The 112094-nt window shown below is 39.4% G+C and overlaps 5 protein-coding genes across 7 annotated transcripts; 2 read left to right on the top strand and 3 right to left on the bottom strand.

Moving 5' to 3' along the window:
- Nucleotides 1–4308: 4308 nt before the first annotated feature.
- glg1b (golgi glycoprotein 1b) lies at nucleotides 4309–63457 on the bottom strand. Its single transcript, XM_063005223.1, has 26 exons — nucleotides 63165–63457; nucleotides 46923–46952; nucleotides 45678–45764; nucleotides 44777–44992; nucleotides 44197–44400; nucleotides 42702–42773; nucleotides 42268–42454; nucleotides 40904–41118; nucleotides 39277–39398; nucleotides 34186–34287; nucleotides 32315–32468; nucleotides 30712–30849; nucleotides 29755–29841; nucleotides 28226–28288; nucleotides 27941–28054; nucleotides 24193–24281; nucleotides 23497–23614; nucleotides 22002–22094; nucleotides 21075–21212; nucleotides 19547–19670; nucleotides 18469–18611; nucleotides 16984–17085; nucleotides 14625–14732; nucleotides 9038–9158; nucleotides 8843–8949; nucleotides 4309–7493 (listed from the first exon to the last, which is right to left on the bottom strand). The coding sequence occupies exons 1-26, from the start codon at nucleotides 63450–63452 to the stop codon at nucleotides 7326–7328; spliced, it is 3390 nt and encodes a 1129-aa protein (XP_062861293.1). The 5' UTR covers nucleotides 63453–63457; the 3' UTR covers nucleotides 4309–7325.
- A 1902-nt stretch (nucleotides 63458–65359) lies between these two features.
- Nucleotides 65360–86890, bottom strand: wdr59 (WD repeat domain 59). 3 transcript variants are annotated; one of them, XM_063005222.1, is made up of 29 exons: nucleotides 86837–86868; nucleotides 85600–85689; nucleotides 85292–85431; nucleotides 84909–84958; nucleotides 84625–84760; nucleotides 83275–83360; nucleotides 82675–82755; nucleotides 82551–82588; nucleotides 81521–81609; nucleotides 80925–81041; nucleotides 80766–80843; nucleotides 80468–80624; nucleotides 80308–80387; nucleotides 79718–79841; nucleotides 78848–78954; nucleotides 77742–77906; nucleotides 77288–77383; nucleotides 77040–77184; nucleotides 76149–76218; nucleotides 75908–76061; nucleotides 75462–75515; nucleotides 74348–74481; nucleotides 74106–74187; nucleotides 72268–72380; nucleotides 71822–71960; nucleotides 71376–71454; nucleotides 69633–69756; nucleotides 67920–68062; nucleotides 65360–66115 (listed from the first exon to the last, which is right to left on the bottom strand). In XM_063005222.1, exons 4-29 carry the CDS (start codon nucleotides 84947–84949, stop codon nucleotides 65880–65882), a joined length of 2868 nt encoding a protein of 955 aa, XP_062861292.1. In that variant the 5' UTR covers nucleotides 84950–84958; nucleotides 85292–85431; nucleotides 85600–85689; nucleotides 86837–86868; the 3' UTR covers nucleotides 65360–65879. The 3 variants fall into 3 exon arrangements, with proteins under 3 accessions (XP_062861292.1, XP_062861290.1, XP_062861291.1); XM_063005220.1 differs by lacking the exons at nucleotides 85292–85431; nucleotides 85600–85689 and having other exon boundaries at nucleotides 86837–86890; XM_063005221.1 differs by lacking the exons at nucleotides 75462–75515; nucleotides 85292–85431; nucleotides 85600–85689 and having other exon boundaries at nucleotides 86837–86890.
- Nucleotides 86891–86976: 86 nt separating this feature from the next.
- Nucleotides 86977–95811, top strand: nob1 (NIN1 (RPN12) binding protein 1 homolog). The gene is made up of 9 exons (XM_063005218.1): nucleotides 86977–87059; nucleotides 88425–88557; nucleotides 88669–88802; nucleotides 88895–88966; nucleotides 92423–92563; nucleotides 92686–92895; nucleotides 94339–94436; nucleotides 95073–95217; nucleotides 95476–95811. The coding sequence occupies exons 1-9, from the start codon at nucleotides 86991–86993 to the stop codon at nucleotides 95743–95745; spliced, it is 1272 nt and encodes a 423-aa protein (XP_062861288.1). The 5' UTR covers nucleotides 86977–86990; the 3' UTR covers nucleotides 95746–95811.
- Nucleotides 95812–95911: 100 nt separating this feature from the next.
- On the bottom strand, nucleotides 95912–104309 carry cog8 (component of oligomeric golgi complex 8). The gene is made up of 5 exons (XM_063005217.1): nucleotides 103981–104309; nucleotides 100853–101060; nucleotides 99638–100456; nucleotides 98828–98996; nucleotides 95912–97900 (listed from the first exon to the last, which is right to left on the bottom strand). Exons 1-5 carry the CDS (start codon nucleotides 104307–104309, stop codon nucleotides 97527–97529), a joined length of 1899 nt encoding a protein of 632 aa, XP_062861287.1. The 3' UTR covers nucleotides 95912–97526.
- A 1882-nt stretch (nucleotides 104310–106191) lies between these two features.
- Nucleotides 106192–110582, top strand: nip7 (NIP7 nucleolar pre-rRNA processing protein). The gene is made up of 5 exons (XM_063004501.1): nucleotides 106192–106322; nucleotides 106480–106566; nucleotides 109103–109241; nucleotides 109389–109529; nucleotides 109977–110582. Exons 1-5 carry the CDS (start codon nucleotides 106267–106269, stop codon nucleotides 110094–110096), a joined length of 543 nt encoding a protein of 180 aa, XP_062860571.1. The 5' UTR covers nucleotides 106192–106266; the 3' UTR covers nucleotides 110097–110582.
- Nucleotides 110583–112094: the final 1512 nt, after the last annotated feature.

The following is a 112094-nucleotide window of genomic DNA, read 5'->3' as shown; positions in this document are numbered from 1 at the left end:
CTGATCAATTCCTTGCCATAATTTGATGGCAAAGATCCACAGACATGGATTTGTCCTGACAATGCAGTGTAATTTAAGGGCCCTTATAGACCAGGCTTGAAAACAGCACAAAAAATATTTAATGTTTTATTTAATTTTAAATGTACTGAGTTTTGGAAATACTTCCTAAATTTATACCTGAAACACATACCAAAATATTGGGAGAGGTGCAGCTTATGACTAGAAACATCCGTTTTGGGATATTCCACAGCATCACCTTTTACCAATTTACCTGTTAATACTGGTCAAGGTTTGCCACTTTGTGCATTGAGTAACATTGTTCTTAAAACTGGTCAAATATTTACTTATGTCGTATTTCTCAATTAAAGGAAATGTGGGAATTTCACAATTTACAATCTAAAACATTATTAAAAGATTCAGATAATCTGGAGAAATCTCACATAAAGGTCTGAAAAGTCCAGCATGTTAATTGTTTTTGGAAATAATGCATATAGTTCTACAAGCCAAAGGGAAAATGACCATTCGGATTGTTACCAATGCAAGGTCCAAAAGTCAGTATCTGTCATGGCATGAGAGAGAGGGTTAGTGCCACTGGCATGGTTAACTCTTGTCTGTGAAAACACTTAATACTGAGGTATAAATCTGCTGTTTGGAAGAACACAAGGCTTTTACAATACTTACAAACCAAGACGTCTAGATGGCAGCATTACACTATTAAAAAAAGAAAACAATGAAGCTAGGCCAGTGAAAGTGTATTGGGCTAGTATTGCTAACGTAGTAACATTGTACTAAATCTAATACATTTTTAAAATTCTGTTGCATGTTCAATAATAAATTATTTAAATTGTTGCTTTTTTTTACTTCATCATATCATTTACCTGAAGTTGGCTGGAATTGTGCTACTGTCTACCAGAACAGGGTGGATTTCTAGCTAACAAGAGAGGATACCAAGTGACAAGGAGAACAACAGGCTCACCATCTGCTAATTACAAGATCCCACCAATGGACATTAAACCTTTAACTAGAGCGATGCATTTCCTGAAGAAAATGCAAGTGTGATTGCAGCTCAGCATTTGGTGGCATCCAAAAACTTTTGGTCATGCATGCAGAAGTTCGGTAGATCAACCCTGCCTTTTACAAAATGACAATGATAGAAAATCTGCATATATGAATAATAATTACAGGCTGTACTAAGCCAATATACATGACATGGCCAACGGTATGTGGACACCATTAGCACAAGTTTGTTGGACCCCATTGGACCCCTTGGCTTTAATCTGAAGCTGGCTTGCCCTCCACCAGTTAAGCAATGGGTGTTGATAATACACATGACAAATATGTGGAAACTTCTTGATATTGAGTTCAGTTAACATCCCCTAAACTCAAAATCTTTGAAACTCGGTGTCCTTCGTCAAGAAACTTGTACCCTTAAACTCAACGTTTCCCTTAAACTCGGTGTGTGTGCACGTGCTGCTTTGCTCAGCCCTCAGCTTGAGCGATGCAGTAAAACATCATGCTAACATGAGACGAATCTGCATTTGTGTGGAATAACAGTCACATTTACTCTGAAAGCTCCACATGTATCTGTGTTTAGCTCCTGTTTCACTTTTAAATTTGTGTTATAGCTCGAGGTTTTGAGAAATTGTAAGAACCAGTTTTTTCGAGAATTTAAAACACATAAAAAAAAAAGAACATAGAAACACTAAACCTCTCTTAATTATTACTGCTTATTTGTTCTCTCCACTAATTAAGAAGCATAACAATAAAGAAGTAAAGGTAAAGAGCATGTTTTATTGTATTTTTGATTTAACTGTTTTTAAATTGTATTTGTGTTTTTTATATTATATTTGTTATTTTCAGTGTATAAGTGTCAAAAACAAATCTATCATTTTACATTAGCCTAAAATATATGCAGTTCCATGAGACCATGGAACACATTAACATTAACACATGAACTGACATTAAGTTTCAAGGTACCACTGTATCAGTATAAAGAGAAGGACCCCATTTTTACAACCCTTTTTTTACATTTCAGATCTAGATGTTTGCTTTCAAAAAAGATGTTATTAGAGACATAAATAATTCAGACAAAACACAGTGAGTAGGAAAATCTGAATATTGTCTTATTAAACTGACAAATCATAATCTGTGGACAATTAAAAAATCCCACTCTTCAGTTTGTTACAACAATACATAGCAGAAAATGTCACAAACATTTTTTTTTTTTTTTTTTTTACAAATTAAGGTTTAGTCTATGTAATCCATTCTGAACATACTCCACAGACAATGCAGAAAAAACATAATAATTAAAGAAAATTTGCATGTTTGCTGTGTTAAGTGAATTCAAAAGATCTGAGAAAAGGCCATTTAAATAAATGTAACGTTCTCTTTGGCTCCCACAATCATATGTTATTCAACTTCTTTACTCAGGTATCACAGCTATTGTTAAATTTGCCCTGTACTACTGAAAATGTCCACGTTCACATTCATGCTTATGCTTGCCATACACAAACCTCAGGAAACGTATATAAAGAATTAGTTTAGTTCTTAAAAAGTTAAAAAGAAAAAAAAAAAAGTTTACAATTCAGAACCAGTGAGTTTTTTTTTTACACACATTTGAAACAGTTTTCATTTAATCACTTTTAACCAAAAGCTAAAGTTGTTTCAAGTGAATATTTTCTACTAATCGAGAAAACAGAATGGGCCGTGACCTGTTTCACAACCTAAAGACATCAAGCAAAAGTGCACCACCTGTCCCAAGTCCACAGTCTTCCAAAAAAAAAAAAAATTAATATAGAACAAAAACCTCAACGCAAAATCAAACACACTGTATTGCTCCTTCTTAGTCCATTAGCATTAAGTGGCAAGTTGCTACCCTTTCTAGTACTATAAATCATCTTTTAAATGGGAGAATTAAGATGTTACAATTTTAAACATACAATCATGACCACTTTGTACACTTTTGCAATGACAACAATGTATCTACATCATAGACAGTCTTAAAACCTCATAATTCAAGCTTAAGAAAAATGGGATCATGTAGTTATTATTTACAGAATACCAATCAACGTTATTCAAACTCTAGATCACAGGGTAAATACTTCTTAAAATATGACTTGAGAACAAAAAGAGCAAAACCAGATCTAAGCAATCTGTGTGTACAAATCACACAAAATATTACATATAAAATGCACTTAAATCTCAGGACTTAAAAAGCTGGGGTTGAAGTAAGGACTAAAAAACTAATAAAGAATATATAAAAAAGCAGTGCCATGGAAATGAATGCAGGTCTTGCTGTGTAAATATGGATGAGGTCTGTCATTTAATACATATATATTTACAGACTGGTACATAAACAAAAAAAAAAACTATTATTTATTACATCTTACTAATAATAAGATTTCATTTTCATCAGCTGCTTCATCCTGGTCAGGGTCATGGCAGGTCTGGTTCAATCTGGAATGTGTGCAAATCATAATATCACAATCATGATCACAATATATAAAATATCAAATTTGTGTGGTTATTATCTGAGATCACCTTTTACCACAGAATCAGCCATTCACCAAAATTAGAAAACAATTTCTCACAGAATCTTACAAGATCATGTATGCCAAGTCATCTCGATTCTTTACTGGTGAATGGTCTCAGACTTTAGTATTTTACTGGCTCGGGGTCATAAGCCAGCAGTGATTCACTTATACATTAAAAATCATTGACAGGTTTGTACAATCACAGCCCGAACATTGTAAACCAAAACATATTTTTGACACAAACAGGCTTAATGATTCTCATCATTTTTATTATATTTATTCAAATGCAAAATAAAAAGTGCACTGTTTTATAGGGGAAATTACCCAATGAAATCAAAGAATCAATTTTGCAGCATTTCACTGAAACATTAATTCAGAATTTTACTAAAGACCAAATTGCCCCTAAAACTGTGATCACCCATATATAAGACCAAAGAAAAAAGGGACATCATTTGGGCCAAGTCTATGGGCAGTGCAATCCTTGCACAGCAAAGTCCCTTGAGCTCAAGCTGTTGCATTAAGTTAATTGCAGTTGAGTTAATAATGCAAAAGAAATGTGTTCAAGTACTGATTACAACACTAACATAAGGTTTGTTAAAGTGAACAAACCAGGCACCCATTTGGCTGCAGAATTAACAATGGGGAATATAGAAAATTCAGTGTTATAAAAAAGGACAAGTGAACCCACTTAAACACAAGCTAAACAAAAGTGATCCAAAATATCTGTAGGTAGTTGACAAAAAATAGGCCCTGTACAAATAAAAGCACAAAAACGCAAAGTGCAAGCATTTAATCAACATTCATCTGAATATGTACTCTGCTATGCAGATCTGGCTTTCTTAATTGGGCCAAATTAATATTGGTCCAGATGATGCATAGCTTTTCAAAAGCATCCTTCAATCATTTACTTCTCTTACAGAAACAATACACTCTAAGAAACAGTGAGAGTCAATAATAATTCCAGACTGGGTTGTGCATTTCTAAGTTCTGCCCATCTTAACATCTGCATGCCCCCTTACCTTCACATCAAATCACACTTACAATTATGGCATTTAGGAGACGCTTCTTACCCAAAGCGACTTACAACTACGACTCAATACAATGCAAACAACTGAGGGGTAAGGGCCTTGCTTAAAGACCCAAGAGTGGAAAACTTGGCATCGTTGGGGCTTGAACCAGTGACCTTTTCTGAATACTACTCCATTACCTTGATCGATGAGCTACCACTGACCGTCTAATACACAAAAGTTGAATTCATATAACCATTCAAAACAAAAACAGATTTTTCAGACATACACACAAGAAATCAAATGAAGAAAGTGACCCATTACAGACCCTGAAGTCAACAAGTGTTGGGAAAACAAACTGTGTGTTAAGCCTGGTTTATGCTTCTAACCAAAAAGGCCTCATAAGATTTTAAATGGGTAAAGCAGACCAGGAGAAAGTGGTAAACATTGGCTAATTATTTTTATTAGTGGCACAGTGCATCTCAGAAAGCATTATTACTATTTTTACAGACATATTTTTATCCCAAATAATAATTTAAGCCAATTAGTTGCAAATGTCATGCAACTCACCACACTGTGCTAATTTGCCAATGGTAATGTTTGAAAAATCCTGGAAAAAAAATAATTACTGCAATAAAATAGAGACAAATCAAATGCATGTCATTTGTTCAATGCAAATCGACAAGGAATCATGTCTACATTTGACACTGTTTAATCAGCATGACTAGCTAGGCACACCTGACCAGTTTGACCTGACCCCTTGTTAGGATCGCACTGCCCACCTCTGCAGTCAGGGACAGACCAGGAAAAAGCAGAGTCATACCCTGTAAGCATGTATAAAGTGAGTTTGGGTAATTTTATACACCAAACACACCCATCAACAGTGTGATAATATTCTGACAAGTGCTTTTGGACTTTGGGGCAAGCTCTTTTTCAGTTCTTCAAAGGCTAGATACAGGGTCGCACAGAGCAGTACCGAGAAGCCCATTTAACTATTTCCATTATGGGATAGTCACTGGTGTCTGAGTGGGCAGCAGCCGATAGCACACCTGACACTGGAACTGGAACTGGAACTGGAACATTCATGATGGGCTGCACCAACCGAGCAACAATGATTCACATTTTTCTTAAAGCATAAATATTTTTTACACATAATTTGTCTGTTCAGAGTCTGTAACTATTTTTTGCAGTGTGTGCAGAATAATTATTTTTTTTATAACTGATAAAACAATGGTCACTCTTAGGTGTTCAATTCTTGGTTTGAAAGCAATCTACAATGCTTTAATTGTCCTGATAAACCATGATCACTTCAGACCATAAAGTAAGTACTTTGAAGGAGGCTCTCCAAATTAATTCTGATAAAGCATAAACCAGGCTAATGAAGTCATGAAGCACAAATAGTGATCATAAACACAGACCCAACCTTTCTAACCTTTTTTATTTCATTTTTATAAACCGCTTTATCCTAGTCAGGGTAGCGGTCTCACTGGAAAACACTGGGCGCAGGGAATGAACACTGACACATTACAGGGCTTTGGCCAATCATATGTGTGTAGACACCTGACCGTCCGATAGCACCGCTGAGATAGGAACCCAGATCTCATTGGTAATGGGATAGCATAATATACTGCTGTGCCACCCAGGCGCCTAAAAACAGATTAGTCTGTGTGGGCAGCAAAAGTTCACGACACAAGGTAGATATCGTGTGGTAATTTTCTGCTACAGGGTTTAAGAAAATACTATAAAACAGACTGTTTAATGCAACATGTGGTGAAAAAGATTGAGCTCATTATTTCAACAAAGAAGTGTGGGCATGTTTGGGTATTGTTTGCTCACAAGGGTTGTTTCTAAATAAAGATTTGACTCACTGATAGATTTAAAACAGCAGAAGAACTATTAAATGACCCACATCATAGTACCCATTTGCAGCTCAGGTGCAAAAAAGCTGACGTAGACGACTTGGAAGAATCCATTTGTAACAAAAAGTAAGGTCTGTACATATTAAACAAAAAAGAAATAAAATGTCAGATGACCATACTGTTTAGCAGTTAGAAACATACGCTTTTATCCAGAGCACCATACAACTTATACAATCTGAGCAATTGAGGGTTAAGGGCCTTGCTTAAGGGCACCACGGTAACATGGTGACGGTGGGGCTTGAACCAGGGACCGGCTGATCACTAGTCCAGTACCTTAATCAGTAAGCTTCAACTGCCCACAGCACTTTCAGTAACCTCAGCTTTATATAATCATTTCCAGTGAATTCCAGTTATCTGGGGCAGAACAAGTCCAGCTTCAAAAACCAGTATTCAACCTTTTCTTTAACAGTGCTGGGTGGCTGTGCATTTGCACTGGTCGAGCAGAGAGTCAAACAACAAAAGAGTGGCAAATTATGCAATAAAAGTCCACAATAATCTTGCAAAAACAATGTCACCCAACATGAAACAAGGTTCAGACAGTAACTAAACCAAACATTGAATAAAAATAGTTACAAAAGAGGGGAGAAACCAAGGATTAATATCCCAAATGGCCCAAAGTTTGTCTGTCTGTTGGTTGGTTTGTTCTTTAATTCTGGGCCATTCACAACAGGGCATATTAAGAGCTTCTAGCATGGCACTGGCCCACCAGAACTTGTCCAAAGTCAGATATGGTAAGGAAGGACACCTGGGCCAGAGTTAGAGCAGTGGACGAGAGGTAAGGGCAGAGGACGAGTGGTTAGACCATTGGACGAGTAGTAAGAGGGTCTAAGCTTTTTAAAGTCTCAGAGAAGCATGAGATCCATGCTCTACCTATCCTTCAGTTCCCTGGTCACACGTTTAGTGATACGGCCACAGACCAAACCCATCAGGAAAAGTGTACAGATGACCACTGCCATGACTAACAGGAGGTAGTTTTTTGAAGGCGACGTCATAACTTGGAACGCCAGGTCTGCAAATCCTTCAGCTGGAGCCACCTGAAATAAGATATTTAAATAAACAGCAATTAAAAAGAAGAATGCATCTGACAGGTTGTATATGTGATAAATAATCCCCCACCAGACAGTCAATCATGCCTGTATGTACACACATCCACAGTCATTTTTAGTACTTTGTTCTGGTTTGCTGACATTTATTTATTCAAATTTAAACACCATGGGTGTGTTCGAAAACCTACATAGACAGCATTTTACGTCATCCCATGCGCGCTCCCGAGAAAAAGTCTGTTCGAATTCTTAGATCCAATAAAATGCTGCCTAGTAAGATACCTTAAATTTAACCGATATTTGGATTGAATAACTAGGGAGCGTCCGATGCTTCCTTAGCGGTGAAGGCAATCCCAGCATTTTGTGCGGCACAACTTTTCTCACAAAAAACTAAAAAATATGGCGGACGGATGCAGAGCAACGAACTAAATTATTATCAAATGTAAATAAAGTATCATTGATTTTTTATTTGTATAAACGTGTACAAGTGTCATTCATTTGTAAATTCGGGCTTTTCAGCAACAATTTAACTGTTTTCGGTACACAGGGGAGATGTTAGTTGACATCCTAGCATGTTGTGCCACCTAATCCCATTGGTTTGAATGGAATGAGTCTAATTGTGTTAGCTTAGTAAGCTAAACCTATGGAATCGCTGTCTAGGTAGTGCGTTCGAATAACCTGACTTACAAGGTCGATGTCTTATTAGAATTCTCTCTACTTAGGCAGCTGCCTATGTAGACAGTAGACAGCAAGGCAGCTCACTAGGTTTTCGAACAGACCCCGTGTTTAACATGTGTGTCATTTTATGGCACGATAGGTAATAACAATAACAATTACCTCACCGCTGTTAACTACGTGCAATATTTTTTATATATTTTACTTAACGTGTATTTTATGTCTGTCTACGATGTCTAGTATGTCTGTCTGTTGTCTTACGTGTATATGCTCTGTTATATTTGCACATTGGAGTTTGAGAAACACAATCTCGTTCAGCTGTGCTCTACTTGTTGTATAGTCTGAATGACAAAGTTCACTTTGACTTGTCTTTATAATTTGTCTTTAAAACTTGTCTTTATAATTTGTGCTACTTTATATGTAAAAATTTTTATTGTCGCTAGGTAGATTAAGACTGTTCTTGTGTTGTCTTGAGTAAGAATTGCTTTTATGATTTTGATATGTGTACTTGTCTCTCCTTGTTGTATTTGGGGCATTCTATAAGTATGTGTTTAATCATTACAGGTGTGTGGCAAATCTCACAGGTTGGTGGGTTTTCTCCATGTCAGGTGTTGAGGGTTCTGGTATGGCCATGGTTTGCTGACATAACCCTAATATAAACCCACCTTGGCTGCGTAGCCCCACATATCTATCCGGTCTTGCAACCTCTTCTTACACTCAGGCTGGAGTCTCACCCGCTTGTCCTGAAGAGCATCCATCAAACACGACATCTCTGTAAAAGTGTGAAGGAGAAGAAACTGTGTCAGGCCTGAAGGTAGAGTTGTGGTTCTGTAAGCTGGCTGATGCAGTAGAGTACTCACGTCGACCACGCCCAGGGGTGATTGCCGCACACTGGTGCTTCAGGTCCAAGGCACAAGCTGTATGCAAGACTGGATCTACAAATATGTCTGCTTTACTTTCTTTTAACATGTTCAAAACCTCCTAGAGAGAGACAAAGAGAAAAAAAAGAGTAAGAAACAACAGTGAGAAAGTTCACAGTTTCAGTGAATTATACCAAGCTATACAGCACTTCACTACTTGGTCTGAAGTGCAGATACCACAAAACGTACAGTAGCAAGAAAAAGTATGTGAACCTTTTGGAATTTTATGGTTTTCTGAATTAATTTGTCATAAAATGTGATCTGATCCTCATCCAAGTCAAGCGTATTGACAAATATAATGTGCCTAAAATTATAACACAAAAAAATTATGATCATTCATGTCTTCATTGAGAACAACCATAAAAACCTCATAGTGCTAGTGGATAAAGTATGTGAACGCATGAGTTAATGATCTCAAAAAAGCTAATTGGAGTCAGGTGTTAGCATACCTGGAGTCTTGTTAAGAAAATGAGTTTGGAGGTGTGGACTAGAGCTACTTTGACTGATAAAAACCACTCAAACTTTTTGAGTTTGCTCCGCACAAGAAGGATACACGTATGTGAGCCATGCCTCGCCAAAAAGAGCTTTCAGAGGATCTACGATCAAAAATGGTTGATCTACATAAAGCTGGAAAGGGTTACAAAGTGATTTCAAAGACTTTAGAAATTCACCAGTCTACCGTAAGGCAAACAATTTACAAATGGAGACAATTTGGGACTGTGGCTACTCTGCCAAGAAGTGGGCGCCAAGAGCACAACGGAGACTCATCAATGAGGTAAAGAAACAACCCTGAGTGACAGCCAAAGATTTGAAGGCATCCTTGGTACAGGCTAACATCTGTGTTCATGAGTCTACAGTCCGTAAAACCTTGAACAAGCAGGTTGTCTATGGCAGGACCCCCTGAAGGAAGCTGCTGCTTACTAAAAAGAACAATGCTGCACGTCTGAAGTTTGCAAAAGAGCACATCGACACTCCACAACGGTACTGGCAAAATGTTTAGTGGACAGATGAAACTAAGATCGAACTATTTGAAAAAAACACACAGCGCTACATTTGGCGTAAAAAAGGCACTGCACATCACTATGAAAATATCATCCCAACCGTAAAGTATGGTGGAGGGAACATCATGATTTGGGCCTGCTTTGCTGCATCAGGGCCTGGCCAGCTTAAAATCATTGAGGGGAAGATGAATTCCCAAGTGTATCAAAAAATTCTACAGGATAATGTGAGTGTGTCTGTACGTCAGCTGAAACTCTGTAGAAGTTGGGTGATGCAACAGGACAATGACCCAAAACACCGGAGCAAGTCCACAACAGAAGGGGGGGGGGGGGTGGGGGGTGGGGTGGGGGGTCAACCAGCTATTAATTCCAAAGGTTCACTTACTTTTTCCACTACCACTTTGAATGTTGAATGAGTGTGTTCAATAAAGACCTGCAAGATCATATTTTTTTTGTGGGTCATAATTTTAGGCACATTGTATTTGTCAATACACTTGACTTGGATGGGGATCAGATCACATGTTATGACAAATTAATGCAGAAAACCATAAAGTTACGTTAAAACCAAGCACACCATTGTTTTTCTTGTGAAATTCTCAATAAGTTTGATGTGTCACATGACCCTCTTCCCATTGAAAAAACTAAAGTTGGATCCAAAATGGCCGACTTAAAAATGGCCGCCATGGTCACCACCCATCTTGAAAAGTTTTCCCCCTCCCATATACTAATGTGCCACAAACAGGAAGTTAATATCACCAACCATTCCCATTTTATTTAGGTGTATCCATATAAATGGCCCACCCTGTATGTATATATATATACTGTATATATACAGGGGTTGGACAAAATAACTGAAACACCTGGTTTTAGACCACAATAATTTATTAGTATGGTGTAGGGCCTCCTTTTGCGGCCAATACAGCGTCAATTCGTCTTGGAAATGACATATACAAGTCCTGCACAGTGGTCAGAGGGATTTTAAGCCATTCTTCTTGCAGGATAGTGGCCAGGTCACTACGTGATGCTGGTGGAGGAAAACGTTTCCTGACTCGCTTCTCCAAAACACCCCAAAGTGGCTCAATAATATTTAGATCTGGTGACTGCAGGCCATGGGAGATGTTCAACTTCACTTTCATGTTCATCAAACCAATCTTTCACCAGTCTTGCTGTGTGTATTGGTGCATTGTCATCCTGATACACGGCACCGCCATTGGATGCACATGGTCCTCCAGAATGGTTCGGTAGTCCTTGGCAGTGACGCGCCCATCTAGCACAAGTATTGGGCCAAGGGAATGCCATGATATGGCAGCCCAAACAATCACTGATCCACCCCCATGCTTCACTCTGGGCATGCAACAGTCTGGGTGGTACGCTTCTTTGGGGCTTCTCCACACCGTAACTCTCCCGGATGTGGGGAAAACAGTAAAGGTGGACTCATCAGAGAACAATACATGTTTCACATTGTCCACAGCCCAAGATTTGAGCTCCTTGCACCATTGAAACCGACATTTGGCATTGGCACGAGTGACCAAAGGTTTGGCTATAGCAGCCCGGCCGTGTATATTGACCCTGTGGAGCTCCCGATGGACAGTTCTGGTGGAAACAGGAGAGTTGAGGTGCACATTTAATTCTGCCGTGATTTGGGCAGCCGTGGTTTTATGTTTTTTGGATACAATCCGGGTTAGCACCCGAACATCCCTTTCAGACAGCTTCCTCTTGCGTCCACAGTTAATCCTGTTGGATGTGGTTTGTCTTTCTTGGTGGTATGCTGACATTACCCTGGATACCGTGGCTCTTGATACATCACAAAGACTTGCTGTCTTGGTCACAGATGCGCCAGCAAGACGTGCACCAACAATTTGTCCTCTTTTGAACTCTGGTATGTCACCCATAATGTTGTGTGCATTGCAATATTTTGAGCAAAACTGTGCTCTTACCCTGCTAATTGAACCTTCACACTCTGCTCTTACTGGTGCAATGTGCAATTAATGAAGATTGGCCACCAGACTGGTCCAATTTAGCCATGAAACCTCCCACACTAAAATGACAGGTGTTTCAGTTATTTTGTCCAACCCCTGTATATATACTGTATATATATATACAGTGGGGTCAAAAAGTATTTAGTCAGCCACTGATTGTGCAGGTTCTCCTACTTAGAAAGATGAGAGAGGTCTGTAATTTTCATCATAGGTACACTTCAACTATGAGACAAAATTAGAAAAAAAAAATCAAGGAAATCACATTGTAGGATTTTTAAAGAATTTATTCGTAAATTATGGTGGAAAATAAGTATTTGGTCAATAACAAACAAGCAAGATTTCTGGCTCTCACAGACCTGTAACTTCTTCTTTAAGAAGCTCTTCTGTCCTCCACTCGTTACCTGTATTAATGGCACCTGTTTGACCTCGTTATCTGTATAAAAGACACCTGTTCACAGCCTCAAACAGTCAGACTCCAAACTCAACCATGGCCAAGACCAAAGAGCTGTCGAAGGACACCAGGAAGAAAATTGTAGACCTGCACCAGGCTAGGAAGAGTGAATCTACAATAGGCAAGCAGGTTGGTGTGAATAAATCAACTGTGGGAGCAATTGTAAGAAAATGGAAGACATACAAGACCATTGATAAACTCCCTTGGGGTCAAGATCTCATCCTGTGGGGTCAAAATGATCATGAGAACGGTGAGCAAAAATCCCAGAACTACACGGAGGGACCTGATGAATAACCTGCAAAGAGCTGGGACCAAAGTAACAAAGGCTACCATCAGTATACACACTACGCCAAAAGGGACTCAAATCCTGCAGTGCCAGGCGTGTCCCCCTGCTTAAGCCAGTACATGTCCAGGCCCGTCTGAAGTTTGCCAGAGAGCATATGGATGATCCAGAAGAGGATTGGGAGAATATCATGTGGTCAGATGAAACCAAAATGGAACTTTTTGGTAAAAACTCAACTCGTCGTGTTTGGAGGAAGAAGAAAAACCCAAGAACACCATACTTACTGTGAAGCATGGGGGTGGAAACATCATGCTTTGGGGCTGTTTTTCTGCAAAGGGGACAGGGCGACTGATCCGTGTTAAGGGAAGAATGAACGGGGCCATGTATCGTGAGTTTTTAAGCCAAAACCTCCTTCCATCAGTGAGAGCATTGAAGATGGAACATGGCTGGGTCTTCCAGCATGACGATGATCCCAAACACACCTCTCGGGCAATGAAGGAGTGGCTCCGTAAAAAGCATTTCAAGGTCCTGGAGCGGCCTAGCCAGTCTCCAGGCCTCAACCCCATAGAAAATTTGTGGAGTCCGTGTTGCCCAGCGACAGCCCCAAAACATCACTGCTCTAGAGGAGATCTGCATGGAGGAATGGGCCAAAATACCAGCTACAGTGTGTGCAAACCTGGTGAAGACTTACAGGAAACGTTTGACCTCTGTCATTGCCAACAAAGGTTATGTTACAAAGTATTGAGTTGAACTTTTGTTATTGACCAAATACTTATTTTCCACCATAATTTACAAATAAATTCTTAAAAAATCCTACAATGTGATTTTTTTCCCCTCATTTTGTCTCTCTTAGTTGAAGTGTACCTATGATGAAAATTACAGACCTCTCTCATCTTTCTAAGTAGGAGAACCTGCACAATCAGTGGTTGACTAAATACTTTTTGGCCCCACTGTATATATATATATATATAAAAACAGGTTTGACAGGTATAGTATGAAGGAGCTGCAGGGCCTGCACAGAGCCTTTCTGAAACCCATTGGGATGATCTGAAATGTCGACTTCTCACCCAGCACTGATACTTTTTGACTGAATGGGCACACATTCCCCTGGACACAGTCCACAATGTTTTGGAAAGCCTTCCCAGAAGAGTGGACGACACAAAAATGACTCTGTAATAATGGTCAGAGATTTGAAATAGTCATGGTCACATAGCCACATGCTGTAGTGTACATATCCCTTCTAAGCATTAATAAACTTCAAAAGAATTGCATACTCTGAGGAGCAATCTAGAAGAGCTAAAGTTACACTAAAGTATTCAGATCACCCCTGCCCCACACATTTATAACTACTCCCCTGGGTTTTTCATCTCTCTGTATCCTGTGTTCTCATTGACTGTAGATTGACACCACACTCACTGCCAATCACACCCTGATCACAACACTTTTCACACTACATGATTCTGAGTTGCCGACTGGTCCAGATATTTAGCATGCTAGATATTTTTCTTGAGTCTGCGAGTGATCGGCAAGCCGCTGATCGAGTTGTTGAACGGTTCCCACATAGCGATCGAGGGCTGATTTTCGCACCCCGGGCAAATGTCGATTTGCCTTCAGGCTGGCACATCGGCCGGCGACCTGTCAGCGAGCAAAAATCGTGTAGTGTGAATTAGGCATTAGGAATTAGGTAGGTTTAGAACCACACCAGACAGGTCCAAAGCAGATGTGCACATTAAATTTAAAGGTGCATCACATGTGCATTATAGCAATTAAAGGTAGATGGCAGGATTGTGTTTGCAGTTTCGCATTTCGTCTCTACCTTCTTGCAGGCATCAGCTTTGAGCTTCAGCAGGTTGGTCTTTAGGCATTCTTCCACCTGGCCTGTCTGTTCCTGAGCAGCAGCTTCCTCCGCACACAGGTCTGTAATCTATGAGACGATCAGCAAAAAAGGGACTCAGTGCCGTGATTAACAGTGTTATTCATTTCAGTAACGTGCCCTTTTATAAATCAAGTTCTTTCTTTAAAACCCACCTGTGTCTGGCCTTGGGTCACCAGTTTTGACAAATGTGCCTTTAAAATATCTTACATAATTTGACATTTTTTAATTAGTGAAACAAAAAAGACAGAATTTGGTGTAAAGGGAAAAAAATCTAATTAACCGTGAAGTAATTAAAACTTTGAAGCTTGCTCTGAAGCAGACTTTTTACAACTTGGGAGAAAGATGCTCTTTTGTGACCTTCAGCTAGTTAATCCTGGCTTAATTGTGTGCGTGTGTGTGCGCATGAGCTTTAGTATACTAGTGAGCTCTCTTAAGGAAGCCAGGCTTTATTTTTAGGGTTGTTGTCATGTTGAAATGACCAAATTAGGGATGCTGATAACTAACTGATAAGCAACAAAGAAGTCATTGTTTTGGGGTCGGTTTGACCCAATTCACAGTTTAAAGTCTCTAATTGAATAAATGATTCCTTTCAGCTCCTCCCATTAGGGGTCGACGCAGCAGCTCGTTTGTCTGCATATTCGATTTGGCACAGTTTTAACGCTGGATGTCATTCCTGACAAAACCCTCCCACATAACTGGGCTTGGGACCAGCACTAAGGGTGCACAGATGTGTGAATCCCTAAGTTTATCCCTAAGTTATGTACCAACATGTGCATTCTGTATGTGTAAGCCCAGCCTGGGATCCAGACAGAGCTGTTACCATCACACCACACTAACTGAGAAAAGTCTCAAACTAAATGACTGACTTTTCTTAATGTAGACAGACCACTGGGTAAACAGAAACTTAACAAGATGATATGTTTTCTGTGTCTGGTACATACAGCGATCAGCCATAACATTAAAACCACCTCCTTGTTTCTACACTCACTGTCCATTTTATCAGCACCACTTACCATATAGCAGCACTTTATAGTTCTACAATTACTGACTGTAGTCCATCTGTTTCTCTGCATGCTTTGTTAGCCCCCCTTCATGCTGTTCTTCAATGGTCAGGACTCTCCCAGGACCACCACAGAGTAGGTATTATTTGGGTGGTGGATCATTCTCAGCACTGCAGTGACACTGACATGGTGGTGGTGTGTTAGTGTGTGTTGTGCTGGTATGAGTGGATCAGACACAGCAGCGCTGCTGGAGTTTTTAAACAGCTCACCGTCACTGCTGGATTAAGAATAGTCCAACCAAAAACATCCAGCCAACAGTCCCCCGTGGGCAGCATCCTACGACCACTGATGAAGGTCTAGAAGATGACCAACTCAAACAGCAGCAATAGATGAGCGATCGTCTCTGACTTTACATCTACAAGGTGGACCAACTAGGTGAGTGTGTCTAATTGAGTGGACAGGGTATTCAAAAACTCCAGCAGCGCTGCTGTGTCTGATCCACTCATACCAGCACTCATACCTACTCTGTAGTGATCCTGTGGGGGTCCTGACCATTGAAGAACAGCATGAAATGGGGCTAACAAAGCATGCAGAGAAACAAATGGACTACAGTCAGTAATTGTAGAACTACAAAGTGCTTCTATATGGCAAGTGGAGCTGATAAAATGGACAATGTGTGTAGATACAAGGAGGTGGTTTTAATGTTATGGCTGATCAGTGTTTCTATGAAGAGGCCTACTGCGCCAACCTTACAATACCTAAAGTATATTAAATAACAGTTTACCTTACAGGAGTGGTGAGTAAGACTCTCAGTCAAATAACTGCAAACATTTAGATTTTGGCAATAAACTGGCTTAAGTGAACATGATGAATAAATGAGTCACTCTGTGATTAAGATTTTACACAAAGCTAATACATGTTTACACATTTAGTATGTCTTATGCTCAAAGAACACTGCCATATGGACATGCCCAGGAATAGCTAAATCATCAGCTAAAATCCAGTAATTAAAAGATTCAGGATTTGTATACATTAATAATTCAAACCGGACTGGTCATTTCTCTCAGACACGTGTCCTCATTGCAACAGGGCGCTCATTAGCAGTTTTCTACTTTCAGCACTGCTTCTTCCTCTTGTTTTTTTTTTTTTGGTCTGGCACTGGAGGTTTGTTATACTATCCTTCACAGCATGTGGGCAAGAGAGAAGACATCTGCTTCTGGGAAAAGCGGTGGGTGTTGCAAGATACACGTTCTTATGAGCTAATGTAATCAGGCTAAAACTCAGAGGATCAGACTAACCTCATAACTGCAATGAAACTGAAGCTGAGGATCGAGTCGGTAGTCCAGAGCTGACTCCTGTAGGATCACCCTAATCTGATCTTCACAGCCTGGAGACAGTCGCTGTAGACGAGCAAGGTTCGATATTAGAGGAAAACACAAAATTACTGACACACTGACATACATTTACAATGTTACATTTGTTTTAATAGACTGTGCTCTAATAATGTTTTAAAACCATCTTCCCTATACTGAAGGTTTTAAGACAAATTCATATGATTAGAAGTCGCATGAACCTTTAATAATCTTCCTTAGCAATGAAATTATTGATCACTGCATGAACTGTTATTTATTTACTTGCTCCATAGCTTTGTTATCTAGTTTATGGTATTCTGCAATATATGGAGCATTACTACTATTTTTGTAAGAAAATATTTTACTCTCGCAACTGAGCACGTGGATTAAAAGACCCTTGTAGAACGAATTGTGTTTGCACTGTCTGTGCCAGCCTAAAATAAATGCCTCATTAATAATTAAATGCTTTTCGTCTGCCCTTGTGAATGACTACATCAAGTGCTCACATTTGTCATGTCACCTGGCAAGCAAGAGGTTATTTAACAAATAACAATAGCTTCTATACTTGACCAAATGTAATACAAGATAAGAGAATTAGACAACACAAATACAGTTTTTAAATTATGATTCTATTAATAAAAGGGAAAAATCTATTGTCCATTGTAGGTATTGTCCACTTGGTTACGCATCAACCAATGAACCAAAGTAATAAATAACTGGGTTTAGTTAGACTGGACACGCACCAAAGGTTCACATTTAAATAAACCAATCAAAAATTACATTTTGTTTTTGGTGGTTTCTGGATTTCAAACATTCCCTCACAGGAAAATAGTAGTATTGGAGTTATCATCACTTCTATAACTATGACATAAAGAGTGTATGTAAACATTTGTCCCTCTTTATATGGCTACGGCCACATCTTGCTGTGCTACTCCCTCAATAAAACACATAAACTGCAGCTCTACCACTGCACATGGTCGCTGGTAGCTTCTTTTCACCCACCAGAGACGGAGTCTCACAGAGAGCCGCACTGCATAAAAGAAGCACATTATGCTGCTCTGCAAGCCATCCATCTCTCATGCAGGTGCCTTCGACCAGCCTGCAGAGGCCACAATTGCAGCAGCAGTAAGAAACCCTATTGAAATCTTTTTCTTAGACACAGCCAATTGTGTCTGTTGGATGCCCGGCCAGGTCGATAACAAACCGTGAAACTTGAGAGCTCAGGATCTTAGCATTGGTGGCCCAGCACAACAGACAACAGTGTTGTAAGTATAATAACCAGCCTGACTACAACCCATGACTGCAAAAATACTACTGACATGCTTAAAAACAGATTTTTCTTTTTTGTGGCCGTACTGATCCCATATGTTACCAAGATAGAAAAGACATCAAAGATAAAGAAAAAAAAAAAAAAGGATAAATAATGAGTACCTGGTCAGCAAATTTGATCTTGAGGCAGGATATGACTTTGCCCTCTAGTTCCTTGTCATCAGTGGCTTTGTTGACAATATCCTGACAAAATTTGGGAATATCTGCTTTGCAGGCCTTCCGGAGTACTGGATTAAGTCTGTAGTCTAAACATTGTGAGAGATGGTGATGTAAATTATTATATATGCAAGCCCAAACTTTTAATTTATATATTTTATTTATTTAAATGGTTTTATGCCATGTTTACACAATGGTTATCCACAGCAGAAAGGGTAGATGAATTTTGTTATCAGTCTATAGCCCTTATGAAATGTTGTTTTAGTATGCTGTTCTTATACATGCATTGTTTTAGAATAATTTTTTTAAATAAATTGATGATTTAATTTTCTATTTTAACTTGGTTAAAAGAATTTTCCATAGTTTTTGGTATTGCTATACATTGTAGATCCTGGAAATATTTAGGGCATTCTGTCAGTATGTTTGACAGAAATGGGTATTTGGCAAATATCACAGGGTGGGGTAGATTTCCTTTTTATAAGATATGAGTATGTTAAATCTGTGTGTCCAATGCGGCATCTGGTAAACATCACCTGGTCAATTTGTTTCTCTGGTTGAATTTTAACTTTGGTGAAAATGACAGGACATATTTCATGAAGTTCGCCGCATATTTTTAATGTAGACCAATATAAGTGGTGTGGTCAAGTCCAAGCTTAAAATAAGGTAACTGGGTAAAACAAGTTGTAAAAAGTAGTAATAGCATATAAATATAATACTTTATACGCACAACAGTACGAGGACACCTAAATCAAAGCTGGTTGGACATCCAACCTCAAAAACATGGGCTCTACCTAATGTGAAGATCTTGGAAGGTCCGTGAAATTTTTGAGTTTATCTGTGAAAGTTTATGCCCATTTAGTCAATAAAACAGTGAGGTCAGGCACTGATAATAAATAAAGGACTGGCTCACAATTGGTGACATAACATCTGAACTTAATCATTAAGAGGGGTGTCCATTTTTCTCACATCCATTTTCTCTATAGTGTATCTATAAGGCAAGTGAAGATGTTTGTTGTTTGTTTACCTGTGCTCTGAGTAATCTGTCTCTTGGTGATTGTCTGCTTGCATTTAGGGTCCATCAGCTCATTGTTCTTGTTCTGTTTCAAGCACTGCAGCACAGTCTTGGCATCAGACTCAGTACAGAAACGCTGATACAGGTACAAGGCGGGGGTGGATGGCGAGATCAGGATATTGACAAGAAAACACAAAGAGAAAGAGAAATTTTAGGACAGAAAAATACATTTGATTTACTGTAGCACAGCAGCTTTTCTGTAATCTGTAATACTCATAATAAAGAGAAGATGACATTTTTTGGGGGAACAGACTGTACAGTGGAATAAACAAATTGGTAGCTCAAGGACCCAGGACAAGGTGTAACTAGGTATATGAGGTGCACAGCTATTTGTACTCGCAATTTACTAAAGCTAGAGCTTATCACAGAAATCACACCTGGTGCTGAAATGGTCAAAATATTTTAGCATAAAGCCAGGAGAGATGCAGGACTAAGAATAGAATGCAGATAAACTGAAGAAGTACACATTGTGGGCACTGATACATTCAAGTCAATTGATTCAGGTAATAAGTCATATCTAAGGGAAACAAGTATGCACTGTTCAATCTCATATTTCCTGTTAAACATTACAATATCCAACATTTTCAAGTGGGATTTCTCCCACTTTATCTCCCAATCTAGTCACGTCAAAATCCTGATTGTGAATCCACTGACACTTGCACAAAAACCTGATCTAATCAAGGACAACCGGATCACAACACGCACCCTCTGACACGTGCCCAGTCTACGTCCGCTTTTTATGATCTGCCAGTGTTGGGTTCCCACACAGAGCCATACTGCACACAGCTGGGCCCTTGAGCAAGGCCCTTAACCCTCTTGGCTCCAGGGGCGCCATACAATGGCTGACCCTGAGCTCTGACCCCAGCTTTTAAGTTGGGATAAGCGGAAAAAGATGTACTGTTGTACTGTACACATGTATATGTATGTATACATTACAAATAAAGGCAATCTAATTCTAAGTTTTATGTGACTTCCCAAACCCCTGTTAAAAGCTAGGGGGTCAGTCAGTTGCCGACAAGTGTATATATGAAAAACCTAAAGGAACCTAGAAGCCTAAATGACTGCATTTCCCAATCTTACAAATCCATAAATTATAGATCATCTATAATCTTCAAGCATAAGAGATAATAACTCAGTGCTGCTATCTTGCCGGCCAATAATAGATTTCCACACAGAGCAAACAAAGGGGAACATGCTACACTCTTGCAGGTCCCTTGCCCAACCAGCAGGTGTCATTGTTTTACCAGCAATGAGACAATACCCAAACAAACCTAGTGACTGCGCTACTGATCACCCCAGCTAATGAGTGTATAATTAACCCAGCTCTATACAGGAAAGAATGCAGCCAAATCCAGATCACATTACCCACACATCATGGGTATTATCATTATTTAATACTATAACATTTAAATCCTAATTTAAAATGTGAAGGTTATGACAAGAAGCACCGCAGCACACTTAGATCAATGCTGTTTCTAACCTTAATCATTTGTTTGCACACTCTCATTAGCTGGTAGTCCAGCTCAGGGTCTAGCATCTCCAACTCCTGCAGTTTAAACACCCTCTGATGGCATGTGTGAGACAGCTCCTGCTTATTCTCTTTCAAACACTCAAGGACCTGAGAGAAAAAAAGCAGAGAGACAATGCCACAGTGCAGCTCATTAATTCAGTGAAAAAAAGAAGTCAGATCTATATGGCTAAAAATAAGAGACATATTTTAGGTGCATTTGCATATTGCCACTCGCATGCCAAACTGCATGACAAGACAGATTTCTGTAGCTCAGAGCATCCACTGGGTGAGCTATTATGTGACTAGTAGCCACATTAACTGATTTCCATTATTCATATATGAGTCCCAGCTCCATGACTCATACACAAGATCAGACATAAGGATTTGAGTGACTTTGGTAAAGACCAATCATTACGATTAGATAACTGGTTTGCAGTATAATAATTTTAATCCTGGTAATGAGGTGAATTGAGTCACAACAAGTAGTGCATGAAACCCACTGTTGAAAGCACCAACCAACAGAACAATGGAGGAAGGTCGACTGGTCTAACAAACCCTGTTTACTTCATTTAAATGGTCAGGCTTTACTCACAGAAGACGGTGAGATGGAACTAAGATACACTGAAGAATGATCCACTTCTCATTGTGCAGAAGTTGAAGTTATTTAAATCTGAGGACTGATTTACAGACTAAATTCATTTATAAACTCAGAGATGAGTTTTGGCAAACAACACCACTACATTGCACAAGCACAAACCGGTGGTGAGCAAACCAAAGCCCTGCAGTGAGCGAAGTTTAAACACATGCACTGTTAAAAAAAGCAGTTTTAACCAAACAGAACAGAACAGTATTTGTTAAAGAAGAGCTAACTCTAAAAGATTGTAGTGCTCTGCTTACCTGAGCATTGCCAAACGCAACAGCAGAGCATAACCTGTTAATGTCCTTTTTACAAGCATCATACAACTCCGGCTCTAAACGAATATCCTCTGACTGCAAGAAAAGGGAATATGCATGGTAAGAGATGAGAGACAAAGCAAATGACAGGTGATATTTCATTTTATTTTCATGTTTAAGCCCTTTCTTAATCCTAGTCATGGTCCGCTTTCCACGATATCATAAGGCAATCCATCGCAGGGCAGTTAAATTTACATGCATAACATGAATACACAAGCGGGGTCCACTCCGGAAAAGGGACATCAACTCTCCTAGAGCGGTTCCACCATGAGGCCCAAATAAGCTGTGAAATCAGGTGAGTTCCCATAAAGAGATTAGTATGCTGGCATCACTCAAAAGCAGAAAACTGGATCAGACCGAGTCTTGGTAAAACTCTCTCCTCCAGTCACTATCTGTGAGGAGTTTGGTATGTTCCTCTTTGTTTACTCTTATCTTGCAAATATCTATCAGTAGGTGAACTTGCTTTGTGCACAAGGGCAGTCATGAAGAAACAGGGAGGGGTCTTTCCTAACCTGCCATATCATTTATTTTGTAGAACAGAACTAATAGGCAGTTGTACTGGACTTAAGGTACTGGACTAGTAATTGAAAGGTCGCTGGTTCAAGCCCCACCACAGGTTGTCACATAGGGCCGCTCAGGTGGCGCACCGGTAAAAAGACACACTGCAACCAGAGCTGGATTCTGAGCACATCGTATCGAATCCAGCTCTGCCTTACCGGTTCGAGGCTGAGTGGCTGTATGAGCAACGATTGGCCGGTTGCTCAGTTGGGGGGCAGGACAAAGAACCGGATGTGGGTCTCTCTCTGTCAGAATGCGATTACGACCTCTGCCGGCTGATTAGAGGCACCTGCACAGAGATGAGGAAGAGTGCCCTTAGGGTGTGTCTCTCCGCATGCAACGCTAGGTGGCACAACACTCATCAATGTGTGGGTGGCAAAAATGCATCCGGCTGCTGCCCATGTTTCGGAGGGGATATGGGTTAGCTTCAATCTCCTCGGTCAGGGCAGGGTTCGGTATAGACAGAGAGGAAGCATGATGCAAAATGAACAATTGGATGTGCTAAAGAGGGAGAAAAAGGGAAGAAAAAAAAAAAAAAGACAATATACTGTCACAGTACTGTAAGTCGCTTTGGATAAATGCTGAAAATGCCAGCCAAATGCTGATCGTACACACCCGTGCAACACCTGAGCATAATAACCAGGAGGACCGTCCACATACCTTTGGTCATACAGGGCATCAGAATACTGAATGAATTCATGTAGTTGGAGGTGGGAAACAGTTTAACTAACTGTTATTAAAATAATTTAATCAGATGATCAACATTTTCATGTTTTACTACCGCTTTATTCTGGTCAGCCTGAGCACCAGACATAACCAATCATGTCTGTATTTAAATACCTAAACAGCTGATAGCACTGCTGGGAATTTGGCTTCCTACCATTTCCAGCTCCTCCACTTTCAGCTGCTTGCGACACTTCAGGGATACACGCTGCTCCTTTATATCTTGTAAAGTGTCATTTCTCACTGTGGTGCTCAAACAGATCACAACATCTCCCCTGGAAGAAAAGACAACAGTAAAAACAAAAACAGCTCTGGAAATATACAGTCGTGCCCAGTCCCACCCCTAGGAGCCTGTATCAAACCATCCTAGCTGTGCACTTTGGCCCAGCTGTCATTTGTCATTCTTTTAAAAGGTCACTGCTTGAACTCTTTCTTATGAAAAAAAAATACAGATGGAAGCAACCTCACACTGTATCCCTCGGCCAGTGAAGCCAGAATTTAACCCTTCTTTTCTTTAAAACATTTTGGCTTGTTTAACAGTTGTTTCAGAGGTTACGTGTGATGTACTACTAGCACAGGTCCTATTTTCAGAGATTAGTGATGATCAGAGCATTGTTTTTTTCAGTGTTAAATAAGATTTGGCTCAGGTGATCATTTAATCAGGACCTCATTAAACAGAATAAAAGTGTGCCTGTATTAGAATTTAACAGATACTGGAATGGAATGGCTTTCATACATGTACAGTAGAGATGGTGATTTAGGGAAAACTCAGAGTGATCTTACTGGGGTTAAACCTGAGATAATAAGCTGACATCACTTGTTTAAAACATGTAAACAGTAGTAGTGTACTTACTTTTTCTTAATATTAGGGCAGAGTTTGAGGACATCCTCTTTGCAGGCCATCTTGAACTTGTAGGAGAAGCGAAAGTCTTTCATTTGAATCTGAGTAGAAAAAAATAATGTATTCAGCATACAGCACTGTTTCATGTAGTTATACGTAGATCTATGAAATAATCATATCTGTGTTTTGATGCTTTATTGATGCCTTATATTAGATCAAAACATTATGATTGGTGCACCTGTTTTCAGTGTCAGGGTCATGAACAGGAAAAGATCCTCACTTTTGTCAGATAATGTGCTTTCTACAATGAATTTAGATTTAATAATTCTATCATATTCTATGAATGTTTTATTGGTAAACATGTTCTTGCAATAACAATGTGCATAACTGTTCAAATTTTGCTTAATTATTAGTTTGCGATTAATTGAGATGAATACATATATATTTAGGGCTGTCACACGATTAAAATTTTTAATCTCGATTAATGTAGATTAATTTTGTTCTTTAACTTAATTAAAATTTTTAATCGTGTGACAGCCCTAATATACTGTATATATATAGTTAGTAGTAAAAAAAAAAAAAGTGCGGAAACTTTTTGAAGAACCCTTGTAGATGTATGTTGTAGCATATTGTTTGGTCACAGAAAAAGAAGTTTCAGAAGTTATTAAAATCTCAACACTGTCATGTAATGAAATATCCAACAAGTATACAATCACTAAGCACTTGATTAGATACACCTATATTTTGTTCATACATTTATTTCTTGATTTCTCTAGCTCATAAAATAATCATACAAATAAAATTAGCAGGTATTCAATTACTGACTGTATCCCATATATATACACCTTGTCATCCTACCGTAAGCTTTTTACCAGTCAAAAGCGACACCCTACTCACCAGATGTTATTTTGGTGGTGGATTGTTCTCAGCAGTGCAACAGTGTTGTTGGGATTTTAAACACTTTTGTGACAGTTATAGAAGGAAAATAAAGCTCTGACCAAAAATATAAAACACACAGGATAGAAACCAGTAGAAGATGAATTGTTCACCCTGTAAGCATATTTGTATGGTAGCTGTAACTTACAAAACTATCAATGAATGTACGAGGGATCTTCAAAAAGTTTCCGCACTTTTAATTTTTTCATTGAAAACAGTGAGGGCGGGAGGAGGAGTAATTGGTCATGTCTGAGAGACTAAAAAAGAGCTTATGGTCCGGATTTAGCGCCATCTGATTTCCACCTTTTCGGACCGCTCAAAGAAGCTTTAAGGGGAAGAAGATTTTTATGTGATGATGTGAAAGCAGCGGTGCATCAGTGGCTACATGCTCAACTAAAAACATTTTTTGGCATTAAAAAGTTGGTATGACGATGGGAAACTGCATCGGAAGAAATGTAGAAAAGTAATGTAATTAGTTTTTGTATATGGGTGATTCTTCAATTGCGGGCTCTTTTTACCATCTTAACTCTTGAAAAATAAAATTAGTAATAATTTAGTTTCAATTATGTCAAGATAATGCTTACATGCTTTATAGCAAAGACTTAATGATGGCTACAATTGAGCTTATATCGAATTTTAATATTTCATATTTATTTGTGAAGTGGCATAGCAAAATGTCATTATGTGTTTGTTGGTAATGACGTGTTGCGGTAATGACAATTTTTACTTTTTTTAAGAAAAAAACTGGCCATGGATTTGCTAAAGCTAGTCAACAGCTAGTACAAGATGCACTTTAAATACATATAAATAATGTGTAAATATTAGAGCAGAGAAGTTTTAAAGTCTGGGTTGGGGACAAGGCCAAAGTAGCAAAATATTGATGTTTAAATCATCATAAAAAATGGAAATCATAATTATTTTGGTGTGTAATTTTTTTAGTGATGCAGTGAATTATATTTTTTATACCTAAAATATTTGTTTTGTAATAAAGTATTTTTAACACATTTATAACCTAGGGACATAAAAGTTCCCCCAATTGAAGAATCACCCATATACCAAATAGGTGTACCTAATAAAATTCTTGGTGAGTGTATGTAAACCTCTGATCTCTAGTGCAAACTGCATAGCTATCTATACTTCACCATTATCTAATGTACAGGGTGGGCCATTTATATGGATACACCTAAATAAAATGGGAATGGTTGGTGATATTAACTTCCTGTTTGTGGCACATTAGTATATGGGAGGGGGAAAACTTTTCAAGATGGGTGGTGACCATGGCGGTCATTTTGAAGTCGGCCATTTTGGATCCAACTTTAGTTTTTTCAATGGGAAGAGGGTCATGTGACATCAAATTTATTGAGAATTTCACAAGAAAAACAATGGTGTGCTTGGTTTTAACGTAACTTTATTCTTTCATGAGTAATTTCCAAGCTTCTCTTTGTTTACAGCCATTGACATGTCGCAGAGGTTAACACGTGAGGAGCGGATAGAAATTGTGTTGATGTCTGGTGAACGCAGTACCCGGGTCATTGCAGCAGATTTCAATGCAAGACACCCTACGAGACCACCCATCTCCCATGCTACAGTTAGCAAACTGCTTGCCAAGTTTCGTGAAACTGGTTCAGTGTTGGATTTGCCAAAATGTGGACGCATGAAAACTGTCACTAATGAAGAAACATCAGTGGCTGTCCTAGCTTCATTCAGCAAGAGCCCACAGCGTAGCACTCGCCGCATGTCACTGGAGAGTGGCATCAGTCGAACATCCCTTCGGCGGATATTAGCTACTCACAAATGGCACCCTTACAAACTCCAGCTGCTGCAGCATCTCAACGAGGATGACCCAGATCGGCGTACTGAATTTGCAGAATGGGCAAAACAAAAATTGGAACAGGACCCTCAGTTTACACAGAACATTTTGTTCAGTGATGAGGCAAACTTTTATGTGAATGGTGAAGTTAACAAACAAAACCACCGCTATTGGTCTGACACTAACCCACATTGGATAGATCCCTCCAAGACTGTTGGAACACAAAAATTGATGGTATGGTGTGGTATATGGGGTACAAAGATAGTGGGGCCATTCTTCATCAATGGAAACCTCAAGGCCACTGGATATTTGAAATTGCTACATGATGATGTGTTTCCCTCTTTATGCACTGAAGCTGGCAGGTTCCCTGAGTTTTTCCAGCAAGATGGTGCACCACCACATTATGGGTGTCAGGTCCGAGCATTCCTAGATGAACAGTTTCCTGGAAAGTGGATTGGTCATCGTGGGCCAGTTGAATGGCCCCCAAGGTCTCCCGATCTGACCCCCTTAGACTTTTCAAAAAAATCTTTGGTTGAGTGCGTAGCCATGGATGCACCGCTGCTTTCCCATCATCAGCACATGAAAATCTTCTTTCCCTTAAAGCTTCTTTGAGCGTCCAAAAAGGTGGAAAGCAGATGGCGCTAAATCCAGACAATAAGCTCTCTCTCAGTCTCTCAGACACGACCAATTACTCCTCCTCTCACCCTCACCATTTCCAACCAAAATATAAAAGTGCGGAAGCTTTTTGAAGATCCCTCATATTTAGATGATCAGTTTAAATTTCGTTAAGTGCTTTGACACTACCAAATTTGACAGCACGCGTTAAATAGTACATAGAACTGTGGTCTCTTGCCAGTGTCAGGAACAATGTTCGACTTGACAGCTATGCTAAAAAATTTTAGTTGCTTAGATGTAATCATGGAAATCTGTGACACTGTCCACAGTCATGGTCGGGTGTCCACATGCTTTTGGCAATAATGCGTATGAACCTTTATTTAAATCTTAACACCTTACCAGCTGGAAGTGTGTTACTCCAACAGCACACTTTTCATTCATCTCCTTCTGATGTTTATTCTGCACCAGACATTCCATCAGATCCCCTGTGTCTAGCTGATTATCAGCGACATCCTGCATGGGGTAACAGAGCTTGATTAAAACTGAATATCAATCCAAATTCATTTACAGAGACAAATGCAGCCAGAAACAGCCTGCCAGAAATAAACCAATCTGGGGCAGAATTAAGACCACAGTCATCTGCACAAAACAAATTACTGAGTAAAAGAAAAAGCCTGCACTCACATGGCAGTGTGCCTGGATGACTGGCTCACAGGCTCGAATGAGAAGAGCTTCAATCTGGATGTCCTGTGGGGGAGACACGGAACAAACTGTACAAGGATACAAACATTTTCCCCCTATAATTTTCTGATCTAGTCTTTACCAATTTCCCAGTTGTGAATCCTCTGATGTTTTTACAACCCCCAATCTGATCAAGAAGAGCTGAATTACCACACACAACCTCAGACATGTGTCCAACCCCTCCTACCCCACTCAGTTATTGCACTCACACAGGTACACTTGGGCCAGTCCAGGATATTGCATATTGCAGAAGAGGAACAGACCTTATCCGATCTTCCTTCCCTCAAACACGGCCAATGTTTGTATGGACGGCCAGCCAGATGGGTGCTCTGTTGTGCTAGCACAATAAACCACCTGGTTACTTCATGGAAGACCACATTCATGTAGCTCAGAAACAAGTAAAATATACAGATGACCCTCTATATTCACAGACTCCACATTACAGATTCAATTTAACACAGGTTTGCTATTGATAATTAAATGGTAATGTCCTTAATACATGAGACATAGGTATTATTTGTCAATTATGTCTGTTATCATTTACTACATACACATACAACTTTGTTTTGTTCAAAGTTTTAGAGCGCAAGAGAATGCAGTAATTATAAAACATACAGTACAGTGAAGTGTAGTCTTTGTGTACAGTGATAGCTCAGTGGTTAAGGTACTGGACTAGTAAACAGAAGGTTGCCGGTTCAAGCCCCGCCACCACCAAGTTGCCACTGTTGGGTCCCTGAGCAAGGCCCTTAACCCTCAATTGCTCATTGTGTTCAGCTCATTGTGTAAGTCGCTTTGGATAAAAGCGTCTGCTAAATGCTGAAAATGTAAATGTGTACAGTATTTGTTTTGTGTATCAGTAAATAAGGGTTGGAGGGCCTACAAAAATCTATAAATGTACACACAAGATAGATGTACCTAATAAAGTGCTCTCTGAAATCATGTATATGAAGTTGTAAAGAACATTTTAATTCATGGCAGTAGTGAGATATTTTTTCGATGATGTCTCTTTTCGTGAAGGCTCTTTTCCTCGATCTTAAGCCCGTAAGCTCAGCAAAACTCGAGGGACTATATATTTATTGCTGCATAACAGAGAGCTGCAGCCACAGGCTCTTCTTTTTATCAGCCAGCTATAGACTCATACACAGAGCCACACATGCAGAGAAACAAACCAGACTTTAAGTATCCTCTCACCGCTCATGTCAGTGCCTTATTCAGACAATAGGTGTCACTGTTTCTCCATCAGACAAGGCAAATTGAATTTGTAGAATTCCCCCATGACCACTCCTTGCTTGTAGACTTTTGGGAAGGCTTTGCACTTTATGCATTGATAAAAACTGTACTCCTGTATGTTTGAAAAACAACCATAACCACAACCTATAATTATAATGCACGTCCACATGCTTTTGGCCATGAATAGTGTATTGTGGTTTGTAAGGAATACAAAATCTCTGCAAATACTGTAACAGACAAACCTCAGACTCAAGCTCGGTCAAGTTGCCCACTACATCCCTGCAGTCTGCCATCAAGTTCTCCAGATGATCTTGCAAACACTCAAGTTCCTTTAAAACAAGAACAAAAAAGTCTTTTAATCGAAATGAGGAATTACTGACATTTTATTTTTGTAATAAACAGTCTAGTTATATTCATACACCATATAAATAAATATCTAATAAATATAACCGGTTAAAAAAGCATGTAATGGTATATATGAAGAAATTAATAGTTCCACCAGACATGTTCCTGCGTTTAATGAATCCATATACGATTGTATGTAAAGTCTGACCGCAAGAGCTTCAGGCCTAAATAACTTTAAATTACCTCTGCAGAAAGCTATCCTGCAATACCATAGGAGTAGAAGACATCCAACAGAGAGAAACTGAAATGTCAACGTCTAAAATGTGCATAACCACACAGAGCCACATGTATGTAGATGCAATGTGATGAAATGAAACAGAAAGTAAACGCTTTTTACAGTGACAACAGGTACAACCAATAGGTAGTTCTTTTCCAGTGAATACATTTTTGGGCAGATCTTTTCGCATTCTTCCCCAGTTTAGTCATTTTCAATTCCCCATTAGAATGTCCCCCTTTTGTGTGACTACAGACTACCTGCCTTACGAAGAGCCTAGTTATGCCACCACTACTTCCACCACTCAGCTGGTGTCTCAGCTCTACAACAGAGTTCACTGTAGCAGAGACAATGAGGTCAGGAGACACCCTATCCAACCTTCTCACCATCAGACTCAGCCAACTGAATCTGTTGAGTGCCTGGAAGCTCAAACTCTCTAAGGTGGACCTGACTTCCCGAACAAAGATAAGAAGCATTTGAAGAAAATGCAGTTGACCAAAAGATGGTCAAACATTAACACATGAAAAAAATTCACGTTTACCTATTTATTATACTGCAGTTATTTTTAGATTTCACATACCTGGCCCGTCTCAGTCTTCTCACTGCACCACTTGCCCAGGTCGGTCATACAGCGTTTCTGGAGTTCTGGGTCCAACTTTACATCAAGAGCTCTTTGATGCAAGATCCTCTGGACTTCTACTTTGCACTCCCTTGTAAGCTGTAGAAACAAGCAAGAGCTATAAAATGAGATGCACAAATGTTACATTTCAAACCCCTTAAAACCCCCAATAACACACTGCACAGTAACAATCAGACAGGGTAATTAGGGGTCTAATCACCAAATGTGCTGGAACCCTATTGTTTTTGTTAAGATTTTTCCTTTTTCCTTTTTTTTTTTTTTTTTTTTATTGTTCTTTTCCTCCGATAAAACAAAACATAAAGACCAAACATGAGACTTGGTCAACAGGTAGTAGTACCTCCCACTACACAAGTGCTTAAGCTCAGTCTGATTGGCCTGATGGCAGTGTAGCATCAAATCTCGAGGTCCATCTCCTACCCCATATGACAATTCTTCTTACCTGATTACTTGTCTCTTGCCCTACAAAAAGCCTCAAGAACCAAATAGATTTTAGCTAAATTACACAATACATAAGTCTGATATCAAAGGAACCCTGAAAACTTGAACTTTAATAATTATCAAAAAATGTTGAAATTACTAGTGTCATTGCCAGATTTCAATCAAAAATGTGGGTGGAGCAAGTAAATAAAGTACACATATACACCGATCAGCCATACTCCTTACTGTCCCTGCTGGATTTTTGGTCCACCAACCAAAAACATCCAGCCAACAGCACCCTGTGACCACTGATGAAGGTCTACAAGATGACCAACTCAAACAGCAGCAATAGATGAGCGATCGTCTCTGACTTTACGTTTACAAGGTGGACCAACTAGGTAGGAGTGTCTAATAGAGTGGACAGTGAGTGGACATGGTATTTAAAAACTCCAGCAGCGCTGCTGTGTCTGATCCACTCATACCAGCACAACACACACTAACACACCACCACCATTGTCAGTGTCACTGCAGTGCTGAGAACCACCTAAATAATACCTGCTCTGTGGTGGTCCTGACCAATGACTAACAGGGAGAAAGCAGATTAAAAAAGTATGTAGAGAAACAGATGGACAACAGTCAGTAATTGTAGAACTACAAAGTGCTTCTATACAGTAAGTTGAGCTGATAAAATGGACAGTGAGTGGTTTTAATGTTATGGCTGATCGGTGAAGGGTGGACCACAGATAAAGTACACATATACTGCTTTAACTCAAAAAGCTTGCACCAACTGTCACAAAACTTCAGAGGAACATACCACAGAAGGCTCTTAGGCTATGACAAAAATATGGTGTTACTGCAGTGATAGTTGGCCCTATAACATGCAAGATAAGGTTACACAAAGACCACACAGGATTAATCTGTGCTTTGACTCTGAAAATCGCAGCTTGCTATAATTAAGACTTATTACTGCAGGCAACGTACTGTACGTGTAAAGCATTTGAACGTCCATAATTTCATGGTGTTTTGAGGTCAACTGATATTATATGTGTAGGATTTAAATAAATGGAGGTTTGCAGCTCAGAGTTGTGTGGGAGACATTGGTTTAGCAGGCACATATGCCACCTACCCGTCTGCCCTGCTCCTCTGTGCGGTAGGCGTGACGATAAAGGCATGAGAAAACAGCTCCGGGGGGTATCGTCTCACTGGTCTCATTCCAGCCATGAGTGTGACAGAGCCGGGATGCATCACTCTGGCACTTCCGATACAAAACAGGATCAAGCCTATAGGAAAACCAGTTACATTTGTGTTTAGAAAAATGCAAAAAAGAAGCAAACAGAAGCCTGTAATGTTCAGGAAACATAAAACACAGCTAAATCATAACTGTGTCTGAGGGAGGAGGGGGTGGCCGAAGCCCTGCGATGGATTGGCACCCTTGTCCAGGGTGTTTTAATATTGTGCACATTGTTTCCCAGTGGAACCAGACCTGCGGTGACCCTGACCAAGATAAAGCGGTTGATGGAAACAAAATGAAAATCAACTATCATCCATGTGAGAAAAGCACTTGCTCTCTAAAAGTAATAATGGGTTGTGGCACGCTCAGCAGTAAATGCTGTGGCCATTGTTCAGGAACAAAAGTTATGTAAATGTAAATGGACAATAAAAGAATGTAGATGCAGCTTTAGTACTAACCAACAAATAGACCAAAGAAGGATGTCAGACATATTGAGGCTTTTCAAGCATAAGCAAACAAACCTTTACAACACCAGACAGAGTGGGCCAGTAGATCCTGATGAGTAACTACACCAAAGTGCCACTTGAAAGCATTTTAACAGAGAAGTGATAATGTCTAATGGATTCTGAACTCTTAAAAAGCACCACAGCATTCATTTTTACACTTAGCAGGTAAGAGTAATCTACTGAGGATAAGCTCACAAATAATGTGGATTAAGCTGTATTATTCTCATTTAAAACATGAAAACGTCTATTCACCAAACTGTTAATTAAGGCAAGATAGAGCTCGTGTGGCGCAGCGGTCTAATGCGCCAGCCCACAACTGCTGAGTTCCAATCTTAACTATATTATTGACAGCTTTGTTATGGCCACCCACACACATGCACAATTGGGAGACGGTATGGAAAAAAAAAAAACATTGCTACAGTACAATAGCGACCCCTGCTGTCAGGCAGAGGTATCCATACTAGCAACGAATGATCTAGAAAGCTTAGCATGTCCCCCTGGATGTGGTGCTGCTCTCTCCAAGACTAAATTGCAAGCAGGTCAAAAGTTGCGGCTGGATACACTATGTCCCAGGGCTGAGACTAGAGCGTTATTGGCATGATTCTAACGTGCATGAACTGGAGACGACGAGAAAGTGAGAAGTGTAGTAAGGCAGTTGTTTTCAAATTAGAAATGGCTATTTTTCATTCATGGCATTAAGCAGACACTATTATCCAAAGTAATTAACAATTGAGACCATATATCATGCAAGAATTTAGGGTTAAAGGCCCAGACAGTGACAACTTGCCAGCCGTGGGAGGTAAAACTAGCCCAGTATGTAACTGCCAAGCTAACGCTGCCCGTCAGATACTTAAAGTCTAAGAACTGAAAAATGTTCCCAATTAAGAATGAGCTATAGAAAACTGTAGCGTGGCGCAGCAGTAAAAATGATCCACTGTGGTGACCCTGAAAGGGAGCCGCCAAAAGGAACCATTTATTCATTTCATTTTTTTCCTTTTTCCCTCTCAAACTAGTTATTTCCAATTCCCCACTGTAGCGCCACTGCTGCATTTACCACACCCGTCCCGGCCAAGGAATCACACACAGAATATAAAACACCAGCTGGAAGCGGGCGTTTATCATCTCCCAGTGGTGGGTTACCACACAGCTGTACTGTGTACAAAGTCATACTATGCCCTTGACTCTAGCTAAGTCAAGTCAAGAAGCTGGACTAAATGACAAGCTTATAAGGAATAATACAAGCCTTATTAGATGACTCACTTCCAGTCCCTGGAGATGAAATACTGCAGCTCCAGAAGTCTGTGCTCACAGTCTTCAACCATCTTCTCTGTGTAGAGATGTTCCATCAGACATGACAGGATCCTGCACACATACATGTGTCAATGAGAGTTTGTGTAACAGCTTTGGTCAAGCACTTGCAATCACGATGCACCATTAATTTAAGTCTTTTTATAATTACAAGAGTCATTACTTTGTACATCCAAAGGCCCCTAAATAAATACCTAAAACCACAAGTATAAATAATATGTGTACTTACACATCTGTGATAAATAAGGCAAAATAAGAGAACAACAATGATAACTAATGATAATATAATGCAACAATAATAATGATAGTGTTAGAAGCTATTTTTTTCTGCATCAAGCTGAGAATTAGTTTTGTTTTGATAATGCCATGTTTTTACATTTGTGAAATTCACAAGAGGAATTGTTGTGTTGTCCTTGTTTTATTGGTCTTGTATTATACACCGATCAGCCATCACATTAAAACCACCTCTATGTTTCTACACTCACTGTCCCTTTTATCCGCTCCACTTACCATATAGAAGCACTTTGTAGTTCTACAATTACTGACTGTAGTCCATTTGTTTCTCTACATACCTTTTTTAACCTGCTTTTACCCTGTTCTTTAATGGTCAGGACCCCCACAGGACCCCCACAGAGCAGGTATTATTTGGGTGGTGGATCATTCTCAGCTCTGCAGCGACACTGACATGGTGGTGGTGTGTTAGTGTGTGTTGTGCTGGTATGAGTGGCTCAGACACAGCAGTGCTGCTGGAGTTTTTAAATACCGTGTCCACTCACTGTCCACTCTATTAGACACTCCTACCTAGTTGGTTCACCTTGTGGATGTAAAGTCAGAGACGATCGTTCATCTATTGCTGCTGTTTGAGTTGGTCATCTTCTAGACCTTCATCAGTGGTCACAGGACGCTGCCCACAGGGCGCTGTTGGCTGGATGTTTTTGGTTGGTGGACTATTCTCCATGAGCTCTGCTGTGTCTTATCCACTCATACCAGCACAACAGACACGAACACACCACCACCATGTCAGTGTCACTGCAGTGCTGAGAATGATCCATGTTTTCAGTCTTATATTATTAAGGAATTTGAGGATTATTTCTGTATTACCTTGGGTGAGGATTTGTTTTAATGTATTGGGCATGTGTATTCTTTGTCTTTCACTGTTGTACCTTGGTCATTTATTCAGGATATGTTTTATGATGCTGGGTGTCTGACATTCTTAGTGTGTGAAGTCTTCTAATACGTTTTAATTATCCTTTTATGCATTTTAATAATAATAATAAGTTTTATTTACATAGCAACTTTCAGTCTCAAGGTCGCTTTACAGGAGAGGAAGAACAAAAATACTGTTTGAAAAGAAGTGTCTTCAGTAAGGACTTAAAAGAAGAAACAGTAGTGCAATCTCGCAGGGATTGAGGCATAGAGTTTCAGAGCTTACCCCATTTTCTCTCCTTTTTAAACCCCCTTTTCTTCCAATTTAGTGTAGCCAATCTGCTGCTGAAGACCTTGACCGTGTCCAAGGAGGGTGTATATTCGCCTGACATTCTTCCTCCAACGTGTGCGCAGTCCACTAATTCCTTCTTATTTCACCCATACTTCATACTCCTCCACTTTCTGTACAGGCACCCTGGGCAATCAAGGCCCTTACACAGTGTTGATAACCACCCCTTAGTATGGTCTTTCCCACCCAGCAGACTGGAATGTCTGCCAATTATGCCTGCTAGTGGGCACCCAGCCAACCGGTAAGAGAGATTATCCCACTGTGCCACCTGAATGCTGTCTTCTTCTAGTGTTAAGTGTTGGCGCGTCAGTCTGGAATAGCCTATTGTACATCTAGTGCAGATAAATTGGTTTGTCTGTTTTCCATAATGTATTTTTGGTTTGTTACTGATGTTGGGGTGCATCTTATGTAGTTTGTTGTTTGTTTGTGTGTTTCATTTAGGTTGCTATTTATTTTTAATGTATTCGTTTATTAGGAGTTTGATGTCCGTTAGTGGAAGTTTGGGATTAATAATTTTTTGTACAGTTCTTTCTCCTGCCAGCTGGTCAGCCTTTTACATCCCCTGCTATTCCACAATGCCCTGGTATCCAGCATAGTCTAATATTAAACTTTTCGTCTGCGAGTTCTTTTATGGTGCTCTGTATTTTTATTATCGTGGGGTGTTCGGCTGTGGGTGTGTTTAGTGCCTGAGGGTATGCTTTGAAGTCTGTACATATCAGAATGTTGCATTTGTTTATGGATCTTGCATACTCCACTACCATAAGAAGTGCATAGGCTTCTGCTGAGAATATAGAGGCGAGAAGAGGTAGGTTTGTTTTTACACCAGAATTTGCATCTTCACACTTTAAATCACTTCACACATTTTGGGCTTAGCTGAATTGCCTAAGAATAGTTTATATTTGGAGCTCTTCATTTAATATTTACGACTACTACATTCCACTACATTGTGTGGCAGGAAAGGATGAACTCATATATGCTTCCACTGAGACCTGTCAGAAAAGCTGGAAATAGAATCAATACCAAGCACAGCCGTCTGTTTTATTCGCCCACCACCGCTGAGATCAGGGTTCCAATTTCAGCAGTGCCATCAGCTGAACAAGCGTCTTACCCAGTGTTTCCCAGTCGAACCTGACCCACTGTGACCCTTACCAAGATAGAGCGGTTGATAAAAGTGAAATGAAGTTTGTGTCAGGTTGATAAACAGACCAAAATATACACCGATCAGCCATAACATTAAAACCACCTCCTTGTTTCTACACTCACTGTCCATTTTATCAGCTCCACTTACCATATAGAAGCAATTTGTAGTTCTACAATTACTGACTGTAGTCCATCTGTTTCTCTGCATATTTTTTTTTAGCCTGCTTTCACCCTGTTCCTTAATGATCAGGACCACCACAGATCAGGTATTATTTAGGTAGTGGATCATTCTCAGCACTGCAGTGACACTGACATGGTGGTGGTGTGTTCATCTTCTAGACCTTCATCAGTGGTCACAGGATGCTGCCTACGGGGTGCTGTTGGCTGGACATATTTTTGGTTGGTGAACTATTCTCAGTCCAGCAGTGACAGTAAGGTGTTTAAAAACTCCATCAGCACTGCTGTGTCTGATCCACTTATACCAGCACAACACACACTAACACACCACCACCATGTCAGTGTCACTGCAGTGCTGAGAATGACCTACCACCCAAATAATACCTACTCTGTAGTGGTCCTGTGGGGGTCCTGACCATTAAAGAACAGCATGAAAGGGGGCTAACTGAGCATGCAGAGAAACAGATGGACTACAGTGGACGGGACGGGCCAGTGATAGCTCAGTGGTTAAGGTACTGGACTAGTAAACAGAAGGTTGCCGGTTCAAGCCCCGCCACCACCAAGTTGCCACTGTTGGGTCCCTGAGCAAGGCCCTTAACCCTCAATTGCTCATTGTGTTCAGCTCATTGTGTAAGTCGCTTTGGATAAAAGCGTCTGCTAAATGCTGAAAATGTAAATGTAAATGTACAGTCAGTAATTGTAGAACTACAAAGTTCTTCTATATGGTAAGTGGAGCTGATAAAATGGACAGTAAGTGTAAAAACAAGGAGGTGGTTTTAATGTTATGGTTCATTGGTGTATATACATTATATGGCCAAAGGTATGTGGACACCCCTAGTAATGTAAAGGGTTTAGGTGTTTCAGCAACATATCAATAAATGGTGTTTTCCACCATAAAATAAATGGTGTTGACCCTGTGACTGATCCACAAATGCTCTTTTGACTAAAATAATCATGAATTCCCACAGAAATACTGAAAATCCTAGTGAAACCCTTTTTTAGAAGGGAGAGGGCTGTTTGAAGAGTGGGTTTATCTTAATATGAATGATCTTGGTTTTGGAATGGTACATTTAACAACTATATGGTTAGGTGCCCATATGCTTTTGGCCATATCGTGTATATGATCCTTTTTATAATTACACACATGGACCCAAAACAAGTGTGCCAGGCAAGACAACAAACAACAGACTCAAAAGGGCTTGCAAGAAAAGAAGCGATGTACCACTTGACATCTCCACATGCTCCAATGTGTGATTAAAATGTTAGCTATTAAACCAATCATAATGGTTTGGAGAAACACAGGTATATACAGTATGATCCCAATAACAATGTACCTACTGTAAAGCATAAAGGTGGGAGCATCATGATATGGGACTGCTTCTCCACAAACAGTGCTGAATCATTACAAGTTAGCAAATAAAAACTAAAGAGAAGAATTTCATCTCACTTGCCAGAAAACTGAATGCGATGAAAAAGACAATTCAACAATCCAACAAACCCAAACGTACATCAAGTTACCTTTGATGTATACATCAAAGGACAAGGTACTGCATTGCATTATTTTTCAGCAAACAGGTCATTAGCTGCGTCCGAAATCACATATTTCCAAACTGAACAGTATGCGAAAGCAGTACGTGAAAGCAGTAGCGAGAGCGGTTAGTATGTCCGAATACGTAGTATACAACTGTGTTTAACTTTGTAGTAAATATGTGCACTTGGAGGCGCAGCAGTAAATTACACTAACCCATTACCACTGAAATCCAAGGTTCAACTCTCCATCAGTGCTATCAGTCAGGCAGGCATCTACATAAACACATAATTGGCTATGGCTGAGGGGGGTTGGGTAGCCGAGACCCTGCGATGGAAAGCGTTCTGTCCAGTGTGTTACTGCATTGCATATGGTGATTCTGGAAAAACCAGACCCAGAGCATCCCTGACCAGGATAAAGCATTGGTAAAACATAAAAACATTTTTCTATTGATGTATGCAATGAAAAAACTCATTAATGTGAGCAGCCTTTTATGAAACACTAAAATATTAATAAGGACGAACATTCAGTCATTGCATATAAGAAAACAGAAATTTCATCAGGACCCTTTCAATTCAGTGAAAAATCTAATGATGCAGTTTCATCATGCACTTCATAGTAACCATGTAGGGGGGCGGTGTCACGTTAGCCTTTGTGGACAGGAGCGATCACCACTGCTGGAAACGAGAATAGGACTACTCACATGGGATCTCCGTTGCGGATGTGTTTGCAAGCCGTCTGTATCACAGACTCGCATGCCTCATTGAGAGCCCGGTCAATGCGGTAATCAGCTCCAGGGTCTGCAGACTGGATGAGTGTCTGGAGCTGAGACACACACACAACTGATCTTAGTCGCACAACAAAAGTTGCAATTATTTAAAAGATTTCAACAACAGACTGTAATTAAATGTTTTTACAGCATTTAGGCAGATGCCCAAAGCCAAGCGATGTATCGGTCAATCTATCGAGGGCATTCCTGCCTGGAGCCCAATGATTTCTGATGGAATGTGTGTATATATTTGTTAATTCTCTCTTTATTTCACTTCCAATGTTTCCACTTACCAACAACTACATTTTGTAAATATAAACCAATTTATAATTTGATACTTGCATCACACTCAAAAAAGTTGGGACAGAGGCATGTTTACCATTACGTTAATCACCTATTCTAAAAATTACACTTTTTAATCATTTAGGAACTGAGAACACTAATTGGTGCAGTGTGCAAATGGATTTTTTTCTCCATCTGTGCTTGAGACAAAACTTCAGCTGCTAAACAGTCCGTCCGATTCTTCTCCTAATGCTGCACCATACATATTCAATAAGGGACAGATAATTCAGGCAGGCTTTATTACCCATAAACATCCAAAGGAAAAAGCTTAGCCTTAATGGCAGCATACATCTCTCCAAAATCCAAATATATGCCTCTGTGTCAATGGTACCTAGTCATCTATGCAAGTCACCCATACTGTGGGCACTTACATACCTCCACACCATGACAGATGTTGGCTTTTGCACCTTTCACTGATAACAATTAGGGTGGGCTGTTATGTTTCTGGCACAGAAAACACAATGTCTCTTTTCCGCCAAAAACAACCTGAATCTAACAACAGCCCATGTCACTGTCCACCTATCTGAGATTTGCTTAATCCCAAAGAACTCCATGTTTGTGCATAGAATTAATGTATGGCTTTCTTTTTGTGTAATAGGGGTTAAGGTTCTTATTGCAGTGGTAGACTGTGTTAAGTGACAACAGTTTCCTAAGTACTCCCAAGTCCATGTGGCCCAAGTCTATGTGGCAACCCGGTCAAACATGACTGGGATTTACATTTACATTTTTGGCATTTAGCAGACGCTTTTATCCAGAGTGATTTAAAAAAGTGCCACTAAGTGCTACTCTAGTTTAAGTAGACATGAGAGATTTGAATGAATGATGAATTGGATGAGGGATGAATTGAAACTTCAGTCGCAAGCCAGGTCTTCTCATCAAAGATCAGTACCCGACCTTACAAATATTCTTTGGCAGTAGATAATTAGAGGGATTTTAATGGCATAACTGCTCCTAGACTATTTTACACTCTTTTGTTTAAAAGGGCACAAATTTCCATAGACAGTCTCAGTTTTTTAGAACACTGGCTACAAGAATTTAGGGCTGCTGCGGCTGCTAAGAGGGGCCAATTTTATAATATGAGATGTCCAACGAGCTCACAGACAGGTGTCCACACACTTGTAGCCATGTAGTGTATATTGGCTATGTTAATTCACACCTAGCACAAGTAGCACTCACTGCTTCATTGCTTAATTTTGTAGCCAGTATATCAAATGCTTACTGCATTCTGACAGAGGCTGTCCATCTGGCCTCTGTCTCCTCGTCCCACTTTCATGAGGCAGTGCAAGGTTCGTCCCTTCCGATGAAGGCCGGAGCAGTGGGCTTCGATCTCACCCCGACAGTGCAACACAATCTCGGGACTTAAGGAGAAATCCTCCATCAACATGTGTCTGTAATCCAGCATCTCCGCCTGACAGTCTCCACTCACCGTACGTCCTGCAATGGAACAAGAAGCAGTCATATGATTACAGTAAATCACATTTACATGATGTAAATGCCCTTAAATTAGAAAATATGATGTTAAATTAATTGAAAACATGTCCCCTTTGAAATAGCTTCTTTGCCTCATCCATTAGAAAACTTTATTTCTAGCTGCATTTGACATATGTGCATAATTCTTCTACCTATTTCAGTCTCAATCCTATCAGGTCAAAACTAAGAATATCTGCATTACCATCTTGCACCCAGTGTTGATGCACCTTTGTTTCCTGTCCTATTTTCTGCACCTTTTAGTTGCATATTAATGGATTTTTTTAGTTTTTCTGGATCACCCATGTGCCACAGTGGACTAATATGTTAGCAGACCACTGTGGAGTGCTTAATCTCATGAGTTCAAATCTCAGCAAAGTTACCGACCTGACCAAATGATACCACTCAAGCACTGTTATTAATAATGGCAAAAAAATCAGCACCATATTAGACATCCTAAAGAGAAAACAAAATTCTACACAAAATTTTACAACACACTCACAGACTAGGTTCAAATCTCAGTGGTGCTATCGGCCGACTGGGTGTCTACACAAACATGACATTTCCATTTTACATTTACACTTGCTCAAGAGCCCAACAGTGACAACCTGGAAGGGGTGGGGCTTAAACCAGCGACCTTTTGATTACTTGTCCAGTACCTTAACCGCTAAGCTACAACTGCCCTGTGACTGGCTGTGTATGAAGTGGAAAGGGAAATGACCAAAGCACAGTACGTAAAATGCAAATTAAAACAAGTTAGGTAAACTGTATTTTACAGGTAAACACAGCCTTATTCCTAATTTATTTCTAAAAAACATTTTAGGAAAGAGTCAAATCCAAACCAGAGACGTTATAAAATAACCTGCACATGTTACAACAGCATGTATGTATATGTAGGTGCTAGACTAGCCTGTCTGCAGTCAAGACCTTTCTCCCATTGAAAGAGTAAGAAGCATATTGCAGCGCAATATAGAACAGAGAATCTGCACTCTTGATCAACCAAAACGTCAACAATCGCCACTTAAAATGATAGTTAAGGTAACTGATAATTAAATAATGAAACTATATTAATTGTATATAATTATATTAAAATATTTTACATGAACATTTACTGACCTCTATGTACCGCAGACTCCAGACAGAGTAATAGGTACGAGAGCCTAGCTTCTCTGGCTCGGGGCAGGTTGGTATCCAAGTTACAGCGGTATTTGCGGAGGTCAGCCTTGCATGCCTTAGCCAGAGAGTAACTGACCTTATAGTCCTGAGCAATCAGCTTTTGTCTAGTGGTCAGGGCGTCTCTGCACTGCGGACAGACATTCCTATTTTAGCTTCTTAAGCTTACACAAAACACAATGTGCTTGCTTAAAGCATTCCTGTGGGTCTTCAGAGGCAACGTATGTAGCACTTTTCCAGTTTAGATGCTGTGGGTCACCGGTTCTCCACATAGTTCCACTTCGCTGTTTTAAAATCACATCTGGCTAGGCTTACAAGTCTACATTTCTCTTACGACTCAACATGATGGATTGCAAAGCGTTTGATGACCAGCTCACCTTTTCAGACATTGCTTCCTCAAATTTGTGGTTGAAGAGACATTTGTAGACTCTGCCTTCTCCAACTACAGTCTGTAAGAAAATACACAGGCCCAAGTTAATCAATCAGTGAAGTGAATAAAAGTATAATGGTTTTCTAACCACAGCTAACCCCAAACACATTATTTGGTTGGTTGAAAAAGTCTATTTTAGTCACCATATCTGTATCGCTCTACTGATCTCTGGTTGCTAAGTAACGGTAGCTGTCCTTTTAGCATCAGCACACAGTTTGTTAATAAATAATAAAATAATTGAATGTATAACTTTGCTGGTTGTGCCGCTTGTACTTTGGTCAGATATATGACATTAGAAAATCCAGAGCAATGATTGCTCAGTCTGCATGTTTGTGTTGGTCTGTATGATTCATGTTGAGAAGTACAGCACAGTATTTGTCTGTAAGTGTCTGTCTGTTCATCCATCCATCCATCCATCCATCCATCCATTCATCCCTCTGTCATCCATCCCTCTATCCATCCATCCATCCATCCATCCTACTATCTATCATCCATCCCTCCATTCATATATACATCCATCTATACATCAATCCATCTATCCTACTATCTATCATCCATCCATCTATCCACCCATCCATCCCTCTTATCCATCCTTCTATCTATCCTACTATCTATCCATCTATCTATCCATCCATCCCTCTATCCACCCATCAATCTATCTATCTATCCTACTATCTATCCATCTGTCTACCCATTTGTGTATCCATCCATCGTCTGGTGGTGAGTGTATGATCTACAGGCAGCCAATGAAGTGAATCCTGTTTAATATAAACACTTCTCCTACATCCAGCCTTCATTCTGTTTACCTGCACTATGAACCCCGTAGTACTAACAAGTGAGATACTTCTTTACTTAAGCTAACTGGTTTTGTTAATTGCCTGTTGCTCTACATTTTGTAGCTTGTTTTATTTTGAGGTTTAGACACTTAAAATGTCCTTTTTATTAACTGCTTTATATTGATTGGGAGTTTGGGGAGTCCAGTTCCACCAGGAAAAACTGAGCACAAGACTAAACTACCCTGGACATAATGCCAATCCATCACAGGACTTCGGCCAAGTATGTCTGTGCAGACACTGACTGGCCGACAGCACTGCTGAGGATCAAACCCGGACCTCAGTGGTGGTGGACTACTGAAAAAAACCCCTCAGAATCAGCTCACAAATAGCCTTAATTTCAGCTTGGGAATGGTTTAATTAATTACATTCTTAAATGGTGAGTCTTCCAGATAATAAAGCAGCAATGTTACCCAACCTTACAACTGGTTACTGACTTGTAGAAATGTAGGATAACAGCCAATCAACTTTCCCTGGCCTTCTGTCACATCTCAAATCTGAGTGAATCATGGTACATTAACATAAGAATGTAAACAAGTAAAGCTAGCAGTAAGAAGAACGTTAAGGAACAAGATGCTTAATTTTAAGGTAAGATAAAAAAAACTATACATTTTCACAAAACCGTTCACGGTCATCCCGACAGGCAAAGTAAAGGTAGCGGTCCAGATGGAAGTCATCGGACGAGAGCTCAGCCACACGCATGATGGACTTCTTGCAGTTGTCTTGGATTTGGTAAGCTTTGTCCTGCTGCTCTGCTTCCCTCACCAAAGCCTTTTCCAGACATGCAATGACCTCACCCTGGGAGTGCAGATCCTGAAAGACAGGATAAAAAAGCTAGGTTACACTTTTGATTACATTCATGACAGGAACGATAGTTACTCATTCTTACTCATTACTCACAAGATTCATCAGTTCACAAGTTTATATCGAACACAGTCATGGACAATTTAGTATCTCCAATTTACCTCACTCGCATCTCTTTGGAGTGTGGAAGGAAACCGGAGGATCTGGGGATCTTCTTGCCGCGAGGCGACAGTGCTACCCACTTAGCCAGCGTGCCACCTCTATAAACGCACTGTACCATAGGTACATATATGGTAGTGTGCAGTGGTAAAGGGGCAAGAGAGTCTCAATGTTTACATGTAGCTGTTGTGTCAAATGAGTCAAATGATGCTAACCCAACTCTTACCTTTTCCCCAAAGTTGATGCTTCCACAGTGCAGGATGTTAATGTCGTCTCTGCATTTGTCCATGAACCCGCAGATGAGACGGTAATCACTGAAGATAATACTGGTCATTTTCGTGATGTACTGATGGCACTGGTACTCTGTGATGTTACCACGGTGATCCACCAAGCAGGATATCAGATAGCCTTTACCTTTTTCCTCATCTGCACATTCTTTAAACTGGAAAAGAACAAGGTACATTAGTTTGTCTGCCTTAAATAAAACATCCAAATAAATATACACAAGAATAAATACATAAATGCAGCCTGGTATTGGCTAGCAGGGTGCCTACACAGACATGATTGGCCATGTCTAAGGGTGGTCGGGCTAGAAGGGTTCCTCTAAACAGCTGCAATGTAAACCCGCCTTGTGCAGATGAAAAAAAAATTGCTACTAGAGACACATCAGAGGTTGTGTGTGTTAAGTATGGCCTTCCTAGGTCAGGGTAGGAGTCTGCAGCATTGGACAAAAAAATACAACTGGGTAATTAAATACGACTAAATTGAGAGTAATTGGAAAAATTAGTTTCAGGTAGAGTTTCAGGTTGCATTTGATGATGTAGTGTTGGACTGTGTCAAGTAACAACGGTTTTCTAAAGTACTCCAAAGCCCATGTGGCTATATTTAATCAGAGTAGCATTACGGTTTCTCATACAATGCAATGTAATCTGAGGGCTTAAAGGTTCATGCACATTTAACAACGATTTCTGGTCTTGCCCTACACTGACTCAAATTTCTTCAATATGATGGAAAAAAGGGGTTTGTATTTTATGAATCTCAGGAATATTAACCAAAGCTCAAAAGAAGCAATATAAATGAAAGCAAATGCAAAATAATGAGGTAAAAAGCTAAGTCTCAGTGCTTACCTCTGGTATGGAACTTTTACACACTTCAGCAGCTACAGACTCGAACTTCGGATCAGTAGTAAGGTTCAGCTTATAGTTCCACAGCAACTGCAGGAAGGAAAAATAATAAAATCTTAATAAAAGCAGCACAGCATGATAAAGAAGAGCACCACCCAGGTGTTTACTTAATCAGTAATTGTATTGTGAGTATTTTGAAATGTTTGATTGCTACTAGAACAAGCATGCAGAGTGAGTGACAAGGGTTTTTAATCAGACTTGAATCAAGTAAAGTGGCAAATAAAAATAAATATAAATGAATAAAACCTGGGCTAAATTATACTAGCCAACTACTGCTGGCATCTAGGGTTCAAATTCCCAGCAGTATTTTCAGTATTCGTATTCCGGAGCCAAACCACAATCTATTTTTATACACATCTTTTTTTTTTTTTACACATCTTTAGTAAGGCTGGCAAAAAATTTATCTATTTACATAATCCATGTGAAGAAACAATTTGGTATGTGAACTGCAGCATAATTAAGCCTGAAAGAATTCTATTTTCAGCAAACCCAAATTACAGGCCTATGCAAACTGCCACCATTAAAAGCTCTGCAGAATGTAGGAGGTTAAGCACACATGCACCGCTCACTTTAAACTTCAATCTAACTAACTTAAAGAAGTAAATATTGATTTTTTTTTCTTAAGACATTTTTACAGGACAAAACTATCAAGGTCTTTAAAGTTCATTCAATGGAACAAAGTGTCACTATTTAAAAGCACCATTCTCACTTGAGAATTTTGCTTCTTAAATGATTTTTTAAATTGATATTGATTTAAAAAAATGACCAACTAACCTTTTAATTAAAATAAATAAATAAATAAGGACAGATTTATAAAATATCCCCATAATCACTAGTTGCAGTCCTAAGTTTCAGTGCAAGACTAAGCTAGACAAACAAGCACATTTTTAAAGATCTCTTTTTATCCATTTTGCATAAGGTGCAAACTGCTCAGGATTAGACTGTACATGCAGTGTGTAGTGCAAACATAAGCACATTTGTCAGATTCTGCTGGTGCAGTTTTCTCCACAACAATAATGCACACAAGCTATAGGTACTTGTGAATTCTATTCAGACTGCTAAACGTTTGTGTGTGAGTAAATGAGAGAAACAAAGAACAATGTTAAACTAAATAAATATGGCAGAGTTCAAACTGATAGTTGTGATTTGGCTAACACCAACACTTATATTAAGTTATAAGACACTTACATGATTACAGTCTGCAGCGATCTCCATGTCCTGTAAGAGAAGAGAGAAAGATCATTAGAAGACGGAACTTCATTAACAGCTGATTAAAAGCAAAAGCTGACAGACGTTCACTTTTTCCCCATCTAGCTGTTTAATGAATTTAAATAACATTTTGAATCAAACATAGGTAGCTCAAACATTAGATAAACTCATCACATCTTTTTACCAATCAGTGGAAGACAGAGAGTACTAGCACGCACAGACGCTTGCCCCAATGCCCTCCTTATTTCACTTGTGCTTGTGCCTCAAAACAGTAAAAGTCCTTTAAATATCCTAGAGACATTTAACATGAATACTGAGCTGCAGCATTATAAATTATTAATAGTCATAAGTATTTACACCTGTTCCTGAGATGAAGAGAAAGGCACATCCATTTACAACATGTTGCATTATTAATTATTAATACGGCCTCATAGATGAAAGAGGAAAAAGCCGCTGGTTGGTGTAGTTTTATGGACTTGGTTCTTATATTAGAGGTATAATGTACATGCTGGTAATAACCCTTCATAGAGTCTTTTATCTTACACAATTAAGAGGTCAGGCTAGAAACTGTACAGCATTTTACTTTCTGCATTTTATATGATAAAAATCATCTCTGTTACATTAACTACTATTGTATTTATATATAAAAAAATATAAATATGAAATACTGGGCACCTACATGAACAACGATTGTCTGTTGTTTAAGGGAGGATGTCCGAGGGGATTCCTCATAACTAAAGCAGTTATGACCTTTGCTGGTTGATTGATGGCGCCTGCACAGAGACGAGGGATAATGTAGACAGGGTGTGGCTCTCCATACACAAAGCTGATCCACATATGAACTCGCTCGTGCAGGTAAAAAGATGCAGTCAGCTACTGCACATGTCAGAGGGGGCGTGTGTTAGTCACAGTTTTTAGTTAGGGTGGAGGTCAACATCGGTAGAGAGGAAGCGTAATGCAATAGGTTGATTGGATACAACAAGATTTGGAAGGAAAAAATACAACTTTGTTGAGTGCTTTAGTAAAGTAGTAAAATCCTTTCTGCAAACAAAAATGTGCATTTAATTTAACTTAATATAAAGAGCATGAAACAAGGACCCTTGAGCAATTTACTAGATTGTTTTAGATTATGATCGATTTATTTTTTGGGAGACCCCAAGGATGTCTAAAACTGCTATTATTTAGTACGATGGGGGATTCATAACGTTAAGGGCAGTCAACTAGTGAAATGCATTAGAATTTAATCCATAACAGATGCTGGACAGACCTGTACCAGTAATCAAGCGTATCATTTATTTACAAGCTAAATTAATGTTTATTGTTTTTACTCACTTGAGGTTAAGTCTTTGGCTACTAACAGCTAAACACGATTATTTCTTCCATTTTATGTCAGCAATCCTGGTGAGGGTCACGTTGGGTCTGGTTTCACTGGGAAACACTGGACGCAAGGCAAGAATACCCTGAACAGTGCGCTAATCCATCACAGGGATTCGGCATCCCCCATCCCTTCAGACATAGCTAGTCATGTCTTCGTAGATGCCTGGCTGGATCAATAGCACCGCTGAGATTCAAACCAGATCTCTGCCTGAGTGCCTGCTGAATGTGCTGCTTTGTTAAATTATTATTAAATTATTCTTGATCATTAGTATTGTATAGTATCATAATATGAATTAAACATTAAATTCATGGATCATTAGTTAATTCATTATTGATGAGATGCAAAATTTGCCAAATTATTTTATCTGATAACGGAATGTGTTTTGAATTGGCGCCCCTCCTCTGTACAGACAGCAGCACTCTCAAATGGAATCAAATAACAGCTGGTAATGAGTTAAATGACGTTTTAACCAACAGCATTAAGCGATTAACCAGCACCTGACAAGGAGGTCATTGTTTGATTAATCATGATCATCCCGAATTGATAATCAATACGCAACACTTTTTGAAGAGTGTTCTAACATCCCATCACAACCCAATCCTGGTACAGGTTACATGACAGAACAGGCAGAACGTGATCCACCCCAATTAGCTCCAGGTACACAGAAGAACAATTTTGTTTACCCCTCACATTGAAAGTCATAGACACCATAATTAAAAGAGCATCAACTGTGGCAGCCTAACAAGAAAAACAAGACAATTATGACTGTGATAAGAGAACATGCGATATTATTTTTTATAATCATTTTAAAGCCAGGAACTCATAAGATCTAGTCTGAACTACAAGGATGAAAAAACACAGAAAACTCATGACAGCTTGAATTAAAAACCAGTATAAAAATTTTTTCCTGACAGGCCTGTTTCAGAAATCCCTCAGGTACAACCACGTTGAGGGATGCTGCCCATTTTTAATAACAGCTTTTTTATTCTCCACCCAAGACCACTACCACTATTATTAGCACAGCAAGCCCACACTGTCTCAAGCACATGATGTTCCTCTGGTAAAAGTTGGTTTTACATTCATATTTACATTTTCAGCATTTAGCAGACACTTTTATCTAAAGCAATTTACAGTACTGTGACAGGAGATTGTCTAAACGATTGAGGGTTAAGGGCCTTGCTCAAGGGCCCAATAGTGGCACCCTGGCAGTGGTGAGGCTTGAGCCAGCGACTTTTGGATTACTAGTCCAGAACCTTACCTGCTGGGCTACAACTGCCCTTTTGCTTGCAAATATATAGTCTGGGTCAGGACCACGTTAAATAACTATTTAATCTACCTCAAGTGCATACTTCTCTTTATAAGCATACTATTCTGCTAGTTCACTTAGATCTGGGTTTGAATCTCAGCGGGTGTCTACACGGAAATGACTGGCTATCCACGAGATGGATTGGCACTCACTGCAGGATTCCTGCCTTGCACTCTGTGATTCTTGACAGAACCAGACCCGCCACAACCCTGACTAGGATAAAGCACTAGATTAGACATTTATTTACAGTGGATTCAGAAAGTATTCTAACCCCATTTTTATGCACACTGTGTTGTGGATTTGACTTTACATGGATAAACACTATATGGTCAAAAGTATCCGGACACCTTACAATGAGCTTGTTGGACACTATATTCCAAAACCATGGGCATTAATATGTCATGGCAACACCAGGTACCAGGTATAAACAAAATTTCGTTTCTGCTTATCGGTTCCTAAATGCAATAATCCTTTGTTATTGTAAACAAAGAATACCTATCTGCAGGGACAGGGACATACGTACATATCGGCCAGTACTTGTCCACAATACTACATTATGCATCCACACAACTGTGCACAACAAACACAGTTATGGACAATTTTGTGTCTCCAATTCACCTCACTTGCACGTCTTTGGACTGTGGGAGGAAACCCACTTAGACACAGGGAGAACATGCTAACTCCACACAGAAAGGACCCGGACTGCCCCACCAGGGAATCGAGCCCAGGACCTTCTTGTGGTGAGGCAACAGTGTTACCCACCGAGCCACTGTGCCGCCCTACAGTCGTCAAATCTCCATAATCAGCACTATAGCTATTATCATGGCTGAATAAAAGGTTCCATCTTTGAAAAGTCAAAGTGGGGGTCGATATGTTTCTTTATAGGAATTCATGAAAAGACTTTATATAGATTAAGGTGTTGTTTGAGTAACTGTTAGGGTGTAGAGTTGAGTTGAGATCTTATATCACGTTTTAAGTCCTTGAGTGCTTCTAAGAATTTTATCAGCTTTTTTGGGGGGGACTGAGGTGAAGATTTCTTTGTAGTTGTTTGTATCCATCATTTACGTAGGCATGGTTTAAAAAAAAGTTTTATTAATGATAGGGTATGCTGATTTTGTATAATATTTGACAGAACTGATTAAAAAAAATACCAAGACTTTGGTACCGAGACCCCATTCTGGCACATGGATAGCTTGCCGCTGAGATACACACATATAAATGCTCTCTCCAAACGCTTTGAACTGAATCACCTCCATTCAAACCAGATCAACAAATCAACTTGATCAAGCGTCCTGCCATTTCATTTCATTCTCTGCCTGTTACGATTCAATCAAACTCTGTTAACCCAGAGTCCCTCAGGAATATCTCATCAGTCACAGCAGGCTTCTTTGTTTGCAGCCAGCCCTGCAAAAAAAGCCCATATGAGCGACCTGCTCAAAATGCAAATGAAATTGAGCGTGCAGCGAGCGTCGGACGCAGCGCAGCTGTGCCTCGGCCACCTTTTCCCCCCTGTCCTCCGCTACCTCTGCCAAAAAGAGCAGCCTGGCCAGGGATAGCCTAGATTTATAGGCACCATTTAGCTCTTAAGAAGGCCACAGCTGTTACTGCACCCACGCAAGATAATTACGCCAGTAATTAAAGTCTTGCTCAGGGATGTGCCAAAGAAGCGCACAATGGCCAAGAGAAGAAACTTCAACTGCGGCATAATAGCGGACTGCACAAATCAATTTAGCACTAGTGTTAAACTGCTGCTGCTGAGTTACTGCTACAGAACAAATACTACAAGTAATACAGGTTAAACCTGCACCACCTCACGCCACCCTTTAAAGTACAAACCCACAGAGCGTTGAGCTGCTGAAACCAAAATGGGCAAAAATCCACTTGCAAAACTACAATAATTAGTATCTTTAGTTTTTAAACCCACGGTGGCTCAGTGGGTAGCACTGTCGCCTCACAGCAAGGTCCTGGGTTCGATCCCCAGGCGGGGCGGTCTGGGTCCTTTCTGTGTGGAGTTTGCATGCTCTCCCAGTGTCTGTGTGGGTTTCCTCCTGGAGCTCCGCTTTCCTCCCACAGTCCAAAAACATGCAGTCAAGTTAATTGGAGATACTGAATTGCCCTGTAGGTGAAAAAGTGTGTGTGTGTCTGCCCTGCGATGGACTGGCGCCCCGTCCAGGGTGTTACTGTGTGCCTTGCGCTCACTAAAAAGCTGGGATAGGCTCCAGCACCCCCTGCGAGCCTAATTGGATAAGCGGTTAAGACAGTGAGTGAGTTTTTAAACCATTAAAAAGTGCCATTAATAAAAATGTGATGTAACACAATGGCAATTATGCATCTGTCCCAACTTTTGAAAAATGTGATACAGGCATTAAATTCTAAACATACAAAACTAAAAAATACAATTATTTAAAGAAAACACTAGAAATCGTTCTTTGTACTTTTCTCAGTTAAATAAAGGTTTACATATATTTTTTTTTAATCCCAGATTTTTGTATTTACTGCATTTTACAAAGTGTCCCAAATTTTCCAGAAATGGGGTTTGAACATTTGCCTTCTTACTCCCACCCTCACGTATGACTTATTAATATTCTGTTCTAAAAAATCTATCAATTTGAGGTACAAAAATAAGGTAGGATCTCAGTACTCTAAAGCAGGGGTGTCAAACTCATTTTCACCGAGGGCCACATCAGCATTATGGTGTCCCTCAAAGGGCAGATTGTAACGTATCCTGCTGTGATTGCGGTCTGTTGTTTTTCTTAGAGGCTGAATTTTGCATTTATATTGTCCTCCTTTACCACAGACACGGCCTCATAACACAGACGCACCGGTTTCCCTTCCTGAAGCACAAACTTGTATTCACTTTCATTACATTTTCTCCTTCTGCTTAATTTTCTTACTTATCTTCTTGTACATTTTGGGATTATGTGTAAATATTTCTTAACATCATCTACTGGTGGGATGTGTCACTTTGCAGGTCACAAAATCAGCCTGCATTTTGAGAGATGCAGTTAATGTAGGATTTTACAGTGTATTTTAAGACAATTGTTCTGCCCTCACTAATAGTTTATCCCCCTTTCTCAGCTAGACAGACCGACAGACAGACAGACAGACAGACAGACAGACAGACAGACAGACAGCCAGCTCTATTCAGAATACAGTTGGTTTTATTTGCTTCCCAGCTGTGTGATACACTGTGTGCACCAGGATGAGGTAAAACTACAAACAATAAAAACAATAAAGAACTTAATACAGTACAAGCACACAGCTGTAGTCAAGTGTTACATCTGGTACAATATGAGATTTAACCAAACGTAAAATAGCGCTAACAAGTTAGCATTTTGTGTAAAGATACTAATTGCTATAGTAACGGTAACAATTGTATTTAATTACAAGTAAATTTGTAACTAAAATGCTGTGATATACTCACTAAACATTTACAAACAACTGAGAATATAAACGCCACTACTTACAGACAATGCTTCTGTATTATATTGCAAGATAATTATTTATATTTATTATTATTGTTTACATTACTGACTACGCTACCCCGCGTTCTTTTGCCGTAAAAGTCACATGGCTTCTCAGCGAAGGTCAAAGTTAGTTGCCATGACTACGATGTAAACAGTTGCCGCTTTTAAAGGCACAGGTGTCCCGTTAAATTATAACCGCGTCTCTGTAACGACTCGAACCATCACGACAATCATACAGTCGTTTAAGCTCTCGCGGGCCACATAAAATGACGTGGCGGGCCGGATCTGGCACGCGGGCCTTGAGTTTGACACCCCTGCTCTAAAGCATCTGTAAAATATGATTTAATTATTAGTGACACCGTTGGCAGTAAGTCTGACACCACATGTAATCACTGGATGCAAAACAGAAATACAACCTGCCTGAGCAAGCAATTGAATGTGTGTTGCACCCTGGTATGAATTGCAGCCCTGCTTCTCTTTTGCACACCACTCTTAAGTCAAACCTGTGGGTAGTTTAGAGTAGCCAATTCACAATTTGCATGTTTTCAGGAGGTGGGAGGAAACCACTGCTGACACAGATAGAAGACCACAGGATTTTTCACACTACCTGCTGCAAAATATACACTGACACCTCGGTAGCTTCGCTTATATCTTTGGCAAATGCTGATCAATTTTCTAAATTAATTCCCTGTTGCATTCAGAATAAACGTGTTCAGATAGCTGTACAGTTCACACTACACAACTTGATCTCTTGTAATCGGGAGTCTTTTAAGTCGTTGAGGTTTTCACACTACACGGTCTATCACCAGGAAGAATCACAGACGAGTCTATCTGGTCTCCCAAACTACACTTAATCACGAAAACACACGCAAGAAGTAGCAAGGGGTTTAATGATACCATGTGCGGGATGGGTTTTTAGTTTGGAAGGATAGTGCCAGGAAGAAAAGTAAAGAATCTGGGTTAAGATTAAGATAGACCGGGTTTGGCTACGTGGCCAACAGGGACTGGATGTAAATAAATACATTTGCAATGCAGCATTGGTATTATGTAGAGATGCATGAGTACCGATACTGGTATCGGGTATTTGCCCGATACCGCGCTCATTAACTTGTACTCGTACTCGCAAACGAGGCTCCGATACTAAACATCCGATACCGTGTGCCTAGTGCACGTTGCTGCGTTATGCCTAGTTCACACTACACAATTTTTGCCCTGATTTTCGCTCAGTGGCTGGTCGGCGCTAGATTTGCCGGCTCGGGAGCAACTCGGCGTTCGCTCACCGATCACAACTCAGCTCTCGATCACTAAGTGTGAACTATCCAACAACTCGATCCGACCGGCTCACCGAGCGCTCGAGTTTTCTAGCACGTCAGATATCTGATCTGAGATGTGCGACTGGGAATGAGTGACATGTCAAACAGCCAGTGAGAACGCAGGATACGGCGTGAGGGGAAACGCAGGAGAGGAGTGTAAACAGGTGGGAGGTGGGACAGGGGAATAATATAGTTTATATCAGAATACACCGGCACACACACACGTTTTACAGTATTTCTGACCTGATCGTTCTCTACAAAACATAACAACCAAACACCAACATCGCAAAAATATTTATTAACCTCCAACTCACTATAGAACAATCCATGCTATTCGTGTTGCCAAATCCACTCAGATTCATTTATTTTTCCTCCTTGATTTCATCACGTCAGCGCACAAACACTTTGATCACTCGCTACTTGTTGACGTGCATTTTTGGACGTGGTATCATTAAACTTCTCACGTGTGTTTTTGTTTAAAAAAAAAAAAAAGGTATTCTAAATAGGTATCGGTAAGTACAAAAATACATGTACTTGTACTCGTACTCGGTTGGGAAAAAAATTGTATCGATGCATCCCTATTATTATGGCTTGGCGTGGACGATAAGGTCACAAATACTGTAAAGCTTGTGTGTGTCAATGTATTCTGAAACTATATTATGCCCCTGACTGACACATTTACAACTCCTTCCCCAGGTTTCCCCTCACTCTGTATCTTGCATTGTCACTGGCTCTAGCTCGACACTGCATTCTCTGCCAATTACACCCTGATTGGATAACTTTTCACAATAGAGGATTTTGAGTCTCCGACAGGTCCAGATATTTAGCATGCTAGATATTGTTTTTGAGCTGCTCTGATCGAGTCGTTGAGCAGTTCACACACAGTGATTGAGAGCCGACTTTCGAGCCCGAGCGAATGCCGACTTGCTTCCGAACTGCCACATCTAGCTGCAAACTGTTGGCAAACAAATATCAGGGCAAAAATTATGTAGTGTGAACTAGGCATTAGGTGTGTAGCTACAATATCTTGTGCAATGTTTTTCACCAACAATAATATTTTCATATTAACAAGGCATGACATCCTCAACATGTGAACAAAAAATGCCTATTTATGACCGAATTCAACATCGATTACCTGTTTTTCCAATTGCAAGTTACATTGTTAAGGTGAAAGAATATTAAAGATTGATCAACATTTGCAAGTTATGAGCAAAGGTACAGAAGTCGCATTTTTGAGTGTACATATGTATATACACTGATCAGCCATAACATTAAAACCACCTCCTAGTTTCTACACTCACTATCCATTTTATCAGCTCCACTTACCATATAGAAGCACTTTGTGGTTCTACAATTACTGACTGTAGTCCATCTGTTTCTCTGCATGCTTTGTTAGCCCCCTTTCACCCTGTTTTTCAATGGTCAGGACCCCCACAGGACCACCACAGAGCAGGTATTGTTTGGGTGGTGGATCATTCTCAGCGCTGCAGTGACACTGACATGGTGGTGGTGTGTTAGTGTGTGTTGTGCTGGTAGGAGTGGATAAAACACAGCAGCGCTGCTGGAGTTTTTAAATACCGTGTCCACTCACTGCCCACACTACTAGACACTCCTACCTAGTTGGTCCAACTTGTAGATGTAAAGTCAAAGACGATCGCTCATCTATTGCTGCTGTTTGAGTTGGTCATCTTCTAGACATCAGCTTCATCAGTGGTCACAAGACGCTGCCCATGGGGCGCTGTTGGCTGGATACTTTTGGTTGGTGGACTATTCTCAGTCCAGAAGTGACAGTGAGGTGTTTAAAAACTCCATCAGCATTGCTGTGTCTGATCCAGTCATACCAGCACAACACACACTATCACACCACCACCATGTCAGTGTCACCGCAGTGCTGAGAATGATCCACCACCCAAACAATACCTGCTCTGTAGTGGTCCTGTGGGGGTCCTGACCATTGAAAAACAGGGTGAAAGGGGGCTAACAAAGCATGCAGAGAAACAGATGGACTACAGTCAGTAATTGTAGAACTACAAAGTTCTTCTATATGGTAAGTGGAGCTGATAAAATGGACAGTGAGTGTAGAAACAAGGAGATGGTTTTAATGTTATGGCTGATCTGTGTATATTCTAGATCGAGTGCAACAAATCCTCACCCTAATCACCAAATGCAACCTGTCCACTGCCTCTCTCAACCTCCAAGTATTATTCAAATATTTCTCATTTTGTATGGCAAGAGTGCAAAAACAGCTCACACAGATGTAGTCAGACAAAGAACTAGAATAGAAAAAAAAATAACAACAGTCAAGTCAGAAGGCTAATTAAAATACATTAAGCACTTTTCTGACAGGCTTGTTTGAGAATTCCCTAAAGTAGGACCTTGGGTCCAGAGGTATTGCTTGCCTAAAATAAATTTAAATATTCAACCTAATCTCAAATAAAGTGATGCTAACACACTACTACTGGAGGATACACAGCCTTTGTATGGGAAGACAAACTACCTATCTAAGAACATGAACAGAATACATTTTACAATGGCTGCACTGCAGAACTTTAGGGAAATGGCTAGGTCAGCATTTTTACACACTTGAAGATATGAAAAATGTTTCAGGGGGAAAAAAAATCCTCAGAAATTAATGAGAAAATTTTCTGCCTTAAAAAACATGGATGTCACAGCCAAAGGTTCTGGACTTTGAGATAAAGACTGGAGCAGAACGAAGTGACCGAAAGCTAAAGAGCCAATTCTTGTTTCTGCTCTAACAAACAGCCTAAGCTGCTAAATGACCAAGTAAGTCAAATTGAAATTCATTCACTGTCTGTTTTACCACCACTTTATCCTGAGCAGGGTTGCGGTGGGTTTGATTCATCGAGCAGGAAACACCACAGACAGGTCACCAGTCCATCACAGGGCACGCAAACACACACACTCACACTTGGCCTTACATCATGTCTTGTTGGAGGAACCCAGAGCCTTCGGGGGAAAACCCATTCGGACACAGGAAGAACATGCAAACTCCACACAGAAAATAATCAAACCCAGGCCCTTATTGCTTTGAGGCAACAGTGTGCCACAAGGGGAAACATGCTACATTAAACCTGTGGCCATAATGACTACAGCAGAGCTGTAACGCTTTTCTTTAATTAGGAAAAAAAAATGTTTTTAAATCTCACACAGATGGACACAAACGTCATATTGGTTCATTATTTTTGCCATGTTGGCTTTAGATCACAGAAGGGCACTGTATGTAACCAGACAACAATGAAATATTTGTGAGCATCCTAAATAAGCTCAGTCTCTCTAAGTGAATCCCAGCAATCCCATGATTTAACAGAACTTATTTTGGTCACAATGTCACCTGACCTTCAGCCACATGTTTTTTGGTTTTTTTTTTTTAATGCATTTTCTCCCCATTTTCCTCCCAATTTAGTGCACTCAATTTTGTCTTCCGCTGCTGAGAGAGGAGAGGAGAGCACGTTGCTGTACACGCCTCTTCGTACACGTTGCTGTATACAGCCCTCCTCTTCTCGCCCTTGCATTCTGCACAGGCATCTCTTCTGCCAATCAGGGTCCTTACACAGCGTATTGAACAAAGTAATTTAAATAGTTTTCTATAGTATTTAGAAATCCCAACACTGCTGCACCTGACGAACTTATACACAAACACCATACACCCTTGTCTTCACCATGTTAGCAATACCATATAGTATATGGTCACCCAAACAATATACGATCAGTGTGGGTCTGATGGGGGTCTGTTTTGATTTATAGACAAGGTGGAGGGGGCTCACGAGTTGTAAAGTGCAACAGATGGGCTACAATTAGAAATTGTATACCGACAGTGCATTTATATGGTAGGTATAGCTCTTAAAATGCCTGATAAATGTACTTTCAAGACAAAAAAGTGCACAGTGGGTGTATAAAAACATTATTAAATACACACAGGTAATACAACTACAGCATCTCCAGCTAATGTTAATGTGTTAAACAGCAAAATGGTTTAAAAAGTCAACAGATTTCAATAAACTGATGTTTGCCAATGCATAAACAATGTGGCACTGTGAAACCTGAGGATTAATCACAGTCATCTTGTATAACCCCCATTAGCACAAATAAATCCAGGGAGGTGACTGGGTAATGAATGTGACTGCTCTAGGTACAATCTGCATGCTGATGTATCCCACAGCTGATTTAAATACCTTCTGAAAGCAGCAGCAATAATAACAACATATATTTGATAATCATGCTTATAGTGTATTAAAAATTATTGTTAAGCAGTTTTTTTTTATAAATCTGAATAAGGATTTTTGAATGAGAACACTGGACAAATAAAAATGACTCAGAAAATACATTCATGGCAAGATGCAGTTCTTCATTTACAGTTGCAATTGGATATATTCAGGCACCCAAAAATAAGGATTTTGGTCGATAACTTTTCTGCAGAGCTACATTTTTGTAGCTAGATAAATGTGGTGGTAATTTAGACCATCAGGACCTTTAGTTAATGCTGCCCTGTCACAATTACTTAACCCCTAAATAATGTCTTATCTTAAACCCTAATGCCTGTCTGTATGACCTAAATTTGGGTTACAACATGATTAAACCATTGGGAATGCAATAACAATAACTCAGAAATCTTCGTACTGCCACTGCCCTGTTATTAACACCTTGAACATTCATATTGGGAATACTGTCTGGAAGATCCAAACTTACAGCATAGCAGCAAACCTGCCTGACTGGGAAAAAGACTGAGCTTTTGTGTAGAGGCTCTAGCAATCTCATCAGGACAGTAAAGAAAAAAACTGTATTACTGCAAAAAAAAAAAAAAAAAAGAGATTCGGCCTATCAACCGGACGATTGTTGGTTCAAATGCAGAATCTGCTGCGCAGCCATGTCTGCTATGTTGCCACCCAGTCTGCTCCAGAGGCGCTGTACAGTGGCTGACCCTGCACTCAGACCCCAGCTTCCAAAACAAGCTGGGATATGAGGGGAAAAGAATTTAATTGTACTGTACATGTGTGTATGTATATATGACAAATAAAGGCTTTCTTCTTTTTCCTGGCAATTTTGACCATGTGACTGGCAGAAATATAGGCGACTGCATTTTGAGGAGGAATGTTCTGCGTTCTGTTCTGTGGTGAAATTGAACCTTGGTAATAATTGGACTTTCTAGCAAGACAATAATCCCAAGTCCACCAAAGCTTGGTTAAGTAATCATTCCTGGAATATCCTGGCGTGACTCTCTCAGTCTTTTAAAGATTTTAAGATTAAAATACCATAGAAATCTTTGGTGGGCTTTTAAAAAATGGTTGCATCACAAAGCAATTAAACTTTAATGAACTGAAAGCTTTTGCATGAGAAAAAGAAGAAGAAGATTTCACACGAGAGGTGTCAGAAGCTTGGTAGCACTTACTGAAATCGCTTATTAGTGGTTATTAAGGAAAAACAATGTTCCACCAAGTACTGAGAACTGGAGGTTGAATAAAAGTGCACATAGACATTGGTCAAGAGAACTATTTTTCAGTGAAACTCAAAATAGCTTGAATGTATCAATAAATGATTTCTCTGTTTACTGACTCTCTATAACTTCTTGTTATAAATTTTCATTCTATTAATTTCACTTAATTCACATCACCATGATACTATTTACGATAAGGAGGATGAACATTTCCAATTCCAACTGTATATAGACCACTGAAGTCGTGCGTCATTCTGTAGTCCTTGTTATGGCCATATTTGGAAACCCGGGTCTAAGTCAGATTTCCTATAAGAAAAATGAATGGGGTTTTCAAAAAATCTTCTTTAACGCATCCTGTGCTAAATAAACATTCAGAACCCTACACACATTTTTCTCCTGTACATCACTGGATCCTCTGAACTACGAGGTTTTTAAAGAATCGTAACACTAATAATGCTACACGAAAGCTAATGCTACTGCGCATTACTGAACTACACCAATCGAATTGACTGAAAGAGCAGCCCGCTTTTGTTGAGTACAACCAAAGGCGTAACACCCAACCATCCTTGCTTTCTACTTTAATGTAGCTAGCTACTAAAAATATAAACTAAAACTTGTGAATATTACCCCACTGTTACACTGGTGAATCGCGCTGCTTCGTGCTGTTATTTAAGAGGCTTATAAAAGAAAAAAAAAGAAAAAATTAAGAGGCTTCCAGTCTAGTGACATCAATTCAGTGCGCAGTAGCATTAGCTTACATGTAGCAATATTCATATTTTGACTCTTTAACGAGTGTTATGTAATTCAGAGGATCCAGTGATAAGACAGAAGAATCTCTTCAGGATACAGGATGCGAGATTTGCAATTTTGGAAATTTCCATTCATTTTTCCCATTCAAAATTTTTCTTAGACCCGGGTTACCAAATATGGGCATAACAGCATGGCGTGGACTACAATATGACGACACGACTTCAGTGGTCTATTGTAAATGTGAAGCTATCTGCGATATAAATTACTGCTGTATTCACACCCAGTGTAATATAAGAAAAGTTAACTAAATTTAATGGTGGCTTTTGATTTATCATGCACAGATAATAAAATGTAAACATATAACAGTACCCTCATCTGTACACCAAGTTCTTTATGTTCTCAGACAGTTTCCAAAATTATACTAAACATATGAACACCTTGCCCCAATGCCTTTACCGTTCTTTTGATGTTTAGATGTATGGCTATGCTGTTTTAGCAACAACTACTATGTTCCTAGCACAAATGTTATGACAGAGAAATTAAATACATTAAGCTGCAGGGTGACAGGACATTTTTACAAAGTTTATATCAAGTTCCAGAAAGTTGTTAAAATAAAACAAGGGCAGCAGTGGCTTAGTGGTTGAGGAACTGTACTATTAATTGAAGAGGCGCTGGTTCAAGCCACTCCATTGCCAAGATGCCACTGATTCCACCTGCCACTTTGATTCTTTGTACGGTATGGATTTTTCATATACTGCCATACCATAGCACAGTTACTACAACAGCTGTAGGCTTCAATAGGACACAAATCATATAATATTGTTCGCCGCTAAAAGCTCTATGAAGCGCTGTGCAGATTAGATACAGCTCACTTGTTAACCAGGTTGCGTTAGTATAACAGTGTTAACAGATGAGAGAGGAATCAGCAAAGAAATGGTTCTGACACAGATTAAAACTCTATATACTGTACGGTTTGTCGGGGCACGATTGTACCAACAACATCTAAGCAAGCTGGAAGCGTAGATATATAAAGTGGTCCATTTTTCTACAACAGAAATGTGATCAAGTTTTACAATCAGTGAAGTCATACCTCAGTATAACTATCACTGTGCACTTTATCAGTGGTGACGGGGAGACTGCAAATGTTTTATTTGTTAAAGGGAGGGATAACGATAATTGTATAATACATAAATACTATATTAATAAACATATACTGTATATTGCACCTGTTTCACATGTACTGTTTCCATCATATATGGTGTCATTTTGTGGGGCCGAGCAAACCTTAGTACTCAAAACCTTCATTATATACATGGTGAAATGAAAATGTTTTATATTCTATTTACTTATGACAGTCAAATCTGCCACAGACAAGTCCCAGTCATACAAAAAAAATAAACATACCGTGATATACTGTGAAAGCATTCGAATCTTAAAAAAAATACTGTGATACAAATTTTTGGTTATACCACCGAGCCCTAACAACAACAATACAAATGACATAGTCTATTTATTGTTTGGAATTTATCTCCTGGTCATTAGCACACTACACAGAACAATATAAAGAGCTTACTTTTCACATTTTTCCCATCACTTCATTTTCATCACCTGCGTTATCCTGGTCAGGGTAGTGGCAAGTCCAGCTTTACTAGGAAACACAGGAATACCCTAGACAGGGCACCAACCCATCACAGGGCTTGGGCAATTTATGTTCTACACTGTTTTAACAACCCCATACAGCAGGCTTCAGTACACATGATCCCTGGTCAAGCAGGTAACCAGATTTAGAACAGGTACTTAAGTACAGTACTGGTGACTGGGAAATGGGAACACATTACCACTACAGTACACATTTTTGTGGTATTTAAACAGTTGTAACCTAGTGGTTAATGAAAAGGTTGCTGGTTCAAGCCCCACCACTGCCAAGTTGCCACTGTTGGGCCCTTAAAGCAAGGCCCTCAACCCTTAATTGCTTAGACAATATACTGTGACAATACTGCAATACTGTTTTGGATAAAAGCGTCTGCTAAACGCCTAAAATATAAATGTAAACACGTACAGTACTAGTGCATACTGTGCAATGGAAACTGGCCAATTGAAGACCACTGGTTTAAAGTAGTACACTTGGTAAAATAGCCCAAGGGGTAAAAAGTGAGGTTTAAAAAAAATGAAACAATGAACATATGTACACTAAAAGAGAAAAGTTTTTAACTATTGAGTTAAAATGTTGCCACTGTTCGTGTTCTGTTCTACTGTCTGGGTGCAGCGGTTAGGGCGGCTGGCTTCGAGCGGCTTTCATGTGAAAGGAAGGCGTGACTGTCATGTTTATCATTTACTGTTTATCATCATTTGAAATTTTAGTCAAAATCTACATTTACTGTCAAACCCAAAAAACAGAGCAAAACCAACAAACGCAAACAATGTTGGGATGTTACTGGTAATAGTTTCCCTATTTGTAGTCAAGTTAACGTTAACCACAGAACAGCTGACTTAGTTCAAAGTCAACAAAAGCAAAGTGCTGAAGCAAGAAGTACTCAGCTACATGTCCAGCTCACCTCCTTTCTGTCCTGTAGGCATTCCAGTACCGCTAGGTTATTATTCCAGGTGTGTTTGGGACACAGCCGGATAATGTCCTCCCGGCAGGCCTCCTCCTCCGCGAGCTTCCAGGCGGCCACCCGCTTCCCCTGAGACACCGCAAACGCCGCCACAGCACCCGCGACATTCGGCGAATTCTGAACCCCCAACTTTAGCTGTCGGTTAATGGGCACCACCGGAGGATGAGGGTTTCCGTTAGCTTGCTGTTTCAACCCCTGTACTGGAAACACAGAGCAACAGTGGGACATGAGCAGCAGGATAAACCCAACACGTCTACACGCCGCCATCTTCGGCTACAGCTAAAGCGCAGCTGCGGGTGCGCACCAGTTTAAAAGCGCCTCCAGATCGTCACTGTGTTCCAAACGGCGTCTAGCTTAATATGTAGTGCACTAGAAAGGGTACGCGAGTTCATTCTTTCTAGATCAGCGTGTAAGGCACCTATGAAGAGTCCATGTAGGTATTTGTAATTCGTGCAGCTTTTCTGCTAGCTGCTTGTATTCAGCTACCAGCCGTGTGATAAGGCGACCCACGGAGGAACTTAAGTTTTACACTGTATATGAACAAATGTTTATAAATCATTAAGCGGTCATGACTCTTTAAAAATGTATTTATTCACATTAAGATGCTGCTCGTGTATATTCCAGGGTACGTCGGCGGACATAAATTCTTTAAAATTAATCTTACAGAGTGACAAGCAGCTTTGGTTTTGTTTAATAGCAGAAAAGGTTATTCAAGAGCTTTAAAATATGCGTTTTTCTCTTAAAACATGTAAGAAAATTAAACTGAACAAAAATGTATAAACTAAAACAGGAGAAACACCTATTTAATTTAATTAATGTGCTCCCAGTACATATTTCCACTTCAAATATACAATGTGTCTTTTGTCCATGTAAAAGAATTTATAAGACATTCATAAGCAACCAATATTAAATTGGTGTAAGGTAATCTGCTTGGGGGAAAAGTATCCAGACACTACAAGTTAGTAACATAGTACTTTAGTACTTTAATAAAGCATGAACTCCTCTAACATGTTAACAGTCACAGTAGATTTTCTGCAGCATTTTAGTTCATTCTTGGCAGGATTTTAATCTACTGCTTCATCCAGGTCAGGATGGTGGAGGGTCTTGTTTCAACGGGAAACACTGGGAGGAAGGCAGGCCCTGGTCAGGGCACCAATCCATTGCAGAATCCAATTAAGAAAGAGTTCAGAAATCAATATTTGGTTAAATGACCCCGATTTTCAATCACAGCTTTCAATTGTCTTGCCAGTTGGGTTATTTTATGATTTCAGTTACTTTTTTAATGATTTTTCACAATTTTCCTCTAGTCCTATCCAATTACTTGATCACATCCTCTGCTGCTGCTCCTCTACTGCTGACCTCCACTCCTGACTGAAGAGATTCGTATCATGCATAGATGTTCCCTGTTCAGACACCTTCCATCAGCCAACAGAGGTCAAAATTGCAGCAGTTATGAGAAATCCCCTCCGACACTCCCACCCTTTAAATAAGCCAATCATTGTCTGAATAGGCACCTGGCCTGCTAGTAGTACACAGTACACGATTTCGAGATGTCAGCACTGGTGTGCTAGCCTGTTTTACCGCTGCGCCACCTAAGCACAGACTGATTCGAGTTACTTTTGAGGTATTACTTGTACTGTTTTTGCCACCCAGCTGGTCCTATTGCAAGAGTTCGACCACATTTGTTGGTTTTTATATTAGGGATCTGAGTCCAAACATTCTTAATAGGATTGTGGTCAGAGCTCAGTTTAAATTTCCAAAACAATATTAACAACCCAACTGCCCCCCCACCCCGCCAAATCGTGCTCTGTATTCACCAGAGTTTTACATAGAGCCATAATACGCAAGGAGGAAAACACTATTATCTAGAGGGCCTGTGGAGGGCCAGAGGAAATACATAAGTATTTCTTAACCACTTGTGCTAAGTAAGCTGATACCCTGTTCTGTTTATGTTAGTGTGTCTGTAGAAAACCAAATTATGCCGATAGCACCCTTGGTATTCGAACACAGGTCTTAACAGTTCACGTATTATGATGTAACCTTCTTTAATGATTCCATTTAGTACAATGCACCAGTTCCACCCCTAGATGAACAAAGCGCAAATGGTATCAAACATAAGTGAAAAGTTTCTGCAGTTATTTAAACAAATTTATTTCTTCATTATTGAAATAAACTCAAAAAGTTTATAAATGCTGGTTAATAGTTAATACTCCCTTTCTCAAGAGTACAGTTCTGTTCTTCTTTTAATTTAAAAGCCTGACCAAAACAGATGAATTAACACTTATCATGTTAGAAAAAAGAATGATTGTAACATCAACAGCTTATTTAATCTTCCATATATAGGAGTTTCTTTAAAAATCTCTCTGCATTCTGCAGCATAACCAAACCAAAACATTTCTAAACACAGGAAAACTGCACAATGTAAAAATGGCACAGACTAATGAACATTCATGTCTGAACGAGGCTGTCGTGAGCCTAGTTTGATTCGGTTCCTTGCATACTGTGAACAATATGACCAATATTATGGCCGATCATAGCAGCACTGAAATCACTGTTTGTATCATAGTGTGTTAAAATCAACAGTCCAGGCCGTGTTACAGTACCCAGAGGTTTGAGGTTTACCCTGAGACCTCCATTCAGTCCATTTACTAGGCTTCAGAAGGTGCTTTGTAGGAGACAGTGACAACCACAGCCTGTAGGGCAAACTTCTTGAGAGCGGAACCACTCCATCATGTGGCTGGTGTGCCCGCCGTGCCCGCAACTCAGGCAGAAGTTGGAGGAGCCGCGAACGGCCACATGGCAGATGGCACACTGGAAGGTGAAGCGCTTGCACACGGCACACTGAGTACCCCTGGCCTGACTCCGGCAGTGGCAGCAGTACACGCCAAACTCTGCAAAAAACACAGGAAAACAATCTTACAACACAGTTTAGTCTTAAGATCCAGTTACCATTGAAACAAATTGGAATTGTTAATAAAGCCACAGCAGCCTTTTCACACATGCACATTTACCTGGTCATTCTATATAAACTAATGCAAGCCAGAGAGGAAATTAGCCAGGAAGATTTCAAATGGTTTTAAATGAAGTGCAAATCTCAGAAATATGGATTGCATGTAAATATACCAAATGAAGCATTTGGGATTCTCAGAGCAAAACAGCCATTTTCAATTAAATATGGATGTTATCATACAGTGTGACGTTAATAGGGTTAGTCACAGTGCATGATGTGACGGATACCTACCTGTCGGCTTTTTTGAAAATAAAAAATGCATTTTAGCCTACTACCATCGCTGTGTTCATTTTAATGTAAGCTTCTTTTTAATGCAAGAAATTGCCAATATTTAAAGAACTAACTGAATGAAGCATATTTCTGACTTCCTTGTCTCAACTTAGGAGAAGTCGGCATGGCGTCGTTTCCGCAAATATTATATTAATACCATAACAAAGACACAACAGCTGCTAAAACCTCTATATCCTCCTAAAAATTCAAATCAGCTGGACAGCCCTTACTTTATGTAAATACACATGGCTAACAAGGTATTTATGATTCTCCAGAGAGGGGTGGTGGTGGAGGAATTAAATGAAACCCAAATTAATCAGGATGTCTACCTTCTGTACCACAACCTGGTTAAAAAATAAGAAGCAGAGTACTGAATCATTTAGTTTCTTTTTGGCAATGTACAGTATACAACACTGCACACAAAGCCCTTTGTGTAAGGAATGAAGGGGTGTAAATGATGAACAGGGAGCCCTACAATGATTATGCCAAAAAACTGAAATAATAGGAAAAACAAGAACATTTCTTGCCACATTAAAGCAATTCAGAATTAAAGCTGTTAAGCATTTCGAGGCTGTATCAAATTCAATACCAAGGTTCATTATGTGACCAACAGTATGTGGATACCTGACCCTGGGCTGGTTGGACATTCTATTCTAAAACCATGGGCACTCCAACAACACCACCCCTTTTCACTCCCCTAGAAAGGCTTTCCATAAAAGTGTGATTGTTGGATTGTTAATGCCTATTCATTAAAAAAAAAAAAAGCATTTATGAGGTCAGGCATGTTAAAAATAAGGGTCTGGTTCACAATCCAAGTTTCAATTCATTCCATAGGAATTCAAAGGGGCTGAAGTCAGGATCCGGCTGTGTGAGGGTAACATGGAATCTAGCCATTCTCCTGAGTCTTCATGCTAACCTTTTAAGTTAAGGAATATTTCCTACTGCATCTAAAACTAAACCTTAGGACTGAGCATGGAGAAAACTATGTCCAGTGCCCCATCCCAAAAATTGTGACTTGGATAAAAAGTGTCCAAAGACTGTAAAGCTATACAAGCAGCTGCACTTTCTAGTGACGAGACAGGTGAACATCTTGTTCAATGACTCTTCTTCTTTCTCACTCTCTTTGTGTCTGTTTTATCCTGTACAGATGGCACTGCCAGACTAACAAGGCTGTGTAGATGAAAGAACGAGCGCAGAGTTCACTCAGGAAGCTGAGGTGATTCAGAATTGGTAAGTTATTAAGTAGTCAGACACAAAGCAAACCTGTGGCTTTGGTATGCAGGGAAACGATGATTCTTGTTATTTTAGGCTATTGAGCAGCTATTACTAAGCTTTTCACTTACAATAGATTTACCTAGAGGTGCTGTTTGCTTTGCCTAAAATAAAATATAATGTAATTTGGAGTGTGAACTTACCTATACCCTTGTGTGGCTCTGGAGGGCAAGAAACAAATTTGAGCACATCTGCCCTCTTCTCTTTCAGGCCCCATCGGTGCAGGATCTCCCCATAACATTTCTTAAAGTCGTCAAATTGCAGTGTGTTCGCTGGGTCCAATAACCTAGACAATCAGTAAGCATGAAATCTGACAATTAAAATCATAGAATTTGTTCAGGTCAATCTGGCAAGAGAGTAACAAAGAGAAATTAAATTATCATAGTCCTTATCACATTGTTTTACACGGTAATTTTTCAGTCACCTGTGTACATACGACTGCCAGCATATAAAAACGTTTTTGTGTCTGTATATGTACAACCCTAAATCAGAAAAAAGTTAGGGTTAGGGACAATATGGAAATTGCAAATAATTTATAAAATGCAGTGTTTCTTACATTTACATTGACTTTTATTTATTTGCAGACAATATAACCCCAAGATATTTCATGTTTTTTTTTCTGAGCAGCTTCAATTCATTTGTTAATATACCTCCATCCCTGCATTTCAGGCCTGCAACACATTCCAAAAAAAGTTGGGACGGTAAAGCATTTTATTCTTTGTAATGTTGCTAATTCTTCTCATAACACCTTATAGACGTTTTGGCAAAGGATACCAGTCGAGGAAGTGTTTCAGGTGTTATTTTTCATTATTCACACAAACCTCTTAAGATGTGCAACAGTATGCTGTTGTTTTTGTCACATTTTTGTTTCAATCTTCTCCACACATTCTTTATAAGGGACAGGTCAGAAATGCAGGCAGGCCAGTCCAGTACCTGTACCCTCTTCTTCCACAGCCATGCCTTTGTAATGTGTGAAGCATGTGGTTTTGCATTGTCTTGTTGAAAAATGCATGGACGTGCCTGGAAAAGTCGTCTTGAAGGCAGCATACGTTGCTCTAAGATCTCAATGTACTTTTCTGCATTAATGCTGCCATCAGTGTAAATTACCTTTGCCAAGTCTTTGATCTGGAAAGATCTGGAATACCGATTTGTCTGACCCCAGTACATGTTTCCACTGTGTAATGATTCATCCCAGATGCCTCTAAGCCCAGAGAACTCGAAGTGCCAAAAGAACCGCTTTTGGACATGGTTAACTTAAGGCTTCCTTTTTGCACAGTAGAGTTTTAAGTGATATTTGTGAATTTATACTTGTTTATCAGCATCAGGAAACTGCTGATCTGTCAAACAGTTTGGGTATCAAGCTGCTACTGCACTGTAGCACAGAGCTAGTTTAATAAGTTACTGCAAGTAAACTAGTTAGCACTTTCACAGATAGACACAAGCAAGATTTTAGTATAACAGTCAGTTTGTATGGTTAGCCAAAACGTTAGGACCACACCCAAAATGTTTATGGTAATGCCTAAGTGAGGAATGTCTGAAATGTTGTGTTGAATGCAGCAGGTATGGTTGGCATTAATTGTTGGCACCAGGATAAACGACGCTATATGATCTCTAAGTGACAAGACTCTTCCTCTTTCTCTTCATGTCTGTTTTAGCCTGTACAGATGTCACTGCCAGACTAACAAAGCTGTGTAGTAAAAAAAAAACAGGGGTAGAGTTGACAGTGTACTTTAGGATGATCCTCCTTGCAATGTACACATTTAGAAGGACATCCTGGTAATGTCCTGCTACCGGGTACAACAGCTTATGTCTTGGCAGGTTATATTTGTTTGTGTATGGTTTGTTTGAATGATTACCTTTTGTTCATATCGTGCTGCTCTTTCTCCCGATCCCGTGGATCAGTGTAGAGCTGGTTTGCATAGCGACCATCATCAGGAGAAGACTCTCCCCAGGGCAGGGCTTGTTCAGAATCCCGTCCAGCTAAAAAAAAAAAAGTTAAGGATTAATGGGTAGTTTTTCTTCTTCCTACCTAGTCGTTTTTAAAATTTCCTAATTGTAATTTCCTCTACCGTTGACACACTTCCGGTCATTTCTTTTCACCTTCCACAGATGAAATCTCACAAAGTCGCATTGTGTATGAGGACACTGCTGTGAGTCATCCATTTTTTTTTTTTTACCTTTTTTTCTTTTCTTTTACCTTCCTCCCTCAGGCACAGCCAATTGTGCCTGTTGGACACCCAACCAGATTGTGAAGATTCATCCTGTATCTTCATCACAATTTTATAAAGGTATTATTATTATTACTAGACAACCAAAAGCATCTTTAAGTCATTTTTAGTGTCATCGTCTTCATATTCACAAATAAATACCTGCCCAAAAGTCCATTCTAACTATTAGGTTATTTTAGCTACAATCAAGCAAAAAACTTTAATAGACAAATCTTTTAAAAAGGCTTGTACTGTAATGATCTAGTGCATTAGACCAAGGTACCACCCATGTACCTGTGCATGTAAAAAGTGAGATCTATAAAGAAATGGTTTGAATAATTTGTGTGGAATTACTCGACTAGACTGCAAATAGCCCTGACCTCAACCCCATCCACCAGGTTTGGGATGAACTGGAATGTCAACAATAATCCAGGCCTTACTGCCAAACATAAGCATACAACGTTAATAATACTATACCTAATAAGTCACAAAATCTTGTGAAATGTCATCTTAAAGAAAGGGCGGGAAGGGAGGGGGTGCATTACCATTAGCATAGCTGAGCATGGCAGCCCTTGCAGATGTGTCTTAAAATCGTGTCACACTAGATAAATGTTCTACATACATCCATGATTAGTTTTTTTTCCTCAAAGCTTTCATTTTTTTTAACTGGGAAAATGTTACGCCTGCACTGTTGATTAATTGCCCTCAAAAATAAGCTTCACCATATGGTCCAAAATATGTGAACACCTGACTATGAGTTGGTTGTTTCAAAGCCATAGGCAATAGTAACGAGTCTCCCCTTCTTTCTTTGTGCAGCTACAGTAGCCTCTTGCTGAAGGCTTTCCACAAGAAATTGGATTGTGTCTGTGAGAATTCATGCCTATTGAGCCACAAAAGAAACTGGTGAGGGCAAGTACTGTTGGACAAATTTGGAGAACGCCTGGCTCATGTCAACATTCTAATAAATCCTCAATGAAGGTGTTTAAAGAGATTGTGGGCAGGGCTGTGTACAGGCCACTGGATGTCCTCCTAATCAAATTCATCAAACTATGTCTTTGCAGACCTCACATTGTGCACAGGAGCACAGTCATTCTGGAATAGCAAATGGCCTTCCCCAAACTACTGCTAGAACAATAGAATCACATCTGTGGCTAAAACACCTTATTACAATAATTAGTAGGTGTGTTTACATACTTTAGGTTGCATACTGTAAATAATCTGAATATTTCGTTCAAGGTGATCTAGCCATTTGAAATAATTTTATTTTTTATTAGAACTTTAAAATTAGTGGTTCACATGTGGACAAATAAAGTGCTGATTCCTAATATTACACAGAACTCCAGTTAAAACAGGGTAAGCTGATCAGTGGCAGTAGAGAATGTTTATGCCTACCTGTGTTCCATGTGGCTGTAATGGAGTCTGAGGTACTGGAGCAGGAACCAGACGTAAGAGAGCTGGAAGTGTAACTGGGCTGTAAAAAAAGTAAAAAAAAACAAAACTCACTCTTTGTTTTCAGTTCTGAAGTACAGTTTTATGTAATAATTTTGTCTCAATTTAGTTTCTGTAAAATACCTACATTATTTTTTACTACATTCTACATCCTTTTACTACAATGGCTGTACATTTTTCTTACATCAACACCAGTTGATGCACAGCAAAGATTTTAATAGGATAAAATAATCAAAATAATCCTTTATTTATCGATCTTCAGTAACTGCTTCAGCACAAGTGGGCAAAACATATAGAGATGCTTCAGATACTAAGGTAAGGCTCTAAAGTAAAAAAAACACCCTCAGCAAAACGTTTAGTTGAAGAGAAAGATGGTTGAGAGTTCATACATAGCGGGAGTGGTGTAGGGTGAAGCCTGAGCTGCGTGGACCGTACAGTGTGTAGTAGTCCTGAGACCCCTGACCCCTGAACACACTGCACAGCATGGCCAGAGTCTGCACATCACTCATCTGACTATAATGTTCAAGCCTGTGGACAAAAAGAGTAGAAGCATTAAACTTCTGCATGCTACTTGAAAGTTGGGAAGCTTTTATTCTCCAGTGCTACAATCTGAGAGTAAACAGGGTCTGGTGATACCAATATTTTATGACTCAGTGTAAAATCACACTCTTTGCCCTGCACCCATTTGCACTGACCCATTTGGATAAAGCCAATGTCCAATATACAATAATAAAGGCAACTGGAAATGAAGGACAGGTACATGCAGCAAAAATGACATTTGTTAGTATACTTTACTGAATAATGATTAACAGAAATGGAAAAAAGAAAAACTCACAAAGTTTCCAGTAGTTGTCGTCCAAATGGATGCATAGACCAAGGTGTATCAGCATCAGGATCAGAGTCAGGACATAGATCACTACTGGTTGCTGCAGAGGCAAGGGCCCATACCTTCAAAAGATCCATTTAGCAGTATTAAATACACTGGCAAACCTACCTTTAACCTACACTCATTGGGCATTTACCAGGTACACCTAGCATATAGGTGTAGTTTGTAAGGATACAATTACTAACCATTGCTAACAGAGGTATAAAATCAAATCTATCGCGAAATGATGTGCAATTATTCTTGTGTCCCAAAATGATTGTGATGTGGAGAAACTACAAGACTGTACATGGTCATCTTGAACTACTGGACTACTAAAACTCCCCCAGGCAGGTCTTACCATGTCCACCATCAGAGCTCTGCAACTACCTATCTAACTAACTAGGGGTGGCACGGTGGCTAAGTGGGTAGCACTGTCGCCTCACAGCAAGAAGGTCCTTGGTTCGATCCCCAGGTGGGGCGGTCCGGGTCCTTTCTGTGTGGAGTTTGCATGTTCTCCCCGTGTCCGGCTGGGTTTCCTCCGGGTGCTCCGGTGTCCTCCCACAGTCTAAAGACATGCAAGTGAGGTGAATTGGAGACACTAAATTGTCCAAGACTGTGTTTGATATAACCTTGTGAACTGATAAACCTTGTGTAACCAGTAACTACCGTTCCTGTCATGAATGTAACCAAAGTGTAAAACATGACGTTAAAATCCTAATAAACAAACAAACACATCGAACTAACTGTCTTTGCTTTTCAAATCTACCCAAAAAAACACTGCCATGTCAGCCCACTGTCACACTCTTTTACTGGCTTCCTGTCTAATTTCAAACAGTAACGCTGGCCTACAAAGCTAAAACAAGGACCAGTCTGGATCTACTGCAAAGCACTGCAAAGAAATCCTGTTCCATACTTCATACTCTTCAAGCCACAAGTCTGGCTCATCTTGATCCACCTCTTAGAACTCCTTATAAGATAGACATTGTGGATGTTCTCTTCATTATGGTTCATCATGGGACAGACTCCCCATTCTATTCGAGTCTCTTGCTGGAAAACTAATTTTGCACTTACAGCACTTTTGGAGGTTGGTGCAGTTTCACCAGTGGATTCCCACTTTTGAACCCCCCCAATTGTACTTAGAAACAAAATATTACAATAACTACAATTTATAATATAATTTATTCAAATATATATAGTTTATCCTGGTCAAAGTTGCGTCCGGTTTCACCTGTAAACAGCAAATGCAAGGCAGGAAAACCCAGACCAGAACACCAATCTATTACAGTCAAATATACGAGAGATCACTTTTATATTTTGGTTGGAAACGGTGAGGGTGGGAGGAGTAGTAATTGGTCGTGTCTGAGAGACTGAGAGAGCTTATAGTATTTTCATGTGATGATGATGTGAAAGCAGCGCTACTCGCTCAACCAAAAACACTTTTTTGCTAATGGCATTAAAAAGTTGGTACAATGCTGGGAAAAATGCAGCGGAAGGTGACTATGTAGAAAAGTGATTTAATTTGTTTTTGAAATTCTTAATAAATAGAGTTTTTAAAAAGTGCAGAAACTTTTTGAAGAACCCTCAATTTTGTGTCAAATTCTGAAAATAAGACTTTCAATTTTACTGGGGTAAAAATATGCAGTAACCCAGAGACAATTACATCTTTTGAGCATCTGATTAGGCCTGTGGCGCAGTTGACACTCAAACTTAAGACTTCCCAGCCAATTCCCTTATTCCATTTTTGTGTACACAAAATTGACTAATACTTAGAAAACATGCAGTTTAAGGATGTAAGGCTTGTTACTGACCTTGGCTAAATCTCTCCGTCCTACTGCCAGAGCAGCAGCTGCATTCTTTTGGCATGTGTCCTGTATATCATTCACATTTAGTCTAAAATAATGTAAAAAAATAAAAAATAACAAATAAAAATAAATAAAAAGAAGAAAAACATTCAAAACTAAAGAACAAACAAATACAACTAGGACAACTGCAACAAGAATTTTCTATTTGTTATCAAAAGAAAGTTGTGTTTGGACAGTCCCAGACTTACACATAGGTCTCCCCGAGGGTTTTATGAATAGGAAGTAGACAGGAGATGTCCTGAATGATTACTTTGCCAGCCAGTTTCATAGGTCTGTTGCTGTAGTCTGTTCCCTCACGCTTTCCTTTCCAACGTCGTGATTTCTGAGGCGCATATGAGAGAAAAAATACAAACCAATAAATCACTAACTGACCGATACTGACCCTGATGAACTCTTACTTTAAAATGAGTTCTAATATTAGTGTTAGTGCATTAGTATATTAGTGTTAGTTGAATTAGTCTTTGAGGATTTTGTGTTATTTTGCATAATTCATGATTTATCCATTTCATTTTGCTTAATATTTGATTTATAGCGAAAGCAGCAGCACCATCACATTATGGTGCCCTTAGACACAATTGCCATGGCAATTGTGCACACCATGACCCTTCATACCTGTTGAAACTCTTTAAAACAGGCATGAAGGATCACACTATGCTTTCTGTATTTTTCCACCACTTGTGTTACTGTTATATCGATATGGAGGTGACTCCCAATCCTCAAACCTGAGTGTGTCACATGGCAACACACTTACCTATTTATTTACTCACTCACATCTAGGGCCAATTAATGCACACCATTCCTTCCTCAGAAATGGCAAATTGTATCTGTAGAGCACCCGACCAGGCCGGTGGCTCAGCAGAAATCAAACCCGGATCCTGGTGGTGGGCTGGCTAGACTATTGAAGTGACGACTGTGCACTTTAATGCCATGTTATTATCAGCCACTTTCACTTCACAAATGCATACACTACAGTGTGCATGTCTCGGCCATAAAGAATGAATCCTTGGTCTAGTTCAGGTCAGAGTTCCTGCTGGTCGTTGACCTTTGCCCTTTCTGGTAATTTCCTGGGGAGAGGTGCATGTATGAAACAGGATGAGATATTAAGATGATAATAAATTACAGCAATTATTGTGATTAGAAAAACCTGCTAAATTAACAACCAATTTACCAGCAAATGATACCAGTCCAATGAGTAAACATGAAAGAAACAAGATTAAGTCCTTGATAAGTATGCAGGTTCTCGCTGATTTGGAGAGATGAATTAAGGGAGAAATTAGGTTAGGAGTGGAGGGAGATCAGTACCGGAAAGTCATAAATAGTCTGCACGGACCAACGGCGAAGTGCAACCACAGGCTTCTGATTGGTGTTTGGGATAAAACACACCACAGGAACATACATGAGGAGAGGCATGCCACCAAAACACAAAAGGGTAAAGACTATGAGAAAACAGCACGGAAAATGTTGGGATGAACACAAAACACAAGAATGCTAGAGCAAACCAAAAACGATAGAAAATAGATGGAAAAAATATAATTGAAAAAATCATTGTGGTATTTACTACTAAAAAGTATTGCTAAATAGCTTATCTGTTTGTCCTTGGTGTTTACCAGATGTTTGGTTGCCAGGTATTCTTGTTATCACATGAAGTCAAATATTCCAAACCAGGCAGACATTTAACAGAATTATGAGTTTGCTAGAAAACGTTTGTCACCTTTTTTCAGGAAAGGTACCCATGATGCCAGTCTTACCCGTTCCTTGTAGTAGAAGGAGGAAATGGACACTTGTTCTTTATCTGTGCGTGTTGGACTGCCACTATACAGCCTGAGGGTAGACTGAGACTCGGTGCGCATTTTCATAGGTGTCAAAAGGCCACTGTGATATGCAGACAATGCTGAGAGCGACCTGGAGAAAAACAAAGCATATTTTCTTTTGGAAGTCTTCAAAAAATTTAAATGACCAAACAAGGAACATAAAGGCTGAAAAATGTACCTAGGAGTCGGTTCAGTAGCAGGGACTGTGCGATGCATAGACATGGGTCGGGTAAAATATACCAGAGAGCCTGCATGAAATACATATCATTTCATTATAATGACCAAACTATCTTAAAAGTTACTAAAAGTTATTTCTTAATACTTTTATCAGTTAAATAAAGGTTCACAAGAAATAATAAATCATAGATTCTTACCGTTATTAAATTTTACTAAATGTTCCAACACAGGGATGTAATAAATGTAGTTTATTTTCTGTTTAGTCATAGTTGTTATATTATTATATTTTGATCATGGCGAAGTGGTAAATAACGCAACACCACTACCTCACAAAACACTTGTTGGCTTAAAGCTGGGTGAGATCAGACCTTATTTTGAATTTAAAAGGCAGATCAATCTTACAACATCAGGTAACGTGGGTTGTGTCCCAATTTGTTCACCACTGTACTAAATTATACCTCCAATTACTCTGTAGCACAAAGGATGCGGCTTGGGATGCAATCAAGAGTTTACTGTCTTCCTCAGCATTTTCCCCTTTTTTCCTGATCTATTCGTCTCCAGTCCCTGTTTGCAATTTCTCTGCCTCTTGCACCATGCCCACTATGCCAGAGGAGTACAGCAGAATATCATGTGCCCCCTTAGACACGGATGAAGTCACCGGCTGCCCCTTTTTTAAGCAGAGTCGCACACGTAGCGACATGCTATACCCTTCATTAATTGCCCACTACCTGTGCAAATGTGTAGACCAGCCAGCAGTGGTCGCATTTGCAGTAGCCATGAGGAACCCAGTGATTCCAGGAAAAACTGACCCACTGCAACCCTGACCAGGATTAAGCAGTGATAAAACATTAAAATGAAATGAAATAAAAAGAGCCTTCATTAAGCAGCTCACCTGTGCCACAGAAGCGTGCACCTGAAGTCCGTGGGAAGGGGATGTTGGCATCCTGGTAAGAGCCATAAGTGTTAGTGACACGGGGAAAGGCAGGAAGGGCCGGGCTCACTGAGTTACTGAACACATGGGGATTAGCACCATCATCCTACAGTGAACAGAAAGAGATTGGGAAATTAAAAACAAAGTCTGATATCTGCAGATGTACAGATAAATAATGTTCTAAGACGTCTGCTGTAGTGACACTTAACCATATCTGATTCCAGACAGGACACCAGCTGTCTCACACAGGGCTCCAGGCAGTTCTGGTTTCTCTTTACTTTCTGAAGTGATGTATCGGTCAAGATCTTGGGGACAAAAACAGAACATAATCAAATATAAAACACATTCACTATACTGAGAGTGCATTGGTGTTTATCAGAGGCACCACAGAATTCAACTGATTCTTTAAAACTTAAACTGATAATGGAGATCAGTGCGTGGACTCTCCATATGCGAGACTGAGCCCCATATTAAATACAAATTCATAATGTTAATTTTGGACAAAGGTGCAAAGAAGGAACAGTTGCAGAAACCATCATTGTATTGTACAAAGTGTGTCCCTTTTCTGCTTTTCTGTAATAAATGCATGTACTGTTAACAATGGGTGGCTTGTTTCCTTTATATTGTAATATGTAGTCAGAGGAAGAACATTCTACTCTGTACCTTCTGTATTTTTGTTCTCATGGATGATGAGATGGTTGTTGGAGGAACAAACTGGAAAGACGGTGCTGCGTTATTTGGGTACTGCATGGGAAACTTCACCACCAGCCTGACCTGATTTGTCCCACAGTGGGCAGAGACGAAGCACGTATGACTCAAAGCATCCATCTAAAAAAGGAACAAAAACAGTGATTTGCCAGAACTTTTACTACATGAGCTTTGTGTCATTTTACTGCAACCACTTATCTTGAGCAATATGATGAAGGTATATGATTAAATAAACTCACTGTGGAAGTAATTGGACAGTCATAAAAGCAGCAAGTCTGTGGTCAGAGTTCTTAAATTTGAAGCTAACCTTGCGTAAAATGTTAGTTTGACACTGTACTTACATAAGAACCTATCAGTTATTTCAGTGACAATTTACGGTTATTAGGAACAAATGAACATGTGGCTGGAGCAACCCATATATAAAGTGTAGTGGTTTAAGTCAAGTCAATTTATTTGTATAGCGCTTTTTTCACAGTATACATTATTTCAAAGCAACTTTACAGCATCCAGGACTGACAGACCAAAACACCTGTAAAAAGTCTTTCCAAAAGAGCTATAATAACTGCAATTGAGGAGTAGAGCAAGAGTTCAGAGAAGGCTCTTTCCTGTTCCAAGACATCTGTGCCCTTGTGCACAAAGACATGAAGGAAAGCTTGGTTTAAAGAAACTCCAGTGGCCTGAACAGACCCCTGACCTCAGCCCCACAAAGGAGCTTTGGGATGCACTGGAATATCAACTGAGGCTTTCTGACTACAACGTGCCCAGCCATAAAAGTGCTCTTTTGACTAAATGTGCACAATTGTCAACAGACGTACTTTAAAGTTTTGTAAGAAGCCTTCTCTGAAGAGTGGCTGTTATAGCTGGAAAGATCACATAGAGGTCACTTTATTTTAATACCTTTTTTAATGCAATGTCCAACAAGCTCATGGTCAAGTGTCCAAATACTTTTGGCCATATAATGGATGCTGAACTGGCATTTTAAATCCCATCAGTGTATGTACTGTTCACTCTTTAGCATTTCATTTTTAGGTTTCCAGAATTGGGGTCCTGAATGAACTAACCTCTACATTGACGTTGCGGATTTGCAGGTTAACTAAGGAGAATTCCTGTTGCAAAGTCTGGGCCAGTCCAGCAGGGTCCTGCCTACTGCTGGATTCATTAATCTGACCTACAAACAGAAAGGTTAAGGTTTGGTGTTAAATACTATAATACTACATACGAAATTCTACAAACTCAAACTCCGGAAAAGTTGGGAAAAGAGGAATCTGTGATTTGTTAATTCTCTTGAATCTTTACTTAACTGATAAAAGTACAAAAGATAAGATTTCCTATGTTTACACTGATCAAATTTATTGTACTTTGTAAATAGAACCAGATTTAGAATTTGACGCCTGCAAAACACTCCAAAAAAGTTGGGAAAGAGATGTGTCCCTGTGTTCGATCACCTTTTCTATTAATGAGAATTTTTTAATGGCTTGGGAACTGAGGAAACTAATTGTTGTGGCTTTGCAAGTGTATTTTTCCATTCTTTCTTCATAAGAGACTTTAGCTGCTCAACAGTCTGTGGTTGCTGTCTTGAATTGATAAATGTTCTTTTTGTATGGATTGGCAATTCTCTCAAAAAAGTGTGAGACAAAGTTTGGCAAGTTTGACACAAAGTGGTGAGCCACAACCCATCACTGCTTATGCTTAAGTCTGATCCTTTCTTTTTACAAACTACAATGAAGTTGATCAGTTAAAACATTGGAAATCTTTTCTTTTTACTTTTGTCAGTTAAATAAAGATTCAGGAAAATTTAACAAATCAAAGATTCTTCTTTTTATTGAGTTTCACAAAATGTCCAAACTTTTTGGGACATTGGGTTTGTATACACGAGTTCCGCTTTTAATTCCAAAAATTAAATACGTTTATTATATTGTCTACAGTCTCACCTTCTAAGTTGTGTACAGTTAGGCTGGGGCTAAGCGGTGGTTCCTGAGAGCGGAGTGTATTTTCTGACTCTGTTGTGAGAGTCAGGCCATCTATCAGCTCCTCCACAATGTCGTTGGCACAAAGCTACAACACAGAACCGACAAAAAGAAGTATTTAACTGTGATTTTAAATGTAAATATTACATGCATCAAAAGTAAATGTACATAAAAAGTTTTTGGACGCTTGGATGCGCTAGTCTGAATCTCATCTGTGCTATAAACCAGCCGGGTGCCCACACACAGGTATGTATTCAGGTGATATGTGGCAGTGGTCGGGCTAAAACTTGCAATCTTCAGATTACCAGGCCAGTACCCTCACCACTAAGCTACCACTGTCCTTTGAATATTATTAAGCATAAACAAAGAGTTTTTTCTTAGAAACTGTAGAATGGTAAAAAAAAAATGGCACAATGAATGTGACATAAAGCACTATGCACGGTGCTCAGGTGGTTTCTGTCAATGATGTTTCAAATTATTTTCACATGGAATTAGACTGGGGTGTTCAAGATTTTCCAAAAAACCATACATCATCATCATCCAATAGTTCTTACCTTCTGTAACTGAGGATCCACCCTCCATATTCTCAAAGTCTGATCTCTGGACCAGGTCACCAGCTGGCAGTCTTTGGAACCTAAAAATAATAAGAAAAGTTTTTTGCTTGTTTGCTGAGAGCTAAAACATTAGCATTTAGGTTCAAGAGAACTGGCTTACCTTCTTTCTGAGGTCTCCACTGAAACTCTAGCACCACGTCATCATGTCCCACAAAGGCATGAACAGGACTGTTGAGGTCCAGTGTGCTCCACAGCAGGAGGCTGTTCTCTCTTCTGAGCTGTGGCACCATGATGGTTACCAGTCCATTTGAAAAAGGCTGATGATTAAGCACAGTGAAGTCAGTTTTAGAACCGTAGAGTGTCACACAGAGGCGCAGTATCGTGTACAGAGAGCCATGCACTTCCACCCGCGAGTACACACAAAGTCTACTTGCATGAGAGAAGACAGATTAACATACCGTGTATCTCGCCTTCCAAACAGGCACTTGGCAAGACAAGATATTGAGGTACTTCCGAGGTTGTCTGTAGTCCCAGAACTGCACAGATCAACGCAAAACTATGTATTACATAACTTTAATGTATCACATAACATTAATGAGATTTTAATTACAATTTACCCTGACTGAGTTGTCCTGGCTGGAGGTTGCAAGTATATACTCATTATCAGGGTGCCAGTCTAAACCGTGAATCTTGGATAAGTGAGCAGCTACATATTCAACTGCGGTGTTAGGTTTCTGAAATATAAAATAGAACCACTGATAAACAAATAAAAAAAGACAGTGTGACGACAATTTAGAGCTGTAGTTAGGCCGTTTATTTGCCTGACACATGCTACCTCCAATGCACATGCAGTCCACAACCCCTTCTTGATCACCCAAACTTGTGGATTTGCGCCTGAGGCCAGTTTCAGACATGAAGGGACATCTCTGCGTTTCTCCACTTCTATACTAGTCGCCAATTTTGACTAGAACTGCCAATTAAGCCCGCTAGGGGGCACTCAGCTGACTGGTAGTAAAGCTGAGATTCAAACGTGGAGAGTTCAGAATCCCAGTGCTGGTGTACTACAGGAATATCATTTTTATTAATATTACTTTTCCAGCTCTTTATTCCAGAATATCTATTCTGCCCCTCATTTTTAAATATGGCATGGGTGTGATGCAATACGTTTTGCCATAAACATGTCAATATCTACCAATCACTGCACCATACTCACCCTTTTGTCCCAGATTCTGACATCTCCATCATGACTGGAAGCCAGGCAGTGCGGGTTCCTTTTGTTCCACTTCACCTGAGAGGCTCCCGCTGCACCATAAAAACAAATACAGAGGAGGATGAAAAATGAACTTTTGTTCATCTTGGTGTGGCGCTCAGTCAGTGCACAAGAAGGTCAGATGTGGTGTCGGTTCCTTGCAGCTGCACCATGGTCGATGTTCCAACATGAGCAGGAAAGAATGAGGGGGAAGTAGTACAGTCCTTTGTACATTCTGAGGTACAATGCCTGATGACTCATTGTAAGAATCCAACGATGGCCAAAGTAATGATGTGGCCAGTGGCTTTACATGTCAGTGGTGGCGAGTGCTAGCCTGTGGTCTTCCGTGGCCAACTCCCAGATGTTAAGCAACATGCAGAGGAGGCCAGAGTAAAAGAGAAAATTGAGTACAGTCAGCCCTCCATCCTAGAACCAATTCCTGCAGATACCAACATTTAAATAATTTCTTATTTATTTATTTATTTATTAATTTTTAATGTCACATTTTACACACTTTGGTTACATTTATGACAGGACAGGTCATTACTGGTTACACAAGATTCATCAGTTTACATCTTTAATGTCAAACACAGTCATGGTCTAATTTTGCATCTCCAATTAACCTCACCTGCGTGTCTCTGGACTGCAGGAGGAAACATGAGCTCCTGCAGGAAACCCACACAGACACAGGGAAAACATACAAACTCCACATAGAAAGGAACCAGACCGCTCCCCCTGGGAATTAACCCCAGGACCTTCTTGCTGTAAAGTGACAGTGCTATGCACTGAGCCACTTGCTGCATGGCACCTACAGTTTCATCAAGCTAACAGAACGGCAGAAGGATCATTTACGTTGGCAGACTTATTGGAACTTTTTGGATTAGTTTTTTTTTTTTTTTTTAAACCACGAATGTGGAACCTGCAGAGAAGACAGAGGGCTGACTGTGTATATACAACTGAGAGCAAAGAGAGGAGGAAATTGTTGCAAACTTACCCACTGCAGACAGGGCCCCTGTGGGTTTACGAGTGTCTCTGTGAAACCATTGAAGACAGGAAAGAAATGTTAAAGAGAATAAGACAGACAACATAAAAGTTAGCTATATTGGTTGCATTCTTACCTTGTGTCCCATATGTAAATATATGTGTCCACTGAACTTGTGACTAAAAATTCTGGTTCAAACCAGGACCAATCCAAATCGCTGAAATGTTGGGGGGGAAAAGTCAGAGTTAAAAACACTAAAAAGTCTTTTTTTTTATTCTAATTATGTATTTATAATGTATCTGGCAGACATACTGACATCCAGACATAAGACTTGGGTGTCTAAAGGAAGTAATGACAGGATGAGCTGAGTGACATCAGCAAAGGAATGGTTTGGATTTGAACCATTTTCCTGTTTGGATAACCAATTATTTTGTATAATAAACAGTAATATTTACATCTAAGTGATAAATTAGTTTCAGAGTCAATCATGTCTGTATGTAGACACCCAAGTGATAAATGAATAAAGCCTGAAGACCCAAACAGGAAACAGGATATTTGGGAGAAATAATCTGGAATTGACTTGATGGCACTTAATAAACAAAAATAGTCAAAGCCCTAACTTAAACCCAACACCCAATAAGATATAGCTTCAAATGAACATTTTATTAAACAAATAACTTCATATGTTCTGCAAAATGTGTTTTATTGTTACTGTATTTTAAGTTAAGTTAAGTACCTTATAACTCTTGTGTGGCCTTGCAGGGAGGTGTGGGTTTCTCCAGACCCATCACGCCAAACGTACAGGTCAACCCGCTGATTACTCTACACAAACAGGTACGATATTAGCCCATATATCAAAATATAATCAACCATTTACCACAAGTATACATACAGTTGAAGTCAAAAGTTTTCCATACATTTGTAAGCTACACAATATGATATTAAACACAATTTTTAAAAACCCTGACCATAGGAAAAGTAACCATAAATGACCATGAATTGGAATAATTAGCAAATCTTTTAAATTGTATTCCTTAAAACTGTAACTACGATTACAAACAAATCATATAACGTGTTTTAACTAATTAACATTATGGATTTTGCACATAGTAACTCATTTTACAATTGATGGCTACAAAACGTTTCAAAAACATTTAGAACAGTTGAATGTAATCATTTGACAAAAAAAAAAACACCAAAGGTTAATACTTGCTTAAAACACTTTACCTAACACTTTTTGTTCGACAGTCAGAGATCTGCATTGTCAGATTCATGATTCACAATGCACCCCATGTCTTTAAAGGGAGAAGGGTCTAATCTGCAGGCAGGACAATCTAGAACCTGCACTCTCTAACTCTGAAGCCATGCTGTTAGAACATGGCACTGTCATACTGAAACATATGCTGCTCCAAAAAGCATATGTATCTCCTCAGCATTAACACAACTGTGCAGGTTAGCCACACCATTGGTGCAAACACACCCTATACCACAACAGACACTGGATGTTGTTGTGCCTTCTGACATATTAAATGTCACAGGCATTTTTAATATTGTGTTTTGGCCTTGCAGTTTATACACAGGTTTTGAATCAAATCAGCTACAGGCAAATATTTACAAAAATCAATCAAGTTAATATGGTAAAACATTAAATCTCTTTTCATGCTCTTTTACACATGTAAGAGATAGATTACAAATCACTACGTCCTGTTTTTTTTTTTTTGCATTTACTTACTGTCCTAATTTTTTGGAATTGGGGGGACACACATTTTCCCTTTTTTACCACTTGCTCAGGTAATTATAGATGATTGCTCATTACAGTAATACCATTTAACAATATTGTGGAAACTTAAGCCCCAAACACCCCCTACTGTCTACTGTGAAGTTTCTAACAGCATTATTAGAAGAGCAGCCTTGAAGCAGTGGGATCTCACTCAGAGGTCACTAAAATGTTGAGCAAGAGTTTTCTTGCCACACTTCAACAGCTGTGTTGTTCTTTCTATACCCCCACAGTTTTAAAAGCTTGCTTATCTGTCTCCGGAAATCGCAACTGGTACTTTAAGCTACTAAACATGATTTTAGCACTTACTGACGCAGCAAATACGTGGGCTTCTGTTTTGTGAGGATTCCACTGCACCGTGCCAACGTCCCACTTGCTATGACGGCCTATTTTTCGAGGAGCCTCGGTGGGAGCATCCAGGTTCACGACGTATAAGAATCGTCTCCTAAAATAAGTGTACACAGAAGTGTAAAAGCAGATCAGAAAGATGAAGGGAGGACACTTGTGGACAGTCTATGCATTTCACACCTACTAAAAGATATTTCAGAGACATTCTGACATGCTAATGAGGCATTAGGTAAGATGGTACATACCCAGAAAGTACAGCATGGTGCCCGAGACAGTCTACTGACATTGCAGTAGCCTAAAAACAAACCCAAAATTAGACTTAACCATAACCTTATTTATTTGCACCTTATTTACTTTTTAGGCACCTTACCGCCATTGTTAATCTTACGCTGCTAATGTACAACATGTCACTACCTCATGAACCATTGTACCATCTATTCACCATCATGTACTAACACTTGTCTTTAGTCCTGTCTTCTAATTACTTGTTTAGATTAGGGATAATTAGGAATATCTTTTGTAGTTATTTATTATAGGATTTTTTGTATTTATTGTTGTACTTACACTGTTTTGTACTTACACTGTTTTGTACTTACACTGTTTTGTACTTACACTGTTTTGTACTTACACTGTTTTGTATTTACACTGTTTTGTCTTGCACTTTTTGTACCGTGTTACACCATGATCCTAGAGGAACGCTGTTTCGTTTCAATATGTACTTTTATGTAGCTGAAATGACAATAAAACCTCTCTGACTGAGACTCTGACCTGAAAAGTTTGAGCAAAGCATACATAGGTTACCATCATGAAAATACCATCTGAAAGTGATCAGGTTTTTGTATAGTATGTTTGGAATAAATTATTTGTCATCATTTCAGTGCATGGCATTTAGCAATTGAGGGTTAAGGGCCTTGGTCAGGGTCCAAACAGTGGTACCTTAAAGGTGGTTGGGGTTCAATTAACATCTTTTCAAATTAGTAGTCCGGTATTTTACAGAGAGCCAACACTTCCAACTGATCAGATGTACTAAAAGACAAGTAATGAAAGATTTTATAAATAGTTTATTTTTGTATTGTTAAATTGAGATAAAATGTTGATTTACACTAGAAGTATTAATGCATAAACAATTGCTACTTAGATGTAATAAATGTAGATATATGCTTAGGGCATAATTAGGGGCCAGTAGTCATGTTCCAATATTTCAAGAATACTGCTACAACAGAATGTTACTGGATGTGTACGTGGTGTACGTGATAAAAAAGTTTGTCTATTGTATTACATCCAAAACCCAGTTCCTATGTTCTAGCTGAGAAATCTCTGTTAATGGTGGAAACTTCCACTGTCCTACAAGGTCACGAACAAGATATATAAGGATCCACAATTTATTCATTTAATTATTAGGATTTTAATATCATGTTTTACACACTTTGGTTACAATCATGACGGTAGTTACTCATTACACAAGATTCATCAGTTCACAAGTTTAATGTCAAACACAGTCATGGACAATTTAGTGTCTCCAATTCACCTCACTTGCATGTCTTTGGACTGTGGGAGGAAACCGGAGCACCCGGAGGAAACCCACACAGACACGGGGAGAACATGCAAACTCCATACAGAAAGGACCCCAAGATTCCACAACAGAGGTTTCTGAAGCTTGTTAGCACTTATTGAAAACGCTTGTTAGTAGCTGTGAAGGCAAAATGATGTTCCACCAAGTACTGAGACTGGAGGTTGAATAATATTGATGTTCTCAACTTTGCTTGTATGCATGAATAAATATTCTTTCTCTGTTTACTGAGACTTCATGTTGTATATTTTCATTCAACTGTGTACACATAATACCTGATACACATAATACATAATACACATAATACATAATACACATAATACATAATACACATAATACATCAGCATAATACCTTTTAAGGTGAGGAAGGCTGAATATTTTAAAAGCATTCTCTGTTGGTCAGTACAACAACATAAACCAATAAACTGCTCAGTGTCACTGAGTGTAACCTGCTCACTGTGGTAATAAATGAATAAACTGTAACGCGTACTACTAAGAACTACAGAGCCTGACAGTACACAATAACCGTTAAGCTTCAGTGTTTTGTGTAAATAAAGTGTTATTAAATGTGTTAACTCGTTCCTGTATGTTTTAAGTGAGTACCTGAGCGTCTCTGAACTCCACCACCACATTCCCGCTGCTCCAGCGAGCCGCCATGGTTTCTTTTCCACAACATCAACACATCGCGTCACTCCACGCGACTCTTCTCGCGAGACTTTTGTTTCGCGTTGATTGGCACGTGGAGAAGGAGTTCAAGATGGTTGGTACTATGGTGGACCATGTTGTCGCCGATGCCGGGGCTTTTCTCAAAAACGCCGCTTTACATGTAAGTACGGTCGCCTGGAACAGCATTCAGTTTGAATAAGAAAATGTGATTAGTGTTTGTCACCTGTCATCTCTGGCGGTATCATGGCTCACGTGTACTGATCGGTGGTTAGCTAGCTTAGCTTCATGTTTTGATTGGTACTGTGTGTTTATTAGATTGCCTAAACATCTGTCGTTTGAAAGTGGCCTGTGCGAACATCTGTCTTTCTTCAGAATGTGTACTTGATCTGCTCTGTTGGAGGCAGAGTCCTAGTTACCTAGTTGGTATTTACTAGTTGGCGTTCACAGTGTTCCGTCGGTCAGTGTGACAGCAGTTGGATTTTTGGGAGCATCTCTGTATTTCAGCTAATTCAGTTTAAAAGAAAGAGCAACAGTCGAAGAATAACTTGCTGTACGGAACACTGTTCTTAGTAACTGAAATCCATACAGCGTGGAAAGCACAGTATCAGTCAGTGATCAATACTGGGGATGTGACGTCATGACCTGACTGGCCTCCACATCCCTAGACTCATCATCCCTACCAAATAGTTATACTAGTCTGAAAGTGATCAGGTTTTTGTATAGTAAGTAAGTATGTTTGGAATAAATTATTCCAAGGTCATCATTTCACCAAGGTCCTTGGTCAGGGTCCAAACAGTGGTACCTTAAAGGTGGTTGGGGTTCAATTAACATCTTTTCAAATTAGTAGTCCAGTATTTTACAGAGAGCCAACACTTCCAACTGATCAGATGTACTAAAAGACAAGTAATGAAAGATTTTATAAATAGTTTCTTTTTGTATTGTTAAATTGAGATAAAATGTTAATTTACACTAGAAGTATTAATGCATAAACAATTGCTGCTTAGATGTAATAAATGTAGATATATGCTTAGGGCATAATTAGGGGCCAGTAGTCATGTTCCAATATTTCAAGAATACTGCTACAACAGAATGTTACTGGATGTGTACGTGATAAAAAAAGTTTGTCTATTGTATTATGTCCAAAACCCAGTTCCTATGTTCTAACTCTCCGTTAATGGTGAAATCTTCCACTGTCCTACAAGGTCACGAACAACATATATAAGGATGTTTTTTCCTGTGTTACGGCATTCACAGAGTCTCTGTGTGATCCTTCTCTGCAGACAAAATTAAAACTCTTTTTAAATTTTTTTTTTTTACTTATAATGCAGTCTTTGAGGTATTTCATTAAGGGTTTTTCCACCACAAAATGTTCACAGCTGGCTTGTGTTCTGGACTATTTAAATTATGAAACTCCTCTACAGTGTAAGGATTTGTGCCAAACCTTATATTAAGCTATAATAATTGCTGGATAACAAAAGAAACAGCACATTTGGATGTTTAACTATTATGTGCATTTCATTTTAAGGAAATTGGAAAAACTATCTACACTCTGAAGGATGTCGTGAATGAAATTCGGGATAAACAAACAAAGAAGAACTTGGCTTTTTTACCCTACCAACTAAACTTCAAAGAACCTTTTCCAGAACATGTACGATTCGGTAAGTAAATCACAATAGTTTCTGTCATTTTATGTTGTTTGTTGAAGATATAGCAACAAGGATATAGTTAATTTAACAGTTCCATGTCAACTTCTCTGTTTTCTAATTTAGTTACTGAGTTTTCGAAAAAGACTGGAGACTATCCCAGTCTGTCTTCAACTGACATTAAAGTGTTGGCGCTGACATACCAGCTTGAATTGGAGAATGTTGGGGGTGATCACTTGAAAAAAGAACCAGAAGTACAGGTAATTCTAAACAGTAAACAAGTTTGAATTTGCAGAGAAAAGAGGGAAACTGATCTGTAATAATAATGCACATTTTTATTTATTGACTGTAGGTTGAGGTATGCAACACACAGAGGCATCCGGAAGCACCCGTTAATGTTGCTGGATTCCACCTTCCTTCTAAAGTAGGTCTTACTTTAAAATGACTACAGTATATTTTGTCATGTGAAACAAATCCTAAATAAACTTTGGTGAATATGATTTGGACAAAGTCGTTTATTTAGTTTAATTAACATAAATAAATTCTGCTTCATTGGTATTTTTTTGCAATTAAAAATAGGCTTAAACATTTTATGGAACAGAACTGATACATACACTGATACACTGATTACTTTAAATACTTTAAAAAGTGCATCTTTTCTATAGTAGAACCTGAGCGATATGAGTTGCCCAGTAAAACTGACAAATATTTGGGTTTAATGAGCATATTGGCTTGAATGTTTTTTTGTTTTTTTTTCTCGGGCTGCTCCCGTATTTAGGGGTCTCCACAGAGGATCATTATGGTCATACATGACCATATGGTGTCATATAAGATATAAGACATAGCTGTACATTTACATTACATTTTCGGCATTTAGCAGACGCTTTTATCCAAAGCGACTTACAATTAAGACTGAACATGATTTTGAGCAATGGAGGGTTAAGAGCCTTGCTCAGGGGCCCAACAGTGGCAACTTGGTGATGGTGCATCTTGAACCGGCAACCTTCTGATTACTATTCCAGTACCTTAACCACTGAGCTATCACTGCTCCATTACCATACATTACCATAATAGTCATACATGACCCTGTATACATGATCATGATTTGGCACAATTTAAGCACCGGATGCCCTTTCTGACCCAACTGTACTTATTTTTATTCGGGCTTGTGATTGGCACTAAGATCGCATTGACAAGTGCACCTACCAATGGCTAGGCTGTTCGACCATCTTGAATTAGTAAACACCATTGACAATATAGACAGTTTATTCATATGCATTTTGTGTCGTTAAGTTAAGGGTGAATGAAATTATAAAAGCTCTAAAGCTGTGACAAGCAATTCCAGAAAGAGGAAACTTAAAATCTAAAATGCAAATCCAATTTCCACATTTCACAGCTCAAAAGTTGCAATGTTTTTTTTAAATTATTATTATTATTTTCTTTTTTTTTTTTTTTTAGAATTAAACAGTTTTTTGTAAAACAGAGAGAATTAGTTTTTCTCCACCATGTCTGTGCTGAATTTGTTTCATTGGTGGCACTTTTAAACAGTCAGCAGTCATCAGCAGAGTCCAGAAGCAACAAGCGGTAAAAACCAAGTGTCAAAGCTGTTTTTGTCACAGCCAAATATCAAGTGAATGCAGCCTTATTTTCTTTAACACTGCTATATGGTTAATACAGCATCACCTTAATAACAAACACACAAAAAATCGCTTTGTATTTCAAACAGAAATCCTCAAACAACCCAGTACCTGATGTTCAGCAACCTGTAGCATTACATGACCATAAGCTTTCAGAAAGCTCAGATTCCCAGCAAGCTGAGAGCTCCGAGTTTAACAGCTTCCAGTTTTGGAGGGAACCGGTAGCTAGCATTGACGATTACTTACTCGAATTGGTGGTGAGTGGGTTTGTTGTCAAGTGCATGTACTTGTGCAACAGTGGGGATGTTTAGTGCATGCATGCTGCTGTTGTGATATTTTATTTTTCTGCATGTGTGTCAACCTAGCTTGATAATCTCACCTTAGACCCGGAATTAAAACAGTGAAGGCTTTATTATAGCATTGTGTGTAATAAACAAATAGGTATTTAACAGAAAAACAGCAGGTGGTTTCCAAAGTGCATACGGAATATCCATTAACTCACTAGTGGTGTAATGAGACAATACAACATGTAGCATGCGGCCAAACTGGGAAAGGGAAGCTGTGACACAACTGGTTTCATTTTAACATACCAAAACAAAACAGCTGCATGCAATTGTATGCTGTAGCAGAACAGAAGATCTAAGCATGTTGAAAGTACCTGGTGTTAGATGCTTTAACATGATTCTATTTATCACTTTTATCCAAAGCGACTCACAGTACTGAGACAGTATACAGTCTGAGCAATTGAGGGTTATGGGCCTTGCTCAAGGGCCCAACAGCAGCAACCTGGCAGTGGTGTGGCATAAATCAGTGACCCTGATTACTAGTCCAGTACCTTAACTGCTAGGCTACAACTGTCCATTGATTTAATGTTTAACAACATTAAAAAGGTAGACCTGTTTTGCTGGTCCTTGAAATGCATCTGATTATCTGCTTGATTCTTCCTTGTAGTGAAAGGTAACAGTCTGGGTTTTCTTTCTTGATCGTGGCAAGAGACCACTGTTCAATGTCTGTTTCAGTGGATGCATTTAAGCTATGCATTTTTGGGGCACAGAGAAGTAGCTGTGGTCTGTCATGCAAAGTTAACCAACATTATCTTCCACACCAGTATATGAATGATGAAAGTTGTATTTTCAAGTAAAAATCTTCAGTGTTTCATTCGGTCAGATACAGAAATAGATTGAAAAATCATTAAAGTTGCTGAAATCCTGCCATTATATCCCATACTTTTGACTACTACTGAAAAAAAGGTCTGTAGTTTCAAAGTGTAGGCCACACCAATAAATGCTGTGATCCTTACAGTATTCTTTATAAAGTCACGGATTAAGCTGAACCTATAGATTAACATGATGTGCGTGTACACCAGCCTGCTTGTGTGTGTCAGTGTTTGTGCATGTGTATTCCTGCATCGCCGCACCGCCTCTTCCTAGTCTAGGAGCGGTCTAATGTGCCAGCCCACCTCCGCTGTGATCTCTAGCTCTCAAGTTCAAGAATCTTAACTGTGCTATCACAGTTGAGGCACAGTTCGCTATGCCTTAGGGAGGGAAAATTAAATGGGTGTCTCAACACTGCAGAGATAACAGTACGTGATCTCTTTATGTGCTATACGGCTCTTCGGGAGGCAGGTAAAAAGAAGTGGAAAGAGACTGCTTGCCTGTCAGGGAGTGCTGTGAGGGTCTGTGGCTCTAAAGCAGGTGGTTCTGCAGTGGTTGAAGGGTTTCAGTTTGTATACGTAGTTCTCTTTTAGTTTTTGCTATTGTTGCTATTTAAAATGTGTTAACACATTATTATGTATGAACATTATGGGGGCTTCTAGTTTGTGGTTCTCCTTGGCCTGCGAGGTGGTGGTGCAAGCGGCAGAGGATTTGCAATCAGGAATAGATTGGAAAGGACTAAATAAATAAGAAAATCAACTCAATGTTGATGAACTTATGTACACGGGATAGATAGATAGATAGATAGATAGATAGATAGATAGATAGATAGATAGATAGATAGATTAGATAGATAAGATAGATAAGATAGATAGATAGATAGATAGATAGATAGATAGATAGATAGATAGATAGATAGATAGATAGATAGATAGATGTAGACTGTATGTTATCACTTTATGTTAAGTGCATGAAACCTTTTTAGTTTGCATCATTTGGCTGTGCAAGGAAATAATTTCAGTCAAAAGGCATCTATCGCTGCTGTGAATGTTGAAAGTAAATTGACCAATGCATTCTTTTTCACAACAGGACTCTACTAAAAGCATGGTTCCTGATGTTCAGAATGCTGCATTGTCTTATGAATATAAACCTGCTGAGAGCTCAGAGTTTAACAGCTTCCAGTTTTGGAGGGAACCAGTAGCCAGCATAGATGATGACTTACTCAAACTGGTGAGTGCAACTGTAATGGACCGCTGTTGTAGCATATGTCTCGTAATATTGTCATTTACCCTTTAATTTAACGTTTGCATGGTGAATAGGAATCCATTATCAGTTCCAAAACTGTGCTCTAGGTTTTAGAAACGACTCCTAACGAATTGAAGGAAGATGAGGAAAATGAGGAGGAAGAAGGGGACGAAGAGGATGAAGATGAGGAGGACGAGGATGACGGAGGTGGCTGGATCACTCCCAGTAATATAAAAAAAGTCCAGATGGAAGTTGGTAATTGGCAGCCCTCTGAAGATGTGAAAGTGGGCTGTGTGACCACAGATTTTGCTATGCAGGTATGTGGGGGGGGAAACTTCAGAAAACTTTATTAAATATTTATTTGATCCTCACTAACCACTTCGTTTCGATGAAGTTTGCACTAAGTCTAAAGCCTACTCTGAAAGCTTGGGGCAATTGCCAATCCACAAGTTCATATTTATTTAAAAAATACAATATTAATGTTTTAACTTGTGAAGAGTTCAGAAATCAATGTTTGGTGGAATAACATCCCAAATTTAAATTTTCAATCGCAGCAGTCATGAATCTGCTCACCAGCAGTGACCAAAAATCAAGCAGCTCTGCTTTGTTTGATGGCTTTTGACCATCCGTCTCCCTCTTAATCACATTTCAGAGGTTTTTAGTTGGGTTTCTGGCCATGACAGGGTCTTCGATTTGGTGGTCATCCATCCACAACTTGATTGACCTGGCTGTGTGGCATGAAACATTGTACTGATGGACAAACGTTGTTAGTCTCGGAACATTGTCAGAGTAGAAGGAAGATTTATTCTTCCAGGATAACTTTGTATGTGGCTTGATTCATGTGTCCCTCAAGAACACAAATATGCTTGATTATAGCCTTGTCGAAGCAGTCTTCAGTTCATCACTGATCCTACGTCAAATTTAACAATGGATGCCAAACACTGGCTTGTAGGCCTCTCTCTGTAAGTCTTCGTCTAACCATAAAATGACGAGGTGTTGGGCCAGGCTGAAAATTGGACCGTAGATGACTGGAGTAAGGTCATCTTCTTCCTCACTTACCTTGCACTTTACCCCAGCTGGCGTTGACCATTCCTTTTGTAGGTCTCTCGAAGTTTGGTGACATTAAAATGAGTTGGCAGTCATCCTGGTCAGTGGAGAATTGTGTTTATCCACAAGTTTTAAGGAGGGAAGGAACCTGATGCTCACTCTGTTTTTTGCCAGTAAAGCCAGAATCGAACCCTTCTTTTCCTCACCCAAAATGTTTGTTTTTCTCATGTGTGTGTATGATTAGTTGTAGATATTACAATATTGCAAACCAGGTTATATTATACAAAATGTTTCTTGAAACCACAACCAACAAGCCCTGAATAGGAATGCAGCAAGATTTTCTACATGCTCTCAGGCTAATTATAAGGTTGTTGCAGGATGACCTAAAGACAGCAGTAACAACAATTACAACAGTAAATTGTCCAATGTGTTGGCTGTAAAAAATTCTAAGGGTTACTACCCTTAGTGAAAGTTCTTCTACTGCTTTAAACCATAAACACTCCTTTTTGAGTTATAAAAGGCATGTTTGACATCATAAACCAGGTTTACTGCATGATATTTATTCCAAATGTAGAATTGAAAATGGGCTGATCAAGTGAGTTTGGTGTTAAAGTATGAGGGTTTTTTCTTCTTAAATTGCAGCAAGAATACTGCTTTTTGTGTGTGTGTTTTTTAATATTTGGAATAAATATTTCTGATTTCTTGTCTTACAGAATGTACTTATTCAGATTGGTCTAAACGTGCTCTCTGTAAATGGAATGCTTATCAAACGTACAAGAAACTACATCCTCCGCTGCCATGCCTGCTTCAAGTGAGTGACACCACACTACAATTGATATGCCAGTTTATATGCCTATTACAATCAGTGGAAACTACAGTATATAGCCAAACATATGTAAACACTTGACCATGACATCACCATTATACAGCCTATTCCAAAACCATTTTCAGCTGTAACACTGTTTTGTGTAAGGGTTCCACAGGTATTAATAGAGCATTTGTGAAGTCAGGAGGGCCTGGCTTGCAGTCGACTTTCCAATTCATCCCAAAAGATTAGATTAGATTAGATTCAACTTTGTCATTACACATGTACAAGTACAAGGCAACGAAATGCAGTTAAAACTATCTCGCCCAAAAAGATCACCACAAAGTTGGAAGCATATCATGTTTTATACAACCGACTACCTGTAAACAATGGGTGTCCGCAAATAATTTGCCCTTATACTGTATAAAATCTATAATGGTCTACTTATACTTGATTTAAGGCTTTTGTTTCGTAGAACTCCTATTCTAATGAAAGTAAATATGAATAATGCAGCTGTCAAATAGTTTTCTACTCGTCCAGATTTTACACAAACCAAAATTTACAATTATAAATATAAAGCTATATTTTTATGCTCTGATCTAAATAACTGTATATGTTAAAAATTGATTTTTTTTCTTTCAGGACAACAACAGATATGAACAAATCTTTTTGTCCCAATTGTGGAAACAGCACACTTAAGAAAATTGCAGTGACCCTCAATGCGGACGGCAGCATGCAGATGCACTTCTCCAGCAACCCTAAAGTGCTTAATCCCAAAGGCAAGAGGGTATGTGTGCTTTACTTTCTATTTTTTATATGCAGTAACTTACACATTCACCTGAAGAGTCATTTGTCCACAAGTATGTGGACACCCAACTATGAGTTTGCTGGGAATAAGCTTTCAAAAGTTATTGACATTAATATAGAGTTGAAAATAACTACCTCTATGCTTCTGGGAAAGCTTGGTTCATTCATGCTTGTTTGTGCCTGTTTCACACGCCTGTTTTGGTGCACTCACTATAATTCCTCCTATAATTCTCCACAGTACTCCTTACCAAACCCACACGGTGGAAAACATTCCACCAATCCACATCTGGTGGAAGATCAGCATTTCCCTCAGCAGAGATTGTCACGGAAAGCACGGCAGAAGACGGATGTATTCGACCCAGACTACATTGCAGGAGGGTCTCCGTTCTCACAGCACGACATTTACAGCCGAGCAGCAAACCTACACCTGCGTGACGCTCAGTGTGGAGGAGGGCGGCTGCGTGCTAATCCTAATGCTTCTCGCAAGAAGTTTGTTAAGAAAAAGTGAAATAATTGTGCTGTGTTAAGTGCAAGCTGGCATTACAGTCTGGAAAATAAATACTCAATAGAACAATACTGATAATGTAATTGATGGCAAACCAGGTTTTCTTTCTAAAATGTCTTGCCCCTTTTTCACGTGAAATCAAACAATGTGGCATTTCATTTTCCCAATATTTGTATTTTTTATTCGGAAAACCCATCACATAATAATAACGTTAAATAATAATACAAACTGTTTCTAACAACCGGTCATGTAATTTAAATATATTTATCAGTCACTGCTTGTGCCATAATATTTTGGCACATGAAAATATAGATCTGTACACTGACATCCATAATAAAATGTATACATCAAATATACATGTGATTTTTCCCAAAGGTTTATTAATTTAAATGAGCATTCAGTACTGAAGCGATGTAGCTAGATGCTGCAGTCACACGACATACTGGTTCACTGCTATTCTGGTCCAGTTAGCCCAGACTAGGTTTGGCTGATGATTTTGTCATACATAAAACTGCAGTCACTTCTTATTCAAAGAACAGACATTTCTCATCAACTTCTGTATGAACCTATTACTGAGATACACAATGTTCTATCACCTAGGGTTCCAGAAAAGGGGCTTCAAATTACATAGGACAGGCAACAGTTGACGTCAGAAGTTTAGTTACTAGTAGAAGACGTGTTATGATTATTTTTCCCAAATTTATTTAGGATGCATGAAACGAGGAAAAAATACACGTGTCAATGACTTCACTTTCCCCCACAAAGAAACAGCAGTGTACTAAAATGATCTGCATTCTGAACTGCACCCTAGCTGAATAGTACACTACTAAGGGTAAAGTTACACTATGTAGTATGTAGGATGTGGTTTAGAGCACTGCCAGAGATTGTCACATGTACTGTTTTAACAATGTCCACCTTGTCATTACCGTAGATGCATGCTGGTGTGGCATTCAATGTTATCCAAATTTCCATGTTATGTTTTGCAAGGTTAGTTGCAGTAGCATTAAAATGACTTTGTAAAAGAGGTCAAATAATGTGTTGGGTTTTTTTTGTTATAGTGGGTAAAGGATGCTGTAATGCTTTAAGACAGAGTGCACAGTTTAGAAAAAAATAGCAACTTTTGAGTTGGATTCCAATCAGAAACACAGTGCATGTTGGAAGGTAGTAGAAAAGTACTGTTGGCTGCTAACAGTGAAGTCATAATGTTGAATCGAATTAAGATGAAAGATGGCACAGTCGAACTAAAATTGATCCACTAGATCAACTGCATTTGGAATTTTTGCCATTTGTGTGTGTGCCGGGTCTTTAACGTCTGACAGAGTGCAACCAGATCTAGGTTGGTACTGTAAAGATAACCCAGCATGCTTATATATAAGTGTGTAAGGAGATTTTAAATAGACTTTTAACATCTGTCAATGGACTAATATCAATTGGGTTTTTTTAAGACATACCAACAATGAATGCCTTTTGACTGCTGTCAGACTTCCAGCTGGTACTGATGTCAGCTTGCCAAACATACATGCATGTAACTAGGGTTCAGATTCTTTCAGTGAGTTAGAAACTGAATCAACACCAACTTTATCTCCCCCAGTGCTGCAGTATCAACTTGAGTATATCAGATAGATGTTTACTGACTGTATTAAACCAACAATTACTCATCGGATAATTACCATATCTTAAAAACGTAATCTTACTTCAGAAATTGTACAATTAAAAGCTAGTGTGACGCAGCTTGACTCAATATTGGAGTACTTCGAAGAAACTAGTGTTCATGCCTGTTCATTTTACTCTGCCACTGATTCTTTCTGAATATGTGTACTTGCTGGAGAAGTTTCTCCTGAAGCACTTAGTTCCTGATCAGATCTTTCAGGCTGTGTCAGGTTCACCGATGGTTCAACAGTAGTTTCAGACTCTCTAGTCTGTGTGGTGTGAGAAGTTGGTACAATTTTTGAAGCAGCCTTTTCAGAAGGTTCTACTTTCTTCACAGCTAGAGATTCTGCTTCACTGATGGTTAGGCTGGTCAGGTCAACGGAGAGCTCTGGCATGGGAGACGCTGGGGTCTCCTTCTTTGGAAGGACAAACTCCAAAGGTTCCAGGACAGCGTTTATGTCGATGCAGCCGATGTGGCCGTATTTCTGAAGTTGAGCTGGGGAGACACCTGTGAACAACAGAACATCCCAGTAATTAATACTCAGTAGTAAATATGCACTGGCGAGTCAAAACATTAGGGCCACCCCCTCAAAACATGCTTGGTGCTGCCTGTTTCAAAACATTGGTGCATGTCTCAGTTGGGAATATACGCTGCTCAAAAAATTTAACTAGCGATTCGGTCTCCCAGCAGTCTAAGAGCATGAAGGGTACACCAGGACACGAACTGTTACACAGGGAGAGCTGGACAACCTCCATGTGATAGCCAACGGTACCCTGACAGCTGTTAAATATCAGCATGAAATCCTAGGAGCCATTGTCAGACCTTACACTGGTACAGGACAATGCCCTGGCCTCATGTGGCCAGAGTGTGGAGGCAGTTACTGGATGACGAAAGCATTGATGCCATTGACTGGTCCTCAGGTTCCCCAGACCTGAATCCAATTGAGAACCTCTGGGACTTTATGTATCAGTGCCCCTGCACAGATACATAAGAATGCAACACCACAGACTGCCCAGGTCTGGTAGAAGATCCCCCAGGACACCATTCGCTAACACATAAGGAGCATGCCCAGACGTTTTTGGAAGTGCATACAGGAATGTGGGGGCCATCACATTACTAAGTTGATGAGTTAATACACAAACATTGGATCAGTGGTTTTCAAGCCCAGCCTCAATGGGTTGATGATTTTAGTTTCTATTGACTGTTGTTGTATGATTTAGGTGTTACCTTAATTTTGAGCAGTGTATTCAATTTTGGGCTGATGCATTTTAGGATGATCCATCTCTCAGTGTGTGAACTGCTGGTAATGCCCTGGTACCAGATACAACAGGACTCCTTCAGATATATTGTAGAGTCCATGTCTCGTCAAAGCTGTTTTGACAGCATGAGTGGCTTATAGGTGTGTGCTATGTTTGGATTGTTGTGAACATTTACCAAAAATCTGTGCCAGCTGAGCTGGGGGGAAGAGAACCTGGAGACACCGGTTTAAGAACGGCACCATGTCCTCAGCAAAGGCGGTGCAGAACTGAACGAATAACTCCCGCTCACGGCTGCTGAAGGCTGTGTCTTCTGCTCTGTGGAACACTAGAATCAGTTTGGTCACCTGTGCAGGACAACAGAATCAGATTAGGATTTGAAAAGACAACCAGAACACATACAAACTGAACTGATAGGCCATTAGTTAACATACATCCACTTTGGGCCTGTTTGTCTCAGTAAACAGCATAATATGTTTGCTCAATATTTTTACCCCTAGTTTTTTGGGCTCTGGTGGCACAGTTGAGACTCAGCCTTAAGACTCATGTCTCGGCTGTGCCACTGGTCAGGCATTCAGACACAAGTGGCATTATTTGAGGAGGAAATGCCAGCTAAGGAATCACCGTACATGCTGAGGCTCACTGTATGGGCACAAATTCCCTTAAACAAACTACAAAATCTCATAGAAGGCATTTCAAAATGAGTGTGGGAGGAAACCAGAGTTCCCAGAGGAAACACACTAGACACTGGGAGAACATGCAAACTCCACAAAGATCAAACCCAGGAACTTCTTGCTGTCAGGTGATAGTGCTGAGCCACCCACGACTCCACATTAATGCATATGAATTTGGAAACTGATCCCCAACAAGCTCATTAACAGGTATTCACAAACTTTTGGCCCTGTAATGTATATTGTTATTTAATACACTCAGCCCTAAAGTCTCTATATTTAAGTCTGCACTGAGTACCTTACACCAGTCCACGTACCTTCAGAAGGGCATCCTCAAGGCATCTGGTAACATCCTGGGCTAAACCAATAGAGCAGCACAGTCGCAGGTCATTGAAGGCTGTTAAGACATTGTTCAGAAAGCAGGCCAATGGAGGAAAATCCAGCAAAGCCATGGGAGGCTGGAGAGTGCCAGGCTGAGTGCCTGCGGGCATAGGCGGGATGGTGTTGCCGAGCACAGACGGCAGAGAGATAAGCGTATAAAGATTCATATCCTCCTGAAACTTCTCCACGGCTTCTCGGACAGCTTTGATAAATGTGTCCAAGGCTACACGCTGAAACATGGGTGCGAGCTGGCCACGGAAATCTGCACCCACACGGCTGAAGGACAAGCCGAAGTACATGCACTGACCCAGAAGAGAGTCCAACCGGCTTCCGACGCCACGCTGAAGATCTTTTTCCAGGGTGTCTAAAAACTGAGCGATCTGCTGCACTACCCAGCCATGGAAGATTGCAGACTCGTTCACGGTCTGTTCCCCCGGGGGCAGCAGAGGGTCCTCGTCCGAGAAGATGGCCCGGTACTGAGTGATGATGTCGAAGAGATGAACTCGGCAGGCCTCCACAGTTTTGGTGATGTGAAGGTAGGGATCCTCGTCAGGCACAGCGGCGAGCACAGAGCGCAGCCAGCTGCCACGCGCCTGCAAGAACTTCACACGCAGTTCAGCCTCGGTGAAGATGTCCATTCTTCGCAGGTAGCCAATCACGCGCAGGCAAACTGGAAGCTGAGAGTTACTGCGCAGCTGCTGGAGGAGCTGGTTCAGCATGAGCTGTGCTGACTGTCGGACCTCCTGTACGATGCCCTGGTGAGACAAAAAACAATGCCAAATTTACACAGATTAAAGCATACAGTGTCTTTATATACACAATATGGTTAAACAAATGTGGACAAAATAGGCATTGCCATGCACAGTTCTCAGGCTCAGTAATGTATATACTCAATTTCCCCCTGGTTTACTGACTAATAACAATAACATTTAGTATCAGTATACTAGTAAACTAGTTCTGTGACACTTAGAGCAGGTTTTAGTTAGAAAACCACTATTTGCGGTAGAAAACAATGTTTGTTTCTCTTCTTGCTCAGTACATGAGATTCTAAACTGACTTCTATACACATTTGACAAAATAAAAAATAAAAATGGTATGAACCATTAGCAGGTCTACTGCGAAATTCTATGACCCACAAACCACATACGTACCTGTATAACAGGTAATGTTGAGTGCTTTTTCTCCAGTCTCTTCACATAGACGACCAGCTCCAGCGCCTCCTCGTAGTACCCATTCCGGACGCAGGTGTCCATCAGCTGAGGGATTTCAAGGATCTCCAGGATCTCTGTGTGACGGTTCAGAGTCAGACTGTTCATTCGCCGACTGACTCCGATCTCTTCTGCTTCCTTCATAAAACTTCTGTTATGTGATAAAATAAAATGGGATTTTACAAATGCACAAATCATGTGATCAGAGGTGGGCAATTTCAACAGTCATAGCACTGGAAGTGAAGACAAAGATAGAGTCAGATCTGACCAGCTTGATTTTAGCACTCTCATGGAGAGCCAAAATCAATCATTGTACATTATTTTGGGTTGTACAATCACCACCAATTACCCTGACTTGACTTGTAGGGCGAGAGTTTATCTAGAATGGGAAATAACTAAGAGCCTACAGTCGGCAAGAGAAACTCAAACACAGTGGGAAAACAGTGGTCGTCCCAAATTAATTATCCACAACCTTATAAAATTGTATTAACCTCTGTCATGTGCCTAGATATAACAATTTTACCATATTCCTAGCTGTGACTTAAAAAAGCTGGTCTAATATGCTAGTCTTTCATCGTAGAGAGCTTGAGCTCTTGAGGTCAACCCTCAGTGTTGTTATTGTCTTGACCAGGTGAAGTTAAAGTGCCTGCACTAGTGGTGGATGATTCAGAGGGCATAGTATGACTCTTTATAAGTGATGAGGCTCACTGTGAGAATCCACCCCTCATACGTGGAAAGAATAGGCAAGTGACTGACAGAGAAGACAGGCGTTGACTAGGAAATGACTAAACGTTCCCCATAGATTTTCTTATTCCCTGTGCTGCTGTCTTTTATGTGGAGGAACTTCCACCCTTAAAGCTTGAGTGACTTAATGGATTACAAGCTAGTTCCATGAGGTGCGTCACATAAAATAATAAAAGTAATAATCATCTAGAAAAAATATCCCTTAACATTTGAATAAATGATTTAATAAAGCAAATCTCTGGAAGTGCCAGGATTATTTTCCCCACTCGAATGAGTCCTTGGCTTCAAAACGTTTTGAATGACACAACCACAAGTGCCAAACCAAAAAAGCCAACAGTACTTGCTGCAATTTAAAATGACTGACATATCCTCCGCCAAATACTACATCCACTAGTACTAAGGACTGCAGTTTTCACCTTCTCTCAATGCCAGACTGAGTCGATTTATTACCATCTACGAAAGGTGTGTCTTCTGTAAAAGCTTTAGTGAGTCAATTTATTTTTTCATTGTGTCTGTACCTTTTCCTTCAGGGTGGATGTGTTCTGGAATTTAGGGGAAAAAAATAGTAAAAACATTTTGCTCAAAGGCCAATATATTTTTTTACATTGTTGATAACCCTCTTTTTAAGCCTAATGACTCTTTTATTACCAACCTAATTTATAATACTAGCTAAATGTTAAGTCATAAGGCTAAAAGCTCCAAAACAATTACTTACTTTTATTTCTTTTATAAATTTAGACCTGAAAATATACACTGCCTGGCCAAAAAAAAGGTCACACACTAATATTTCGTTGGACCGCCTTTAGCTTTGATTACAGCACGCATTCGCTGTGGCATCGTTTCCACAAGCTTCTGCAATGTCACAACATTTATTTCTGTCCAGAGTTGCATTAATTTTTCCCCAAGATCTTGTATTGATGATGAGAGATTTGGACCACTGCGCAAAGTCTTCTCCAGCACATCCCAAAGATTCTCAATGGGGTTCAGGTCTGGACTCCATGTGTGAAAATGATGTCTCATGCTCCCTGAATCACTCTTTCACAATATGAGCCTGATGAATCCTGACATTGTCATCTTGGAATATGCCCGTGCCATCAGGGAAGAAAAAATCCATTGATGGAATAACCTGGTCGTTCAGTATATTCAGGTAGTCAGCTGACCTCATTCTTTGGGCACATAACGTTGCTGAACCTAGACCTGACCAACTGCAGCAACCCCAGATCATAGCACTGCCCCCACAGGCTTGTACGGTAGGCACTAGGCATGATGGGTGCATCACTTCAGCCGCCTCTCTTCTTACCCTGATGCGCCCATCACTCTGGAACAGGGTAAATCTGGACTCATCAGACCACATGACCTTCTTCCATTGCTCCAGAGTCCAATCTTTATGCTCCCTAACAAATTGCTGGTTAGCCTCACTGACAAGTGGTTTTCTTAAGGCTACACAGCTGTTTAGTCCCAATCCCTTGAGTTCCCTTCGCATTGTGCGTGTGGAAATGCTCTTACTTTCACTATTAAACATCTCCCTGAGTTCTACTGTAGTTTTTCTACCATTTGATTTCACCAAACGTTTAAGTGATCGCCGATCACGATCATTCAAGATTTTTTTCCGACCACATTCCTTCCTCGAAGATGATGTTTCCCCACTGTCCTTACACTTTTTAATAATGTGTTAGACAGTTCTTAACCCGATTTTAGTAGTTTCAGCTTCTCCTTAGATGTTTTCTCTGCTTGATGCATGCCAATAATTTGACCCTTCTGAAACAGATTAACATATTTTCCACGACCACAGGATGTGTCTTTCCACATGGTTGTTTAACAAATGAGAAGTTACTCACTGCATCAGTTAGGGTTAAATAACTTGTTGCCAGCTGAAACATAATCACCCATGCAGTAATTAGCCAATGGGAGGCTCTTACCTATTTGCTTAGTTAAATCCAGGTGGTGACCTTTTTTTTGGCCAGGCAGTGTATTTGCAGAAGGTGAATTCCTTGTGCCCCTCTTTGAACAAGAAATAGTGTAGATTATTCATCTTGTAACATTTTATTAATGTTATGCTACTTGAAATTTTCATTTGTTGTACATGTATTGTTTATTATTGTCTTAATGACAGTTGTATGTTCGCATATACTATGTATACTGATATGTATACTGTATATTGTTACTTTAAAATAAATAAATTACTTTATTTTTAAGCAAAAGCATTCGCCTTCTCGATGTGTCGACAACTTCAATAATCAGTATAATAACAGGAATCGACTCTTTAGTGTCGACTCCTAACATCGGATCAGTGGTTGACAGGAAAACAGACGCGTCTTCACACAAACCTGCATTTTTCTCCGAAGCTGGGCAGTTTGTCCAGCAGTTTGGCTAAGCTGTCCTCCACTCGGCTGAAGTCTCTGTAGATCTGTTCAGTACACTCTGCAGTACGAATGAAGGTTTTGTAGTTGGAGAAGGCGAGTTCTCGGGTTTGCTGCAGGATCTGAGCTTTTTCTTCCTCCAGCCGCTCCGGTTCCCGGTTCAACTTCTCCACTCCGAATGAACACAGCTCGGATAAATATGTAGCAAAGTCCGGGTTATTCCTCCAGTTCTCAGGAAAACTGTCTTTAAATACTGATACCAAAATACTCTCATCCTCCACGTCTACGGTCGCCATTTTTACCCTGCGTCAAAGCGTCATACTACTGAGACGCATAATACTCTTCCTGTTTAGGTGCCGTGTCCGAAATCGCATACAATCACTACTCCCTTATCCCTATTACCTACTGCCTATTTTCCCCACAAGGTATTGGAAACGTTCCTCTGTGGTTTTGGACCATGATTGCGTCGTGCAATGGCAGCAGATTTGTCAGCTGCACATTCATTTTGTAGATTTTCTACATTTTCAACAGTCTTCAACTGAATTCAGATCTGGTGTCTAGGCAGTCCATTAAAGAACAGTGAACTTTCATGTTTAGGGAATGTTTAAGCTGACTTGTACTTTCTGGTATGAAGCATCTTAATGATTAAGTATGCGCGTGATTATGAAATGTTGACACAACACATCTTCAGGTTTATGCATTTATACTTTTCATGTAAGATTCTGACTCTAACTTAAGACCCTGTTGTGCTTAAAAATCCCTAGAGATCATCTGTTTCTAATATACTTGAATCAACTTGTCCGACACCAACAACCATGCCATGCACAAACTGCTGCAATTACAACCTCTGCTGGCTGTTAAATGCCACCTGCACAGAGACGGGGGATAATGGAGATCAGTGTGTGACTCTCGATAGATCTCCATATGCACCCACCTCAGGCGGTACAGTGGCTTGGTGGGTAGCACTGTTGCCTTACAGCAAGAAGGTTGGTGTACTATTGGTGGTCACTATTATTAGCACTTTACTAAAAGCTAATTACTATAAAGGTTTTACCTAAAGAAGTAAAATTAGCACTTTTTATAAATATGTTATAATGTTAAAAAAATAAAAAATATGTAAATATTAGGCCTGAATTAAGTTCCAGCTTTAGATTTTGGTCTTAATTTTTGAAAGTCTTGGTGGGAGGGCAATTTTTTTTTCTTTTTGGCCTAATTTGAAAGGTTTTTTTCGAGTGAAGTACCACGTAGATACTTTGTTGTATTTGCTGCCCTGTTGAAATTGTAGTTGACTCTCAAAATATAAGGAAACGTGCAGTCAAACAGTATTATTAATGTCATTATTAATTTATTATTAAATATTAAATATTATATTTGTATTTTCAGTTTAAGAGTATTATAGTGGTAATTCCCCAACCAGGTGGTCAGGGTCCAGGGTCTGTGTGGAGTTTGCATGTTCTCTGTGTGTGTTTTTCTCCTGGTGCTCCGGTTTCCTCCCGGTGCTCCGGTTTCCTCCCACAAGTCCAAAGACATGCAGACAGGCCCGTTATAACTACTAAAACAGAATAAAAAATGTCACTTGTATTTTCCTAATTTTCTGTTTGTATTTAATCAATGTTTCTTTTTATGTTATTATTGTTATTAAGTTGTAGTAGTAATAGTATTGTTGTTCCTAAAATTAATGTTATATTCTCATATTGTTTTTATTTGTTTAAACATGTAGTATTGTTACTATTATTTTGTTGTTGTTAATAATATGTATTTTGAATTGTATTTTTTGTTTTTATCTGTAAAATTAATTCAGTGTTGTATTGTTTTTATTATTATTGTGGCTAATAATGTTAAATGTTTTAAATTTTTTATTTAAAAATGTTTAAACTTTTTTTATCTTCAAATTATTCAACATCCAACACGTTTTTACTGTTGTTGATAGAAGGCAATTTAATTGTATTGTATGTATTTTGTTTTCTAATTAGGAGTAGTGCAATTATAAGTTGTTGTTTATGTGTTTTTTTTTTAGCTAGTTTGTGAGCGATGCTAATGGACGCTTTCTAATTTACAATGAATAATAAAATAGTGATTATCTGAATCGAGTGCACTGCATGTTGTGAATTGGGCGCGGCCTTGACTGAAACGCCAGAGTACTGCGACGTTTCCAGCACTGTGCTACGTCATTATCCTGTGACGCCTGGCTGCACTTTTCTACGATTCCACGTGTTTTCATTTTGGGGTAAAACATTAATCGGATTATATAAAATGCGGCCGCTAACAGACGAGGAGACAAAAACAATGTTTGAAAAGCTTTCCAAATAGTGAGTATTTAGAAATCAGTATGAAATGCACTTAATCTATAGCCATGTTCAAACACTAGCCGACACGATGTAGTGGTCAGTAATGCTCTCTGTATTCTTTACTGTAGTAGTTTTTACTCTTGTGTGTTTCTAATTGTGTGTAATGTTTTGTTATTAGTATTGGAGAGAACATCAAACTTCTTGTTGACAGACCTGATGGTACTTACTGCTTCAGACTCCACCATGATCGGGTTTATTACATCAGGTAAACATGCACAGTAACTCACACTTGCTTTATTAGAGTTTTCACGAGTTTGATGTTGCTGTGTCTAATGCACATGTGTACATCACATACCTTTGTGCACATCATTTCTGATAAGTTAGTTGGTTATTATGCAGATACAATAGAGGTTAAAATGTGACATACAGTTACTTATGTCAGGGGAGCAAGGAACATGTGTGTCAGGAAATTTTAATGATTTCTACAGATGTGCCTTTTGTGACTGGTTGAGAAAAATACAAACTTGAATTTAAAAAGTACCATATATTAATTGGTAATAAACCAAAACCATTATTTAGTTATTATACCCTTTACATTTTATTATTTTATTGTATTATTATCATTTTTTTCTTGCGTCATGGCAAGAAGGTCCTGGGTTCGATCTCCAGGTGGGGTGGTTTGGGTCCTTGCTCTGTAGAGTTTGCATGTTTTCACGGTGTCTTCGAGGGTTTCCTCCCACAGGCCAAAGACATACAAGTAAGTTAAATTGGAGATTGTCAAATACTGTGTTTAACATTAAACTTGTGAACTGATGAATCTTGTGTAAAGAGTAACTACCTGTCCTGTTATGAATGTAACCGAAGTGTAAAACATGATGTTAAAATCATAATAAATAAATAAATAATAAAACACACGCTGTTCACCAGAGCTGAGATCTCGAATACATCGTATCGAATCTCAGCTCTGCCTTGCCGGCTTGGGCTGAGCGGCTACATGAACAACGATTGGCCTGTTGTTCAGATGGGCGGGACTACAGCCGGATATGGTTCTCTCTCTGTCAGAATGGTGTGGTTCCGACCTCTGCTGGCTGATTAGAGGTACCTACACAGAGATTAGGAAAGTGTGCTCTTAGGGTGTGTCCCTTCATACACAACGCTAGGTGGCGCAACACTCGTCAATGTGTGGGTGATAAAATGCATGCGGCTTGCTGCTCACGTGACGGAGGGAGCGTGGGTTAGCTTCGATCTCCTCGGTCAGAGCAGAGATTGGCATCGACAGAGAGGAAGCATGACGCAATTGAGTAATTGGATGCGCTAAAAAATATATATATATTAGGCCATTCAAAATAACTGGGGACAGGAGCATGCTTACCACTTTGTTTGATCATCTCTACTTTTTACAACATTTAGCAATTATGTAATGGACTTAAGTTGCCAATTAATCCAATTTTTTACAATATTATATTTTGTTATTCTTCTTTGATGCTAATATTTCAATGTGGAAAGGAGGAGGGCTTCAGTGTCACATTTTTGACTTAATGTTATGTCACAGTATTTCAGTGCTTAAAATCTAAAGAATGTCGTTTAGTTGCAGAAATTCTTGCTATACCAACACTACCATACATGTCCTTTACAAGTTTGCGTAAACTTTTGACCTCATCAGTACATGAAGTCAGAAAATACTGAAAAATACAGCCATGCAGTCTATATCGACAAACACAGCTAGTAAAATGTAATGCACGAAGGCACTGTTCTTGTGAAGTGGAAATGTCTAGCATCAGTATCAGCTCAGCCACAAAGCATTAGGTCACACAAGCTTATTGAACCAGACCACTCGCTGCTCACGTATGTATAGTAGAAATAATTTGTCCTTGTTTCCCACACAACTAAGTTTCAGATTGCTTTTGGAAGCTATTTTGGCTCAGTGTAATATGTACAGTATATAATACACATCTTTACCTTTGCACACACAGCACTGAGAATCAGTTCAGCTTACACAGCTAACTGGCTAATGTTGTTTATCAAAAACAGGTTTTTTTACCTAATGCTTTACGACTGTGACAATCTCTTTGATGTAAACAATGAAGATTTTATTTTACTTAATTAATTAAATATTTAATTACTTAATTCAATATTTTACTTTATTTAACCTTTTTGTAATATAACATGACATGATGCTATCAGTATTTTGATTAATGTGTGTGTAAAAAACCCTACTGTATATTAAATCACATACTACAGTTTTAAAGTGTATGTCTAATTAGTATATTAGTCATTACTATTTTTATGACTAGTGCTTGGCATACAGATTGGTACACAGCCCTTTTACATCATCTGTCAGATTAATCTGCACGCTAAAAGGTGATGCAGTACATCTCACATCCATGTGTTTTACTGGAGTGATATCTATCTACAATTATTTAAACAGACATATGCAGATTATGTGGGTCAATATAAAGTTGTTTAAATGTACTTTAGCAGTACAGCTACAACAGCAGTTGAGTGTTTTTTCCTGCAGTCATAGTATTTAATTGAGATGCTGGCTACTTAGTAAGGGAGTCTGTTTTTTATTTGCAAACATTAAAGGTCAGGTAATTATGAAATACCTCTGGGGGCATCTCCTAAGTGACATGGCAGGCATGGCATTTTTTCAAATGCATTTTTATGTTTTATGATACACTTGTCTTGGTCAAAATGTTTCAACAGTTGTGTTATTCAAATGTTTCCACCTAAATTGCATTTGTAAAACAACTATGATCATCTTTAACCCTAGTGTTTTTTTTTTGTTTTTTTTCTTTTAGTGAAAAAATCCTGAAGTTGGCCACAAACATCTCTCGGGACAAATTAATTTCTGTTGGAACATGTTTTGGAAAGTTTACCAAGACTCACAAATTTCGCCTACATATCACAGCTCTCGATTTCCTCGCTCCATATGCCAAGGTATTAAACATCTCTGACTGGTACTGTAGCACAGCACGTGTATTGTGTTGCTGTAGAAATTACTTGGTATTATTAAATGAGAAAAAAATATAACTTAATTAACTTTTAGTTTGCTCCCAGAAATAATGTATGTGTGTTTTATTACAGTATAAAGTTTGGGTAAAGCCTGGAGCAGAACAATCTTTCCTATATGGCAACCACGTCATGAAGTCTGGGCTTGGTCGGATTACAGAAAATACAGCTCAGTATCAGGGAGTGGTGGTCTACTCGATGGCGGATGTACCGCTGGTGAGTTCTCTAACTAAGGTTTTAATATGCACAGCCAGATTTAAAATTATTGGCATCTTTGATTTAAGATTTATATAATCTCGGCATCCTGGGGCAGAGGGATTTATTGATAACGCACCAGTGCTGCGATTCTGAACTTTTTTGGTTTTAAAAAACTCCACTGGCCTGCACAGGGTACAGCTCCACTGAACAGCTTTGGAATGAACTGGAACATCGATTGATGTTTTCTTGACCAGCCATACGTGCCCAGCTCTTTTGACTGAATGGGCACAAATTCCAACAGACATACATAAGCCTTGTAGGAAGCCTTCTCAAAATAGTGGCTGTTGTTATAGCTGAAAAGATCACATAGAGATATCACACTCTAGTGTAGTGTAAGTGTACATTATATACAGTGTTAAATAGCACATGGAATAAATGTTGGACCTGTTGTGTTTTATGTTGCAGGGCTTTGGAGTGGCAGCTAAAACCACACAGGAGTGCCGTAGAGTCGATCCTATGGCTATTGTGGTGTTTCACCAAGCCGATGTGGGCGAGTACATCAGGAGCGAGGATACGCTGACCTAAAACAATACCGCATCCTGCAATAGACTGTTGCTGTTTGATATAGGTGGACTGTAATTTAGTTCTGAAGGAACTACAACAAATGTTAATATTCAGCAAAGATTTCCACAAGCAGTTCAGAACGTATTTGTATGGACAGTGTTTTATCTAAGCTGTAGTACATCTGCCTAGTGGCTTACAGCTGGATTATCCATGACTCCATTCAGTTTTAGCAGAAGCCTAATCAACCTGTTTAGATGCATCATATTTTTTTCCTGCAGACTTTTTTTTTTATATACTGTGTCTGATTTTGTGACTGATTCAGAAGCAGTGTTGTATGATCAAGCTGTTATTCATACTGAAGAAAAAGAAATGAAAATGTTTCTTAAAAATAAAAGTAACTCATGGATCTTCTTAGGTAGAAGTATTAAAGTATCTTAGATTATCCATATATGTGTTAAAGTTACTCTGGAATTAAATCTTGTATAAAATAAAACAGAAGAAGCTGGACAGCATTAAGAAGGCATGTTTTTAAACACAAAAGCTGTTTCTTACATTTTTTAAAAAGGCAAATTTTAGAGACACTGTTTTATAATGTATTAATAATTTGTATTTTTTTGCATTGACAATACTGTCCCAATTTGTACTGATTTGGGGTTGTACATTGTCTCGATAGTCCATGCCAAAGGAGTATTCCTCATAACTGCTGCACAGAATAATAGAGATCGGGCCATGACACTACGTGCGTGTTACGGATCTCCATATGAACCCGCCTGGTGCGGATGAAAAAGAAGCTCCATCACGTGTCGGAGGGGACGTGTGTTAGTCACATGGAAGCGAAAGGAACCGAAATGTGATCATGTAATGGGAACTAACAACTAAACGTGTGATCACAGGTTCTCACAATCCAGATACACCATTCAGATCCTTCAGAATCAAACACCACGATTGAATGGGATGGACATTAGGGAAACATGACCACTCTAGCGACTGTGTATAAAGTTGAAGGTACGATCTTGGAACACTACTTAGTACACCACAGTGCCACCCTGCTAACTCCACAGCAAAGAAAGTAACATTGAGATTAGCAGGTCCCACTGACCACATTAAGTTTCCGACATCAAGTTTAAAGCGAACCTTTAGTAGTTCTCAACCTAACATCTTTATTATGCAAAAAGGTTTTACACATGAAAGAGCAAGTATTTTATAACAACTCAAAAACATCTTCATAAATCAACATTTTTAATTTATATTATCCTGCGTTTGCTTTCCAGTTGTAAAGATGAATGATTATAGTATTTTTGACAGACTGTTAAGTCTTTACACCAGTGAATTATATCCCAGTTCCAAAAAAGTTCAGACCCTGGGTAAAATGCAAATAAAAACAAACTGTCTTTTAGAGATAATTTACAATGAAAGCAGCACAAAGAAGAGATACATGTTTTACATTATTTCTTTTTTCTTTCTGCTGTTCTCATATTTTGGGGTCACAACAGTGGATCATTCTGGTCTGCATAGTTTTTTCATTGGATGCCCTTCCTGACGCAACCATTGTTATTTTTATCTGGGCTTGGGACCGGCAACGAAAGAGCACTGAGAAGTGCACCCATTAATGGCTAGGCTGTTCATACTTCGCCATCTACAGATCTAGCCAATCATGTCTGTGTAGATGCCTGACTGGCCGAGCACTACTGAGATTTGAACCCCGGATCTCAGCAGTAGTGGGATAACGTGTTATACTTTACAGATTTATTTATTTTATTAGGATTTTAACATGTTTTACACACTTTCATGACCGAACAGGTAGTTATTGGTTACACAAGATTCATCAGTACACACGTTTATTGTCAAACACAGTCATGGACAATTTTGTATCTCCAATTAATCTGAGTGCATGTCTTTGGACTGTGGGAGGAAACCGGAGCTCCCAAAGGAAACCCACACAGACACAAAGAAAACATAGAGAACACAGAAAGGACCCGGAGTACTCCACCTGGTACTCAAACCCAAGACCTTCTTGCT

Source organism: Trichomycterus rosablanca, chromosome 11 (assembly GCF_030014385.1).
Source record: "Trichomycterus rosablanca isolate fTriRos1 chromosome 11, fTriRos1.hap1, whole genome shotgun sequence".
In the NCBI taxonomy this organism is placed as follows: Eukaryota; Metazoa; Chordata; class Actinopteri; order Siluriformes; family Trichomycteridae; genus Trichomycterus; species Trichomycterus rosablanca.
This window is presented reverse-complemented; position numbering and strand designations above follow the sequence as displayed.

Coding starts and splice junctions, on each gene's coding strand:
- wdr59 (XM_063005220.1), bottom strand. CDS start 86,890: ATGGCGGCTCGCTGGAGCAGCGGGAATGTGGTGGTGGAGTTCAGAGAC. Junction 77,185..77,287: donor CCTGTCTGGAATCAGATATG/GTTAAGTGTCAC, acceptor TGTTCACTGTAG/GATGATGGTGCTAATCCCCA. Junction 75,516..75,907: donor CCTTCTACTACAAGGAACGG/GTAAGACTGGCA, acceptor AACACCAATCAG/AAGCCTGTGGTTGCACTTCG.
- nob1 (XM_063005218.1), top strand. CDS start 86,991: ATGGTTGGTACTATGGTGGACCATGTTGTCGCCGATGCCGGGGCTTTT. Junction 92,896..94,338: donor CCACAGATTTTGCTATGCAG/GTATGTGGGGGG, acceptor CTTGTCTTACAG/AATGTACTTATTCAGATTGG. Junction 95,218..95,475: donor TTAATCCCAAAGGCAAGAGG/GTATGTGTGCTT, acceptor AATTCTCCACAG/TACTCCTTACCAAACCCACA.
- glg1b (XM_063005223.1), bottom strand. CDS start 63,452: ATGTCCCACTGTTGCTCTGTGTTTCCAGTACAGGGGTTGAAACAGCAA. Junction 45,765..46,922: donor TCGCTGCAGACTGTAATCAT/GTAAGTGTCTTA, acceptor TCCTTCCTGCAG/TTGCTGTGGAACTATAAGCT. Junction 32,469..34,185: donor TTCATCTCCAGGGACTGGAA/GTGAGTCATCTA, acceptor GTTTTCCTATAG/GCTTGATCCTGTTTTGTATC.
- cog8 (XM_063005217.1), bottom strand. CDS start 104,309: ATGGCGACCGTAGACGTGGAGGATGAGAGTATTTTGGTATCAGTATTT. Junction 101,061..103,980: donor AGCTTCGGAGAAAAATGCAG/GTTTGTGTGAAG, acceptor ATCACATAACAG/AAGTTTTATGAAGGAAGCAG. Junction 100,457..100,852: donor CAACATTACCTGTTATACAG/GTACGTATGTGG, acceptor TTGTCTCACCAG/GGCATCGTACAGGAGGTCCG.
- nip7 (XM_063004501.1), top strand. CDS start 106,267: ATGCGGCCGCTAACAGACGAGGAGACAAAAACAATGTTTGAAAAGCTT. Junction 106,567..109,102: donor GATCGGGTTTATTACATCAG/GTAAACATGCAC, acceptor TTTTTCTTTTAG/TGAAAAAATCCTGAAGTTGG. Junction 109,242..109,388: donor TCCTCGCTCCATATGCCAAG/GTATTAAACATC, acceptor GTTTTATTACAG/TATAAAGTTTGGGTAAAGCC.